The sequence below is a fragment of the Nicotiana tabacum genome, chromosome 15 (assembly GCF_000715075.1).
Source record: "Nicotiana tabacum cultivar K326 chromosome 15, ASM71507v2, whole genome shotgun sequence".
In the NCBI taxonomy this organism is placed as follows: domain Eukaryota; kingdom Viridiplantae; phylum Streptophyta; class Magnoliopsida; order Solanales; family Solanaceae; genus Nicotiana; species Nicotiana tabacum.
In genome coordinates this window covers 78,670,104-78,814,282 of record NC_134094.1, presented here as the reverse complement: position 1 = coordinate 78,814,282, position 144,179 = coordinate 78,670,104, and positions in this window count along the sequence as shown.

The window sequence follows — 144,179 nt, the reverse complement described above, 5'->3', positions numbered from 1 at the left end:
GCCCCGTGGCTGATGACTCGATGGACCCATGTAACTATATGCAGGATCATGTGGAGGAAGCGGGGTATGTAGGATCATGTGGAGGAAGCAGGTTATAGCCCTGTGGCGGAGAATGGTAAGAATACTGTTGGGAGGGCGAATGGTAGGTAGTCTGATAAGTAGATGGATGTGGTGGAATAGATGTGTGCCTAGAAGATTGTTGCCGGCCATCAGCAGCGGAGGGATTCAAGTGTGGAGTGGAAGGAAGCGAGGGTGTAACACCATCATCATGATCAATAGGCCTCTTATCCTTCCTAGACCTACCTCGACCCCTACCGGTCATCTGCATAAATTAAAACAAATGTTAGAATTGAGAATATAAATCTATATAAGTTGAGAGCGGTTGAAAAATCTAACATGCTAGTCGTCTTCGAAGTATCCTTCCTCGTCAGAAAATTCTTCCTCTTCACTTATTTCATTTTCATTAGGTGATTCTTCATCCTCATTTTCTATGATTGTCATTTCCTCCATATCAACTTCTTCTAATATGCGTTGAGGATGCTCCAAGTCATTTTCTAACTGATCATCCACCATTTGGTTAACACTTGAGGTATCGTTTTGGTAAGCAACATCTAACACATTCTCAACTTCTACCCTACCAATAGGCTTAGTTTTTATTACAACCAACCAATCAGCCTTATTCCTCCGTAATGGATATGGAGCATAATACACTTGCCTAACTTTTTCTGCAATTATAAAAGGATCATAGCGATCATACTCCCTCTTTTTATTAACCTCAATTATGTTGTACTGCGAGTGTACATTTGTACCTCTTCTAGGTGTTGGGTCAAACCACTTGCATCGGAAAAGTATGATCTTCTTATTTGGCCAACCTGAATATGCTAATTCTAGAATCTCTTTGATCACACCATAATAATCATTTTCCCAATCCTAGTTGCATTCACCACCTTTTACACACACCTCACTGTTATTGCTTTTTTTTATACTTGGAGCATTCCTTGGTGTGAAATTTGCAACCATTCACAAAATACGTAGACATAGTTGTAACCGTAGGTGCATGTCCCCAAGATATGTCTTTCAAAAATTGATTAACACCGTTGTTTGGATTATTGACCTACATGTAGTGTTAAATAAATCACAAGTGAGAAAGTATATTCACAAGTGACCAATTATGTATATTCACATGTGAGAAAGTATGTAATATTCACTTACACACTCTTTAAACTATGCCTCAAATGTAGAATAAATAGCATCGTGGCAAAATTAACTCATGAAGTCACTGAGTGACATATTGAAAATTTTGTTAGTTGCATCAACCAAGTTAAATAGTAGTCCATGTAAATTAATCTTACGTCAACACTTACTTAAGAAAAGGTTGAACTTTCAGACAATTTAGCAACACATGATTTGAAGCTGATTTATACTACATACTACTTCGGCCCCTTTTTGTTCGATCTTTAGAACCTCGGCCTGGTTGATTGAATATGGACATTGGTGGATATAATGGATCAATCTCAATCATGACATTGTGCCAATTGGGCCTATTTATAGCACATGGCACATGACTGTCGAAGTAGTAAGAACAAAAATGGGCAGTTTCCTTTGCAAGATAAGTTTCATATATGGATCCTTAAATCCTATTCCTCTTTTTAACAAATTGTTTACACTTGTCAATAGTCCTGCACATTGTCATATTAGACGATAATGTTAAAGAAAACTACAATAATAAAAGAAGGTTTGATCATTACCACTCAAATGCATACATCCAACTGCATTGAACCGGCCCTCCAAGTCACGCCTCGTGTACAAGGTGAATTGGAAGGTGTTCCATGACATCAAAAAAACCACATGGGAAAATCCTTTCAAATTTATTACTGAATACAAGAATGTTCCGATTCATTTGAAATAGGTTTTCTTCCCTTAATGTGGTAGAACATAAGTTTTTGAAGAACAAACTTATCTCTATGATAGGATTCTAGATATTTTCAGGCAAACCACAAAATACAATAGTGATTAAGGTTTCCATGAAGATATGACAGTCATGACTTTTCATATGAGTCAACTTTCTTTCAACCATATCGGCACATTTTCCCAGGTTCGAAGCATAGCCCTTGGGCATCTTTAGGTTTGCAACCCACTCACAAATCTATCGTCTTTGTTCCAAAGTGAATGTATAGCTGGCCTTGGGCTTGAACGCCTTACCATTGTCCGCAGACTGCAAATGTAATTCAGGTTGCCTACAATATTCTTGCAAGTTCAGTCTAGCCTACGGGTTATCTTTTGTCTTATTCTTATCATCCATCACTATATTGAACAAATTGTCAAAATAGTTCTTCTCAATATGCATGAAATCAAGATTGTGTCGGAGACGATTATCCTTCCAATAGGGCAACTCCCAAAATATGCTCTATTTTGTCCAGTTATGAGTAACACCATATCCAAGAAATCTAGTCTGGGGCCTCGATAACTTTAGTGAAGTTCTGAACCCTCTCCCAAATTTCCTCACCAGACAAAATTGGAGGTGGAAAATCATGTTCAACTATATTCTTTTTGAATGCATTCTTCATCCTTTTGAACTCATGATCAACTGGTAAGAACTGACGATAACAATCAAACTATGACTGCTTTCGGCCATGTCTTAAAGTGAATGCTTTATCATTTTCCATGCAGTAAGGACATGCTAACTTTCCTGCAGTCATCCACCCAGACAACATTCCATAGGCAGGAAAATCATTAATGGTCCACATTAAGGTAGCACACAAGTTGGAATTTTGCTTAGTTGATAGGTCATATATCTCAAGTCTATCATACCACAACTGTTTTAGCTCATAAATCAGAGGTTGCAAATATACATCAATCAAACTCTTTGGATTGCAGGTACCGGGAATAACACAATTTAAGAAAATATATGGACTAGTCATACATATTTAAGGCGAAAGATTGTACGTCCTAATAAAGACCGACCATCATGAATATGGTGTTGCAGAAATAGAAAATGGCGTGAAACCATCAGCACACAAACCCAACCGAACATTCCTCGGTTCACTAGAATAATTCGGATACGTCCTACCAAAATGCTTCCAAGCTTCCCCATCTGAAGGATGACACATAACACCCGGCGGCCTTCTATTTTCATAGTGTCATCTCATATGAGGAGCGAAACTCATCGATGCGTATAACCTCTTTAATCTAGGAATAAGAGGTAAGTAATGCATCGACTTCACAACAACATTCTTCCCGCTGGAAACCCGCTTAAAACGAAGCTTTTCACCAAATGTACAACTTTCTAAATCTGTATCACCCTTAAAATACAACATGCAACCATCTTCACAACAATCGATTCTCATAGACGAGAGTCCTAACTTAGAAACCAATCTTTTAGCCTTATAGAAATATTCAGGTATGTTGAAAGTTAGGTCAACTAGTTCACACATAAGGCCAATGAAAGAATCCATTCCCGCTTGAGAAATATTGGTATCTGGTTTGTCACAACCCAAGCTCAATCAATCGGTAGCAATGCTTTTACCACGAATATCCGACTCTGAATGGCCCAAATCTAGCCAAAATCAATTATATACCATAAATATATCTATAAGAAAGTAATCTAATCAATTAAATCTAAGATAAAGCAAGAAATTAGGAAATCAACCCAAAACGCCTCCCCGGGCCCACACACATTCACTCACGAGTCCAATCATATAATAATTACTCGAATCCGACCTCAGATCACCTTTCAAAACTCGAAATTTTAGTTGAAGAACTTATTCCCATTTTCCCCTATTTTTCAACCCCAAATCCTAAATTAAAGAATTAATTAATGATAGATTAGTGGGATATAACCGAAATGGAGTGTAGAATCATTACCCAATCTATGTCTCTGAAAATCCCTCAAAATCTCGTCCAAATCCGAGCTCCAAAACTCAAGTTTTGATAAAAATGGCCAAACCCTCATTTTGAAATGATATAAGTCTGCCAAGTGATTCCTTAATTGTGATCGCAGAAATAGCCTCGCTATCGCGAAGAACAACTTCGCTTCTCCAGGATTGAACCCTACACGGACGCATAAAACTCTAAGCGAACGCGATGTACTAGCTCTCAGACTTATGCGATCGCGAACGTCCTCACGCGTTCGCGATGAGCAAAGCGCGTGGCCCAGCTTTAGCCTCCTTAACTCTACACGAACGCGACCTTGGCCGCACATTTGCATCCTTCTGCCTGCGAACGCGAAGAACAAAACTTCCTCTGCCTAGCTAAGCCTATGCGATCGCGACCCCTCTCTCGCGATTGCGTATAAGGAAATTAGATGCACCAGATCACAGAACTTCAGCCATTTCTCTAAGTCCAAAACGCATCCGATAATGATCCAAAACACACCCGAGGCCCTCGGGACCACAACCAAAGATACCATCAAGTCCTAAAATACTATACAAACTTAGTCGAGCCCTCAAATCACATCAAACAATACTAAAAACACGAATCACCCTCAGATTCAAACTTAATGAACTTGAAACTACCAATTTCTACAATCGACGCCGAAACCTATCAACCCTATGGACCTACTCCAACTTCCGAAATCGGAATCCGACCCCGATATCCAAAAGTCCACTTCCGGTCAAAATCTCAAAAAAATTGACTTTTGCCATTTCACCCAACGGAACCGACGGAACTCCATTCCGGAGTCGTCTTCACATAGTTTCAACTACGGTAAAAACTTTTATGACTTAAGCTTCCGTTTAGGGACTAAGTGTCCCAAAACACTCTGAAACCGCAACTAACACCTCTCGGCAAGACACATAAGCAAAAAATGACGCGGGGAAAGCAGTAAACAGGGGATCGGGGCTATTACTCTCAAAACGACCGACCGAGTCATTACATCCTCCCCCTCTGAAAATAATTGTTCATCCTTGAACGAGCGTAGAGACCTACCTAAAGTGGTGAAATGATGAGGATAACAGTTGCGCATATCCTGCTCGGTCTCCCAAGTCGCCTCCTCGACCGGCTGACCCCTCCACTGAACCTTCACTGAAGCCATGTTCTTTGACCTCAACTTTCGGACCTGCCTGTCCAAAATAGCCACTGGCTCCTCAACATAATATAGAACCTTGTCCAACTGGACTGAGCTGAAATCCAGCACATGAGATGAATCACCGTGATACTTCCGGAGCATAAAAACATGGAATACCGGATGAACTCCTGCTACACTGGCATGTAAGGCAAGCTCATAAGAAACCTCCCCAACACGTCGCAACACCTCAAAGGGACCAATGACCCTTGGGCTCATCTTGCCCTTCTTCCCGAACCTCATAACGCCCTTCATAGGCGAAACCCGAAGCAAGACCCTCTCTCCAACCATAAATGCAACATCGCGAACCTTTCGATCTGCATAACTCTTTTGTCTAGACTGGGCTGTGCGAAGTCGATCCTGAATCACCTTCACCTTATCCAGGGCATCCTGAACTAAGTCTGTACCCAATAATCTAGCCTCGCTCGACTGAGGGTGAAATGTTGTGCTCAGCTCCACTCGAGTACCCAACTCATGTTGTACGGCCCTCCAAAACCGTGATGTAAATTGTGTACCCCGGTCAGAGATGATAGATATCGATACGCCATGAAGCCTGACGATCCCGCGGATATAAATTCGAGCCAGCTGCTCGGAAGAATAGGTAGTCATCACAGGAAGGAAATGAGCTGACTTGGTCAGCCTATCCACAATCACCCAAACTGTATCAAACCTCCGGTGAGTCCGTGGGAGTCCAACAATGAAATCCATAGTGATCCGCTCCCATTTCCACTTCGGAATTTCTAACTTCTGAAGTAACCCACCTGGCCGATGATTCTCATACTTCACATGCTGACAATTTAGACACCGAGCCACATACTCCACTATGTCCTTCTTCATCCTCCTCCACCAGTAATGTTGCCTCAAGTCCTGGTACATCTTTGCGGCACCCGAGTGAATAGAGTACCGCGAGCTGTGAGCCTCCTAGAGAATCAACTCACGCAACCCATCTACATTAGGCACACAAAGCCTGCCCTGCATCCTCAATGCACCATCATCTCCAATAGTGACCTCCTTAGCATTTTCGTGCTGAACCGTGTCCTTAAGGACAAGCATATGGGGGTCATCATGCTGACACTCCCTGATACGATCATAAATGAGAAGATTGGGAGACCACACAAGACAATACTCTACTCGGCTCAGAAATATCCAATCTCACAAACTGGCTGGCTAAGGCCTGAACATCCAACGCCAATGGCCTCTCTGCTGCTGGTAGATATTATAAACTCCCCAAACTCTCTGCCCGACGACTCAAAGCATCGGCCCCCATATTGGCCTTCCCCGAATGGTACAAAATGGTTATATCATAATCCTTAAGCAGCTCCAACCACCTCCGTTGATGCAAGTTAAGATCCTTCTATTTGAACAGATGCTACAAACTCCGGTGATCGGTGTAGATCTCACAAGGGACACCATACAAATAGTGGCGCCAAATCTTCAAGGCATGAACAATAGCTACTAGCTAAAGGTCGTGTACATGATAGTTCTTTTCATGCACCTTCAATTGTCTGGACGCATAGGCAATCACCCTACTGTCCTGCATCAGCACCGCACCGAGACCAATCCGCGACATATCATAATATACAGTATAAGACCCTGAACCTGTAGGCAATACCAACTGAAAGCTCTCCTCACACTCCTCCGTCCACCTGAATAGAGCACCCTTCTGGGTCAGCCTGGTCATAGATGCTACAATAGATGTGAATCCCTCTACAAAGCAACAGTAATACCCTGCCAAACTAGGAAAACTCCGAATCTCTGTAGCTGATGACGGTCTACGCCAACTCTGCACTGCTTCCACCTTCTTCGGATCCACCTTGATCCTATCATTTGATACTACATGACCCAAGAATGCCACTGAGTCAAGGCAAAACTCACACTTTGAAAATTTTGCAAACAACTTCTTTTCTCTTAAGGTCTGTAGCACAGTCCTCAGGTGCTGCTCATGATCCTCCCGAGTCTGGGAGTACACCAAAATATTGTCAATAAACAAAATGATGAAGGAGTCAAGATAAGGCCGGAACACACTGTGCATCAAGTGCATAAAAGCTGTTGGGGCATTGGTTAGCCCAAAAGACATCACAAGGAACTCGTAGTGACCATACCGAGTCCTGAAAGCAGTCTTCGGGATATCTGGCTCCCAAATCTTCAACCGATGACAACGTGAACATAAGTCAATCTTGGAAAACACTCTGACACCTTGTAACTCATCAAATAAGTCATTAATATGAGGCAATGGATACATGTTCTTCACTGTGACTTTGTTCAACTGGCGATAATGAATGCACATACGCATAAAACCATCCTTTTTCTTCACAAATAAGACCGGAGAACCCCAAGGTGACACACTGGGATGCATGAAGCCTTTATCAAGAAATTCTTGTAACTGCTCTTTTAACTCCTTCAACTCAGGAGGAGCCATATGATATGGAGGAATAGAGATGGGCTGAGTGCCCGGCAACAAATCAATGCCAAAATCAATATCTCTATCGGGCGGCATGCCCGAAAGATCAGCTGGAAACACATCTGGAAAGTCCCTCACTATTGGGGCTGACTCAACTGTAGGGGCATCAATACTAACATCTCTCACATAAGCTAGATACGCATCACACCCCTTCTCAACCATTCATTCAGCTTTAAGAAATAAAATAACTCTGCTGGGAGTATACTCTAAGGTACCTCTCCACTCTAATCACGGTAGACCTGGCATAGCCAGTGTCACGGTCTTAGCGTGACAATCAAGAATAGCATAATGGGGGGACAACCAGTCCATGCCCAAGATAACATCAAAGTCTACCATACTGGGCAATAATAAATCGGCTCTGGTCTCAAAACCACTAAGATCAATCAAACATGACCGATACATGCGGTCCACAACAAGAGAATCTCCACAGGAGTAGACACATAAACATGGGAACTCAAGAAATCCTGAGATTCTCTCAAATACGGGGCAAAATAAAAGGACGCATAGAAATATGTAGAGCCTAGAACAAATAAGACCGACGTGTCTCTATGACAGACCAGAACAATACCTGTAATGACAGAGTCAGAAGCAACTGCATCTGTACGAGCTGGAAGAGCATAATATCTGGCCTGCCCTCCCCCTCTAGGGCGACCTAACCTCCCCGACCTCCACCTTGAGCTAGCTGAGTAGGTGGGGCGGTAGATGGTACTGGAATCATAGTCTGAGAACCCGGTGGAGCACGCGGTGGCTGAGAAGTCTGTAGAGGTGCACCCCTCCTAAGTCTGGGGCAATCCCTCACCACATGGCGAGTGTCACCACACTCAAAACAAGCTCTCGAAGAGTGTGGCTGATGTGACTGGCTCGGGCCAGGTCTGTTGGACTAGCCGCTAAAAGTACCCCGTGCAGGAGCCACACTAGATATAGGCGGTGCATAATAAGGCTCTTGGGCCTAGAAGGGGCCGGAATACCACTGGCGGCTGGAAGAGCTGAATAAACGGGGCGACTCACATAACCCCTACCATGGTGAACTTTGGTTGGGGAACGAGTACCACTGTAAGTGTCAGACTCTCCAGACCTCTTGGCCTGCCTCTCCTCTCTATCCCGAGCGAGCATGCCCTCCAATCTCCTAGCAATACTCACAACCTGCTGGTAAGAAATATCCATCTCCAGCACCATGACCATACTAATCCTGATACTAGGGTGGAGTCCCTCAATAAACTGACGAACCCTCCCTCGAACTATGGCAACCAAGGCCGGTGCATGTCGGGCCAAATCACTGAAACGGACTGCACACTCTGACATAGTCATAGCACCATGGTCCAGCTGCTCAAACTCCGCACGCCATGAGTCTTTGAGGCTCTGAGGGACATACTCTCTCAAAAACATGTTCGAGAACTGAGTCCATGTAAGTGAAGCTGCCTCATCCGGACTACTCAACTCATAAGCACGCCACCACTGATAGGCTGCTCCTCTAAGCTGGAAGATGGTAAAAGAAACTTCGCTCGTCTCTGCTACACCCAAAGTACCGAGAATACGATGACACTCCTCCAGAAAACCCTGAGCATCATCTGTAGCCAATCTGCTGAAGGTAGGTGGGTGGTACTTCTTGTACCTCTCAAGTCTGAGTTGCTCTACCTCAGAAGCGACTGTCCTAATCTCGTGATGAACCGGAGCTACCGGCTGCATAGGGATGAACTCTGGGGCCTGGTAAACCTGGACCCTCTGCTCAGGAGTACGGGCTGCGGGAGTCTGTGCCCCTCCCCCGGCCTGAGACGTGGCAGGGGCTAGTGGGATCAATCCATCCTGAGCTAAGGTGTTGAACATGCTCATGAACTGGGCTAGAGTCTCCTGGAGGACTGGTGCAGTAACAGGTACCTCAGGTGCCTGCCCTGAAGCTGGACTACTGGGGGCTCCTCTGTCGCAGCTCGCGTGGGTGCTCTGACTGTACCGCGTGGACGTCCGCGGCCTGTACGCCGGCCGCAGCCTCTCGCGGCTCTAGCAGGGGGCGTAGGTGCTTGGTTATCAGATCCCCCGATACGGGTCCCAACCATCTGTGAGAAAGAATAGAATACTGAAGTTTAGAATTTTTGATGTCAAAAGTTTTTGCACGACAAGGAATCAAAGAAGTATAGTTTTGTTTCCTAACAGTTCCATAACCTCTCAAAGATAAGTACAGACGTCTCCATACTGATCCGCGAGACTCTAATAAACTAGCTTGTGAGTCACGATAACTATGTACTTAGAGCTCTGATACCAACTTGTCACGACCCAAACGTCCCTCCGAAACATGTCGTGACAGCACCTAGTCTCTACGACTAGGTAAGCCTAACAATTTGCGAAAATATCAATAATGGAAGCAAATTTAACAGCTAACTGCAATAGATACTGAATAACCAATAACAATGCCACTCGGCATGTACAATAACCAAAACACTAGACGTACACAACTTTCCCAAAATCCGGAACATCATAAGTCACAAACTACAGAAAGAAAATAGTATCTCTATACTCCAGAGTCTAATAAAAGGAAATACAGGAAGTGTTTGATATGGGGAAGAGTAGAAGGGGATTTTGAGGTCTGCGGACGTGGCAGATATACCTTGAAGTCTCCAAAGTTGTCTCGACTAACTAATAATGTTGCTGATAACGAGCACCTAAATCTGCACATAAAATATGTGCAGAAGAGTAGCATGAGTACACCACAATTGGTACCCAGTAAGTGCCAAGCCTAACCTCGGTCGAGTAGTGACGAGGAAAGGTCAGGGCCCTACCGGTCATATACAATAATATATAAGAAAAAGAAGCAGTAATTAAAGTAACGCATGGTAAACAAAGGAAAACACAATGAATAACAGTACAACATGCGGAAATAAACAACAGAGGATCTCCCGAGACACTATCTCGTAGTCCCAAAAGTAAATATACAGGGAGAACTCCCGAGGTACCGCCTCGTAGTCTCAAAAGTAAAGATGTAGGGAGAACTCACGAGGTACCGCCTCGTAGTCTCAAAAGTAATGTGTAGGGAGAACTCCCGAGGTACCACCTCGTAGTCTCAAAAGTAAATGTATCGGGTAAAAGTCACAAAATATGAACACCCATTCACTTACGAGTCCAACAATATAAGAATTACTCGAATCCGACCTCAGATCGCCTTCCAAAACGCGAAATTTTAGTTAAAGAACTTTTTCCCATTTTCCCCAATTTTTCAACCCCAAATCCGAAATTAAAGAATTAATTAATGATAGATTAGTGGGATATAACCAAAATGGAGTGTAGAATCATTACCCAATCGATGTATCTGAAAATCCCTCAAAATCTCGTCCAAATCCGAGCTCCCAAACTCAAGTTTTGATAAAAAAAAATGGCCAAACCCTCGTTTTGAAATGATATAAGTCTGCCTAGTGATTCCTTAATCGCGATCGCAGAAATAGCTTCACGATCGCGAAGAACAACTTCGCTACCCTAGGATTTAACCCTACGCAGATGCATACAACACCAAGCGAACACGATTTACTGGCTCTCAGACTTACGCGATCGCGAACGTCCTCACGCATCCGCGATGAGAAAAGCGCGTGGCCCAGCGTTAGCCTCCTTAACTCTATGCGAATGCCCTTGGCCACACGTTCGTATCCTTCTGCCCGCGAATGAGAAGAACAAAACTTCCTCTGCCCAGCTAAGCCTACGCGATCGTGTATAAGGAAACCAAATGCACCAGATCACAGAACTTCAACCATTTCTCTAAGCCCAAAACGCATCCGATAATGATCTGAAACACATTTGAGGCCCCCGGGACCTCAACCAAAGATACCATAAAGTCCTAAAATACCATACGAACGTAGTTGAGCCCTCAAATCACATCAAACAACGCTAAAAACATGAATCACCCTCTGATTCAAAGTTAATGAACTTGCAACTACCAATTTCTACAACCGATGTCGGAACCTATCAAACCACGTCCGATTGGCCCCAAATTATGCACACAAGTCATATTCAACCCTACGGACCTACTCCAAATTTCGGAATCAGAATCCGACCTCGATATTAAAAATTCCACTACCGGTCAAAATCTTAAAAAAATTCGACTTTCGCCATTTCATCCAACTGAGCTAACGGAACCGACGGAACTCCATTCTGGAGTCGTCTTCACACAGTTCTGACTACGGTCAAAAATCCTAAAACTTAAGCTTCCGTTTAGGGACTAAGTGTCCCAAAACACTCTGAAACCACAACCAACACCTCCCGACAAAACACATAAGCAGAAAATGACGCGAGGAAAGCAGTAAATAGGGGATCGGGGCTATAACTCTCAAAATGACCGGCCAAGTCATTACATGTTTTGATACTTAATAATCTAACTGCAATAGACAACTGAGAGTGCATACTCCCTTCACTTAGTGGATGACTAGCAGCCTCTAGTTGTTCATAAAAATATTTTACCTCTTCGTTAGGAGCTTATTCAACACTTTCATGGGGTTCAAACTCGAAGTGCATCCCAAAAGCATCCGCAACCATTTCATGGTATCTAGGATGTTAAACGTTATTCCCCACTAACCTACTACTTTCACCAACAACTATGTTATGAAATACACCATCACTACCATTAACCTCTCCATGACTAGTCCACACAAAATAATTATCCATAAACCCTTTTTTATAAAGATGAGTCTTAACATCCGCCGATCCAAAAAAATGCAAACACTTGCACTTCACACAAGGACACCTAATCATCCCTCCGATTTGAAACAGTTCAAGTGACATTGCATGCCTAATAAATTCCTTAACCCCTTCTATAAATTCCTCCCTAAATAACGGACGATTAGGATAATTGCTATTATACATCCAACTACGATATCCCATATACATAAAGAACAAATAAATTACATTTATATTAATCATAATTCAAATTAATTTATAGATATAAGTTACATAATAAACTTTAGTTACAAAATACAACATAGTCAAACACTAGAATATTGAATTAGTTAAGCCATTCAATTAGACTAACTCACTTACTATTAACCATAATTAATAAACTCTAAATCATAATTTAATGTGCCCTAAAAGTCCAACTACGATATTCCATCTACATAAAAAAAACAAATAAATTACATGTTATATTAATCATAATTCGAATTAATTTATAGAATTAAGTTACATAATAAACTTTAGTTACAAAGTACAACATAGTCAAACACTAGAATATTGAATTAGTTAAGCCATTCAATTAGACTAACTCACTTACTATTAATCATAATTAATAAACCCTAAATCATAATTTAATGTGATCTAAAAGTCCAACTACGATATTCCATCTACATAAAAAACAAATACATTACATGTTATATTAACCATAATTCAAATTAATTTATAGAATTAAATTACATAATAAACTTTAGTTACAAAATTCCAAAATCCCAAATTGTAAACCCTAGTTTATACAATTGAAAGAATTTAAATAATTAAAATTAACAAATATAGATAACTAACCTTCAAAGAGAGGAGAGAGGTATGATTTTGGGAGTGGTGCAGCAGTGGGTGGCGCGGCAGTGGCGGAGGAGCAGCGGTGGCGCGGCAGTGGTGGCGGAGGAGCAGTGGTGGCGGAGAAGCAGTGGTGGCGCGGGAGAGATGAAGTGGGGGGTTTTGTGATGACCCAAAATGTCATCTTTAAATTTAATAAGTAATTATGTGTTCTAAGACCTCGAAAAGCACCATTTATCATTCCTCGACTTGCGTTCAGAGTCCGTAAAATTTTCCGAAAAATTTTCATGTGAAAAATGGATTAAAATGTAAAATTGAGCTTTAAAACTCAACTGAGTTGACTTTGGTCAACACTTTTAGCAAACTGACCCGGATCAGTGTTTTGATAGTTCCGGTAGCTCCGTATCGTGAATTGGCACTTGGGCGTATGCCCGGAATTTAATTTAAAGGTTCCTAGCTCAAGTTATGACCATTTAACGGAACTAGCAATTTAAAGGCTAAAGACTTCCAAGTTTTACCACGGGGTTGACATTTTGATATCGGAGCCGGAATCCGATTATGGAAATTTGAATAGCTCTGTTATGTCATATAGGACTTGTGTGCCAAATTTGAAGTCATTCCGGATTCATTTAATATATTTTGGCACGAGATTTGTAAATGAAAAAGTTTAAAACTCAAAGTTCGAATCGAGGTGTGAATTATAATTTCAGCGTTGTTTGAAGTGATTTTTGACCCCGAGTAAGTCCGTATTATGTTACGGGACTTGTTGGTATATTCGAACGAGGTCCCAAGTACCCCAAGTGTGACTCGAATCGAAATCGGGACAAGAATTGAACTTAAGCAAAATCTGAAATTTTACCTTCTGTTGTAATCACACCTTCGGATTTTTGACCGCAGGTGCAATCTCGCAAAAGTGGGCCTTCCATCGCAGAAGCGGCCTGGGCAGGCTGGGTGAAGGTCCGCAGGTGCGGAAACTTGCACGCACCCGCGCGTCCGCAGAAGCGGACTTGGCAATCGCAGATGCGAGGATATCGACCGGCACACGAGACTGTTGTTGCTGCTGATGTTTGGTGGTATACTGTTCCCGAACACTTCGAGAAGCCTAGTCAGCTTGCGATTTGTACATCATCTGGAGCAGCTAGATAATTTATCTGGTTACAGATGGGGTGCAGCTGTTCTAGCTTACATGTATATGCAAATGTGTTGGGCGTGCATGGGCACCCAGAGAGACGTTGCCAGATTTTTACCGTTGTTCCAGGTGAAAACATAGTCAATATTTTCATGATTATAACATACATAGTAAAAAATGCTTTACTTTTACGTCCACAATCCATATTAGGTTTGGGTCTGGGAGTGGTTCCTGCAGTTCCAGCCACCGATAGCTCCTGATGCACAACCTCCATCGTTTCTCTCTTTAGCTTGGAGGTGGGTTGATAGGCGAAGCTACGTCCGCGAGCTCGAGGCTCGACATCATCTCCCTTATTACAGGGATTTGTTGGATTTACTTGAAGGCGCGCAGGTACATATATACTTAAGTTTACTTGGCCTGGCTTGATATGTATTGTGTTTACTCACGATTATTGTGTTTAATAAATAGTTCGTATGGAGGCCATACAGCGACGTGCTCATAGCTGGATTGCCAGATTATTGCTCCTGCGACCGAGCTATGTGGAGATCTTCCGTCCCACTAATATATCTCGATGTAGTCGAGCATCATTCCACTGAGCGAGTCCTTTGCCAGTTTGGTTGCCCGCAGCTTGTACCTATTCCACCCACTTGGCACAGGACACATTACCAACGGGATAATCGTTGCAAGGTTGACCAGACATACTTGGACTGGCTAGAGGCCCAGATTGAGGTTTGGGACCAAAGGTATGGCCTGATTCCGACATACCCTCCACTTGACCGTATGGGGGGTGAGCATGAGTACATGGGTTGGTATCGCATCGTTACCCGACTTGTCGTCGAGAATCCCCTTCATCGCGCTGGTGGTCGGTACATTCCATACATCGGGAGGCATGAGGCACTGATATGTTATTTGTTATACTTACTTATAACATTACATTATCCTTCCGTAATTAATATTTTATATGTTATGCAGGCTATTGGCTTACACCAGTTCTACCAGTTGGGACTGGAGATGCTACAACATACAGGCGAGGGAGCGGCAGATTTGCACGTGTTTGGTCGTCGAGTTACTGATCTTGTTGCTAACACATTGAGACGTGCCCGAGAGGATGGGCGCTTAGGATACAAGGCTGCGTATGTGCCACCAGAGAAGTACCATCATAGGCCACTAGTGGAGCCTGACTGTGGTAGACGTGGCAGGCGTGGCCAGAGAGGAAGGGGTGGCCCACGAGGTCGTGGTAGTCAGCGAGGACGGGGTCCCCAGCAAGGGGGCATTAAGGCACCCGTGGAGGATATTAGAGATGATCAGCCGGGTGAACACCCTGAGCCACACGATGCTCCCCATGATATGCCGCCATTCAGCCTTCAGCTGTCACTAGGGACTTCGCGGGTGACCCCGTCAACTCCATTGTTGATCGCGGGAATGCCCATTGCACAGCAAGAGTGGGATCAGTATTTTCCTGATCGTCCAGAGCCATCGACGAATGATGATGATCGTCCGATACGACAGGTGCATAGTAGGAGACGGCTGAGTTATGGCTCATCATCGAGGGATACTAAGGGTCCTTCACATACTTCATCTACTCCGGTGCACCTCGATGTTCCGACAGAGCATTGTGTCGTTACTCAGGCGCAGGTTTGTTTGTATTACTATTATTTCAATGTGTTTTTACCTTATAGATTAGTTAGTAATATATAAAGTATTTATATTTTTTAAAAGATTTCTTTAGCGCCCATCACGGAGGCCACATTGTGTGATACTGACTTGTCGGAGACGGATGATCTTATTCAGGACCCCACTGAGATCATGGTATGACTATTAAGACTTTTTGCTAACATGAACCTTAGTATTTTATATTTCATATACTAAAATATCTTATTATTCTATAGGTTTCTGCTGGCCCAGCGGCCGCTTCTACCGAGCCTACTAGCCTTACTGACGATCATGATGCAACGCATCCTCCGATAAAGAAGCGACATGATAAGGAGAATCCTAATAGCGTAGTCGGGCGGGCTGGAATCTGACCGCTTCTTCTTCTGCCACTTTTAGTTTCTCCTTCACTGTTGCAAGTTGTTCTTGTAGTTTTATGATCTGGAGTTCGTATTCACCGGTCAGATTCCAAATGTTTAGCAAACATGATTTGTAGTATTCTTGATTAATGGTTTCATCATACCATTCTTCAAAACCACATTGATTTTCGTCCTACCAATGGAGATGATAACACAAGACTATTAATTAACATGTTATATAAAAAGTATTAACAAATATTTTTTCCAAAAATAATAACTTACAACTTGTTTACACATCCAACGTCTGCGCCCCAAATTGCAATTTGACCAACATAGCTTCAAAATCGCACGTTTGCCACAGTAACACCTTGGTACGTCATTGCGTCCAGACATGTCGTAACGCTCGAAAATGAAAAATTAATGGAAAGTTGTTCTATTCATTTTGTTACAACGAAAATAATAACTAAAATACACGAGGTTTTTATAAGCAGCTAAGAGTGATTTTAGGTTACATAACGCATATTGGTGAAGCGTTGTGTATCGGGTGATAATGATTCTTTAGGGTACAACTGGATGCAGTTTTTCAGATGGACAACTTTTTTAGGTCGACATGACAATACACATAACGCACATTGGTAACGCGCTATATTTCACGTGATAATGATTCTTTAGGGTACAAGCGGGTATAGTTTTTCAGATCGACAACTTTTCCAAGTCGGCAGCTTTTTCAGGTGACAGCCTTTTCAGGTCGATAGCATTTTCAGGTCAACATGACAATACACATAATGCATATTGGTGATGCACTACGTTACGCATGATAATGATTCTTTAGGGTAAAAGTGGGTGCAGCTTTTCAGATCGACAGCTTTTCCAGGTCGACAGCTTTTTCAGGTGACAGCTTTTTCAGGTCGATAGCTTTTTCAGGTCGATATGACAATACACATAACGCATATTGGTGATGCGCTACGTTACACGTGATAATGATTCTTTAGGGTACAATTGGGTGCAGCTTTTCAGATCGACAACTTTTCCAGGTCGACAACTTTTTTAGGTCGACATGACAATACATATAACGCATATTGGTGATGCGCTACATTTAATATAAAAGTTCGTGCAGTTTAGTTCTTCTTAAGTTGAACCAAGAGATCAGTATTCAAAGATCATTTGAAGAGCCATTACAACATCCATTTCAGAAATACCACTAACATTTAATAAGTGGTCTAAGAAGAGGCAAAAAGGTGAAGGTAGTTCAATAGATCCACATGGAACACGTCATAACACAATCGATCCCTACCTTCAAAAATTTATGCTAGGTTGCTATACCGATTTGGTTGATGACAAGTGGTATGGTGTTCTATGTCCCATGGAAAATAAGCCTATCAATATACACACTGATATCAAATTTGCATGGCACATTATTGAGGGCGAAGCGTATTCTACAAAGCCTGAAGGTATGTGAATTTGGGGCGAAAAACTACAATGGGTTCCCTTTTACTCAAAATGGTGTGATTATGAAGTACTATGCCACTGGCATGGGCTAGTTGTACCACAAGCACTGTCTGCAACCTTCCAAACAAACACGCACAAAGATGAACCAGAAGTGATTCGGCATTTGATGAAGGAGATTTTAGAGATGGAAAAGGCATTATCCGTTCATCATGCACTAGATGATCTTAACTACCTGCAAGGAATGGAGGATCAGTAAAGGGATTTATTAGAAAATAAAAAATTGCATAGAGACTTTGATTTTCCTATTTTCCCTACAATTGTCGAGTGGGAGGGACTACCTAAGTTTCTACCACAGATGTTGGACGTAGAAGACCCATATTATTGTGGAAGTCAAGCAAGTGGTTTTATTGATGATAGCGATAAAATATGAGACATGTGTGTCAACTGGGGCCTAGATTACGATGCCCTCGGTCTGGAAGGATACGTACAAGATGTTGACAAAGAAGACGAAGACAATGACAATGAAATAGTGCCAGACAATGACGACAATGGCGAATAAAAATTATTATTTATTTTTTGGGGCGTATTTTAAATTTTTGCATTAAATCTTTAGTGCTAAATATCAATTAGATTTAACCCTATTATAAACATAATTTTATTTCAGAAAATTTACAAATTGAACATTTACAGAAATTTAGTACAACAAAAATACTACAATAAAACACTATGTTTATCTCTAGTAATTGGGCACATTGGATGAACTTCCACCTGGAGCTGAATTACCATCGCTTCCTAAACCAGCTGAAGGACATTTACGACGGTCGTGACCTATTTGGGAACATATGCCACATTTACGCGCATAAACGGTATCACCAACATCTATTGGGTTCTGTATCCGCGTTCTTTTTTGCACTTGCCGTTGACGTACATAATCCTTGTTACACACCATTTTAAATGGTTCTGGCGGCCAATAATGCTCAGCACCAACTGGCTGCAACTATCCACTATAGGTGTTTACGTATGCAACAACACTATATTCTTTATCAACGTACCTCGTTACTGCGAAACATGTATGTTGAAAGTACTTCATGGCATGTGAGCATGGAAAGTGATAGATTGACAATTTTCCACAAGAGCATAATCTTCTGGATTCATTTACGGTGTGTGTATTATTCCCGCGGTTGTGATGCAGACCAGTGAGAACTTCAAAAATATTTCGCTCGCTGCAATACTGCAAAAAGTATGCCACTGTGCTCGCTTCCTATATTTCTCAAATAGTTTCATTGGTTGTTGCATAAATTCAACACCCCTTTCCATCAGTGATGATGTACCTCTAGATCTTTCAACATACCTCTCCGCCATCTTCTTGAATGACATCTGCACCATGGCAGTGGCAGGCAATCCACGTGCAGACTTCAACAACCCGTTGAAAGACTCTGACACATTTATAGTCAGAATTCCCCATCTTCTACCACCATCCTTATGCAAAGTCCACTTGTCAAGCTCATGTCGCATCAACCAACGATAGACTTCTAGGTCTTCCTGCCTAATCAATTCCATTCGCCTCCTGAATGTACACTCTTGGTGATCTGTTGCAGCCATCCACATTAAATCATGTAAGTCCTTGTTCGGATGAGCCCTCTGGAAGTTGGCCTTCAAGTGCCTAACACAGCAATGGTGGTAGGCATACGGTTTTTGCTATGCATGCAAATTCTGTACAGATTTTAAAATGTTGTCATGTAGATCAGATATTAGACAAATACCTGAACGTTGTCTGACAACGTGCTCCTTCAAGTGGTTCAAAAACAATGTCCACATCTCTTGACTTTCATTGGCACAAATAGCAAATGCGAGGGGAAATATTCTTCCATTAGCATCTACTGCAACGGTGATCAACAACTTAATATCATACTTTCCATAGACACGAATGCCGTCTATGGATATTACTGGCCGACAATGCGCAAAACTATCAATGGTTGGTTTAAATGCCCAGAACACATATTTGAAGATGAATTCTTGTATTTCCGGACTCCGCTCAAGCTTCCATTCAACAATAGTCCCGGGGTTAAAGTGTTGCAATGCAGCCATGTACCTGGGTAGAGCGACAAAGGACTTATCCCAGTTACCATAAACAATCTCAAAAGCACATTTACACCCGAGAAATGCCTTTCTTTTGGTAATGGTACATCCATATACCTGGTGGACAGATGTTATACACTCTTTAATCTTGTACCTTATGGACGATTCAGTGTGTGGAATCAAGACAAGAGAAATCAAGTCAACATTCAAGTTAAAATAATTCCCACTGAATGTGTCTATTTCACAAGTGTGGGTGCCAATGTATTTTCCCACAATCCACATATTTATTTTCAACTTTCTCGCATGCAGCATCCATGTACAACCTTGAAACTATCTATGAAAAATAACCTAGTATACTTCCGGAGATGACTCATGAACCACGATCTCATGATACTGTTTTATGTTGTACATTCGCATCGCCCTGCTTAGGCGCGCTTTATCAGCAAAAAGCATATTCTTTAATAGCACCGTTGGTCTAGATTCATCCCACATTGTTGTCCGAATGTCATCAAGATCCTTTGTGAGGGCATCCACATTCGACATACTGGGCAACTGTGTAACGAGCCGACTTGTAGTTTTAAGAATTAACGCCCCGTTCAGTAACTTAAGGTCTCAAGCAGTTTTGTAATATGTATTATGACCCACGGGTGTAGTCGAGTTTGATTTTCAGAAGATTCAGAATTTAATTAAAAGAACAATTCTCATTTTTGAAGCTTAAATGAAAAGAGTTGACCGGAGATTTGACTTATGTGAAAACGACCTCCGATTCGAATTCTGATGATTCCAATAGCTTTGTATGGTGATTTTGGACTTAGGAGCATGTCTAAAAAATTATTTGGAAGTCTGTAGTGGAATTAGGTTTGAAATCGCAAAAATAGGAAGTTTAACTTGGAAGTGTGACCGGGGAGTTGACTTTTTGATATCGGGGTCAGAATCTAGTTCTGAAAATTTGTATAGGTCTGTTATGTCATTTATGACTTGTGTACAAAATTTGAGGTCAATCGGACTTGATTTGATAGGTTTCGGCGTCGAATGTAGAAGTTAATTTTTTTTAGTTTCATTAAGCTTGAATTGGGGCATGATTCGTGGTTTTAGCATTGTTTGATGTGATTTGAGGTTACGACTAAGTCCGTAATATGTTTTGAGAGTTGTTGGTATGTTCGGACGGGTTCCCGAGTGGCTCGGGTGAGTTTCGGGGAGGTTTCGGACCATTTCTAGGCTATTTATAGTTGCTGGTTTTTGGCTACAGCAGTGTACTATGTGAACGCGTAGAATTGGCCGCGATCGCGAAGCACAAAATGGGAAAAAAATGGTCAGTGAATTACGATCGCGTAAGGCCTTTCGCGATCGCATAGAGGAAATTTTCTGATGCACTTACCCGACTTTGGAAGCTTATATCTCGCAATCTATAAGGAATTTGGAGATGATCCATAAATGAAAGTTGTAGATCTTGGTGTCTAGTTTTTAGAAAAGTTATTACTGTTACACTAGAGGTTGTCCGGAAAAAGTTGGACAAGGCTGTTGGGGAATTTTCTCTTTACGATCGTGGGAGAATGGCCGCGATCGCATAGAGTAAAAAAGGGCTGGAAAAATTTTGTGCTTCGCGATCGCGGGTGTTTTGCTGCGGTCGCATAGAGGAAATAACTGGGCAGCAGATTTAAGTTCTGAAAATCTTTGACGATTTGGAGCTCGGGGAGAGGCGATTTTCTGGAGATTTTTAAGGGAAACATCGGGGTAAGAGTTCTTAACTCAATTTTGGTTAAATTACCCGAATCTATTGCTGTTTTTATCATTAAATTAGTATTTTGGGTTGAAAATGGTAGAAATTTATAGACTTTAAATTGAGGATTTGGAGGTCGATTCGTTATCAGAATTTGATAAAATTTGTATGGTTGAAATCGTATCGAAATGGGTGTTCGAATTTTGTAAAAATTCCATCGGGTTCCGAGAGGTGAGCCCCGCATTGACTTTTGGTTGACTTTTAATGTAAAAATTGTAAGTCGACGTTATATTATCCAGAATTATTTTCGGTAAATTTTAATGAAGTTATACAATAAATTTGAATAGATTTGAGCTATCCGTAGGATTTATTCAAGCAAGACGGCTATTTTGGAATATCGGCATAACTTTAAAAAGGTAAGTATCTTGCCTAATCTTGAGTGGGAGGAAATTACCCCTTAGGCATTGAGTCTTATGTGGAAATTATATAATTGAAACCATGTACGCGAGTTGATGAGTACTTACTTGATTTATATGTGCAAATTATATTGGTTGAAATTCGTAGATGCCTTTATGTATTAAATTGGAAAATTATTGGAACATAGTAAATCCTTTATTTGTCATGCATAAATCCTTATTTGTTGAATTTGTTTTTATATGATAATTTGGTGTGATTGCCACTTTGATTTTTATGTGAATCCCGTGTTTTTATTGAGTTGATATTTCCTGGAAATAATTTCATTATGGATTATTCATTTGCAAATAATTTATTATGTAAGTTTAAAAGGAGGCATTAATCTATTTGCCAAAAATTTGGATTAAAGAAGGCGTTGTTCCTTTATGAATTACTTTCCAGTTCATGTTGTTGCAATTGGTATTGAGTTATAAAGGTAGTAAATGATATTTGAGGCAAAGTATTAAATTGTGAAATATTATTTTGTTGAGTTGTTCGCTCTCGGATATGTTTGTTAAGATTTTTGTGCACATTATGGTCGAGCCATGGGCTCCTTATTGTGGAAGATGATGTATTGTTGATTTCTGTGGCAAGCTGAAATATTTGAGCACATGAGGTACAATTTGCGATATGTTTTGATATTTGAGCACTCGATGTGTAATTTATGATATATTATAATATTTGAGCATTTGAGGTGCAAATTTATGAGATGTTGTGATATTGGCACATGATATTATTGGGAGGATTGTTCGGGTGTTTGCACGAGGTTTCTGCCGTGCTATTGTTACTATTGATATATTCACATGTGGCGAGACAAGGTAGAAATATTATTATGCGCGTGCGGCGATACAAGGCGGGCATTTACTTAATTATTGCACATGTGGCGAGACAAGGTGGGCTATGTCGGGGATTGATTTGTGATGACCTGGGGGCATTGTTGTTGTTGAAATTTATTTATGATTTGGGACTATGAGACGCTACCTCGGGAGTGCCCTTTGTTGATATTTTTCTATGGTTGCACTTGCCCTTGGTTATGTTGTTTTTCCGTGATATATAAATTCTTATGTTCTTCTGTGATGTATTATTTGATTTTATTATGTGTTTTGTATTCCTTGTTGTATTGTGATGGCTTTGGTTCTTTGTACAAGACTTTGAGGATTTGTGTTTATGGTTTTTACTAGTTTTCGAGATTTGAGTTGTTTCGAATAAAAGAAATTGCTATTACATTTTAATTTAATAAATTTTACATCTAAATTAGTAGTCATCGGATGCTTCATTTTAATTGGAATGTCATTTTCTTCACCCAAACGAATTCAAAAATAAACTCATTTCTTTGATGATTTCTTACTTGGTTTAAAAATTGTAAACTTACTTTATTGAAAATAAATTGATCCTGTGGATCTTATATACATTTATATTTTGGTACGTGAGTTGTCCATGTGGTTGTGATAGAAATATGGACACGAGGTGCCGTAGAAAATATGAAAGTGGGGTGAGACCCATAATTTTTATGATTGTGAAATGAGGTGTCACATGGTGACTTTTACTTGAAAATATATTTATTTAAAAAAAGTATATTCGAAATATATTTATTCAAAAGAAGTATATTCGAAAGATATTTATCTTAAAGAATAATATGTGAAGAATTTATATTTGAAGGACTTGATTAATTGGTTATACTTATATTCATTATTCGTCTGAGCAATAATTACGATGTTCTTGTTGCCTTGCTGTTGTATCACTGGTTGATTTTGTTATTATCATTGCTAGTTATTTTCCAGTACTATTGTATATTGCTATATTTCATAGGTTATTTAACTAGTGAGTGTCTTGACTGTACCTCGTCACTACTCTACCAAGGTTAGTCTTGATACTTACTGGGTACCGACTGTGGTATACTCATACTACACTTCTGCACATTTTTGTGCAGAGCCAGGTATTAAAGATATCGGAATCGGGCAGAGTTAGTGTGTTGATCGCAAGGATTCAAGGTAGAGCTGCTTGGTCATCGCAGTCCCTTGGAGTCTTTTTATTTTATTGTACTGTTAACTCTTATTCGAACAGTATTGTATATTCGATCTTTGAGATCATTGCATGTATTCAGTTAGAGTTCGTGACTCAGTATTACCAGTCTTGGGAAGGTATTATGATTATTTCAGCCGGTGGTTTCGATTTTAAAAAAAAAAAGGCTTGAATTGTAATTGTAATCAACTTACCTATTCTTAGAGACTAAGTGCCATCATGACGCCTGTGGTGGGATTTTGGGTCGTGACAAACTGATCAAGGTAGGGAATCTCCCTTGAATGAAATGACACATGGGACTCGTACACTCTTGGTCTAGGGGGTGGAGTCTACATATTTGGAGCATGCTCTTTGGGGATGTAATGACCTGGTCGGTCGTTTCGAGAGTTATAGCCCCCGTTTTCCCCATTTCTGCTTTCTTTTGTGCTTTTCAGCTATATTATGATATATCGGGTTAGTTGTTTCAGGTCCGGAGTGGTTTCGGAATGAATTGAGATATTTAGTCTCTTATTTAGAACCTTAAGTTGGAAAAGTCAATCGGATATTGACTTATGTATAAACGGTCTCGGGTTTGAATTTTGATGGTTCCATTAACTTCGTTAGATGATTTTGGACTTAGGAGAGCGTCCAGAATGTGATTTGGAGGTCTGTAGTGGAATTAGGCTTGAATTGGCAAAAGTTGGAAATTAGGCGATTTCGGTCGGTAATGGAAAATTTGATATCGGTGGTCGGAATGGATTTTCAGAAGTTGGAGTGGGTTCGTGGTGTCATTTATGACGTGGGTGTAACATTTGAGGTCATTCGGACATGGTTTGTTTGGTTTCGGCATCGGTTGTCGAATTTGAAAGTTTAGAAGTTCTTAGGCTTGAATCCGAGGGTGATTTGGTGTTTTGATGTTCTTTTGAGTGATTCGAAGGCTCGGCTAAGTTCGTATGTTGATATATGACTTGTTGGTATGTTTGGTTAAGGTCTCTAGGGGCTCAGGGTGATTCCGGATGGCTAACAGGAGGTTTGGAATTTGGAAATGTAGTTAAACTGCTGCTGCTGGTGTTTTTCCGCACCTGCGGAGGTGGAGCCGCAGGTGCGAGGTCACAGGTGCGCTTGGGGAGCCACTAATACGGACAAATAGGACCTGGGCTAGAACCAAAGGTGCGTAAAAGTGGTCGCATCTGCGAGCCCGCAGATGCGAGGCTGGGTCGCCGATGCGGAAGTGAGGAGTTGGTCGATTTTCGCAGAAGCGGAGAGGGATGCACGGGTGCGCAATCCCAGGTGTGAGATTTGGCCGCAGATGCGAAACCTGAGATTTTAAGTAAGTTCCGCACCTGCGATGGAAATTCCGCAGGTGCAGTATCGCAGAAGCGTAAAAGGGACCGCAAGTGCGGTTTCGCTGGGCAGAAGGTATAAAAAGGGGACTTCGTGATTTTTGCTCATTTCCACCATTTTCAATTCGGACCATTGGAGCTTTTGGAGTGAAATTTTGAAGGGGATTCAAGGGTTTTCATAGAGGTAAGTTTCTTGAGCTCTAATACTCCTAGATATGGTGTTTTCCTGTTGTTTTCCCACCTAATTAGTAGGATTTTTGAAGTGAAAAAAGGGGTTAGGGCTTGGGATTTTGGAGAGTGTAATTTGAGGATTTGAGGGACCAAATGATGTCGGATTTTAAAAATTTTAGTATGAGTAGACTCGTGAGTGAATGGGCTTTCGGGTTTTGTGACTTTTGTCGGATTTCGAGACGTGGGACCGGGGACCGGGTTTGAGTGAATTTTGGGATTTGGCCTATAATTTTGTATTTTCCTTGTGGGATTCATTCTTTTAGCTCATATTGATCGTATTTTATTGCTTGTGGCTAGATTCAGGTAATTTGGAGGCCGGTTTGAGAGAAAAGAGCATTTCGGAGTAGGAGTTCTACGTTGTTGAGGTAAGTAACAATTTTAAATCTGGCTTTGAGGGTATGAAACCCGGAGTTCGATATAATGTGACTGTTTGGAGGTGGCACCCATGCTAGGCGACGGGCGTGTGGGTGTACGCCGTGAGGGATTGAGACTTGGTCCATCCCGTGAGACTGTGAAGTCTAATAGTCTTTATTTGTGTTTATATGCATTCCTGTCTACTAGAACATGACTGTCTTTCATGTTAGAAATCATGCTTAGGCTATATTCCTGCTCATGGTAGTTATATTCAGTCATAGTGATTCTTGTACATGTTTACCTCAGTCTCTGCTATTTTCCCTGATGATCTACTGTAATACTTTGATTTGGGTTGTTTTCCCTTTTTTTATTCAGAGCTATGAGACTAGAGAGATTCAAAACTAAGTGATCCTGTTTGTGAGGTATTGTACCTTAGCACGTGAGTTGTCCGTGTGGATTCTGATGTGATATGGTCGCGCGTGAGTTGTCCATGCGGGCCTAGATATGTTATTATAGCACGTGAGTTGTCCGTGCGGATTATAGCGCTTGGGCTGTAGGAGCCCCTCATGAGTCTGAACACCCCCAGTGAGCGCAGGTACCTATTGAGCGTGTGCATTGAGGATTGAGAGTTGAGTGTCGAGTCATTGAGGGTTCGAGTGACAGTGTTTGTAAGGTTTCATATATTTCACTTTATTATTGCATTTAGCTAATAATTGTCTGGCAGGAATTGGTAATTATGCAACTGATCTTATACTCATGTTTACTCTTAATCGTGAAAATTATCAACTGAATTGTTCTGTATAGCTCGTCACTACTTCTCAATTCCTTATTTATTGTTGTTACTTACTGAGTTGTTTGTACTCATACTACACCCTGCACTACATGTGCAGATCCAGGTGTGTCTGCGTACGGAGACTGTTGAGTCCAGGCCTGTTTGAGTTTCAGAGACTGCAACGTAGCTGCCAGCGTCCGCAGGACCTTGTTACTCCTTCCACATTTTTTTCCGTTTGTACTGATATTTATACAATGGCTGTAATAGTTTTATATACTTCGACGCTCATGACTTGGTGACACCCCGATGTTTGGGGCTCGTTTTCCGTACTTTGTTTCAAATTTGAGTTTAACTTTGATTTTATGAAAACAATTCCTGATATGGAAAACTTTACTTTAATTTTATATTTAGTTTGGAAGTATTTTTGGGAAGGTCGACTTGCCTAGTACCACCGATAGGCACCATCACGACACGTTAGGTTTTGGGTCATGACAAGTTGGTATCAGAGCCTAGGTTACATAGGTCTCACGAGTCATGAGCGGGTTAGTAGAGTCTTGCGGAACGGTACAGAGACGTCTGTACTTATCTTAGAGAGGCTGCAGAACCCTTAGGAAAATTTCTCATTCTTGGATTCTTGTCGTACGAATTTGTCTATTCTGGTAATTAAACACCTGTTGTTTTATTCTCTCACGGATGGTGAGGACTCGTGCTACCAGTCAGGAGGGCCAGCCACCAGTACAACCAGCCAGGGTTACGAGAGGCCGAGGCCACGGTAGAGGCCATGGTAGAGGCAGAGGTAAAGCCCGCACAGCAGCTGGGGTAGTACCTACAAATCCACCAGTTGTCCCTAATTAGGACCAGATTCCAGTTGTTGATGCACTAGCTCAGGCACCATATGTGCCTATTGTGATTCCAGGCCTTCAGGAGGCCTTAGCTCATATTCTGACCCTGTGTACCAGTCTTGCTCATGCAGTCTCTATTCCCACCGCAGCAGCCACTTCTCAGGTCGGGGGAGGTGCTCAAACTTTCTCTGCCCGCACACCAGAGCAGGTGGTACAGGGATTCCAGACATCGGGGGCACCACCAACCCAGCCGGTTGCAGCTACTCAGGATTATGTGGTTCATGCCATGCCTGAGGATGATCATCATAGATTGGAGAGGTTTGGGAGACTCCAGCCTCCATCTTTCAGTGGCATAGAGAGAGAGGATCCCCAGGACTTCTTCGAGAGGTATCAAAGGATACTCCATACAACTAGTATTCTGGAGACTTGTGGGGTCTCATTTACTACCTTTCAATTTTCTAGGGCTGCACTCAGATGATGGGAGACTTACAAGAGGCGTAGGACTGTTGGCGCAGCACCCCTTACTTGGCAGCAGTTCTCCGTGGTTTGTTTGGAGAAGCTCGTGCCTGAGTCCCGCGGAGAGGAGTTGCACAAACAGTTTGAGAAGCTTCGCCAGGGTGATATGTCCGTGATGCAGTATGAGATGCTTTGGAGTTGGCCCGTCATGCTATCTGGTTGGTTCCCACAGACAGGGAGAGGATCATGAGGTTTATAAATGGTCTCACTTTTCAGCTACGGTTGCTTATGACCAGAGAGAGGGTGTCTTGTGCTACCTTTGATGAGGTTGTCAACATTGCTCGGCAGATTGAGATGGTTTGCAGTCAGGAGAGGGTTGAGAGGGAGGCCAAGAGGCCTCGTGGTCAGGGTTGATTCAGCGGTGCTCCTTCTGGGGGTCAGTTCCAGCACGGTAGAGGTTGTCATTTCAGACAGGATCAGTCAGCTCGGCCATTTCACCGTGGTGCATCATCTGGCCATGGTTCTCACAGTCATCAGCAGGGCCAGTCATCATTCAATGCACTACCAGCGCAGAGTTCTCATTATGCCCCATTCGCTCAGACATCCCCGACCAGTTCTTTTGGGCATTAGGAGCAGTAGTTTCGTTAGAGGAAGGGTTGTTTCGAGTGCGGAGATTTTGGTCACATTATGAGAGATTGCCCTAGGCTATTGGGTGGGAATCCACATAGGAGTACTCGGCCAATGGCACCAGCACCAATTCCTCCACCACCCGCCCAACCAGCCGTGAGTGGAGCTCAGTCAGCTAGGGGTGGAGCCTAGTCAGCTAGGGGTCGGCCGAGAGGGGAAGGCAGATCAGGGGGTGGCCAGGCCCATTTCTATGCCTTCCCTGCCAGACCAGATGCTATTGCTTCAGATGCTGTGATTACAGGTATTGTCTTAGTTTGTCACAGAGATGCCTCTATATTATTTGACCTTAGTTCTACGTATTCATATGTTTCCTCGTATTTTGCTCATTTTTTGGATATGCCTTGTGAGTTTTTAGTTTCATATGTTTATATATCTACTCATGTGGGTGATACTATTATTGTGGAAAGCGTATATCGGTCATGTGTGGTGACCATTGGGGGTCTGGAGACCAGAGTGGATCTTTTGCTTCTTAGTATGGTCGATTTTGATGTGATATTGGGTATGGATTAGTTGTCTCCATGTCATGCTGTTCTAGATTGTCACGCTAAGACTGTGACGTTAGTGATGACGGGGCTGCCAAGGGTTGAGTGGAGCGGTTCTATAGACTATGTTCCTGGTAGAGTAATTTCATACTTGAAGGCTCAGCGGACGGTTGAGAAGGGTTGTCTATTCTATTTGGCTTTTGTGAGAGATGTTAGTGCAGAGACTCCTGCCATTGATTCTATTCTAGATATGTTTCCTCGAACAGCAATGATATTGACTTCGATATTGATTTGGTGCCGGGCACTCAGCCCATTTCTATTCCACCATATATTATGGCACCGACGGAGTTGAAGGAGTTGAAGGAACAACTTCAGGAACTCCTTGATAAGGGGTTTATTCGGCCTAGTGTGTCACCTTGTGGTGCACCGATTCTATTTGTAAAGAAGAAGGATGGTTCCATGAGGATGTGCATTGATTACAGGCAGTTGAACAAGGTCACAGTCAAGAACAAGTATCCTTTGCCTCGTATTAATGATTTATTTGACCAACTTCAAGGAGCGAGGGTGTTCCCCAAGATTGATTTGAGGTCCTGTTATCACCAGCTGAAGATTCGGGATTCGAATATTCTTAAGACATCTTTTAGGACCCGGTATGGCCATTATGAGTTCTTGGTGATGTCTTTTGGGCTGACCAATGCCCCGGCAACGTTCATGCATTTGATGAACAGTGTATTCCAGCCCTATTTGGACTTATTCGTTATTATATTCATTGATGACTTCCTGGTGCACTCTCTTAGCCAGGAGGAGTATGCTTAACACTTGAGGATTGTATTACAGAGATTGAGGGAGGAGAATCTTTATACAAAGTTCTCCAAGTGTGAGTTCTGGTTCGGTTCCGTAGCATTCTAGGGGCACGTGGTGTCTAGTGAGGGTATTCAGGTGGATCCGAAGAAGATAGAGGCGGTGCAGAGTTGGCCTAGACCGTCCTCAGTCACGGAGATTATGAGATTTCTTGGTTTGGCAGGATATTACCGTCGCTTTATGGAAGGATTTTCATCTATTACATCGCCCTTGACCAAATTGACTCAAAAGGGTGCTTTATTCAGGTGGTCGGATGAGTGTGAGGAGAGCTTTCAGAAGCTCAAGACTGCTTTGACCACGGCTCCAATGTTAGTTCTGCCATCAGCTCCTGGCTCTTACACCGTGTACTGTGATGCCTCGAGGGTAGGTATTAGATGTGTTCTGATTTAGGAGGGTAGGGTTATTTCCTATGCCTCGCGCCAGTTGAAGACCCATGAGAAGAACTATCATGTCCATGATCTTGAGTTAGCAGCCATTGTTCACGCCTTGAAGATTTGGCATCATTATTTGTATGGGGTTCATTGTGATATCTATACTGATAACTAGAGTTTGAAGTATCTGTTTAAGCAAAAGGATCTTAACTTGCGTCAGCAGAGATGGTTAGAGCTTCTTAAGGACTACGATATCACTATTTTGTACCATCCGGGGAAGGCCAATGTGGTAGCCGATGATTTGAGTCGCCGGGCGGAGAGTTTAGGGGTTTAGCATTTCTCCTAGTAGCAGAGAGACCCTTGGCATTGGATGTACAAGCCTTAGCGGTCCAGCTTGTCAGATTGGATATTTCGGAGCCGAGTCGGGTATTGGCTTGTGTGGTCTCCAAGTCTCTCTTTATGACCGTATTAGGGAGCATCAGTATGATGACCCCCACCTGCTCGTTCTTCAGGATAGAGTTTAGCGAAGTGATGCTAGGGATGTGACCATTGGTGATGACGGTGTGTTGGGGATGCAGGGCCGAATATGTGTGCCTAATGTATATGGGCTCATGGAGTTGATTCTAGAGGATGCCCACTGTAACACCCCGAAAAATTTTGAAATACTTAAGTGGTAAGCCCGGTAAATTTTACAAAGAAAATAAATGTTTCATGGTGTCGGACTAGGCTTACGTGTTTGAGGATTGTAGAAATTCTTCGCGGCTCGGACTTTTTGGGTTGAACAATGCACCGGAAAGTAAAGAAAATTATTTGGCGGAAAAGTGCATTTCTGCGATCCATTATGTGACCGCAGAATCACTCTACGGACCACATAATGGCCGCAGAGTGAGGCAGTTAATTGGACCAAATGAAAGCAATTATGTGATCGACTATGCGATCGCATAACTGTTATGCGGTGCATTATGCGACCGCATAACTGTTATGTGGTGCATTATGCGACCGCATAACGGTAATGCGAACCGCATAGTGACCGCATACACAGACAATTCTTTTGGCTATTTTGTAACCAACTTTGCGGTCCGCATATCGGTTATGCGATCGCATATGTGATCGCATACCTTGTTTCGGAGCTCCATTTTTGGGTTTTTAAAACCCGACCCTATTTCGTTAAATACACTCTTTGGGTCATTTTTGAGCTATTATCTGACATTTTAGAGTAAGAGAGGGTGCCCTAGAGTGAGAAGGTGTTCTCCAATATTTGTCCTTCAATTCTTGCCCAAGTTTTGGAAGATTAAGAAGGGAAACTCATTAGGTATTCATCCTAGAGGTAAGATTCTACACCCTAACCCTCAATTTTGAATTTTGTGTAGAAATGAATAATAAGCAAGATAATTTCTGGGCAAGAGGATTGGTTATTTTACATGCATGTGTTATCAAAGGATGTAGGAAGATTGTTGAGCTAAAAATGGTAAAGATTGGGTTGTGGGATGATGGAATCCTCCATAAAAAGGGCCTTGAAACCTTAATGCACACCTACTGTTTGATAAAATGCTCAAATGAGCTAGAACCATAATCATCTTCCTAATTGTGGTTCAACTTGTTATATTTCTAAAATAGATTGAAGTTGCTAAGAATTCTGGAACATTTTAGAGTTTAAGGAAGCTCAATTGAGGTATGCTGGCTAAACTCTTCTTTAAGAATTGGAATCCTCATTATCCTTGTAAGTACCGAGATGTTGATTATAAATCGAGTATTCCGATAAGTTTTGTGATGAAGATATATGTTCAATTCGTATTTCAAATGCTCTTAGAATATTGCATTATAAATTGAGGATGTGTCCCAAACTATGGATTATGTATCCACATGTTATAATTTCTAGTCGTGATTTATGTGAAAATTATTATGCCAAGTTGTGTAGAGATTGCGATTGTGATACACCTCCACCCGCATAGATTGGGGTGAGGCAGCATGACCGCTTTATGTGGGGATTATGGTATAGAGATTGTGATTGTGACACACCTCCACCCGCATATATATTGGGGTGAGGCAGCATGACCGCTTTGTGTAGGGATTATGATATTGTGGGACTGCACCTCCACCCGCTTATATTGGGGTGAGGCGGTACGACCGCTTTGTGTATGGTTTTGGTATTGTTGTGGCACCACCACCCGCATACATTGGGGTGAGGCGGCATAGCCGCTTTGCGTTGATATTGGTATCGTTGATGCATTTCCACCCACATACATTGGGGTGAGGCACCAAGGCCGCTTGATTAGAGTTGTGGTATTGTACGTACACCTCCACCTGCATACATCGAGTGAGGCGGCGGGGCCGCTTTGTGTGAAGATGGTTATAGAGGATCTCATCTTAAATCCTATAAATGTTGTTGATAGCTTTTAATAAGCTTGCTATGGTTGAGACGGTTATCTATATTATTCTATTGCCGCACTGGTTCATCATAATTATCTTGTATTCCTAAATTCTTAAATTGGTGTTGAGTTTTCATACTAGTACTATTCGACGGTACTAACGTCCCTTTTGCCGGAGGCGCTGCATCTTTAAATGGATGCAGGTGGTTCCACAGCATGAGACATTGATCAGTGATAGCAGTACACCTTCTTCCCAGCTGACTTGGTGAGCCCCACTTCATCCCGGAGTCATGTATCTTTTGTTCTTTATGTATTATGGTTGAGGTATAGCCGGGGCCTTGTTGTCGGCATTATCATTGTACTCTTCTTTATCTATAGAGGCTCCGTAGACATAGTGTGGGTTGTGTATTGGTACTGGGAAAGACAAACTATGCTATGTTGTGGTTGTATTACTTGTCCATTTGAGATTTTTAAAATGGTTAAACTTATGGTAAGAAATTGATAACTGCAGCCACGACCACTTTATTGTTTAATTAAGGAAAACATATATTCTCTTTATTCATGAATGAGTTTGGGTATAAGAAATCTAACAGGCTTGCTCGGTCGAGTTCACTCGGTTGAGCGCCGGTCGCGCTCCTCGATTTTGGGGCGTGACAAACCACATCTCGCGGTATTCCATCCACCCGGGTGCCGCGAAGATGTACTAGGATTTGAGGCAGCACTATTGGTGAAGGCGGATGAAGAAGGATATAGTTGGGTCTATGGCTCGGTGTCTCAACTGCCAGTAAGTTAAGTATGAGCATCACAGACCGGGTGTCTTGTTTCATAGGTTAGAGATCCCAGAGTGGAAGTGGGAGCGGATCACCATGGACTTCGTAGTTGGGATCCCACGGACTTCAAGGAAGTTCGATGCTATTTGGGTAATTGTGGATCGGCTGACCAAGTCCGCGCACTTCATTCCAGTTGGTACTACTTACACTTCAGAGCTGTTGGCTGAGATTTATATCCGAGAGGTTGTTCGCCTGCATGGTGTTCCAGTTTCCATCATTTCAGATAGAGGTACTCAGTATCGCAGTTTTAGAGGGTCGTGCAACATGAGTTGGGTACTTAAGGTTGAGTTGAGCATAACTTTTCACCCTCAGACGGACGGTCAGTCCGAGCGCACTATTCAGATATTGGAGGACATGTTGCGCACTTGTGTCATTGACTTTGGGGGTCCATAGGACCAGTTCTTGCCGCTCGCGGAGTTTGCATATAACAACAGTTACTAGTCGAGTATTCAGATGGCTCCGTACGAGACTTTATATGGGAGGAGGTGTATATCTCCGGTAGGATGGTTTGAGCCAGGTGAGTCTAGGCTCTTGGGTATAGTCTTGGTCCATGATGCATTAGATGAGATAAAATTAATTCAGGATCGGCTTCGCACGGCGCAGTCTAGGCAGAAGAGCTACGCGGACAGGAAGGTCCGTGATGTGTCTTTTATGGTTGGGGAGAAGGTTTTGCTGAAGGTATCACCCATGAAGGGTGTTATGAGGTTTGGGAAGAGGGACAAGTTGAGCCCCCGGTTCATTGGGACTTTTAAGGTGCTTCAGAGGATAGAGGAGGTGACTTATAAGCTTGCCTTGCCACCCAGCTTGTCGAGTGTGCATTCAGTGTTTTATGTTTCCATGATCCGAAAGTATATTGGCGATCCATCCCATATTTCGGACTTCAGCACAGTTCAGTTGGAGGGTGATATGACTTATGATGTGAAACCGGTGACCATTTTGGATCGGCGGGTTCGAAAGTTAAGGTCAAAGGACATAGCTTCGGTGAAGGTGCAGTTGAGAGGTCTGCCTGTAGAGGAGGACACCTGGGAAATCGAGCGAGATATGCGGAGCAGATATCCATACCTATTTGAGACTCCAGGTATGTTTCTAGACCCGTTCGAGGATGAACGTTTGTTTAAGAGGGGGAGGATGTAACGACCCGGCCGGTCGTTTCGAGAGTTATAGAGCCGTTTTCCCCATTCTGCTTCCTTTTGTGCTTTTCAGCTATAATATGATATATCGGGTTAGTTGGTTCGGGTCCGGAGTGATTTCAGAATGAATTGAGACACTTAGTTTCTTATTTAGAACCTTAAGTTGGAAAAGTCAACCGGATGTTGACTTATGTGTAAACGGTCTCGGGTTTGAATTCTGATGGTTCCATTAGCTTCGTTAGGTGATTTTGGACTCAGGAGAGCATCCAGAATGTGATTTGAAGGTCCGTAGTGGAATTAGGCTTGAATTGGCGAAAGTTGGAAATTTGGCGATTTCGGTCGGCAGTGGAAAATTTGATATCGGGGGTCGGAATGGATTTTCAGAAGTTGGAGTAGGTTCGTGGTGTCATTTGTGACGTGTTGTAAAATTTGAGGTCATTCGAGCGTGGTTTGTTTTGTTTCGGCATCGATTGTCGAATTTGAAAGTTTAGAAGTTCTTAGGCTTGAATTCGAGGGTAATTTGGTGTTTTGGTGTTTTGATGTTCTTTTGAGTGATTCGAAGGCTCGACTAAGTTCGTATGTTGATATATGACTTGTTGGTATGTTTGGTTGAGGTCCCGAGGGGCTCGGGGTGATTCTGGATGGCTAACGGGAGGTTTGGAATTTGGAATTGCAGCTGAACTGCTGTTGTTGGTGTTTTTCCGCACCTGCGGAAATGGAGCTGCAGGTGCGAGATCGCAGGTGCGCTTGGGGAGCCGCAAATGCGGACAAAGAGGACTTGGGCTAGAACCGCAGGTGCGTAAGAGTGGTCGTATCTGTGAGCCCGCAGATGCGAGGCTGAGTCGCAGATGCGGAAGTGAGGAGTTGGTCGATTTTTGCAGAAGCGGAGAGGGATGCGCAGATGCGCAATCGCAGGTGCGAGATTTGGCTGCAGTTGCGGAACATGGGATTTTAAGTGAGTTCCGCACCTGCGATGGAAAGTCCGCAGGTGCGGTATCGCAAAAGCGTAAAAGGGACCGCAAGTGCGATTTCCCTGGGCAGAAGGTATAAAAAGGAGACTTCGTGATTTTTGCTCATTTCCACCATTTTCAATTCGTACCTTGGAGCTTTTGGAGTGAATGTTTGAAGGGTATTCAAGGGTTTTCACATAGGTAAGTTGCTTGAGCTCTAATACTCCTAGCTATGGTATTTTCCTGTTGTTTTCCCACCTAATTAGTAGGATTTTTGAAGTGAAATAAGGGGTTAGGGCTTGGGATTTTGGAGAGATTAATTTGAGGATTTGAGGGACCAAATGATGTCGGATTTTGAAAATTTTAGTATGGGTAGACTCGTGAGTGAATGAGCTTTTTGGTATGACTTTTGTCGGATTTAGAGACGGGGGCCCGGGGGCCGGGTTTGAGTGAATATTTAGATTTGGCCTATAATTTGGTATTTTCCTTGTGGGATTCATTCCTTTAGTTTATATTGACCATACTTTATTGCTTGTGGCTAGATTCGGGTAATTTGGAGGCCGGTTCGAGAGGAAAGATCATTCCGGAGTAGGAGTTCTACGTCGTTGAGGTAAGTAATATTTTTAAATCTGGTCTTGAGGGTATGAAACCCGGAGTTTGGTATAATGTGACTCTTTGGAGGTGGCACTCATGCTAGGTGACAGGCGTGTGGGTGTACGCCATGAGGGATTGAGACTTGGTCCATCCCGGGAGACTGTAAAGTCTAATAGCCTTTATTTGTGTTTATATGCATTTCTGTCTACTAGAACTTGACTGTCTTTCATGTTAGAAATCATGCTTAGGCTATATTCCTGCTCATGGTAGTTATATTCAGTCATAGTGATTCTTGTACATATTTACCTTAGTCTCTGTTATTTTCCCCGATGATCTACTGTAACACTTTGATTTGAGTTGTTTTCCCTTTCTTTATTGAGAGCTATGAGACTAGAGAGGTTCATGACTGAGTGAGGCCGATGGCCTGTTTGTGAGGTATTGTACCTTAGCACGTGTGTTGTCCGTGTGGATTCTGATGTGATATGGTGGCACGTGAGTTGTCCGTGCGGGTCTTGATATGATATTATAGCACGTTAGTTTTCCGTGCAGCACGTGAGTTGTCCGTGCGGATTATAGCGCTTGGGCTGTAAGAGCCCCTCATGAGTCTGAATACCCCCAGTGAGCGCAGGTACCTATTGAGCGTGTGCATTAAGGGTTCAGAGTTGAGTGTCGAGTCATTGAGGGTTCGAGTGACAGTGTCTGTGAGGTTTCATATATTTCACTTTATTATTGCATTTAGCTAATAATTGTCTGGCAGGAATTGGTAATTATGCAACTGATCTTATACTCATGTTTACTCTTAACCGTGAAAATTATCAACTGAATTGTTCTGTATAGCTCGTCACTACTTCTCAATTCCTTATTTATTGTTGTTACTTACTGAGTTGTTTGTACTCATACTACACCCTGCACTACATGTGCAGATCCAGGTGTGTCTGCGCATGGAGACTGTTGAGTCCAGGCCCGTTTGAGTTTCAGAGACTGCAACGTAGCTGCCAGCGTCCGCAGGACCTTGTTACTCCTTCCACATTTCTTTCCATTTGTACTGATATTTATACATTGGATGTAATAGTTTTATATACTTCGACGCTCATGACTTGATGACACCCCGATGTTTGGGGCTCGTTTTCCGTACTTTGTTTCAAATTTGAGTTTAACTTTGATTTTATGAAAACAATTCCTGATATGGAAAACTTTACTTTACTTTTATATTTAGTTTGGAAGTATTTTTGGGAAGGTCGACTTGCCTAGTACCACCGATAGGCGCCATCACGACACGTTAGGTTTTGGGTCGTGACAAGTTAGTATCAGAGCCTAGGTTACATAGGTCTCACGAGTCATGAGCGGGTTAGTAGAGTCTTGCGGATCGGTACAGAGACGTCTGTACTTATCTTAGAGAGGCTGCAGAACCCTTAGGAAAATTTCACATTCTTGGATTCTTGTCGTACGAATCTGTCTATTCTGGTAATTAAAAACATGTTGTTTCATTCTCTCACAGATGGTGAGGACTCGTGCGGATTATAGCGCTTGGGCTGTAAGAGCCCCTCCTGAGTCTGAACACCCCCAGTGAGCGCACGTATCTATTGAGCGTGTGCATTGAGGATTGAGAGTTGAGTGTCGAGTCATTGAGGGTTCGAGTGACAGTGTCTGTGAGGTTTCATATATTTCACTTTATTATTGCATTTAGCTAATAATTGTCTGGCAGGAATTGGTAATTATGCAACTGATCTTATACTCATGTTTACTCTTAACCGTGAAAATTATCAACTGAATTGTTCTGTATAGCTCGTCACTACTTCTCAATTCCTTATTTATTGTTGTTACTTACTGAGTTGTTTGTACTCATACTACACCCTGCACTACATGTGCAGATCCAGGTGTGTCTGCGCATGGAGACTATTGAGTCCAGGCCCGTTTGAGTTTCAGAGACTGCAACGTAGCTGCCAGCGTCCGCAGGACCTTGTTACTCCTTCCACATTTCTTTCCGTTTGTACTGATATTTATACATTGGATGTAATAGTTTTATATACTTCGACGCTCATGACTTGATGACACCCCGATGTTTGGGGCTCGTTTTCCGTACTTTGCTTCAAATTTGAGTTTAACTTTGATTTTATGAAAACAATTCCTGATATGGAAAACTTTACTTTACTTTTATATTTAGTTTGGAAGTATTTTTGGGAAGGTCGACTTGCTTAGTACCACCGATAGGCGCCATCACGACACGTTAGGTTTTGGGTCGTGACAAGTTAGTATCAGAGCCTAGGTTACATAGGTCTCACGAGTCATGAGCGGGTTAGTAGAGTCTTGCGGATCGGTACAGAGACGTCTGTACTTATCTTAGAGAGGCTGCAGAACCCTTAGGAAAATTTCACATTCTTGGATTCTTGTCGTACGAATCTGTCTATTCTGGTAATTAAAAACATGTTGTTTCATTCTCTCACAGATGGTGAGGACTCGTGCGGATTATAGCGCTTGGGCTGTAAGAGCCCCTCCTGAGTCTGAACACCCCCAGTGAGCGCACGTATCTATTGAGCGTGTGCATTGAGGATTGAGAGTTGAGTGTCGAGTCATTGAGGGTTCGAGTGACAGTGTCTGTGAGGTTTCATATATTTCACTTTATTATTGCATTTAGCTAATAATTGTCTGGCAGGAATTGGTAATTATGCAACTGATCTTATACTCATGTTTACTCTTAACCGTGAAAATTATCAACTGAATTGTTCTGTATAGCTCGTCACTACTTCTCAATTCCTTATTTATTGTTGTTACTTACTGAGTTGTTTGTACTCATACTACACCCTGCACTACATGTGCAGATCCAGGTGTGTCTGCGCACGGAGACTGTGGAGTCCAGGCATGTTTGAGTTTCGGAGATTGTAAGGTAGCTGCCAGCGTCCGCAGGACCTTGTTACTCCTTCCACATTTCATTCCGTTTGTACTGATATTTAGACATTAGTTGTAATAGTTTTATATACTTAGACGCTCATGACTTGGTGACACCCCGATGTTTGGGGCTCGTTTTCCACACTTTGCTTCAAATTTGAGTTTAACTTTGATGTTATGAAAAATATTCCTGATATGGAAAGCTTTACTTTACTTTTAATTTAGTTTGGAAGTATTTTTGGGAAGGTCGGCTTGCCTAGTACCACCGATAGGCGCCATCATGACACGTTAGGTTTTGGGTCGTGACAGGTGATATCAAGCTTCCTCATCAAATCAGGTTCATCATTCTTGTCCTCATCATCATCACCCTCATCATGGAAAAGTGTGTCATCTCCAGACTAATCAGCATTATTGTCATAATCACTATCATCTTCCCGACTCTGCGCATCTGCCAAATCCCGATTAAATATATCGTCTTCAGGCAATTGAGTAAGGACATGACCTTCAAGTTGCTCGTTTTCACTACACAACCAATAAAATAATGAGCTGCTCAAATTCATCCAAATATTAAATATAAACTTTATCACTTAACTTACAAATCATAATCTGTTGCTATCCCATGATGCACATTATCTTGTTCCTGATGACTCTCGGATAGACCACCATGATTTTTTTAAGAAAAAAAAAATCATATCTAACATGCCAAAACTAGGCATATTCCAACTGTCCGTTGGTAAATAACTTGTAAAATTCATATCTGGCCGGTACCCCTCTTGGAATATATGAGTGTTAATACAAATACAATACATAAAAAAATATCGTAATACAAAGGAAAATTAAAATTTACCACTCGACTTGTGGATTATTTAAACTTGGGGAAAAATTATGTCATCGCTTCCCATTCGCCCGTGGAGATAAGTTTAGATCTGGCCAAACTCTTTCAAACGGAACCTGTTCTAATAAAACTGCTCCACAAAAACTAACCGATGATTGAGGGTTATCCCTATTTTGCGGAACCTCAATATTGCGAATGTCTTCAGCCTTGACGTACATTTCCAATATTTTTATCACAAAAAGTTCCTGGTGTTCTTCCGGGGACCTCAAAAAAATCTGTTAGAGTTTCATCATCTTTGATGTTAAACTCATCATAACAAGCAACCCCTACGGAGTAATAGAATATGGATATCTTCCGGTTACTTTAATATTAACCGAATATTTTCTCACACCTATTGTTTTTACATAACAACGATACCAATTTATCGTACTCCATTATAAGTGAAAACTTAACATTACACTGTGGAAAATAACTATAGCGAACTGAGTTATTCTCCACCACAACCTCATCCCCTCCCCCCTCCCCCCGCAATATAATGAAACCCTAATTTTTTGCTCTTCGGACATTATGACAAAATGCAAAATAAGTTAACGACCAAATATTTCGGAAGACCTGAAGGATCCTGAATGGATTTTTACCAAATGCTGAAACTCCTTAAATAAGCAAAAAACCATTCCGGGGGTACAATAATTGAAGGTATAACGCATGGATAATAGGCGCTATATATGTAGCGCCTATTATGAATGTGTTATACCCTCAATTATTGGTGGGTCAGTAAAGTTCAAATGAATTATTGGTGGGGTAGTAAAGTTTATATATAGCGGATGTATTCATCGCGCTATACCTTAACGGACAAACGTGTCGTTATGGTATAGCGCGGTGAATAATCGCATTTTATATATATGGTACTTATATATTTTTTCACCTATTTTTATGCTTTGAGTCCAGAAAGACAATATTTTAGTTCCGGACTCCCAATTAAAATATCACAAAGTGAAAGTTTTAAAAATGAAACTAAAAAGAAAAGCAAGCGGAATTCCTACTCCTATTTTCTACTATTCAATAAGTGGTAGTTAGCAAGCTCCTCTCCGTCAACATGCTTGCTTACATAAGAATATTTTTGTAATTTCATATTTCTCTGCTTTAACGTTGTTTCACTTGATTGCATCATAAGTTTCCTTTTGCTTGCTATATCTTGTTTGAATTTTGGGTCCTAAAATTTCTAATTCTTTTCACATGTAACTTTGAAGACACGTACTACAAAAACCGGGGCCCATTGAGTCCATATATCACACGTATTATTCACATGTGTCACCCCCCAACTCTCTTTTTTTGGGCACTTGTGCTCTCACATTTTTTCCCTTTCTTAAACGTATTTTCTCATCTTTAAAATTGTAAGCATCTTTTTTTTACAATAGTAATCATTAATACTACTATAGTCAACAAAACAAAGCTCATTTTTGTAAATGAAAATGATCTCTTTTTTTCATTGCAGATTAAATTGATTTAACTTTAGCATATACATTTTTAAAATCTTACAAAATACTTTATGTAAATTATCTTATTAATATTTTTAAGTGATTTTAAAATATCCATTGATCGTCTAAAGATAAACTCTAACATAAGAGTATATTCTAATAATGAATATATATATATATATATATATATATATATATATATATATATATATATATATATATATATATATATATATATATATATATATATATATATATATATATATATATATATATATATATATATATATATATATATATATAGTTTACATATTCAATTTATATTTATCGGAAAAACAATAGTCGATTGTTGTAAGTAGCTCCTAAAGACATAAGTCTATTACCATATACAAAACTAACATGGCGAATTTAAATGCAGAAGTGAATGACATTTAAGAATAATGTTAACAACATCACTAAATAGTTGTTGGGCCCGGGCACACGATCCCAAATTTCCTCCGTATGAGGTCGTGATGGCACATAGTCTCTAAGACTAGGTAAACCTATCAATGCGGAATAATCATAAACATCTGAAATAAATAAACTACAATTCAAATAATTACAACTCCCAAAACCCGGTAGAAATAAGTCACAAGCTTCTAAAAATTTATTCTCAATGTTTCTATGTATCAAGGTCTAAAGAAAAATAAGGAAGCAACATAAAATGATAGAAGCGGACTCCGGAGTCTGTGGACGCTGACAGATTTACCTCGAAGTCTCCGTGCGCAGGTAACTCACTGACTTCTAGGCTGGTAAGATATACCTGGATCTGTACAAAAAGATGTGCAGAAGCGTAGTATGAGCACACCACAGCGGTACCCAGTAAGTGCCAAGCCTAACCTCGGTAGAGTAGTGACGAGGCCAGGTCAGGCCTTACTGGAGAATAGATAATGACATGGAAAATGTTTAAAGAATTTAATAAGATAAAATGACTATGGAAATGAATCAAATAGTATGTCACATTTAATGACACCAAATAATTTCAAATAATATCTCGTGAAATCAAAACAGAATTTCTTTCAACTTTATGAAAATCACAACAATTAATCGAAGGCAACTATGGCCATAAATCAATATCAACAAGGGCACTACCGAGGTACCGCCTCGTAGTCCCAAATCATAAATAAATTCACAATATCTCATTTTCTTATCTCACCGCGGGAGCCTTCACAATTTATTTGAAAGAAAATATTTTCCCCGAAATTGCGTCCGGCGTTTTATCCATCCGTATCACACCGCATGACTTCTAGTAGTTTCCCCTACTAGCCACGCGTATCAAGTCACCCTTATCTCACCGCATGCATTTCAATACCCAGACCTTATACCACCGCATGCGTATCAATATCACAATATATCACAATTTGTACCTCAAGTGCTCGAATAATATAACTTGCCAAAATATCTCAACAATAATATTTTTCCACAATAAAGAGCTCACGGCTCCATCACAATGAGTACAAAAATCTTACAAAATATTCGAGAATAAATAATTCAGAAAAATAATATTTCAAAATCTTTAATACGTTCCTTCAATATCAAATTTAAAATGTCAAATACTTCATATTAATAATATTTAATTTAAAGAAAATCAATTTTTTAAATAATGCACAGAATAAAAGAAACCAACTTTCAACCAAACAGGTAAAACAATTAGCAGGAAAAGGTCAAGCAAATTTAAAGTATACAAATCAAATCAATGATGAAGAATATAACAAGATAAAATAATTTAATAAATATGCAACAATGATCTACATAATTTAAAAATATGATCTTTCACATTTAGCCCGTGTACACACTCATCACCTCGTATACACGACTTTCAACACATTTCAATAATCACATCAATATCAATTTTAGGAAAAATTTTCCCCACACAAAGTTAGACAAGTCGCTTACCTCGACTTGCTCCAATTTAACCAAGTAGTATGCTTTTTCCCCGATTTTCCGATTCCGGTCGACTCGTATCTAGTCATAATTAATTCGATACAGTCAACAAAAATTATAGAATTAATTATGTAAGAAAATACTATATTTTTCAATAAAAATCCAAAATTAACTCAAAAATGGCCCGTGGGGCCCACGTTTCGGAATCCGGCGAAAGTTACGAAATATGAACGCCCATTCAACTACGAGTCAAACCATACCATTTTTACAAAAATCCGACATCAACTTGACCTCCAAATCTCAAATTCTCATTTTGAAATCCCTAGGCCCAAATCCTCTAATTTCACCTCAAAAACATGTAATCTATTCGAAATATTCAATGATAATCCAATATAATTGACAAACAATGATCACATGTGACTTACCTCAAGTTTCCCTTGAATTCTCTCTCAAAATCGCCCCAAAAGCCGTGCTTGAAGGTCCAAAAATGACAAAACTTGGAACCCCCTCTGTTTTTAACATTTTGTCAAGGATTTTTCGCATCCGCGGTGATTTTTTCGCACCTACGGTCTTCGCATCCGCGGTGATTTCTTCGCACCTACGGTCTTCGCATCCGCGTTGATTTCTTCGCACCTGCGGTCTTCGCACCCGCGATGACTGTTTTCGCACCCGCGATGACTGTTTTCGCACTCGCATTCTTCGCACCCGCGGTGCCTGGACAGCCCATGCATTTTTGCTTCTGCGAATCATTCCTCGCATCTGCGAGCTCGCACCTGCAACTCTTTTTCGTGCAGGTGCGATCACACCAGCAGCCCAGCTGCTTCAGCTCCTCCTCCAAATCCAAATTCGATCTGTTAAGCATCCGAAACTCACCCGAGGCCCTCGGGGCCCCGTCCGAACATACCAACAAGTTCCATAACATAACACGAACCTACTCGAGGCCTTAAATCATATCAAACAACATCAAAATGACGAGTCGCATCTCAAATAAAAATTTATGAACTTTGAACTTTCAAATTCTATATCTTGTGCCGAAATACATCAAATCAATCCGGAATGACTTCAAATTTTTCATACAAGTCATAAATGACATAATGAAGCTATTACAATTTACAGAATCAGATTCCGACCTCAATATGAAAAAGTCAACCCTCCGGTCAAACTTCCCAAAAATTCAACTTTCGGCATTTAAAATCTAATTCCACTACGGACTTCCAAATAAAATTTCGATCACGCTCCTAATTCCAAAATCACCATACGGAGCTATTGGAATCATCAAAATTCTATTTCGGGGTCGTTTGCACATAATTCGACATTCGGTCACTATTTGAACTTAAACTTTTAATTTTTCATTAAAATTCTATATCTCGAGCTAGGGACCTCAGATTTTGATTCCGGGCATACGCCCAAATCCTAATTCACGATACGGACCTACCGGAATTGTCAAAACACTGATCCGAGTCCGTTTGCTCAAAATATTGACCAAAGTCAACTCAATTGAGTTTTAAAGCTCTAATTCACATTTTAATCCATTTTTTCACCTGAAAACTTTCCGGAAAATTTTACGGACTGTGCACGCAAGTCAAGGAATGATAAATAGTTCTTTTCGAGGTCTTAGAATACAAAATTAATTATTAAATTTAAAGATGACATTTTGGGTCATCACATTCTCCACCTCTAAAACAAACGTTCGTCCTCGAATGGAGTTAGAAAAAGTACCTGAGCTGGTGAATAAGTGTGGATAACGGCTGCACATATCATGCTCGGTCTCCCAAGTCGCCTCCTCGACCGGATGACCCCTCCACTGAACCTTCATGGAAGCAATATTCTTTGACCTCAGCTTTCGAACCTGCCTATCTAAAATAGCCACCGGTTCCTCAATATAAGATAGACCTTTGTCCAACTGAACCGAACTGAAGTCTAACACATGAGACGGATCGCCGTGATATTTCCGAAGCATAGAAACATAGAATACCGGATGAACTGCAGAGAGACTATGTGGTAGCGCAAGTCTGTAAGCCACCTCTCCAGCTCTCTCGAGAATCTCAAAAGGCCCAATATACCTAGGGCTCAACTTGCCCTTCTTCCCGAACCTCATCACACCCTTCATAGGCGAAACCCGGAGCAATACCCGCTCACCAACCATGAATGCAACATCACGAACCTTCCGATCTGCATAACTCTTCTGTCTAGATTGGGCTGTACGAAGTCGATCCTGAATCAACTTAACCTTTTCCAAGGCATCCTGAACCAAGTCTGTACCCAATAGTCTAGCCTCGCCCGGTTCGAACCAACCCACTGGAGACCGGCATCGCCTACCATACAAAGCCTCATACGGAGCCATCTCAATGCTTGACTGGTAACTGTTGCTGTAAGCAAACTCCGCAAGTGGTAAGAACTGATCCCAAGCACCCCCAAAATCAATCACACACGCACAAAACATATCCTCCAGTATCTGAATAGTGCGTTCAGATTGCCTGTCCGTCTGAGGGTGAAATGTTGTACTCAACTCTACCCGAGTACCCAACTCACGTTGTACTTCCCTCCAGAACTGTGATGTAAACTACGTACCCCGGTCAGAGATGATAGATACCGGTACGCCATGGAGTCTGACAATCTCGCGAATATAGACCTAAGCCAGATGCTCTGAAGAGTAAGTAGTAACCACAGGAATGAAATGAGCTGACTTGGTCAATCTATCCACAATCACCCAAGCTGCATCGAACTTCCTCTAAGTCTGTGGGAGCCCAACAACAAAATCCATAGTGATCCGCTCCCATTTCCATTCTGGAATCTCCAACTTTTGAAGTAATCCACCTGGTCGCTGATGCTCATATTTCACCTGTTGACAATTTAGACACCGAGATACATACTCCACTATGTCATTCTTCATCCGCCTCCACCAATAGTGTCGTCTCAAGTCCTGATATATCTTTGCAGCACCCGGATGAATGGAGTACCGCGAACTGTGAGCCTCCTCGAGAATCAACTCACGCAAGCCATCTACATTGGGTACACATAGCCTGCCATGCATCCGTAGTACACCATCATCTCCAATAGTGACTTCCTGGGCATCACCGTGCTGAGCTGTATCCTTAAGGACAAGCAAATGAGGGTCATCATATTGATGTTCCCTGATACGATCATAAAGAGAAGACTGAGAAACCACGTAAGCCAAAACTCGACTCAGCTCGGAAACATCCAGTCTAACAAACTGGTTGGCCAAGGCCTGAACATCCAAGGCTAAATGTCTCTCTGCTACCGGTAAATATGCTAAGTTGCCCAAACTCTCCACCTTACAACTCAAGGCATCGGCCACCACATTGTCCTTCCCAGGATGATAGAGAATGGTGATATCATAATCCTTAAGCAACTCCAACCATCTCCGCCGCTGTAAATTAAGATCCTTCTGTTTAAACAGATGATGTAGACTCTAGTGATCGGTGTAGATCTAACAATGGACACCGTACAAATAATACCGCCAAATTTTTAAGGCATGAACAATAGCTGCTAACTCCAGTTTATGTACATGATAATTCTTCTCATGTACCTTTAACTGTCTGGACGCGTAGGCAATCACCCTACCGTCTTTCATCAATACTGCGCCGAGACCAATACGCGACACGTCACAAAACACAATATAAGATTTTGTACCTGTAGGTAATACCAATACTGGGGCTGTAGTCAAAGTTGTCTTGAGCTTTTGGAAGCTCTCCTCACATTCCTCGGTCCACCTGAACGGAGCCCCCTTCTGGGTCAATTTGGTCATAGATGCAGCAATAGAAGAGAAACCCTTTACAAATCGGCGATAATACCCAGCCAAACCAAGGAAACTCCGGATTTTCGTAATTGAGGACGGTCTGGACCAACTCTGCACTGCTTCAATCTTCTTTGGATCTACCTTGATCCCCTCGCACGAAACTATATGACCCAAAAATCCCACTGAATCAAGCCTGAATTCACACTTTGAAAATTTTGCATATAACTTCCTTTCTCTCAAAATTTGAAGCACAGTCCTCAGGTGTTGTTCATGATCTTCCCGACTCCGGGAATACACCAGAATGTCGTCAATAAACATAATGACGAAGGAATCAAGATAGGGCTAAAATACACTATTTATTAAGTGCATAAATGTTGCTGGGGTGTTGGTCAGCCCAAAAGACATCACAAGGAACTCGTAACGACCGTACCAAGTCCTGAAAGCAGTCTTTGGGATATCTGGCTCCCGAATCTTCAACTGATGATAACCTGAACGTAAGTCGATCTTAGAGAATACTCTGGCACCCTGAAGTTGAACAAATAGGTCATCAGTACGTGGCAACGGATACCTGTTCTTCACGGTAACCTTGTTCAGCTGGCGGTAATCAATACACATCCGCATAAAACCATCCTTCTTCTTTACAAATAAGACAGGAGCACCCTAAGGCGATACACTAGGCCGAATGAAACACTTATCAAGAAATTCCTGTAACTGTTCTTTTAATTCTTTTAACTCTGCTGGGGCCATACGGTATGGTGGAATAGAAATGGGCTGAGTGCCCGGTAACAAATCAATGCCAAAATTAATATCCCTGTCGGGTGGCATACCCGGAAGATCCGCTGGAAATACATCGGGAAAATCCCTTACTATAGGAACTGACTCTACAGTAGGAGTATCAATACTAACATCTCTTACATAGGCCAGATACGCATCACACCCCTTCTCAACCATTCGTTGAGCTTTAAGAAATGAAACAACCATGCTAGGAACATGATCCGAGGCACCTCTCCACTCTAGCCGCGGTAGACCTGGCATAGCCAACGTCACCGTCTTGGTGTAACAATCAAGAATAGCGTGATAGGGCGACAACCAATCTTTGCCCAAAATAATATCAAAATCCACCATACTGAGTAATAATAAATCAGCTCTGGTCTCAAAACCACTGATAACAATTAAACATGACTGATATACACGGTCCACAATAATAGATTCACCCACGGGTGTAGATACATAAACAGAAGAACTCAAGGAATTATGTGATACGCCCAAATACGGGCAAAATAAGATGACACATAAGAATAAGTGGAGCATGGATCAAAGAAGACTGACGCATCTCTATGACAGACCAGAATAATACATGTGATAACAGAATCGGATGCAACAGCATCTGTCTTAGCAGGAAGGGCATAATATCTGGCTTGGCCTCCCCCTCTAGGGTGACCTCTACCTGCCTGACCTCCACCTCTAGCAGGATGTGCAGATGGAGTGGCAACTGGTGCAGTAATCATGGCCTGAGAAGCCTGAGGACCCTATGGAATAGGTGGGGCCTGAGAAATCCATGGAGGTGCACCCCTCCTAAGTATGGGGAAATTCCTCATGATATGACGAGTGTCACCACACTCAAAATAAGCCCTCAGAGGACATGGCTGCTGGGACTGGCTCGGGCCTGATCGACTAGACTTCCCGCTGAATGCACCCCGTACAGGAGGTACAAAAGACACTGGTGGTGCATAATATGGAACCCGAGGTCTGGGAGTAGTCAGAATACCACTGGAAGCTGGAAGTGCTGAATGAATAGGACGGCTCACATAACCTCTACCATGACGGGCTGCAACTGGGGCACGAGATTTATTATATGTGCCAGAATCTCGGGGTCTCTTAGCTTCCCTCTCTTCCCTCTCCCGAGTCCGCATACCTTCCAATCTCCTAGCAATTGACACCACCTATTGGTATGTGATGTCCTTCTCTAGCTCTCGGGCCATATTGTATCTGATACTAGGGTGAAGACCCTCAATAAATCTACGAACCCGCTCTCGAACAGTAGCAACTAAGGCTGGTGCATGCCTAGCCAAATCACTGAATCGGACCGCATATTCTGACACGGTCATAGAACCCTGGCGCAACTGCTTAAACTCTGCACGCCATGCATCCCTAAGACTCTGAGGAATGCCGTGAAAGAAACCCGCCACCATTGGTGGGTTGCTCCTCTAAACTGGAATGCCGTGAAAGAAACCCCACTGGAATCCACAATACCCATAGTACGAAGGATACGGTGACATTCCTCCAGAAAACCCTGAGCATCCTCTAAAGTTAAACCGCTGAAAGTGGGAGGGTGGTACTTCTTATACCTCTCGAGCCTGAGCTGCTCCCCCTCTAAAACTATTGTCCTAATCTCAGGCCGAACTGGGACAACTGGCTGCAATGGTATAACCTCTAGGGCATGGTCAACTTGGGCACGTGGCTCTGGTGTACGGGCGGCGGGAGTCTGTGCTCCTCCCCCGGCCTGAGATGTGGCAGGAGCAAGTGGAATTAACCCTGCCTGAGCTAAAGTCCCAAACATGCTCAAAAATCGGGCAAGAGTCTCCTAGAGTGCAGGAGTAGTAACAGGCGTCTCAGGTGCCTGCTCTCCAACTGGAGCTACTGGTGGCTCTGGTGCAGCAGCTTGTGCAGGTGCTCTGGCTATACCACGTGGTCTTTCTCGGCCTCTGGCTCAGCCTCTGCCCCGACCCCGGCCTCTTGCGGCTCCAACAGGGGGCACGAGTGTCTGATCATCGGATCCAATTGTGCGTGTCCTCACCATCCGTGAGAGAATAGAAAGACAATTGTTTAGAATTTTGAAATCAACAAAGGCGCACGATAAAGAATCAAAGAAGTGAATATTTCCTAACAGTTCTATAGCCTCTCGAAGATAAGTACAGACGTCTCCGTACCGATCCGCAAGACTCTACTAAACCTGCTTGTGACTCATGACACCTATGAACCTAGTGCTCTGATACCAACTTGTCACGACCTCAAATTTCCTCCGTAGGAGGTCGTGATAGCACCTAGTCTCTAAGACTAGGTAAGCCTATCAATGCGGAATAATTATAAATATCTGAAATAAATAAACTACAATTCAAATAATAACAACTCCCAAAACCCTGTAGAAATAAGTCACAAACTTCAAAAAATTTATTCTCAATGTTTCTATGTATCAAGGTCTAAAGAAAAATAAGGAAGCAACATAAAATGATAGAAGGGGACTCCGGAGTCTGCGGACGCTGGCAGATGTACCTCGCAGTCTCTGTGCGCAGGTAACTCACTGACTTCTAGGCTGGTAAGATGTACCTGGATCTGCACAAAAAGATGTGCAGAAGCGTAGTATGAGTACATCACAGCGGTACCCAGTAAGTGCCAAGCCTAACCTCGGTAGAGTAGTGACGAGATCAGGTCAGGCCCTACTGGAGAATAGATAATGACATGAAAAATGTTTAAACAATTTAATAAGATAAAATGACTATGGAAATGAATCAAATAGTATGTCACATTTAATGACACCAAATAATTTCAAATAATATCTCGTGAAATCAAAACAGAATTCCTTTCAACTTTATGAAAATCACAACAATTAATCGAAGGCAACTATGGCCATAAATCAATATCAACAAGGGTACTACCGAGGTACCGCCTCGTAGTCCCAAATTATAAATAAGTTCACAATATCTCATTTCCTTATCTCACCGCGGGAGCTTTCACAATTTATTTGAAAGAAAATATTTTTTCTGAAATAGCGTCCCGCGTTTTAGCCATCCTTATCACACCGCATGACTTCTAGTAGTTTTTCCTACTAGCCACACGTATCAAGCCACCCTTATCTCACCGCATGCGTTTCAATACCCAGACCTTATACTACCGCATGCATATTAATATCACAATATATCACAATTTGTACCTCAAGTGCTCGAATAATGTAACTTGCCAAAATATTTCAACAATATTTTTCCACAATAAAGAGCTCACGGCTCCATCACAATGAGTACAAAAATCTTACAAAATATTCGAGAATAAATAATTCAGGAAAATAATATTTCAAAATCTTTAATACGTTGCTCCAATATCAAATTTAAAATGTCAAATACTTCATATTAATAATATTTAATTTAAAGAAATTTAATTTTTCAAATAATGCACAGAATAAAAGAAACCAAGTTTTAACCAAATAGGTAAAATAATTAGCAGAAAAAGGTCAAGCAAATTTAAAGTATACAAATCAAATCAATGATGAAGAATATAACAAGATAAAATAATTTAATAAATGCGCAACAATGATCTACATAATTTAAAAATATGATCTTTCATATTTAGCCCGTATACACACTCGTCACCTCGTGTACACGACTTTCAACATATTTCAATAATCACATTAATATCAATTCTAGGGGAAATTTCCCCCACATAAAGTTAGACAAGCCACTTACCTCGACTTGCTCCAATTTAACCAAGTAGTATGCTTTTTCCCCGATTTTCCGATTCCGGTCGACTCGTATCTAGTCATAATTAATTCGATACAGTCAACAAAAATTATAGAATTAATTCTGTAAGAAAATACTATATTTTTCAATAAAAATCCAAAATTAACTCAAAAATGGCCCGTGGGGCCCACGTCTCGGAATCCGACGAAAGTTACGAAATATGAACGTCCATTCAACTACGAGTCAAACCATACCATTTTTATAAAATCCGACATCAACTTGACCTCCAAATCTCAAATTCTCATTTTGAAATCCCTAGGCCCAAATCCTCTAATTTCACCTCAAAAACATGTAATCTATTCGAAATATTCAATGATAATCCAATATAATTGACTAACAATGATTACATGTGACTTACCTCAAGTTTTTCTTGAATTCTCTCTCAAAATCGCCCCAAAAACTGTGCTTGAAGGTCCAAAAATGGCAAAACTCGGAACCCCCTATGCTTTTAACATTCTGTCCAGGATTTTCGCATCCGCGGTGATTTCTTCGCACCTGCGGTCTTCGCATCCGCGGTGATTTTTTCGCACCTGCGGTCTTCGCATCCGCGGTGATTTCTTCGCACCTGCGGTCTTCGCATCCGCGGTGATTTCTTCGCACCTGCGGTCTTCGCACCCGCGATGACTGTTTTCGCACCCGCGGTCTTCGCACCCGCGGTGCCTGGACAGCCCATGCATTTTTGCTTCTGCGAATCATTCCTCGCATCTGTGAGCTCGCACCTGCGGCCCTTTTTCGCGCAGGTGCGATCACATCAGCAGCCCAGCTGCTTCAGCTCCTCCTCCAAATCCAAATTCGATCCGTTAAGCATCTGAAACTCACCCGAGGCCCTCGGGACCCCATCCGAACATACCAACAAGTTTCATAACATAACACGAACCTACTCGAGGCCTCAAATCATATCAAGCAACATCAAAATGTCGAGTCGCACCTCAAATAAAAATCTATGAACTTTGAACTTTCAAATTTTATATCTTTTGCCGAAATATATCAAATCAATCCGGAATGACTTCAAATTTTGCACACAAGTCATAAATGACATAATGAAACTATTACAATTTACAGAATCAGATTCCGTCCTCGATATGAAAAAGTCAACCCTCCGGTCAAACTTCCAAAAAATTCAACTTTCAGCATTTCAAGTCTAATTCCACTACGGAATTCCAAATAAAATTTTGATCATGCTTCTAAGTCCAAAATCACCATACAGAGCTGTTGTAATCATCAAAATTCTATTCCGGGGTCGTTTGCACATAATTCGATATCCGGTCACTATTTGAACTTAAACTTTTAATTTTTTATTAAAATTTCATATCTCGGGCTAGGGACCTCGGATTTTGATTCCGGGCATACGCCCAAATCCCAATTCACGATACGGACCTACCGGAACTGTCAAAACACTGATCCGAGTCCGTGTGCTCAAAATATTGACCAAAGTCAACTCAGTTAATTTTTAAAGCTCTAATTCACATTTTAATCCATTTTTCCACCTGAAAACTTTTCGGAAAATTTTACGGATTGCGCACGCAAGTCGAAGAATGATAAATAGTACTTTTTGAGGTTTTAGAATATAAAATTAATTATTAAATTTAAGAGATGATATTTTGGGATATCACAATACCTTTATAATATATATTTTAATAAGAGGGAATAACCACATGGGAGGTTAACATGCTTGCTTGGTACCATAAGGGTGTTTTGGTAATTTATTTTAAAATGGAGCAATTGATTGGCCGAAAAAATATCTTACGGTAGCTGCCATATAAATCTTTGAGTGACTTGACCAAATTGCCCTTTTCTTATCTCTTTCATACATAACTATAGTTTCGAAAAGCTTTTATGGAGATATGGGTCCCATCTGAGTCTTTGCTTTACATGTTGCCTATCATGTAAAAGCAATTTTATTTCATTGCCATGATAAAATTGGGGGAACTATGGATGGAGTATTCCAACCAATTATTTATGAAAAGATGATAAAATACATCCTTTTCATAAGTAGATACTATGTTCTTTTTGGGCTAAATCTTTGTCATAACTGACACCAAGTGAAGTAACTGCAAATAGATTGTTATATGTTCTAATGTGCGTTTGGAAGTGCTTGCTTTCTGCATCATTTCTTAAATATAAATTTCTCAACCTAACTGACATTCGGTGAGTGGTTAACCTGAATGTACCATTATTAGAACAAAATTCAGGCGATTCATACCGAAATTGTTTTGCATAGCAGAATGTACAGTGTGAAATTTTCTTTAATGGAACATATTCTGAGCGTAGTCGGTTAAGATTAGTCATACTTTTCTTATTCTTTACACGACCTGCATATTGGAAACAACTCTAAGTGCCACAAACAGAAGAAATGGTAAACACTATCATTGAAGATACATACTAACCGTCAGTTGTAACTGTTCCAAAGGTTGGATTACATGATTCATTTGCGGTACCCGATGTTGAACCTGATTCAGGATAGTTGTTGATTATGTATATGTTTAACAAGCACATAAACACTTTAAATGCTAATGATCTTTTTATACGTAGATTTACCTTTACACTCAAAAGCATAATTTAGGTTGTCATTTTTTATATCGAATACTTTTATTTAGAGAAAATAATATTTAAACATAAAAAGAAAGTACTTGAATGAGACAATTATTTTTTGAATATTTAGCAATATGTATGAGTTTAACATAAATATTTTAAGGTTAGATTATATTATTAGTAACTTTTATTCATTTATAATTGCATATGGGGAATGTTTAATTAATGTGAATTTCATTTAGACCATCATCAGAAAAGGTGGAAAAAGAATTATTTGAATTTGAAATTACATAAAATTTAACTTTCGCCTTCTCACAAATTTATAAGTATCATGTCTAGCTTATATTTTGGGCGCATGTAGTCTCAAATTTTTCCTTCTTAAATGTGAACTTCATAGTAAATAAAAAATATATTTTTCTTAGTTTCTTTTTTAATTAAAACTAATATGTCTTTCCTTCATAATAAAGAAAAATATATCTAACTCCAGCATATTTATTTCTAAAATCTATTAAAATAAAAATAGAGTTCTTTTTTTTGGTAAACAAGGGAAGCTCATAGTTTTAAATTAAAATTGATCTTTCATTTCTATCACTGTAAATTAATATTAATCTAACTCTAGCAATACCTATTTCTAAAATCTTATAAAAATAAAATAGTAGAGAAAAATAGAGTCCAACTTAACGTGAAAAAGAAAAATAAATAATGACCTCGGCCTTTGCATGTAAAGTTATTTTCCTAATTAATATTTAAATAGCTTTAAAAGGTATATATATAGGCTTTTGAGGCATTACATGGTGTCTTACAAGTACATTTAGTAGCTTTCATGGACTTCCCTATGATCGAAAATATATTTTATTTTGGCTAAATTAATTTGGCAAAAGTAATTATGACTCTGAAAAATCAAGAAGGTGTTAATTTATATTTTTCCAAACTATCCTTGAACCAATAAATGATCTACAAAATATGGGTATATACAAAAGAGTAATTTAAGAAAATATAAAGGATAACTTAGTTAAATAACACTTATATTAATGCAATTAAATGATTCTCTTAATGAGTGTGTCAAAAATTTAGAAGCACTTATTTTGAACAAGAGGTAGCATTGTCTAAGAAGCTATCCATAACTATTTTAATAACTTAATATTTTAAGTAAAATTTCATATTAACAGTGCATATAAATTAAGAAGAAAATTTACACATACTAAGAGCCCGTTTGGATGGGCTTGTTGTAAGTAACTTTTAAGCCAAAAATCATAAGTTAGGAATTCTACCTTTTGACTTTTGACTTATTTTTGTCATTTTAGCTTAAAAGTAAGTGCTTAAAAGCACTTTTTAACTTTATTCAAATATTACAAAATGACTTAAAAGTGATTTTGACTTAAAAGTACTTAAAATAAGTCAATTTAAATGGGATAACCTAAGCATAGTATTATTGGGCCCATGCTACCCTTACTAGTTAGAGTTTTTGGCCAATATTGTCCCTTATCTTTGAGGGTATGTCTATTTTGGTCCCTCAAATATAGCCGTGAGCATATTTAGTCCCTTAAGTATGCTAAAGTGGAGTACCTTTAGTCTCACTGACACAATGTATTCAAAAACTAACGGTGTTACCCAACTCTGATTAATGAAGCAAATCTTCTACTCTGAAGCAAAACGTTTCCTCTCATTTTATTAAATAACGCAAATTATCACTTTAAATCCTCATTTTTAGATAATGTCTTCTAAAATGTTGACCTTGAAAATATCCCATTGTGTCAGTTTTCAATGAGAAAATGACACTGTATAGCCGCTGTAAAAATAATAGCCAAAAAATATATAAAATTTGTATATTTTTTGTATACACACACACACACACACACACACACACACACACATTTTGTATGTTAATATACAAAAATTATACAAATTTTAAATACTTTTTCCGCTATCATATGTAAATAGTTTCTGGCACGGGCTAAAAGTGATAATACAACCTGGTTATTCGTTTGCTTCAATAATATGACTAGAAGTGATCCTGGCTGCTCTATTTTTTTTTTCAAATTTTAACTTTTATTTTTTGAAAAAATCAACCGAATTTTTTAAATGTATATATATATATATACACACACACAAAAATATACAAATTTTATACATTTTTCAGCTATTATTTTGGTAGCGACTATACAGTGTCACTTTCTCATTGAAAATTGACACAAAAGGGAATATTTTCAAGGTCAAAATTTTAGAAGACATTATCTAAAAATGAGGAATTAAAGTGATAATTTGCTTTATCCAATAAAAGGAGAGGAGACATTTTGTTTCAAAGCAGAAAATTTGCTTCATGAATCAGAGTTGGGTAATACTGTTAGTTTTTGAACATATTGTTTCAGTGAGACTAAATGTGCTCCACTTTAACATACTTAAGGAACTAAATATGCTCAGTGCTATATTTGAAGAACCAAAATAAACCTACCTTCAAAGATAAGAGACAATATTGGTCAAAAACTCTACTAGTTACTTAGCATGCATGACCCCGTCAACATGCTTGCCTGTCATGGGGCATACTTGGTATTTCATGATTTTTCTGTTTAAATACTATTATTATATATGATTGCATTATATTTGTACTTTTCTTTGCTTGGACAGAAAAACTAGATAGTAGTATAAACCTTTGTCTCGAGAGATATAGTGGAGTACATCTTCTCTTAAGCGTGGGTCCCAGAACACCCATCTTGTCATTCATTTCCTATTTATTTCGTTTAACCTCTTTGATACATGTGGCTATTTAAGGTCATTGGAAGAGCGAGTTTAATTGTATGAAACACAAAAATAGAACAGCAAACGGCAAAATATACCTTCTACTTTTTAAAATGATCTAAGAATATTTTTCGTTATATTATTGGGTTATTTATACCCCTACAATCATACTTTGAGTTTAAATATACCTCTCATTTAAACAGAGGGACACACGTTATCGTCATGTTGGTCCTAAGTATCTCCTAATTAATTAAAAAGACTCATTACCCATACCCAAAAAATATTTTTTTTTGTAAAAACTGAAATTATATTTACTAAAAACTAAAAAAACGAAAATATTTTTTTTTCCAGTTTTTAAAAAAAACTGCTTTAGAAAAAACTGAAAAATATTTTCTAAAATAATATTTTTGTAAAAACTGAAAACAAAGAAGCTGAAAATCAATTTTCTAAAGCAATTTTTTTTTTGTAAAAACTGAATTTTGTTTAACTAAAAACTGAAAAAAAATGAAAAAATATTTTTTTCTAATTTTTACAAAAAGACTACTTTAATAAAAGCTGAAAAATATTTTCTAAAATAATATTTTTATAAAAATTAGAAAAAAAAAACTAAAAAGTAATTTTCTAAAGCAATATTTTTGTAAAAACTGAAAAAATAAATATTTTCTTTTTTTTTAGTTTTTATTTAAAAATATTTTAGTTTTTTTCAGTTTTTTGTTGCTTTAGAAAATTACTTTTCAGTTTTTTTTCTAGTTTTTACAAAAATATTGTTTTAGAAAATATTTTTCAGTTTCTTTAAAGCAGTTTTTTGTAAAAAGTGGATATTTTGTTTTTTTCTTTTCAGTTTTTAGTAAAAACTTTTTTTTAGTTCTTTTCAGTTTTTACAAAAAAATAATAATAATCGGGTATGGATAATGAGTCTTTTTAATTAATTAGGAGATATTTAGAATTGACCAACAGAACGATGACACGTGTCTCTCCGTTTAAATGAGGGGTATATTTGAACCTAAAGTATGACTGCAGGGATATAGACAACCCAATAGTATAATGAAGGGTATTTTTAGACCATTTTCGAAAGTGGAGGATATATTTTACTCTTTGCCGAAAATAGAATAGGGACCAAAAAAGGTAGCAGGCTTGCGTAAACAAAAACTTTGCCAACTAACCTCACATAGACAAAAACAAATGTAAAAAATATTTTATTTGATGTTAGAGTAAAATGACAACTCCAATAATCTTGAAATTCTAAGTAAAATAATGGTAATTACAAAGTAACATATAAATTAGATCTCCCCCCCCCCCCCCAATATCTCCTTCTCTTAACGTTTAGGATTTAGGGTTAATTGAAATTTAGGATGATCAAAATTTTAAAAAAAAGAAGAAGGGTAAAACAATGATTTTTTTTAGAAATTACTGTTATTCTCTAATATCTCATTTTAATTAAAGGTCTATGATATGGTTAATTGAGATTTAGGATGATCAAAACATAAAAAGAAAAGAAAGAAAAAAAAGTTATTTCTAGAAAATGTCATCCTTCTCTAATAATTTAATTTGCTTGAAATTTCGAGACCAGAAAAATTAAGGAAGGAGCATATAATTCAAACCGGAGTCCATCTTCATTGAGAAAAAATTATCACTAGGTTTTGCGTTAATATTTATATTGGCAATTATTCTCATTGTTCTAACTGTAATAAATTATTTTTATTCAATTTGAACAGTGATATTTCAACTACTGTGATCCAAGGGAATAGTTTTAAAAAGATGATCAATTTATATACAAATAAAAGCTCAAAGATTAAACAGTTTCAAAACAACCATGTATGAAAATGTATTCCAAAGATTTTCAAAAAGTGGTAATGACAAATAGAAAGGGGTATAGCATGTTAATTTTGCTTACCAGGACTTATGAAGAGATTTAAACATTAAGATACTTGATTTTGTTAATGCTATTGTCATTGTTAGGTACTTTTGAATTTTTAAATCGTCTATGGTTGAAAATCTGGATGCGAAGTCGCCAATCAATACTAATAACATAATTGTCTTAGAACTATAGATTGAAGTAGACATAGACATAAGTATAAAGAAAAATGGTACTTTCCAAATGGAAAGCCAATGTAAATACAGTTTTAGAAATATGAAGAAAAGTGATAGCAAAGTCCAGTTTGATGATATTGAATTTCTCTACCAATAAAAAGATTACTTTTTCATCATATGCTTTGAGGATCAACATAAAGTTTATACTTTTAAAAATTAATTTCCAACCACAAGTAGACACAAAACTGAAAGATAACTAAAAGAATATGATGATCAAACATTGAAAAAAAAGAAATCTCAGCCAATTTATAAATGACGCAAAACAAAGTGGTAAAATAAAGGGGATAATTTAGTAATAAATTTTGAGTTGTTGTACACAATCTAAAATATTTTTTTATTTGAGATATCATATTTTTCATTTGATATAAGATATAAAAACTGTTGTTTGCCTTGATGTTAGAATCTATAATGCCAGAAGAACATATAAGTTAGGCAGAAATCACTCATGCTATTTAGCCAACATGATCATGAACAAATTCCTTTTAAGATTTATTTTTTAAATAATAGTTGGGACCAACAAAAATAGAATTTTTTTAACATTACGCGATACATCAAACATATATATTGTATTTATCATTTGTAGCTATACTTTCAGAAATTGTCATTCGTAGCTATATTTGAATTTTGTAGCAAATCCGCACGTAGTATTAAAATAAGAAATCCATTGTTTTGAACTGAAAAAGATAGCTTAGTTGGTTAGACCACCTGCTTAGTAAGCGGGGGCCTAGATTTCGACTCTCAACAAAAGCATTCTATTTTTTTCTATTTTTGTATTTCGCCTTAGTTTGTATTCGTTACATGAAGGAAGAAACTGAATTAATTGTGCATCTCAATACAACTGTAGTGCTTTGTGAAAATTTTTCTTTCTTTTTTCATAACTATACTGTATTGTTTAGCAATGTTATTGGGTCCGTGCGCAGTACAGGCGATCCATACTAGTACTTTTATAGGTAAGAAGATTGATTACGCCACTCAATTAGCTTTAAAAATTAAAGTTTTTTCCTAACTTTTACACTAAATATTTTTCTCTTCCTATCTTAATTGAGTTTTTAAATATCTTTTTTATCTCATAAAAAACTTATCTTTTTTCGAACTTTTTTAACCATGTTTTTTTCTTTTTTAACTCTGTAACGTGAACTTAGCTGTGAAACAAATAAATTTTATTTCTGAAGCTACAAAAAAAAATATTATGTATTACACTTTTAAATAATCTATATATATATATATATATATATATATATATATATATATATATATATATATATATATATATATATTTATAATTGAGGGGCCTTAAGAGATGATGTGGCATATCTCATAGACAAGGAAATGAATTTATCTATTTTGTCAATTTTTAAATTTTTTCCTCACTCAATAATCCATTATTAAATTCTAGAAATATAGAAACGAAAGCCATTACTTTCAAATTTTAACCGTTACAACCTTTTCTTTTTACCCGAACCATTGCAACCTTCCACTCTTTAAAACTTTTCTTGTAATATTCTGCATAATAAATAAGGAATGAAAAAGAAATTCGTTTTAACCTTTCGACCTTTTCACCTTTTCTTTTGACGAAGGTTATTTTTTTGTGATGATTAATGAACAATTATTTTGACAAAGACTCTTTTAAGGGTATAATTATCAATATTCCTCATCAATTGATATTTTTTATTGCTGAGCCGATCATTTACTTTACAAAAGATAATAAACTAGCGGAGTAGAGGAAGTCAACCATCAGTGAGAAAGTTTCGGCAGAGAAGAAACTAATGGTACGGATGAAGCTTCATGTATATGTGGTATTTAATTTTCAATATATTTTAATTAAGTTTCTATTTTTATTTTCAACTGTTATGTACGTTTGGTGTTTGATTTTCAAATATCTATTTTTAAATTTCTGTTTTTTTCTTTTTTAATCCCACGGCTTATTATGTTTGTTTTCCTCGACTTTGTGTCAGAGTCGTCGAAGGTACCTAAGAGAGGATCAAGGAACAAGAGATTTTGGTTCTTGCATATGAAAGGAGGATGCAACTCAATATAATATCTTACAGTAGTTAACACAGTACAGTTGGAAAGTTATATATGTTCAAACAACTGTTGGAAATTGATGATTATTTTCATAAGAAAATTGAAAGAAAAATAAAAAGGCAATGGCTAACAGAGGAAGATAAAAATCTAAAAGTGTTTTTAATTCTAATATTAAGGGAAGAAGGGAAGTGTTGATTCTTAAAAAGCTTCGTGTTTGATCTCATTTTTCCATAATATTTTGTCTTTAGAGGGCAAGAGAGTAGAGTTCACTTTTGGGATTTTTTTATTCATTGGAGAATAACCTTATAATATATATATATATATATATACTCTCTGTGGTTCCATAATTCCTGGAGTTTCCGGTCATACAAATGTGATGCTTATGAGTTGTGGGTTTCCTAATCTTTGACTGATTAATTTGCAAGTTAATGTAACTTAGTGTAGAAACCTAGCCAGACTAATAAATGCTTTGTCAAAGAGATAATTAGATGAATGAAAAGGGATCAAAAGAGGGTGATATTATTCATGAAGATATGTTTAAGGAGTGATGTGACAGCTTTCATAGATGAGAATTGCTATTTAACTTTTTTCTGTTTTTTTGGCATTCTCCTTCTTTTTTTTTTTTTTAGTGCTATTTGTATTATCAAAAGTCACGTTCTTCCAAACTGAGTGTAACGGTTGCAACAACTAATAAAAATAAATTTTGCTATTTGAAAGACGCATGTTTATGAAAGGTTACAACGGTTATTAATATTCCCTTTTCTAATTGTGACAATTAAAGTAGTAACTGCCTCTAAATATTATGGTTCTTCAACTCCCCTGTAATTAATGTCTATTAATATGTTTAATCTAAATTTAGGCTAAGCTATACCATTTTGACAACCGTAGCAACACCCCAATAGATATATTTAATTAGTTTCAGTATTCATAAAAAAAATATAAATGTACAAATCTATGTCATGGAACATTTTCTTTCACACTCAGTATACTTTTCTTTGAGGCATATACTCTCATGAAAAGCACCCTACAAAGCAAGCATCCATAAACCGAATGGTTCATCATAGGGGATCGACAAAGGATTGGACATACATGTATTAACATAATGGTTCATCATAGTATTTTCTTTTAAGGTTGTTCATGTTGGAATCATAATTTGTCGTTTGAGTTTACTCTATATTACCCATATGTCTGTTGGGTGTAGGTTATTTTTCATCTTTTTACGAGCGATATTATTTTTGATAATTTCTCCTTGGATGACTTTTTCAAGAGTATCGATTTACGTATCAAAAAAAACTTTCAATTCAAGAAGTTTGTAGATCAAACTTATACAAAACATGGTCTAATTTTATTTTCACAAAATTGTGATTAGGTTCCAATGAAACATATACAAGAGGAAAAAGAATCATTTTCAAAGTTCATATTGATCTACCCTTTTGAAAAGAATTTTCTTTTTAAGATCTGATCAATGTAGTAGAATTATTTAATAAGATCTCATAATTGTTTCTATCCACTCATATCAAGACCTGTTTAATTGCATATTTGATCATAAATAATAAGTTAAGTACTATATCTCAAACAAACAAAAAAAGGACTATACCTAGGATTTTAGAAAAGAAAATCAAATTAACTAATAGTAGAATTTATTAAGTGTCCATGCAGATTTAAGTTTGTTATTTACCTTGGGGGAATACTCAAGTCATTACAACTATGATCGATTTAGTAGTTAGGGGCAGCGTTTTAAAAGGCGTTTTCGGGGCGAGCCACACAGAAAAATGCCCCGAGACGATAGTGTGGGGCAAATGTCTCAAGAGGCGTACGCCCAGCAATTTGGGGCATATGCCCGGGCATTCAGGGCGTACGCCCGGACGTTTGAGGCGCGCTTTTTTAGTGAGGAGTAAGCCCCATAGACGTTTTCAAATTAAAACAAAATTTGTTGAATAAGTCATTCATATAATACCCAAATTCTCAAAAGCCAGCTTGATAATTACTCAAAAGTTTTAAAAGGAACTGAAGTGTATTAAATTTAAAAGTCAAGACCTTTTTTATTGACTGAAGCCCTAATTTATGGTCTTTCCCAATTTTTATCTTATCTGTTAGTCTGCTAATATCTCCCAAAAGCAACGAATATTCAGTTTTCTTTTTACAAATACAAATAGAACTATATTCTCCTTCATAGCAGCAAGTTCAAATTGTAGGTTAGTCATCATTTTTGTTCCTCCAAACTTTATTTTTTTGACTCAAGTTACTTGCGATTCTATAAGTAGCGTATAATAGATTGTGTTGACTAGTGTTGAATAATAGAGATCGAGCAAAATAATTAAACTATACTACAAAAATCAATAAGATTATTTATAGCAAATACAACTCAAAAATGTATTTAATTTTTTAAGACTTATTCACTTGTTACACACACACACACACACTCCCTCTCTCTCACACTCACTCTCTCTCTCTCTCTCTCTCTCTCTCTCTCTCTCTCTCTCTCTCTCTCTCACACACACACACACACATATATAATAAACAAGTCTCAATTATTAGAGCAATATACACTACTAAAAATCTGCTAAAAACCGACCAACTATTTCCGACCAATGTTGGTCGGTCAAAAAAAGCGACCAAAAACCATCCAGGTTGGACGAAAACTGGGGAAATTTTTTTTTATATTTTTTTAAAACTAAATACCAACCAACGTTGGTCGGTAAATTGGTCAACGAATTGACCCAACTGGTCAGACAAGAAAATTTTGGATTACCGACCAACGTTGGTCGGTAATCTGGATCCAATTTTTTAAATTATAATAATTATTTTATTATTTAAAATATTTTATAATATTTAAGAATTTATATTTAAAATTATCGACCAACGTTGGTCGGTTAATGTAGGGGAAGCATTTACCGACCAACTTTGGTCGGTAATTGTTATTTTCTGCAAAATAACCGACCAAAGTTGGTCGGTTATTACGTCAACATTGATCAAACTTTTGAATTACTTTTATATTTACTATCTAAATAATATAAATGTAATTCGTTAACACTTTTATAATACAAATAATGAATGCACTAATATATACTATATATAACATGCTATTTGTAAATTGATTCATCGACTTATAACTTACTTAGATGCATCGATGAATATTAAAAATAAAACGTTTGACCTATATTGACTAATAGTAAAAATAAAACGTCTCGACTTATATCGATTAATCTAGCTATGCCATGCATTATTAGTGATGCATGAATGAAAAATAAAAGAATTAATCTAGCTATGCCATGTATTATTAGTGATGAATGAATGAAAAATAAAAGAATTAATACTAAACATCTTTGACTATATATATATATGGATCACAAATTAAATAAACGAAAGAAGATATTAGTATTAAGTAAACGAGTTAAATTAATAGGTCAAACATGGTCAAACTTTAACAAGCTATATATATACACACTAACATATACTATAACAAGCTATATATATAGTTAAAGTATTACAGTGAAGTGTGTTTGTGTGTGTATATATATATATATATAGCGCTAGGACCACAGAGTCGGGTTCTTTTAGGGATAGACTTGGGAAGATACTAATTAGTATATATACTAAGCGCTAGGACCACAGAGTCGGGTTCTTTTAGGGATAGACTTGGGAAGATACTAATTAGTATATATACTTTATCATCAAATATATCTATTTGTAAATTGATTCATCGACTTATAACTTACTTAGATATATCGATGAATATTAATCGATGATTCATCAAAACGTCTCGACCTATATATCGATTAATCTATGTCATGCATTATTAGTATGAACGAATAAAAAAAGAAGTTATTAGCATCAATTACAATATAGTGTATGTGTGTGTGTGAGAAATTACTCACATACTTAATTATAACTTAGAAAATTTACTTAGATAGATGCTATTATAATTTATTAAAATTAAATAGTTAATATAATTATTTATAAAGATTATGCTTATAGTTTATAATTATTTATAATAATTACATAGTTAAATAAAATAAATGCTTGTAGTTTATAATATTTTTTTTATAGTTTATAATATTTTAAGGGAAAAAACACACAAAAAAAAAAGAATTTAATTTTTTTTAAAAAAAAACCGACTAGAGTTGGTCGGTTTTTGGTCAAACGGTCAACACTTAATGTACCGACCAAAATTACCGACCAACTTTGGTCGGTATTTCTAAAATCAGAGAATTTAAAAACGGGGGAAACCCCCATTTCTCTGAAATTTTTCCCTCTTCACTCAAAACCTTCCCCTCTCCTTCTCCCAGCCCTCGACCTCGCCGTCGCCGCGCCGTCGCCATCGCCGCTGCCACTGCCACTGCCGCCCCTCTCCTTTTCCATCTCCTAAAAATTCTAGATTTGAATTACAACCCATTTATTTATTATTTCTAGGTTTTGTTAATTAGTTATGAATTAGTTTCAATTGATTAGTGTTTCAATTATTTGAACATTGCATTTTATTGAGGATTAGGGTTTAGGTCTTATTTTAATTAGTTTTGTTAATTAGTTTTATTAACTAATTAGTTTTATTAATTAGTCAATTAGTTTAGTTTAGGGTATGGGTTGAATTTCTTTAGTTTAGTTAGTTTATGTTTAAACTCATAAGATATGAATTAAAATTTTAGTTTTTAGGATTTGTTCTTGTGAATTGAAATTTTAAGATATGAATTGAACTTTTAAGATATGAATTGGACCTTTTGGATATGAATTGAAATTTTAGGATATAAATTGGTGTAATTAGGAAAAAATAATTATCTTGAATTAACTAAAAATAATATAATTAATTTATAATTGTAGAATAAATTAATTTGTTCTTGTGAATCGAACTTTTAGGGTATGGGTTGAATTTCTTTAGTTTAGTTAGTTTATGTTTAAACTCGTAGGATATGAATTGAAATTTTAGTTTTTAGGATTTGTTCTTGTGAATTGAACTTTTAGGATATGAATTGAACTTTTAAGATATGAATTGGACCTTTTGGATATGAATTGAAATTTTAGGATATAAATTGGTGTAATTAGAAAAAAATAATTATCTTGAATTAACTAAAAAAGATATAATTAATTTATAATTGTAGAATAAATTAATTTGTTCTTGTGAATCGAACTTTTAGGGTATGAGTTGAATTTCTTTAGTTTAGTTAGTTTATGTTTAAACTCGTAGGATATGAATTGAAATTTTAGTTTTTAGGATTTGTTCTTGTGAATTGAACTTTTAGGATATGAATTGTACTTTTAAGATATGAATTGGACCTTTTGGATATGAATTGAACTTTTAGGATATAAATTGGTGTAATTAGGAAAAAATAATTATCTTGAATTAACTAAAAAAGATATAATTAATTTATAATTGTAGAATAAATTAATTTATTCTTGTGAATCGAACTTTTAGGGTATGGGTTGAATTTCTTTAGTTTAGTTAGTTTATGTTTAAACTCGTAGGATATGAATTGAAATTTTAGTTTTTAGGATTTGTTCTTGTGAATTGAACTTTTAGGATATGAATTGAACTTTTAAGATATGAATTGGACCTTTTGGATATGAATTGAACTTTTAGGATATAAATTGGTGTAATTAGAAAAAAATAATTATCTTGAATTAACTAAAAAAGATATAATTAATTTATAATTGTAGAATAAATTAATTTGTTCTTGTGAATCAAACTTTTAGGGTATGGGTTGAATTTCTTTAGTTTAGTTAGTTTATGTTTAAACTCGTAGGATATGAATTGAAATTTTAGTTTTTAGGATTTGTTCTTGTGAATTGAACTTTTAGGATATGAATTGAACTTTTAAGATATGAATTGGACCTTTTGGATATGAATTGAACTTTTAGGATATAAATTGGTGTAATTAGGAAAAAATAATTATCTTGAATTAACTAAAAAAGATATAATTAATTTATAATTATAGAATAAATTAATTTGTTCTTGTGAATCGAACTTTTAGGGTATGGGTTGAATTTCTTTAGTTTAGTTAGTTTATGTTTAAACTCGTAGGATATGAATTGAAATTTTAGTTTTTAGGATTTGTTCTTGTGAATTGAACTTTTAGGATATGAATTGAACTTTTAAGATATGAATTGGACCTTTTGGATATGAATTGAAATTTTAGGATATAAATTAGTGTAATCAGTTAGAAAATGATTTGGAACATCCTGAACGCATATTGGAAGAAGTTGATATAAATAAAGTAACAATTATAGAAAATGAGGACGAAGAATCAACTGATGAAGCTCAAACAAGTGAGGACGAAGAATTCTCGGACGAGGAACAATACGTCGATGAGGATTAAAAAGTTGATTTTTTAAAGCACTCTCGTTTTATAGCTAGTTTCTTATATGTTTCAATCTAAATGTGTATTATATTATGCAGATGGCAGGCAAGGGTCAAGGTAACAATGACCCTACTAGTTCTCGGGGTCGAGAAAAGGGTAGGAAGGGAAAGAGGAGGGTAGAAAATAATACTCCCTCTTGTCCACCCTTTTCAGAGATGCCTATGTCTTATCCTCCACCACACGGCTATACTGAGCTGCCACAGCATCACGAGCCGTACACCTTCATTCAGACACCCAGTCTTCCATCACAGGGCCATAGGACTATACGTCCGCCATACAGTCCAGCTGCCTCACAGCCATCTGCATCACATCCACATGGATCACATCCCTACATATCACAGCCACATGGATCGCATCCACCCATGTCACAGCCACTCGGGTCACAACCATCGGTATCACATCCACTTGGGTCGCATCCAGCTATGTCGCAGTCATAGGGATCGCAACCATCTTCATCATCGACTCCATCTATTGCAGGCCTTCGCCTGCGAGGCATTAGCTCTGACCCGCCTACACCGTCTTCACATGCCTCTGATACACATGCTTCGGATGGTGATGACGAGGTAGTGCATTATGATTGATATGGCAGGATCATCATAGTCCCTGAGGGTGATGGGTAAGTGTTATTCATTATTTTTGCGTCTATTGATTTGTTATATTTTTACTAAGATATTAATTTATTTTTATTGTTAAATTGCAGGTTCAGGCCAGGTAATAAGACTACGAGGATAATCACCAATGCCTTCAGAAAGCTTTATGATGGCCCTTATGCGACTTGGACTGATTACCCATTCTCACTGAAGGAGCAAATTTTCAATCAATTTAAGGTATAAATATTCTTTTAAACAGTTTAATAATTTATATTTATGATGTTTCTATCTAATATTTAACTTTTGAAATACAGAGCAAGTGTGTATGGGAAGACCGCTATAGCGCGGAAGTGGCTACAAATTTTTATCATAAAGCTCGCAAGAGATTGGCGGATGCTTTCTCGGATGCTAGAAAGAAGAACAAGAGGCCTGGCTGGTTACTTGAGAATTTGTGGAATGATTTGCAAAGGCAATGGCTTACCGAAGAGTTCTTAGAGAGGAGCAAAAAAGGAAAGAAAGCTTGCGCATCCGAGAAGGGAGGCTCCTTGCACACTGGAGGTGCGATCAGCCTAGGGACAATAAAAAGAAGATTGGTACGTAATTGCTTAAATTATTTTACTTTTCTAAGTATATCTATTCTGTTTATTAACTAAATTAATTTGTTTTCAGGAAAATAAGTATGGGCGTCTAATGAGTCATGATGAGCTATTCAAGGAGACACATATTGTGAAGAAGAAGAAAGAGGGGGATCAAGATAGGTGGGTCGAGGACCGGGCCTTGACTGCATATGTAAGCTTTCAATTTTATTTAAGTATTATAATTTACTTTTATAAAAATTTTGAAATACTGATTTAATTTAAAATAATATAGGGTCGCTACCAAAGTAACGTGAAGGAATTCATCCGTAGTCATCCAGCTGGTGAATCGGGTGAGCCAACCCAACCTTCGGACGAGGATGCTGAAAGAATATGGTTGGAGTCTGTTGGCGGTCCAAAATGGGGGAAGGTATACGGGCTTCCTACTAAAAACTTCCATCGCTATAAGTGTGGAATACGAGGAATAGGGACTTCCTCGCAAGGCGAGCAACTTAATAGGGAGAGCCTCTCCGCTATGCGGGAGACAGTGACAAAGCTCATATCAGAGCTAGAAGCGGCCAAGGAAAGAGAAAGGCTTAGAGATGCTCAATTCCTTGGCATGCAAGCTCAGATCAGAATTCTCCTATCTAGTGGAGCTTTTCCGTTGCCCCGATCTCATGAGTCATATCCAGAGGGTCGACCTCCACGTGATCGTTCCTCCCGTCCTGCTCGTGATCGTTCCTCTCATCCTCCCCGTGATCGTGCTTCCCGTCCTCCACAAGACCGTTCTCTATATCGTCTTGTAAATGAAAGTTCATCAGACGGTAATGATGATGTTGTAGAAAATACCCCTTGACTTTTATATACTTTGAACTAGACAAATAGGACCAGTTTTGAACTAGTTGTAATTAGTTTTAACTTAGTTTTGGATTTTTATGTTCAATTGAACTTTAATTTGTTAGTTTTAAAGTATTTATTGAATGTTTTGGTTGTTGTTGTTGTTGTGTTGTTGTTGTTGTTGTTGTTGTTGTTGTTGTTGTTATTGTTGTTGTTGTTGTTGTTGTTGTTGTTGTTGTTGTTGTTGTTGTTGTTGTTGTTGTTGTTGTTGTTGTTGTTGTTGTTGTTGTTGTTGTTGTTGTTGTTGTTGTTATTGTGTTTTTATTGTTATTGTTGTTGTTGTTGTTGTTGTTGTTGTTGTTGTTGTTGTTGTTGTTGTTGTTGTTGTTGTTGTTGTTGTTGTTGTGTTGTTGTTGTGTTGTTGTTGTTGTTGTTGTTGTTGTGTTGTTGTTGTTGTATGCAGGCAGGTGGTGTAGCTGCCAAAACAGGCATTTTATGCCAAAATTAAACCCAGAAAAAGCGACCAAACTTGGTCGGTTTTTAATAAAAAAAATAAATTATTCCAAAATACCGACCAAAGTTGGTCGGTTAATGAACATTGAATTCCCAGAATTCAACATTACCGATCAACTTTGGTCGGTATTTTGCTTGCATTGTTGAGATTACCGACCATAGTTGGTCGATAATGTTTAATTTTAATTATTTCAAAAATATATATATTTTCAATTACCGACCAAAGTTGGTCGATTTTTTTTAATTTTAATAATTAATAAAAAAAATATAATTTAGTTAAACCGACCAACTTTGGTCGGTAAAATTAAATTAATAAAATATGTTTCCGACCAAAGTTGGTCGGTAAGTAATTAAACTTGTCAGATGGTCGTTTTAATATACCGACCAAAGTTGGTCGGTAATTTTCGACCAACTTTGGTCAGTAAGTCATTCCGACCATCAAAACACCGTCCACACCGTAATGGTCGTGTTTTGGTCGGTAATTTGCCATAACCGACCAACGTTGGTCGATTTTTAGCGAATTTCTAATAGTGATACTTGCAACTCTTTTAAAATTACTTTTGATCAATTACAGGAAAATATTAGATCACAAGCCTAACTCACCTCAATTTGTGGCTAAAGCTCTTTCTATAGTTAAGTTAACAAAACTTGGTATAAATATCCCCCCAAAAATAACAATTTTCTGATAAAGAAAAGCAAAGTTTCTCACATCCAGATATAAGAATCTGATTTACATTGTTCCTTTGATTTATTTTTAATACAACTTTAAAAACTACACAAAGATACTCTTGGAGATAATTATTAGGAATACATTATTTTAAAAATTTTAATCAAAAAAGGAAATTTTTCCCCCTCCAAATGATATACATATAAATTGGGGCAAAAGAGGAGTGAGTGGTTGATATAGGTAGATCATCCAATCATCTACCAATATATTATGTGTGCTACAAACTCATTTGGAGAAATCATTTTTAAATTTTTTAAAGAAGCTAAAGGTTTGACGAATCACGAAACAAGAATTCATATAAACGGCATGTGTAATTCCAGCTTAATGGTAGAATAAATGTTAAATTATAACATCTTAAACAGAGGGAGATTGTTCGGCCGTGATAAAGATGTCACGATCCCAATTAACGACCCCAATTTCCCTCCGAATAATATCGTGATGGCACCTAGTCTCTAAGACTAGATAAGCCTAGCATAGATTTTCTTGAAAATCCCTTAAAAAATCGCGACAAACCGAGCTCTCTAGGTCAAAAGTTGAAAAATGAATGAAAAACCCTCGAACTCACTATTTCTGCTAGCGATTTTCGCTTTTGCGGACCAACAACCTCTTCTGCGACTACGCACCTACGAAAAAGCCATCGCAGGTGCGGCTTCAGCATAAGCCCAACAATCTCCGCTTCTGCGGTCCAAAAAGCGCACCTGCGCTCCCGCTTCTGCGCACACGCACCTGTGGACAAAGTCCACTTCTGTGACCCCAGTCCATCCTGGCCAATTTTGCTCCTGCGACCGAAATTTCTGCACCTGCGGGCTCGCAGATGCGGACAACCCCTTGCATATGCGGTTCTTGCCAAGCCCAGGTGCATTTCGCTTATGCGATCCCCCCACGCGCACCTGCGGCCAGGCACACCACAGGTGATATGACACCACATCTTTAGCAGCAACAACATCCCTCCTAAGTCCCAAAATGAACTCGAATCAATTCGAATCATGCCCGAGGCCCCTGAGCCAAACATACCATCGAGTTCCAAACACATAATGAACCTACTCGAGGCCTAAAATCACATCGAACAACATAAAATCTACGAATCGCACCTCATTTCAAGCCTATTGAATCTATGAACATTTTAATTCCAAAACCAATGCCGATTCATACCAATTCAACTCCGATTGACCTCAAATTTTGCAAACAAGTCATAAATAACACAACGAACCTATTTCAATTTCCGGAATCGAAATCTGACCCCAATATCAATAAAGTCAACTTCCGGTCAAACTTCTTAACCCTTCAAACCTTCAACTTTCTAACTTTCGCCAATTCAAGTCAAAATGACCTACGGACCTCTAAATCAACATCCAAATACGCTCCTAAGTCTAAAATCACTATACGAAGCTATCAGAACCGTCAAAATTCTATTCTAGAGTCGTCTACATAAAAGTCAAACTCCGATCAACTCTCTCAACTTAAACCTCAAACTTAGGGACTAAGTGTCCCATTTCACGCCGAAACTCACCCGAAACTAAAACAAACTACTCCGGCAAATCACATGTAACAACCCGACTGGTCGTTTTGAGTACTTGTACTTTTTTCGGTAGTTTGAGGGCACGCGTATCCCCACATGATGTATTATGTGATGAACCGATAGGTCATCTTATGTTTTAGAATCTAATTTTGTTTTTTGAAGCCTCAAATACCTCATTTTAGCCCTTCTCGATTTGCGTGCATAATTCGAGTATTTTTCTGGAAAGCTTTTATGTTAAACATTTAAAATAATGTAAAATCTTTGCCTTAAAACCCATTTGAGTTGACTTTGGTCAACATTTTGAGAAAACAGAATCAGATCCATATTTTGACGATCCCGATGGGTCCGTATCGTGATTTGGGACTTGAGTTTATGCCCGAAATTAAATTCGGAAGTCCCTAGCTCGAGTTATCGCATTTTGTTAAAATTTGAAAGTTTAAAGGCTTAATGAATCTAAAAGTTTGATCGATGTTTGAAATTGTTGATACCGAATCCGTATTTTAGTTTTGGAACCCGGTATAGGTTCATTTCTATATTTATGACTTTTCTGTCAAATTTGATGAGAAACATAGTTGGTTTGACGTGATCCAGACGTCCGATTGTTGAAATAGAAGTTTTAAAGTTTTCTTGAAAATTTATTTTGATTTGGTGCTCAATTCGTAGTTTTAGGTGTTATCTTGGCGATTTGGTCGGGCGAGCAAGTTCGTATAATATTTTTAGACTTGTGTGCATATTCGGTTTAGAGCCACGAGGGCACGGGTGAGTTTCAGATTGGATCCAGAATGATTTTTTCATGATTTTGAGTGCTGGTATTGGTGTCATCGCATTTGCGATGTTTTTGTCGCAAATGCGACTATCGAAATTGCGAAGCAGCCTCACATTTGCGAACCTGGGCTACTGGGGACTGGATCGCATTTGCGATGAAGTTGTCGCTTTTGCGAAGCCTGAAGAGTTTTGCATTTGCGATGAAGGCCTGGTCTGTCAGGGGTCACATTTGCGATGTTTTATCTGCATTTGCGGAGGTAGCATCTGCGAACCCCCTGTCACAAATACGACATCTGCAGCCTGCTAAATGATGAGAATTTCGAGTCTTAGCTTTATTTTATCATATTTTGAACCCTAGCTTCGACGGGAGGCAATTTTGTAAAGGGATTTTCATACCAAATTATTGGATAAGTAACTCTAATCATTCTCAACTACATTTAATAATTTTACATAAGATTTAACATCAAATTCATGAGAATCTATGGAAAAATTTAGGGATTTTGTCAAAACTTTGAAAAATAAAAATTTGGGATTTGAGAGTCGAATAGGATTCGGATTTGGAAACAAAATATGTATTTGGACTCGTGAGGCTATGGGTAGTCAAGACCTACCCTTGGACCCAGGTTTTGACCGGGCGGGCCCGAGGGTTGACTTTTGTTGACTTTTTAGAAATTGTATAAAAATCACAGCTTTATTAATTGAAATTGTTTTCCCTTGCATTGTGTAATATATTTAAGTCGTCTTTGGCTAGATTGAGCTGAGCGGAGGTGAATTTGTAAAGGAAAAAGCTAAATTGAGTATTGAGTTAGCCGAATTGAGGTAAGTGTCTTGCCTAACTTTGTTGAGGGAATTGTTTCTACTATTTGACATTATTTGCTACATGCAGGGTGATACATATATAAGGTGACGAGCATATATGCATGTGCCAGGGTTAAACCATGCTCGGGAGAAAATTATGTTATAAATTGTGTCTTGTAGAATCACGTGACCTTCTTGCCTCATGCCTTACTTGACTCCTAGATACTAAGAACATAGTATTAAATGTTAGAAACTAAGACTTAGCTTATTATAACTTGATAAAAGTTGATGGAATTCTGAGAATACATTGGTGTGTTTAATTCGGTCATCAATATGCATAATCATTAATACATTACTACGGCCGATATCCTTGAGATACTAGATTCTATACTTATGTAGCAGATCAATTGTAAGATTTGTTGGAATACTTGAATAATAAGGTTCTTGCGGGGTCACTGAACTATTGTTGGCTTGGAAAGTTGTGATTGATATTCATTTGGAATATTCATTTAAACACTCTCCTTGATGTTATTTATGCTTCCTACCTTGTTTGTCATTGATATACATATGCTTAGTAAGGAAGAGTGTAAAGCACGAAGGGCGATGCCGTGCCTTTGTTTATACATTATCATGTTAGGGAGAGTGTAAAGCAAGAAGGGTGATGCCGTGCCATATTATTGAGAGTAAAAGCACGAAGGGTGATGCTGCGCCATATTATTGAGAGTAAAAGCACGAAGGGTGATGCTGTGCCATATTATTGAGAGTAAAAGTACGAAGGGTGATGCCGTGCCATATTATTGAGAGTAAAAGCACTAAGGGTGATGCCGTGCCATGTTATATGAGTGTAAAGCATGAAGGGTGATGCCCAACAATCGGATTTGAGTTACACGAAGGGTGATGCTAGGCAATTGAAGTTACATTCCTTTTCCTGATTGTTGTCATCACCTCTATACCTTCCGCCTAGTCTGTTACTGATGCCCTTATGTACATTCTCGTTCATTTTTGCTATTTGCGTATTTCCTACTTTGCCATTACTGTTATTGGCGTTTTTGCCATCCGGATGGTACTGTTGTATGCATTTTTGGTGAGGATGAGATAAATGCACGAAGGGTGTTGCCGTGCAATTGACTTAATATCAGAATATATTCCTCACGTTATGAAAGTTATGGGGTGACTATTGTGGTTTATTGGTTTCGCTCTAAGGAAAAGATTGGTTGAGATATTGGAAACTATTGAATTATGATCTCTTCTAGTATTCTATTATTGTTTTGTACATTCGTTTCTTGTACTCTATCCTGTTATACTATAGTATAGTTCTATTGCTAGATTTTGGTACAGATTTTTATTAGTGAGCATCTTTTTACTAAAAAGCCTCGTTACTACTTCGACGAGGTTAGACAAAATACTTACTGGGTACATGAGGTCGGTTGCACTCATACTACACATCTGCACCCTGCATGCAGACTTTTGGAGCGGAGCTGTTGGTGATGTCGGGAGCTAACCTTGAAGATGTTCGTGCATTCCGGATATGGCTGCCACTTGTCGTTGGTGGATTTAGATTTTGTTAATCTATTTATGTAGCTTTCAAACACATCGCGTAATTATTTGTATCTGCTTTGTAAATTTTAAAGTCTTAGAAGCTCATGATTTGTATTACTAGTTCTTGGGTTAATTTGTAAATGTCCAGATAAATCTTCAATATTTTCCTATAATTTCATTTGGATTGTATTGTCTGTTAGTTGGCTTACCTAGCGAGACGAGTTAGTGTAACGACCTGGCCGGTCGTTTTTACTATTGCAATCCCTTTTCCCCATTTACTACTCAAATTGTGAATTACAGTTGTTATTTAGCTTGCCGTGGTAATTGATTTGGGTCCGGTGAGGTTTTGAAATGATTTGGAGCACTTAGTTCCAATATTTAAAATTTAAGTTGAAAAGGTTGACCGTATGTTGCCTTATGTGTAACGACCCCGACGATTTTTGAGTTAATTTTGGATTTTATTGGAAAATTAGTATTTTCTTATGGAATTAATTATAATAATTGGTATTGACTGAATCGAATTAATTGTGGCTAGATACGAGGCTTTCGGAGACAAATTCTCGTGGCAAGGGCATAACGAAATAAAGAATTACACGGTTCGAGGTAAGTAATAGTTCTAAATTTGGTCCTGAGGGTATGAAACCCCGGATTATGTGTTATATGATTGGTTTTGAGGTGACACACATGCTAGGTGACAGGCGTGTGGGCGTGTACCGTAGGAATTGTGACTTGGTCAAATTCCATGGGACTATATAGTTGAAAAATCTGTTGATATCCGTACATCCTCTACGTGTTAGAGAAAATTGAGCTGAGACTCGTATTAGAAATCATGCTTAGGCATATGTTGTTATTGTTGGTACCCACTGGGGTCATTTTTGTGGTTGAATAATATGGTCAAATTGTAATTTTTCACTCAGTCATGTTTATTCATTTTATATCATACCTTAGTCTCTCTTATTTATTATTGATGCGTCGTATCACTTTTTTTGGGCTTCTTATTATGATTTTTGAGAGCCCGAGAGACTGGAGAGGTTGATGACTGAGTGAGGCCGAGGGCATAATTCTGAGGATATTTATGGATCGGACTGCACGTCGCAACATGTTAACTCATTTATGCCATGATTGGCTTGATATAGCGCTTGGGCTGAAGGAGCCCCTCCAGAGTCTATACACACCCCCAATGAGCGCAGGTACCTACTGAGTGCGAGTGCCGAGTGCGAGTGTCGAGCACAAGTGCCGAGTGATGAGTGACTGTGAGGAAAGAGTGACTGTGAGGAAAGAGTGATTGAGAGGAAAGAGTGACTGTGAGGTTGGAGTGAATGAGAGGACTTAGTGACTGGTACTCTGAGAGGATGCATTGATTTCATTATTTGCTGCATTTCAGCTGCCATATATCGTTATTTTTGGAAATTTCGGAAAAACATTATTGTATGTTTCAGTCAAATTTGATATGAAATTACTACGGATTTCTAAATGTTGAACTTGAGAGCATGCCTACCCTTTTATGTGGAAAAGTATTGTATTTGGACTTAGCTGTGAAGCTCGTCACTACCTTCAGTTCTTATTTATTATTGTTACTTACTGAGTTGGTTGTACTCATACTACGCCCTGCACTTCGTGTGCAGATCCAGGTGATCCCGGATACACTGGTGTTGATTCTTTTGCACAGTCGATTTTTCGGAGATTCAAAGGTAGATGCCATGTTTCGCAGACCTTGTCTCTCCTTCCCTATTCTTTTGTTATTGTATTTGATCTCAGATTATTATTAAAGACCAGATTTTTCCTAGACTTATAATGTATAGATGCTCATGTACTCAGTGACACCAAGTTTTTGGAGTGTTGTATCGGAATTTGCTAGATATTTGGTATTGTATTAAACATTATGTTTTCAAACTTAAAGGAAATCATAGGTTATTGATGTTGTCGGCTTGCCTAGTACTGAGATAGGCGCCATTATGACATGTTAGGATTTTGGGTCGTGATAAGTTGGTATCAGAGCCTAGGTTACATAGGTCTCACGAGTCATGAGCAGGTTTAGTAGAGTCTTGCAGATCGGTACAGAGACGTCTGTACTTATCTATGAGAGGCTGCCGAACCTTTTGGAAAATTTCACTTTCTTGTAATCCATCGTGCGAACTTGTTGATTCCGGAAAACAAATATTCTATTATTCTATTTTCTCACAGATGGTGAGAACATGTACTACCGGATCAGACGGTTAGCCACCAGTGCCTCCAATTAGGGTTGCGAGAGGCCGGGGCCGTGGTAGAGGACGTGGCCGAGGTAGAGGTCGAGGTGTCGCTCGTACAACAGTTGGAGAAGCACTTGTAGCACCACTAGTTGCTCCAGCTTAGGAGCAAATTCCAAAAATAGTTGAGCCGGCGGGACCCACTCAGGCACCAACTGTGCCCATTGAGATTCCAGGCCTACGGGAGGCTTTGACTCAGATATTGACAGTTTGCACTGGCCTTGCTCAGGTGGTTTCGGCTCAGGCGGTACCAGCCACTTCTCAGGCCGGGAGAGGTACTCATACCCCTGTTGCCCGCGCTCCAGAGCAGGTAGTGCATGGACTTCAGATACCAGGGGCACTACCAGCCCAGCCGGTTGCAGCTGCTCAGGCCCCGGTAGTCCCTGTTATGACAGATGATGAGCAGAGGAGACTTGAGAGGTTTAGGAGGCTTCGACCTTCATCATTTAGCGGTGCTGAGTCAGAGGGTGCTAAGGGTTTTCTGGATAAGTGCCAGCGGATACTTCGGACATCGGGTATTTTGGAGACCAGCGGGGTCTCGTTCACTACTTTTCAGTTTTCTGGAGCTGCCTTCAGATGGTGGGAGACTTATGAGAGGCGCATGCCAGTTGGTGCAGTACCACTTACATGGCAGGAATTCTCCGTTCTCTTTTTGGAGAATTTCGTGCCGCAGTCTCGTAGAGAGGAGCTGCGCAGACAGTTTGAGCAGTTACGTCAGGATGGCATATCTGTGATGCAGTACGAGATGAGATTTTCTGAGTTGTCACACAGTTTAGTTGGTTCCCACTGATAGGGAGAGGATTAGGAGGTTCATTGATGGCCTCACATATCAACTACGGTTACTTATGACTCGGGATAGAGTATCGGGTGCTACTTTTGATGAGGTAGTTGACATTGCCCGGCAGATAGAGGTGGTCCGTAGTCAGGAACGTGGAGAGAGGGATGCCAAGAGGCCTCGTGGTCCAGGTGATTTCAGCGATGTTCCTTTAGGGGGACAGTTTTACCGCTGTAGGGGTCGTCCTTATAGACACGCTCAAACGGGTCATCCAGTTCACCGTGGTGTATCATCCAGCCATGGTTCATACATTTCTCATCAGGTTCAGCCATCCCTTGGCGCCCTTCCAGCCCAGAGTTCATCCCATGCCCCTTCAGGTTAGGGTTCATTTGCACCGGGTGCTTCTAGCAGTTATTCTAGTTCTCAGGGCCCGATTCAGTTAGCACCACCACCAGTACCGGGGAGATGCTTTGAGTGCGGGGAATTTGGGCATATGTGGAGACAATGTACTCATCGCTCGAGAGTTCCAGTGCATCAGAGAAGTCAGACTATGACTTCAGCACCAGTTACTTCACCACCCGCCCAGCCATCTTGGGGTGGGGGTCAGGTAGCTAGGGTTCGCCCAAGAGGGGGAGGCCGATCAGGGGGCGGTCAGGCCCGATTCTATGCTTTTCCTTCCAAACCAGATGCTATTGCTTCAGATGCAGTGATCACAGGTATTGTCTCAATGTGCCATAGTGAGGCTTCTATATTATTTGACTCTGGTTCTACTTATTCATATGTGTCATCGTACTTTACTCATTATCTGGATATGTCCCGTGAGCCCTTAGTTTCTCCTGTTCGTGTATCTACGCAGGTAGGCGATACTATTATTGTGGACCATGTGTATCAGTCATGTGTGGTCTCCGTGTCATGCTATTCTAGAGACTCGAGTTGATCTTCTATTGCTCAATATGGTTGAGTTCGATGTAATTCTGGGTATGGATTGGTTGTCTCCATGTCATGCTATTCTGGACTGTCACACAAAAACCGTGACGTTGACCATGCCAGGGTTGCCAGGGGTTGAGTGGAGAGGTTCTCTAGATTATGTTCCTAGCAAGGTAATTTCTTATTTGAAAGTCCAACATATGGTTGGGAAGGGGTGTTTGTCATATTTGGCTTTTGTGAGAGATGTTGATGTAGATACTCCTACTATTGATTCAGTACCGATAGTGAGAGACTTTCCTGATGTATTTCCTACAGACCTGCCGGGTATGCCCCCCGATAGGGATATTGATTTCGGTATTGACTTAGTGCAGGGAACTCAGCCCGTTTCTATTCCTCCGTATCGTATGGCACCAACTGAGTTAAAATAATTGAAAGAGCAACTTCAGGAACTTCTTGATAAGGGATTTATTAGGCCTAGTGTGTCGCCTTGGGGTACACCAGTTCTGCTTGTGAAAAAGAAAGATGGTACTATGCGGATGTGTATCGATTACAGGCAGTTGAACAAAGTTACAATCAAGAATAAGTATCCTTTGCCGCATATTGATGATTTATTTGACCAACTTCAGGGAGCGAGGGTATTCTCCAAAACTGATTTGAGATCTGGGTACCACCAGTTGAAAATTCGAGATTTAGATATTCTAAAGACGACATTCAGGACTCGTTATGGTCACTATGAATTCCTTGTGATGTCGTTTGGGCTAACAAATGCCCCAACAATATTCGTGCACTTGATGAACCTTGTATTCCAATCATATCTTAACTCATTTGTCGTAGTATTTATTGATGATATCCTGGTGTACTCACGTAGCCAGGAGGAGCATGCACTACACTTGAGTATTGTACTACAGAGGTTGAGAGAGGAGAAACGTTATGCCAAATTCTCTAAGTGTGAGTTCTGGCTTAGTTCGGTAGCATTCTTGGGACATATAGTGTCCAGTGAAGGGATTAAGGTGGATCTAAAGAAAACAGAGGCAGTTAAGAGTTGGCCCAGGCCATCTTCAGTTATTGAGATTCGGAGTTTTCTTGGCTTGGCTGGTTATTATCGTCTCTTCGTGGAGAGTTTCTCGTCTATTGCATCGCCTATGACTAAATTGACCTAGAAAGGTGCTCCGTTTAGGTGGTCGGATGAATGTGAAGAGAGCTTTCAGAAGCTCAAGACAGATTTGACTACAGCTCCAGTATTGTTGTTGCCTACAGGTTCAGGGTCTTATACTGTGTATTGTGACGCGTCGCATATTGGTCTCGGTGCAGTACTGATGCAAGATGGTAGGGTGATTGCCTATGCGTCCAGACAGTTAAAGGTAAATGAGAAGAATTATCCAGTCCATGACCTTGAGTTAGCAGCTATTGTTCATGCCTTGAAAATTTGGCGGCATTACTTGTACGGTGTCCATTGTGAGGTTTATACCGATCACCAGAGTCTACAACATCTGTTTAAACAGAAGGATCTTAATTTGTGACAGTGAAGGTGGTTGGAGTTACTTAAGGATTATGATATCACCATTATTTATCATCCCGGAAAGGGTAATGTGGTGGCTGATGCCTTGAGTCGTAAGGCAGAGAGTTTGGGCAGCTTAGCATACTTACCGATAACAGAGAGGCCTTTAGCCTTGGATTTTCAGGCCTTGGCCAACCAGTTTGTTAGATTGGATATTTCCGAGCCGAATCAAGTTTTGGTTTGTGTGGTTTCTCGGTCTTCTTTATATGATCGCATCAGAGAGCGCCAATATGATGATCCCCATCTGCTTGTCCTTAAGGACACGGTTTAGCACGGTGATGCCAAGGAAGTCACTATTGCAGATGACAAAGTATTATGGATGCAGGGTAGGCTATGTGTGCCTAATGTAGATGGTTTGCGTGAGCTGATTCTCCAGAAAGCTCACAGTTCACGGTACTCCATTCATCCAGGTGCCGCGAAGATGTATCATGATTTGAGGTGGCATTATTGGTGGAGGCGAATGAAGAAAGATATAGTTGGGTTTGTAGCTTGGTGTTTAAATTGTCAACATGTAAAGTACAAGCATCAGAGACCGGGAGGATTACTTCAGAGACTTGAAATTCCGGAGTGGAAATGGGAACGCATTACCATGGACTTTGTAGTTGGGCTTTCACGAACATTGAGGAAGTTTGATGTGGTTTGGGTGATTGTGGATTGGTTGACCAAATCCGCGCATTTTATTCCAGTTGGTACTAATTATTGTTCAGAGCGGTTCGCTGAGATTTATATCCGCGAGATTATTCGCCTACACGGTGTGCCAGTGTCCATCATTTCAGATCGGGGCACGCAGTTTACATCACAATTTTGAAGAGCAGTGCAGCGAGAATTGGGCACACAGGTTTATTTGAGTATAACATTTCACCCTCAGACAGACGGACAGTCCGAGCGCATTATTCAGATATTGGAGGATATGCTACGCGCTTGTGTCATTGATTTTGGAGGTTCTTGGGATGAATTTCTGCCACTTGCGGAGTTTGCTTACAATAACAGCTACCAGTCGAGTATACAGATGGCTCCGTATGAGGCATTATATGGGATACGGTGTCGATCTCCGGTTGGTTGGTTTGAGCTAGGTGAGGCTAGGCTATTGGGTACTAACTTGGTTCAGGATGCTTTGGAGAAGGTTAAAGTGATTCAAGAGCGGCTTCACACGGCGCAATCTAGACAGAAGAGTTATACCGACAGGAAGGTCCGTGACATTGCTTACATGGTTGGGGAGAAGGTTCTGCTCAAAATTTCACCAATGAAAGGTGTGTTGAGGTTCGGAAAGAAGGGCAAGTTGAGCCCTCGGTATATTGGGCCTTGTTCATCCAGTGTTCCATGTATTCATGCTCCGAAAGTATGTCGGAGATCCATCTCATATTTTGAATTTCAGTACAGTGCAGCTGGACGGTAATTTGACTTATGATGTGGAGCCGTTGGCCATTTTAGACCGACAAGTTCGAAAGTTGAGATCAAAGAACATAACTTCGGTGAAGGTGCAGTGGAGAGGCCAGCCAGTCGGAGAAACTACTTGGGAGATTGAGCAGGAGATGCGGAGCAAATATCCACATCTATTTGAGACTCCAGGTATGATTCTAAGCCCGTTCGAGGACGAACATTTGTTTAAGAGGGGGAGTATGTAACGACCCGACCGGTCGTTTTGACTATTGCAATCCCGTTTCCCCATTTACTAATCAAATTGTGAATTACTGTTGTTATTTGGCTTGCCGTGGTAATTGGTTTGGGTCCGGTGAGATTTTGAAGTGATTTGGAGCACTTAGTTCCAATATTTAAAATTTAAGTTGAAAAAGTTGACCGGATGTTGACTTATGTGAAACGACTTAAACTTTTTTCGGTAGTTTGAGGGCACGCGTATCCCCACATGATGTATTATGTGATGAACCGATAGGTCATCTTATGTTTTAGGATCTAATTTTATTTTTTGAAGCCTCAAATATCTCATTTTAGCCCTCCTTGATTTGCATGCACAATTCGGGTATTTTTTCGAAAAGTTTTTATGTTAAAAACTAAAAATAATATGAAATCTTTGTCTTAAAACTCATTTGAGTTAACTTTGGTCAATGTTTTGAGAAAACAGAATCAGATCCGTATTTTGACGATCCCGATAGGTTCGTATCGTGATTTGGAACTTGGGTTTATGCCCGGAATTGAATTCGAAAGTCCCTAGCTCGAGTTATCACATTTTGTTAAAATTTGAAAGTTTAAAGGCTTAATGAATCTAAAAGTTTGATCGATGTTTGAAATTGTTGATACCGGGTCCATATTTTGGTTCCGGAACCCGGTATAGTTTCATTTCTATATTTATGACTTGTATGTCAAATTTAGTGAAAAACATAGTTGGTTTGACGTGATCCAGACGTCCGGTTGTTGAAATAGAAGTTTTAAAGTTTTCTTGAAAATTTATTTTTGATTTGGTGCTCAATTCATAGTTTTAGGTGTTATCTTGGCGATTGGATCCGGAATGAGTTTTTCATTATTTTGGGTGCTGGTACTGGTGTCATCGCATTTGCGATGTTTTTGTCGCAAATGCTACTATCGCAATTGCGAAGCAGCGTCATATTTGCGAACCTGGGCTGCTGGGGACTGGATCGCATTTGCGATGAAGTTGTCTCTTTTGCGAAGCCTGAAGAGTTTCGCATTTGCGAACTCCGTATCACATTTGCGATGAAGGCCTAGTCTATCAGGGGTCACATTTGCGATGTTTTATCCGCATTTGCGGAGGTCGCATTTGCGAACCCCTTATCGCAAATGCGACATCTGGAGCCTTCTAAATGTTGAGAATTCCGAGACTTAGCTTCATTTTGTCATATTTTGAACTCTAGCTTTGATGGGAGGCAATTTTGTGAAGGGATTTTCATACCAAATCATTGGGTAAGTAACTCTAATCAATTCTCAACTACACTTCATAATTTTACATAAGATTTAACATCAATTTCATGAGAATCTAGGAATAAATTTGGGGATTTTGTCAAAACTTTGAAAAAAAAAATTTGGGATTTGAGAGTCGAATAGGAATCCGATTTGGAAACAAAATACGTATTTGGACTCGTGAGGCTATGGGTAGTCAAGACCTACCCTTGGACCCGGGTTTTGCCCGGGCGGGCCCAGGGGTTGACTTTTGTTGACTTTGTAGAAATTGTATAAAAATCACCGCTTTATTAATTGAAATTGTTTTCCCTTGCATTGTATAATGTATTTAAGTCGTCTTTGGCTAGATTGAGCCGAGCGAAGGTGAATTTGTAAAGGAAAAAGCTAAATTGAGTATTGAGTTAGCCGAATTGAGATAAGTGTCTTGCCTAATTTTGTTGAGGGAAGTTTTCCTACTATTAGACATTGTTTGCTACAGGCGGGGGTGATACATATATGAGGTGACGAGCATATATGCATGTGCCAGGGTTAAACCATGCTCGGGAGAAAATTATGTTATAAATTGTGTCTTGTAGAATCACGTGACCTTCTTGCCTCATGCCTTACTTGACTCCTAGATACTAAGAACATAGTATTAAATGTTAGAAACTAAGACTTAGCTTATTATAACTTGATAAAAGTTGATGGAATTCTGAGAATACATTGGTGTGTTTAATTCGGTCATCAATATGCATAATCATTAATACATTGCTACAACCGAAATCCTTGAGATACTAGATTCTATACTTGTGTTGTAGATCATTTGTGAGATTTGTTGGAATACTGAATAATAAGGTTCTTGCGGGTTTATTGAACTATTGTTGGCTTGGAAAGTTGTGATTGGGATTCATTTGGAATATTCGTTTAAATACTTTCCTTGATGTTATTTATGCTTCCTACCTTGTTTGTCATTGATATACATATGCTTGGTAAGGAAGAGTGTAAAGCACGAAGGGTGATGCCGTGCCTTTGTTTATACATTATCATGTGAGGGAGAATGTAAATCACGAAGGGTGATGCCGTGCCATATTATTGAGAGTAAAAGCACGAAGGGTGATGTCGTGCCATATTATTGAGAGTAAAAGCACTAAGGGTGATGTCGTGCCATGTTATATGAGTGTAAAGCACGAAGGGTGATGTCATGCCGTTTCATTTATATTATCATGCTTTAAATTATCATGAGTTCATGGCACGATAGGTGTTTCCGTGCAGGTGAGGACGAGGGACATGCATTATGTTGTGATATCTTTCCTTCGTGTATACGTTCATGCCGCACATTGAGTTGTTAATGTTGTATTTATGATTCCTATGTGACTTGTCGTTAATGCCCTATTCTTGTTCTTTATCTTATTTGTTATTGCGTCACTCATGCCTTCTACTTGCTAAACTTGCAAATACCATGCCTACTTCCTGTTGTCATAATTATATATTTGTTGTATCTATTTTGGTTGCACTTAGTACATGCCTTCTACCGTGTTAGTCATTCATGCTTCTACTTGTTAACGCATAAAGATCATGTGTTCTCCTCTTATTCGTTATATTTGTATTTATGCCTCCACCATGCTAGTTAGTTGAAGTTACATTCCTTTTCCTGATTGTTGTCATCACCTCTATACCTTCCGCCTAGTCTGTTACTGATGCCCTTATGTACATTCTCGTTTATTTTTGCTATTTGCGTATTTCCTACTTTGCCATTACTGTTATCGGCATTTCTGCCGTCCGATTGGTACTGTTGTATGCATTTTTGGTAAGGATGAGATAAACGCACGAAGGGTGTTGCCGTACAATTGACTTAATATCAGAGTATATTCCTCACGTTATGAAAGTTGTGGGGTGACTATTGTGGTTTATTGGTTTCGCTCTAAGGAAAAGATTGGTTGAGATATTGGAAACTATTGAATTGTGATCTCTTCTAGTATTCTGTTATTGTTTTGTACATTCGTTTCGTGTACTCTATCCCATTATACTGTAATATAGTTCTATTGCTAGATTTTGGTACATATTTTTATTAGTGAGCATCGTTTTACTAAAAAGCCTCATCACTACTTCGACGAGGTTAGACAAAATACTTACTGGGTACATGGGGTCGGTTGTACTCATGCTACACTTCTACACTTTGCGTGCAGACTTTTGGAGCGGAACTGCTGGTGATATCGGGAGCTGACCCTGAAGATGTTCGTGCATTCCGGATATGGCTGCCACTTGTCCTTGGTGGCTTTAGATTTTGTTAATCTATTTATGTAGCTTTCAAACAGATCGCGTAATTATTTGTCTTAGCTTTGTAAATTCTAAGTCTTAGAAGCTCATGATTTGTACCACCAGCTCTTGGATTAATTTGTAAATGTCCAGATAATTCTTCACTATTTTCCTATAATTTGATTTGGATTGTACTGTCTGTTAGTTGGCTTACCTAGCGAGTCGAGTTTGGTGCCATCACGACTATTAATTTTTGGGTCGTGACATCACATAACCACAATATAATATAAATGAGGAAATAAATAGGGAAACAAGCTAAAATACTCAAAACGATCGGCGGGTCATTACAAAAGAAAAACATAAAAACACTCAAATTGCTGCTTGCGTTGAGATTTTTTAACAAGTGCCGAAATAACTAGCAAGATGGCAATTTTATTTGGGTATTTTACCTTCCTATACTGCATATGAAACTTTATTACCCCCCTTAATTAAGTTTTAACATAATTATATGGGCATATACAATTTATTAATTATATACAATTAGTATTAATGAGTATCCCTTTATATTACAAATTGAATAGGAAATATTTATTTCCCATCCTTGTTCTCTCTCTCTCTCTCTCTCTCTCTCTCTCTCTCTCTCTCTCTCTCTCTCTCTCTCTCTTTCGTCTCGAGAACCTCCATTGGAGGTCTTGCATGAGCTTGATTTTTCTAGTTTTGAGCTAATCTCAATAATGTGTTTAGAGAAACTAATAGAGTGGAATACTAGGTAGCTAAAAATGGGTTGTAGTCCGGATAGTTTTGGAAGCTTAATGATTTTAACTTAGCAATTTCCTTTCATGTTGCACAATTGGTGTTCAAATTAAAATTGTTAATCAATAAATTTTGAAAGTGTTTGACTCTCCATCGTTGACAACCACTAAAAAGCTTTGAAGCTTTGAATTCGAATTTGGGTTTTTAAAAACCATTATTTGTTTAGATTGGGTATTGTTGCAAACAATTAGGAATATTGTTTGGAGTTTATATCTCAATTTTGAGGGTGTTTGGTGAAGAATAGACTTGATTTTGGCTGAATTTCATATTGAAACTCGAAGAAGATATATATATATATATATATATATATATATATATATATATATATATATATATATATATATATATATATATATATATATATATATATATATATATATATATATATATATATATATATATATATATATATATATATATATATATATATATATATATATATATATATATATATATATATATATATATATATATATATATATATATATATATATATATATATATATATATATATATATATATATATATATATATATATATATATATATATTTGTATAATGTATAAATCGTTGTATAAAATTTGTATTTAAGTTATCTAAACTATCTTTTTACATAACGTTGTTGATATGTATCAAAATTATATTAAGAGAGAAAGTTTTGATTGAAATTTTAGAGAGGAAGAAACACACATCATATACAAAACATATACAAAATACATACAAAAGACATATTGTATAAAATTTATATGAAAATTATAATTAAGTTGTATGATATTGTAATTATATTTAACTGGATAGAAATGATGTATCAAAGTTATAAATAAGTTATATACTATAAAATTAGTTGTATAAAATTTACTTTTAGAATGTATGTTGTTGCAGATATTCAAATTTGCATTAAATTTGTACGAAATCAATAACCTCTCCATGATGTGATGGAATCGGAAACATGTACTTCGAAGATAATGTTAGTGTAATTGTGAACCCCAAGGGCGATATGAAAGGATCTGCAATTATAGGGCCAATTGGGAAAGAGTGCTGATTTGTGGCCTAGGACTGCAGGTGTTGTTAATGCTATCGTGTAGGAGAGCCTTTGAGTAGTTTGAGATTCTTGTTTAATGGTTGATTTACGTTTTTGGATATCAGATTGCCGTCTTATTAAGATTTACCGAGTATTACCTTTGAAAGAAAAAAAAATAGCTAGAGATAGAAATGGAAGAGCACTCAGTTTGTTGGATAAGCAGGGTTCTATATTCATTTATTTTTATTTTTTATTTTTGGAAAAAGAAACCAGTCATAGATAGGGGATGGGAAGAAATATAATCACACCATTTAATTTTCATAGGAACACGTGGCATCATTCAAGTTGTGTATTGAAACCTTGAAACCTACTGGAGCATTAGGTAATGGAGGTAATCTCAACCCAAAACCTAGAGAGGAGCCGTGTCCTTCTTATTGAAAGAGGAGGGGAGAGAAAATAGGAAAACGATATAACTAAATCCCCTAGTTTAAGGCACTAATAATGGATTGTATATAATTTATAAGTAATCCTTGTTTAGGACGGGTAATATACAAAATTAGGACAATTTTGGTAAATAAGTTTCAAATATTGTATAGGAAGGAAAATATTTTCAAACGAAGATTAATAGGTAAAAATCATTACACTTCTAACTTTGCTTCAAAAATCAAATTTTCCCCACAACTTTGAAAAATAGATATTCTTTCTCTCAACATTGTTCAAAATTGAGGGAAACTTTTGATTTCTAAAGAAAAAATAGGGTATAAATGATTTTCAACTGAGATTAATACTCTCATCATTTCTTTTTAATTGATTTTTTTAGCTTTTTACACACATATCAAGAAAGTTACTTTAAACATTAACTAAAAAGATTGTTGACTGTACTAACCATTATCTATTCTTAAATTTATCCATGGAAAATTGTAAAGAATATAAAGTTCTTTAGATCATTTATTAGCAATGGTAACATAAAAAAGAAATTAACTCCTTCTTGATTTTTGAAAAATTCAATTGGTGCCAAGGAAGATGGGATTTTCTAAAAAATTCATTGACATGATAGGGAGATTGATGATAATCAATTGGTATTCGGTGTCGTTGAATGGGCAAGCTCAAAAGTTTTTTCACTCTACTAGAGGGGTAAAACAAGGAGATCTCCTATCTCTAATCTTGTTCATCCTTTCTACGGAGGTATTGTTGTCACGACCCAACTCCCACCGGAGCTGTGACGACACATAGCACTACTTGCTAGGCAAGCCAAAAGTTTCACAATAACAAAAAATTCAATAAAACAGAATTTAGTAAACTCAACAACGTCGATATCATGAAATAACTGCTAACAACAATAATACTTCTATAACCATACCAATGATCTGGTGTCAACGAGTACATGAGCATTACTGAATATAAAAAATACAGGGCCAAATCCTCAATACAACTGTCTGAACAGTAGAACCGTAATAACATAAATAAATGAAAGAAAACTGCAAGGTCTGCGAACAACATAACAGTTAACTCGTAGTCTCCCAAAAGCTGGTATCAACAAAACTCTAGCAATTACCACGTCCAGAAGTACATGAATCTGCACACGTACTGCATAATGTAGTATGAGTACAACCAACCTCATGTACTTAATAAGTAACAAACCTAACCTGAGCAATGACGAACTCAAAAGAAATAGTCGGAGACTAATATCAATAACCAATAATATCTCAAGATATAAAGGAAACAATATAAGTAAATAACTCAATGATATCATCTTTCACTGAATCATCAAAATATGAGTATTTCAGAAACTATGATTTTTCCCAAAAAATCTCAACAACAGATAAGATGTTTCATTATCAGATAGCATTAGGAAAGTACATCTCTATGCCTACTTGTCAATGTGCATGTGAAGTCATGAATGTCACAATACCGTATACACACTCACGGTGCCTGGCACAATGTCCCTTACCATCATACATACAATACTCAGCATTGTACGGGTGCCTGACATATATGCCCTCACCAAAGCATGTGCATATATATATATATATATCACCGTGCTTGCGCTCACTGCTGGTATGTCAAACTCCAGATGGGCGGATCCTGTCCAAACGCTAATCAAAAGCTAATATTGCCTGTTGCGGCGTACAACCCGATCCAAATATCAATCAATAGCCAATAAGGCCTTTTGTGGTGTGAAACCCGATCCAAATATTATTCACAACGCGGCTCTACGACCCACATCAGTCAATAACCTCTCAAGTCTCAAGGGCTCACAACCTCATAGAACTCAGTCCAAACCGTGTCACATATAGAAAACAATAGCATGTGATGAATTAAATACGTAGTACACAGGGACTGAGATATGATGTGTAAATTAGAAATCATGACTGAATATATAACTACAGTTAAGGAAAACAACTCAAAATAGTAGGAATAACCCATTATGTCTCAACCAAGTAAGCACATAGTCTAAACATGATTTCTAACATGAATCATAACTCAAGTAATCAAACGAGTAGGAAAAATACGAATATAAAAAAGCAAGACAGCAAAACAAGTCCGACAATAGTCTAAAGTCACTCGGATCATGAATACTCTGGTGCACGTACTCACGTCTGTCACCTAGCATGTGCGTCACCTCAACTCATCTCATATAACATAGTTCCCGAGGTTAATTACCCTTAAATCTAAGTTTAGATATATTAATTACCTCAAAACGTGGAGATCAATACTCCAAAAAGCCCTTCCCACGTGAATCGACCTCTGAGCAACTCGAATGTAACCAGAACAACTTAGTATCATCAATAGAAGCCATCAGAAGCAATTCTAAATTATTACCTATGGTGTCTTCCATTGTGAGCTCGGTCTTCCATTTCTTTGTGTTCTGCAGTTCTTGTGTTGATTTACTTGCCGTACTTTCGTGTTATTATTGTTGTTGTTAATGTACTCAGTGTTTTTGAGCCGAGGGCTATACGTGGTTGTGATATTGAAATTTATTTGAGGAAAAGTGGTGGCATATGGGCATATGTGGTGAAAGACCTTATATTGTGTTGTTATGTTCTTTGGTACACGTGGTATTGCTGAAAGGATTGTCGGGGCGTTCGCACGTGAGTTGTCCGTGCTATTTTTATTATTGATATTTTCACATGCGGCGTGACAAGGCGGGCTATATATATGGGTTTGCAAATATGGCGAGATAAGGTGGGCATTTATTTTACTATTGCGCACGTGGCGAGATAAGGTGGGCTATGTCGAGGATGATTTGTGATGACTTGTGATGGCCTGGGAGCATTGTTATTGATGGTATTTGTGTAGTGGTGTGCCTATCTGGTGTGAGTTAAGCATTTTACGTCTTGTTGTGTTGTTTCCTATATGCCATTTGCTGTCTCTACTCTTACATGTTGACTCGAGTTGTGATAGAACACCTACACAAGCATACAAGTAATTAATCACTCATATCGGTTTTAAAAGATGAACCCTGATGTCTATTGATCATTTACATATATTCTCGTATACTTGCCTTCTGTGTGAAAGTTATTCTTATGGCACATGAGTTGTCCGCGCAATCAAGGTCATTATTATTGTTAACACATGAGTTGTCCATACAGGTTTGAGATATTATCACTCCCTTGGAACGTGAGGCGTCCATGCAATTATGAAATGTAATGTGGGCACAAGATGTAAGTGATTATAATTCATGAGTTGGGACCCGTAAAATGTGACTATCAGGTGAAGTACCCCGGGAAAGTCTTTGAACAAATCTTGTGTGAAAGTGGTTGCTCTTATTGAGTGTTACTTGTTTTTCCTTACTTGGTATCATCGGACTTAAACTGTATTCAGCTTACTCCACGACGTTATTACCTATTGCGTCTCGTTGCTAATTGCTGCTTTTAGTTTCCTATTACCAGCATTGTTTCATTATTGTTATCATGCTTAACTTTATATTGATACTGTTCCATGTTAGTTTCACATTAATATTTGTACAGGTTATTAAGTCTAGTAGGTGTCTTGACTGTCCCTCGTCACTACTCCACCGAGGTTAGTGATACTTACTAGGTACTGTCGTGGTGTACTCATGCTACGCTTTCTGCATATTTTTGTGCAGATCCAGGTACTTCAAAGTTTGTTGATCATTAGCTAGATGATCGGACATTGCTGTGGAGACTCAGGGTATACCTGCTGTCGCATTCGCATGCCTCAGTCACCTTCTAAAATTTTACTTTGTATTGTTTATTTCTTTTCTGGAACAATTGTACTTAGAGATTTTTTAGTAAATTCAGTAGAGCTTATGACTTGTACTAACGGTTTTGGGATTGTTTGCTTGTATAGAAATTTCTATTTCGTATTTAATAGTTCTTTGTTAAATTTTGCCATTAATTCAGTATGTGTTAGACTTACCTAGTCCTTAAGACTAGGTGCCATCACAACATTTTATGGAGGAAAATTGCCTTTTTGACACCTTTCTCTAGGGATAACTAATTCTTTTATTATTTTCTCACCTCCAATGCACTAAATAATATCAAGATTTTGATATAAAATTATATTGATATTAGCTAGTGCTAGCAATTAAATGTACTAGTAGATATTAGTCTAAATTGTGTATAAGGATTAGAATCCTAATCACTAACCACGCTCCTAGCCATAAAGGAATGTGATGAGATGGATGAGATTTCTCTAACTAGAGTTTAGAGATCTCGAGTTTGAACCTTGGAATGGAAAATGAATGTGAAATAGTCGAGCCAGTAAATTTCGTATCAGATGGTTAAATAAAAATAGAGACTAATTGTTATTGTGGTAGAAAAAATCCTTTAAAAGAGGTGTAATGGTGTATCCTTTTATAACCAAAATCTGTACTTAGTGTAACTATTCACCTTTTAACAACAATTAATAATTATTAGAGATCAAGGGGAAGAGGAAGAAGAGAGCGGTTCGTGGTTAACATAAGATCAAGTGGAGAGCCTTGACTAAGGATAAAGCTCAGGAGTAGTGGGGAGGTAAGTAGTAAATGGATCACGACAACAAGCTACATTTAGGAAGCGGCTATAGACCTTTTCTTTGGCACCCACACTACAAGCTGTACCCCTATTTTGTTCTTAATTTGAGCTTGTTGAACTTTTACCTCCTAAGGCACTTAGTTGCTGAGGTGAGAGATTGGGGAGTGGCTTTTGAGTGGAACCATGGAAGGGCACTTAAGGTGCATTGAAATTGTGAAAGAAAAAAAATTGTCACTAGCCGATAAACCTTAATGTATGGAGTGTGTGGAGAAAAGAAAAGAAAAAAAAAAGTAGTTCAACTAATGTAGAAAGACACACGCCTCCTAACCCTTCGAATTCGCACTAATGGGAATATATAGGTGCTTATTTGAAAAGAGGGCTATGTTATATATGGTGTATGACAAGTGAATTGGTTAAAAAGAATATGTGCTCGATTTGCGAGTGTAGTGTATTAAAGTGCTTAGGAGGGTTAATCACTAGTCCTAAATGTATCCTACCCGTCCCTTATCCTACATTACAACCTTAAAGTCCCAATTTATCCTAGATTTGGCTAGCTTAGATTAGTAGAGATATATACTACAAGCAAACTTATGGTACGATCGCGGGATGCACATGAATTCTTTGTGAGAGTGAGTGGATTTTGTTCAATTATGTGGTATCCTCAATTTACGTTCAACGACATATTTGAGCGTTTGGGATAATTTTGTATTCACTCTTTTGCTTGTGGTGAGGGCACTTGGTCTCATGACGGATTAGTAATATTGTACACTTCTTTTGTTGGGTGAGTGCGTGAGTTGATGATGCTTAGTGGCAACGAGTCGTCTCTTGAGGTAGGGTGGTTATAGAGAGATTGCTTGAGTTGGTTGAATAGCATTGTATATACTTGGGCTAGTTTAAAAACGGGAAAATATGAAATTCGTGTGTTCATGCTTAATTGCCGGTATCGACCATAGTCAAAAGATAGAGTGTTTGATTGAATTAATTGTGAATTGCTCTTTCATAGTGATAGGTACGTTTTGGGGTGTTAATGTGGTTCCATTGCTCGAGGACGAGCAAGAGTCTAAGTACGGGGTGTTGATATTCGGCTTAATGTATGCATATTTTGATGTATATTGCCTCGCATTATGATCATGTCTCGTAGATTTTGGATGTATAATATGATGATTTATGCTAGTTTGTGGTATTTCTATGTATAGGAATCATTCGGATGCGATTTGGGATGAAAGTGCGCGAATTGGAGCGAAAATGGGAAGAAAAGGCAAAAGTGCACATTTGAGGGCCACAAGCAGCGTGGGGCGCTACCTGTGGCGCACCAAACAGAAAGTTGGAAAGTTGAGCGCCAGGGCCAGCACCCCACGGTGCCCTTTGTTTTCAAAAAGCATTGTATCTATCTCAAATTTCTCCGTTTATTTTGGTCAAAGTACCCAAAATCGGTCGACCAGATCCGACACGGATCCCACACCCATACCCACACCTACGTCATGTTGACACGGACACGGTACTGAAAATGAAGAGTCCGAGCAACTTAGACCGCCGTTACCAAAGACAACAAAGAAATGGGAGAAATGTCAATTATGAAGAAGAGAAGTGGATAAACTAGAAAAAGAAGTAATGTGGAAGAAATAGACAGGTGGGGTGGTTTGAGGACCCCATTGCACGCACTTACCAAACTAGGGGACGAGCAAAATTATTATAATTATAATTTAAAAAACAGACAGTCTCTTAGTATTATTTGAATTTTGAGTAGGATGATGGTCATTTCACCTATCAATGCTGGTGGACCCTACCCTTTGGTCACTAGATTCTGTGAGTCGGTTACAGATAATAACATAATTATCTATTTTAAAGGAAAATAATTTTTATTTCTTTCTAAATTAATACTGCTGAAAATTATGAAGAAAAAAATAGATAAGATGAAGGATTATTTGTCGCCATTTCTCCTTTTGGTTCAAGAGTAGTCGCTAATAGTTTCCAAAATCTCCTACGTATATGTATGTTACGCGTAAAGAAGAACGAGAAAGAATTGGAACTAACTTTCAATTCTTAAATAAAAAATAACACCAAACAAAAAGAAATGCTGGCACATTTTTTTCCAAAAGAAAATCTTCCATTAGCTTAGCTCCCTTGTTTGGCTAATAAATTGAAGTTCTTAATATGCTTGCGGAACTGGCCCAAATGGAAAGAAGGCATAATGAGTCGGTGCAAAATGGGCAAAGGAATGATGACAAAAAGTGACCTCTTTTCATTTTATTTTCGTGGTGCCATGAGAACGCACCCCATGAATTTTCTGAAAATTTAGAGATAATTTGGGTTCTCAAAGTTACAACTCTAGCTCCTTAATTACCCCCTTCTCACCTACAAGAAGTACACGTGTACTTACTTTATGCAAACGATTCCTTTGTAATTTATTTATTATTAATAGATAAAATTCTTGAGCACATCCACAAATGTGAATTGACAAGTGGCTTTATACGCGAGATGTACTACATTTCATTTATCACAGTACTTTTATATTTTATTGGCTTAATAGCTCAAACATACGTGGCCTAAAACTAAAGTTTAATGTGATGCTTAACTTTTTAATTTAAAGTTATGATATATATTTTTATTTAAAATCTATTTTTTAGCTTTTTGTGATGCAAAATTGTTAATAATTTTTTAAATATCGATTTTCTCTAATAATTCCTTTTCAATTGATAATATAGCCAACCCATTTAATCCTTCACGAAAATCATCAGATGCCATCAAAAGGCACCTTTGGCCGAAAGTCAGCAGACCAAGGGACAAGCAGCCGAAAGTGGAAGAGCATCTTTGACATTCTGGGCCATGGTTGATAGTAGGATCCCTCTAGGCTGCCTTTCTAGCTTTGTCACGCTAGAATGCACCAGGCTACTTGCCAGCCCTACCAACTACTCCCCTTGTACAACCCTTTTGATTTCTATAAATAGTCATTAGGCTCATTCTTAGTAAGCAACTCATAATTGATAAAGACAACAGAAAAGGGAACTTGCCTTCCACATCTTGGTCTCTTTCTTTCAGTGCTTTCTTGCTTGTTTCGTGTGTTTGTCGTTGCTTCAGCACGATTGTGCTATTCATTCTTTTAGGACTAAAGCCTTAAGAGCGATTTTGCTCATAGGGTTGTCCCAATAATATTTTGTGACGACTCGTCCGGTCGTTTTGCTTTATAGAGTTCCCTTATTTGACTTTCCGTATGTTATTTTAATATTTTATGACTATCGGGGATGGTTGGTTTGGTTTTGGAAGGGTTCGTATTGAATTTCAAATGCTTAGTTCCATAATAGCGGCGTAAGGTGGCCAAGTTTGACTTGAGTCGACACTTTAAGTAAACGACATCGCTCAAAATGGGAACATGTCCTATTTCGACTAGGACTCAGTTATTTCGACCCCAAGACGCCCCCAACTCATATAAAAGCCAACCTAAACCTATTTTAAAGGGGAGGACGTGACTTTGGGAGAGAAACAAAAGTATGAAATACTCGGGAGCACGGATTTGATCAATTCTTCCACTCTTCTTCTAGTATTCATTGATTTTGTGTTTGAAAATATTATTCTTGATGATTGTATGAACATGAGTGGCTAAGAACCCTATTATTCTGGTGTCATGGGTGCTACATGAATATTGACATTTGAAGTTTAAATTGACGAGTTTGAATTTATCATATTGGGTTGCTTATTTAATTCTGTCCTTAATTATTTTGCTGAGTAGTTAACGATGATATACTATCTACGAATCTAGAGTTGAACTCGAAAGTGAAAAATCTAGATTGCATATAGAATTAAATAGAGCAAGTTCTTGAACCCGGGCATCGGGGAACGAATTCATAATTAGGATAGAAATATACCTAATTGCCTTGCTTGGTTGAAATACATGAAGTGTAAATTCATTCTTGTTAATCTTAATTCCATAGACATATAAGCATTAAGTTAGCCTGAATAGGCGAATAGGAACTCGACAGATTCTTATGAGTAATATTAAGCATGTCAATCAACAATCCAGATAAATCAATTAGTCATTTAACCCAAGAACGCAACAAGATTGTTAGCTAGCCTATGACCCTGAAATACTCTCTCCTACTAAATTTTTATTTGAAATTGCTTAAGTGTTGTGGTTGATTTTCTAGTTATTTCATTGCTTGATAGTCTCTTAGGTAGTAAATTAGCCACTTACACATTTTCTGAGAAATCTTTTGAATCGATAAGTTATTTGAGTTTGAATCAGTCAAAAGTTAATCATAAGTCTCCGTGGGAACGATACTCTACTCACTACTCTATTACTTAATGACCACATATACTTGCGTGAGTGTGTTTGGTCACAATAATTCCGTTATACAAGAACAAGAGTGATGTCCAAAATTGCAACAACTATAGGGGCATCAAGCTGCTAAGCCATCCATGAAAGTTTGGGAGAGGGTGGTGAAAGCGAGGATGAGGAGAAATGCATCTATTTTCGAGAACCACTTTGAATACATGTTAGGGCGTTCAACTATGGAAGTCATTCACAGTGTAAGGAGATTGGTAGAGTGGTATAGAGAGAATAAGTGAGACTTGCATAAGGTGTTCATTGACCATGAAAAAACATACGATAAATCCCGAGGGAGGTTCTTTGGAGGTGTTTGGAGGCTAGTGGGGTTCATATATCATACATTAGGATGACTAAGGACATGTATGATGGATCTAAGACCAGGGTTAGGACGGTGGGAGGAGACTCAGAGCATTTTCCAGTTGTTATGGGGTTGCATCAAGGATGAACCTATTTGTTTTGCCTTGGTGATGGATGTTTTGACACATCACATTCAAGCGGAAGTGTCGTGGTGCATGTAATTTTCTGATGATATAGTACTGATTGGCGAGAAGCGAAGTGGTGTTAACGCGAGATTGGAGGTTCGAAGACAGACCCTAGATTCAAAGGTTCCAAGTTGAGCAGGACCTAAATAGAATGCTTAGATTATAAGTTCAATGACGTGGCTCGTGAAGTGGATGTGGACATGAGGCTTGACTCACAAGTCATCCTTAGGAGAGCGAGTTTCAAGTACCTTGGGTCAATAATCCAAGATAATTGGGAGATTGGCGATGATATCAATCATTGTCTTGGAGCGGGATGGACAACATGGAGGCTCGCATCCGGTGTTTTGTGTGACAAGAATGTATCGCCAAGCAATGAAGGTAAGTTCTACAGAGTGGTGGTGAGACCGACTATGTTATATGGGGTAGAGTGTTGGACATTCAAAATGTCATGACCCAAAATTTGACATGTCGTGATGGCGCCAATCATAGTACTAGGCAAGCCGACATCTCACACACACTAACATTTTTAAAACTCAAATATGCGGAAGTAAGTTTAGATAATTAAGAATTTCGCAAATGCTGGACATGAACCTCAAAATCAAAACAAGAATCTTCCCAAAAGATCTGGGTGTCACGGAATACACGAGCATCTATATATATAACAACATAGTCTGGTACACTGTCTGGAAAGTAAGACAAAATACATAAAACTGAAATATAGAGAAAGGAGGATCAAGGTCTGCGGATGCCAAGCAGCTACCTCGATGATCTCATAACAGGTAGACTCCACGATCAACAACCGTCGTGCCCGGAAATGCCTGAATCTGCACACGAGGTGCAAGGTGTAGTATGAGTACAACCAACTCAATGAGTATCGCAAATAAATAGGGCAAGGTAAGAGAAGCTTCATTTATTGAAGTCACTAGTTAAATCAGTACAATTTTATCCTTTGGATTAACATAATATGAGATTTAAAGCTAGCTCGTAAGGCTTCATGATACAATATCCGTGTGTGTATGTGAACTGATTCTCAAATACCTTGCTCAATAGTATTATGGAATGTAGGGGAAAGAAAACAAGTAAATCAGATAAATGATCAAGAAATTAGAAATTTCACACACTGCACTGACAACTCACGTGCTAACAATACAGACAACTCACGTGTGACATGGACAACTCACGTATCAATATTGTCAATATATGGATCCACACTGACAACTCACGTGCTGCACGGAAGACTCACATGCTAATAATATCAATATGTGGATCCGCATGGACAACTCACGTGCCAATAACATAATCCGCCTGGCATAGCCGCAAGCCCCGGCCCAAAATATCATACAGAAGCAATGAAGCAAGTGTACAAGTATATCATGAATGAAATACGATTCTCCTAAATATCCATGTACTGGTATAAATAACATGCTAAAGTGTAGGCATGTGCAAGTGTGCTATCGTAGCTCAATCCGAAAATTTCATCAATGGAAAGCATTTTTATCAAGTTCGTTTAGGGATTAAACTTCTAAGTAGATTCATCATGGCTTAATTAGATCATATAAACTGTTACCACATGTTAGATATCGAAGCTCGAAGCTTAACAGTCATTTCTGGGATTAAAAGAGACCGAGCACAACCCAAACATGAATACACAACCCCGGTGCCCACACACGGGATCACCCCCACACATGTGCACACCCAAAAGCACGTGACTATCACAACAATTCAGGAAACTAGTGCCTCAACCGAGTTTAAATACTATACTTACCTCAAACAACTCGAATCGCTTCACTAGCAAGACCTTGCCTCACGAATCGGCCTCTGAACGTCTCGAATCTAGCCATAAATAACTCGATACAATCAACACGAGCTAAAGGAAACAATTCAACAAGAAAATACTAAGTTATAAATCAAAATTCAAAACTTAACTTAATAGCCGGCCCTTGGGCCCACATCCCGAATTCCTATAAAAGTCATAAAATCCGAAAGCCTATTCATCCACGAGTCTAACCATACAAAATTTACCAAAATACGACACCAAATCGTCACTCAAATTCCCAAATTAAACTTTCCAAATCCCTAGCCTTAAATTTCCAATTTAAACCTCAAAACCACACAATTTAGGTGGAAAAATCAATGGGGAAACATAATTATTGAACAAATTTAACCACAAGTGACTTACCTCAAGAAACCCCTCGAACATCCTCCCAAAAATTGCCTTAGACCGAGTTGGAATGATCAAAAATGAAGAAAAATCGCGAACCCTTGAATTTAAGGTTCTGTCCATCCTTTTCGCTCATGTTGAAACTTAACTGCATCTGAGGTTCCACTTTTGCAGAAAATTCCTCTGCTTTTGCAGAAAATTCCTCCGCTTTTGCGAACCAGCCCCACTGCTCCCTTCGCTTCTGCGGTCCTTCCTCCGCATCTGCGCAATCGCAGGTGTGGAATTTCCATTGCACCTGTGCAAGCTCCCCCACCGGCCAGTTCCGTTTCTGCGCTTATGATGCCGCATCTGCGACCAGGCAGATGCGAAAATTGCCTCGCACCTGCGACCACTGCACACCTCCATCCTAGGTCTCTTCTGCGCTCCCCAGCTCGCACCTATGAGCCCGCACCTACGACTAAAGTTTCGTAGGTGCGAGTGCACCAGAAGGCTTCAACTACAACAACCTTCCAAACTCCAAATTCGATCCGTTAATCACCCGAACTCCACCCGAGGCCCTTGGGACCTCAACCAATTATACCAACAAGTCCTAAAACACGATACGAACTTAGATGAGCCCTCAAATCACATCAAACAATATCAAAAAATGCGAATTGCACCCCAATTCAAGCCTATTGAAACCAAGGAAATTCCAAGTTTTACAAACGACGCCGAAACCTACCAAATCTCGTCCGATTAACCTCACATTTTGCACACAAGTCCCAAATGAAACCACGGACCTACTCCAACTCCTGGAACTCCAATCCGAGCCCGAAAACTACAAAGTCCACCCTCAATCAAACCTCCAAATTTCCAACCTTCGCCATTTCAAGCCTAATTCAACTATAGACCTCCAAATCACAATCCAGACACACTCCTAAGTCCAAAATCACCCAACGGAGCTAACAGAACCATAAAAACTCCATTCCGGAGTCTTTTACACATAAGTCAACATTCGGTCAACCATTTCAACTTAAGCTTTTAACCTTGAGACTAAGTGTCTCAACTTATTCCGAAATCTCTCCTCACCCGAACCGGCTACCCCGACAAGTCATATAACAACTATAAAGAATAAAGTGAGCAGTAAATTGGGGAACGGGTCTACAACTCTCAAAACAACCGTCCGGGTCGTTACATCCTCCCCCTCTTAAACAAACGTTCGTCCTCGAACGGGTCTAGAAACGTACCTGGAGTCTCAAATAGGCATGGATATCTGCTCCGCATCTCCCGCTCGGTCTCCCAAGTAGCCTCCTCAACTGGCTGACCTTTCCACTGCAACTTCACTGAAGCTATGTCCTTGGACCTCAACTTTTAAACTTGCCGACCTAAAATAGCCACCGACTCCACATCATAAGTCAAATCACCATCCAACTGAACCATGCTGAAATCCAAAATATGAGACGTATCGCCGACATACGTATGAAGCATAGAAACATGAAATACTAGATGCACACTCGACAGACTAGGTGGTAAGGCAAGCTTGTAAGCCACCTCTCCAATCCTCTGAAGCACCTCAAACGGCCCAATATACCGAGGGCTTAACTTGCCCTTTTTTCCAAATCTCATAACACCCTTCATGGGTGAAACCTTGAGCAGTAACTTCTCCCCAACCATAAAAGAAACATCACTAATGTTCCTATTGGCGTAACTCTTCTGTCTAGACTGTGCCGTGCGAAGCCGATCCTCAATCAATTTAACCTTGTCTAAAGCATCCTGAACCAAGTCAGTACCCAATAGCCTAGCCTCGCCGGGCTTAAACCAAACCACCGGAGATCAACACCGTCTTCCATATAAATCCTCATACGGAGCCATCTGAATGCTCGATTGGTAGCTGTTGTTGTAGGCAAACTCTGCGAGTGGAAGCAACTGATCCCAAGAACCCCCAAAATCAATGATACAAGTGCATAGCATATCCTCAAATATCTAATTAGTGCGTTCTAACTGCCCGTTCGTCTGAGGGTGAAATGTTGTACTCAACTCAACTTGGGTACCCAACTCTCGTTATACTGCCCTCCAAATCTGCAATGTAAATTGTGTGCCCCGATTTGAAATGATGGACAATGGCACCCCGTGAAGGCGAACAATCTCGCGGATGTAAATCTCAGCCAACCACTCGGAAGAATAAGTAGTCCTAATCGGAATGAAATGAGCGGACTTGGTGAGCTAATCCACAATCACCCAAATAGCATCGAACTTCCTTGAAGTCCGTCGGAGCCCAACTACAAAATCCATGGTGATATGCTCCCATTTACACTCCGGAATCTCAAGCCTTTGAAGCAATATGCCCAATATCTGATGCTCATACTTCACCTGCTGACAGTTAAGGCACCGAGCTACAAACTCCACTATGTCCTTCTTCATTCTCCTCCACCAATAATGCTGCCTCAAGTACCGGTACATCTTCGCGACACTTGGATAAATGGAATACCGTGAACTGTGGGCCTCCTCAAGAATTAACTCATGTAGCCCATCTACATTAGGCACACAAATCTGACCCTGCATACTCAACACCCCATCATCCCCAATAGTGACATCTCTGGCTTCACCTGTGCTGAACTGTGTCCTTAAGGACAAGCAAATGGGGATCATCATACTGGCGCTCTCTGATGCGATCATATAAGGAAGACCGAGAAACCACACAAGCTAGAACCCGACTGGGCTCCGAAATATCTAATCTCACGAACTGGTTGGCCAAGGTCTGAACATCAACTTTAAGAGGCCTTTCATCAACATGAATGAATGCAAGGCTACCCATACTCACTGCCTTTCTACTCAAGCATCAACCACTATATTGGCCTTCCCGGAATGATACAGAATAGTAATATCATAGTCCTTTAGTAGCTCCAACCATCTCCGCTGCCTCAAATTTAGATCCTTTTGTTTGAACAAGTGTTGGAGTCTCCGATGATCTATAAATACCTCACAAGACACACCATAGAGATAGTTCCTCCAAATCTTCAATGTATGAACGATGGCAGCCAACTCCAAATCATGAACAGGGTAGTTCTTCTCATGGGGATTCATTTGGTGCGAAGCATAAGCAATTACTCTACCCTCCTGCATCAAGAAACACCCAATACCAATCCGAGAAGCATCAGAATACACTGTATAAGAACCAGAAGCTAAAGGAAAAACTAGAACTAGAATTGAGGTCAAGGCAGTTTTGAGCTTCTGAAAGCTCTCTTCACACTTATCCGACCACCTGAAAGTAGTACCCTTTTGGGTCAATTTGGTCAAAGACGATACAATAGACGAGAAACCCTCCACAAAACAATGATAATAACCGGGCAAGCCAAGAAAGCTCCGAATCTCAGTAGCTGAGGATGGTCTGGGTCAACTCTGAACCGCTTCAATCTTCTTCGGATCCACCTAAATCCCTTTACTGGAAACCACGTACCCCAAGAATGCCACTGAACTAAGACAAAACTCGTACTTGGAGAACTTGGCATAAAGCTTCTCCTCCCTCAACCGTTGCAACACAATCCTCAAATGATGGGCATACTCTTCCTGGCTACGAGAGTACACCAGGATATCATCAATGAATACTATGACAAACAAGTCGAGATAAGGCTGAAATACATTGTTCATCAGATGCATGAATGATGTAGGGGCATTGGTCAGACCAAAAGACATCACAAGGAACTCATAATGACCATAACGGGTCTTGAATGTTGTCTTTAGAATATCTGAGTCCTGAATCTTCAACTGGTGATACCCAGACCTCAAATCAATCTTAGAGAACACTCTCGCTCCCTGAAGCTGGTCAAATAGATCATCAATGCGTGGCAAAGGATACATGTTCTTGATTGTAACTTTATTCAACTGCCTATAGTCGATGCACATCCGTATAGTACCATCCTTCTTCTTCACAAACAGAACTGATGCACCCCAAGGCGACACGCTAGGCCTATTAAACCCCTTATTAAGAAGTTCCTAAAGCTACTATTTCAATTCCTTCAACTCAGCTGGTGCCATACGATACGAAGGAATAGAAATGAGCTGAGTGCCCGGTACCAAGTCAATACCAAAGTCAATATCCTTGTCGGGCAGCATGCCCGACAGGTCTGCAGGAAACACATTCGAAAAATCTCGCACTACCGAAATAGAGTTAATAGTAAAAGAATCAACACCAACATCCCTCACAAAGGCCAAATATGACAAATATCCCTTCCCAACCATCCGTTGGGCCTTCAAATAAGAAATCACTCTGGTGCGAACATAATCTGGAGAGCCTCTCCACTCGACCCTTGGAAAACTCGGCACTGCCAATATCACGGTCTTAGCATGACAGTCCAGCATAGCATGACATGGAGACAACCAATCCATACCCAAGATCACGTCAAAATCAACCACACTAAGCAATACAAGATCCACTCTAATCTCCAATCCCCCAATAGTCACTACACACAACCGATATACACGGTCCACAATAATAGTATCGCCCACCGGCGTAGATACATGAACAGGCAAAACTAAGGATTCACGAGGTATATCCAAATAATGAGTAAAATAGGAGAACACATAGGAATAAGTAGAACCAGGTTCAAATAATGTGGAAGCATATTTGTGGCACACTAAGACAATACCTGTGATCACTACATCTGAAGCAACGACATCTGTCCTGGCAGGAATATCATAGAATCGGGCCTGACCGCCACCTGGTCGGCCTCCCCCTCTTGGGCGACCTCTAACTGCATGGGCCCCACTCCGAGCTGGTTGGGTGGGTGGTGGAAATTTTGGTGCTGGTACCATCGATCGAGTCCTCTGCTGTGGAGCCCCACTCAACAATCTAGGGCAATCTCGCTTGATATGTCCCATGTCTCTGCACTCGAAATAACCCCTCCTCTAACGAAACTACTGCTCCTGATAACCCGAGGAACTACCTAAAGAAACTTGAACAGACGAGGCATGGTGAGAACTCTGTGTTGGTAGTGCACTGAATGAAGACTGGCCTGAGCGAGCACTGTAAGAACCACGGCTAACTGATGCACCAAGATGAGTTGGACGAGTCGTCTGAGCGGGCCTATAAGGACGACCCCTGCTGTGGTAAGACTGTCCCCCAGAATGAACACCACGAGGACCACCCGAACCTTGAGGCCTCTTGGCCTCCCTCTCCTCACGCTTCTGACTACGGACCATCTCTATCTGCTGAGCAATATCAACCATCTCGTCAAAAGTACCACCGGATACCCACTCCCGAGTTATAAGCAACTGCAACTGATATATAAGGCCATCAATGAACCTCCTAATCCTCTCCCTATCCGTGGGAACCAACCAAACTGCGTGACGGGCCAAGTCGGAAAACCTCATCTCGTATTGGGTCACAGATATGCCATCCTAACGTAGCAGCTCAAACTGTCTGCGCAGCTCCTCCCTACGAGACTATGGTACGAACTTCTCCAAAAAGAGGACAGAGAACTCATTCCATGTAAGTAGTGCTGCACCAACCGACTTGCGCCTCTCATAAGCCTCCCACCATTTGAAGGCAACCCCAGTGAACTGAAAAGTAGTAAATAAGACCCCACTGGTCTCCAGAATACCTGTCGTGCGAAGAATCTGCCGGCACCTGTCCAAAACGTCCTGGGTATCCTCATACTCATCCCCACTAAATGATGGAGGTTGGAGTCTACCAAATCTCTCTAGTCTCCTCTGCTCATCATCAGCCATAACGGGACCCACCTGGGCCTGAGAAGCTGCAACCGGCTAGACTGGTAGTACCCCCGGTGTCTGAAGTCCCTACATCACCGAATCTGGTGTACGGGCAGCGGGAGTCTGATTACCTCCCCCAGCCTGAGAAGTGGCTGCCGCAGCCGGAACAGAACCCGCCTGAGCATGGTTGGTGCACACAGTCAAAATTTGAGCCAAGGCCCCCTAAGGCCTAGAATCACAACGGGCACAACTGGTGCTTGAGCTGGCTCAACTATATCTAGTACCTACCCTTGAGGTGGATCAAATGGTGGATTTGCAGGTGCCGCTCTAGCTGTTGTACGAGCTGTACCTCTGCCCCTGCTGCGGCCCCTACCGAGACCTCAACATCTCATGGCCCTAGCTGGTGGTACTGGTGGTTGTCCGTCCTAACCGGTAGCACGTGTCCTCACTATCTGTGAGAGATCAGAATAACACTCGACTTGTCGAAGATAAGTACAAACGTCTCCGTACCAATCCACAAGACTCTACTAATCCTACTCATGACTCGTGAGACCTATGTAACCTAGGCTCTGATACCAACTTGTCACGACCCAAAACTCGACATGTCATGATGGCGCCTATCATAGTACTAGGCAAGCCGACATCTAACATATACTAACATTTTTAAAACTCAAATATGCGGAAGTAAGTTTAGATAATTAAGAATTTCGCAAATGCTGGACATGGACCTAAAAATCAAAAGAAGAATCCTCCTAAAAGATTTGGGTGTCACGGAGTACATGAGCATCTATATATATAACAACATAGTCTGGTACGCTATTTGGAAAGTAAGACAAAATACATAAAACAGAAAGATAGAGAAAGGAGGATCAAGGTCTGCGGACGCAAAGCAACTACCTCGATGATCTTCGAATAGGTAGACTCCACGATCAACAACCGTCGTGATCGGAAATGCCTGAATCTGCACACGAGGTACAAGGTGTAGTGTGAGTACAACCAACTCAATAAGTATTGTAAATAAATAGAGAAAGGTAAGAGAAGCTTAATTTGTTGAAGTCACTAGTTAAATCAGTACAATTCTATCCTTTTGATTAACATAATATGAGATTTAAAGCTAGGCCGTAAGGCTTCGTGATACAATATTCGTGTGTGCATGTGCACTGATTCTCAAATACCCTGCTCAACAGTATTATGGCATGTAGGTGAAAGAAAACAAATAAATCAGATAAATGATCAAGAAACTATAAATTTCACATACTGCACGGATAACTCACGTGCTAAGAATAGAATCTACAGGGACAACTCACGTGCGACACAGACAACTCACGTGTCAATAATGTCAATATATGGATCCACACAGACAACCCACATGTTGCACGGACAACTCACGTGCTAATAATATCAATATGTGGATCCGCACGGATAACTCACGTGCCAATAACATAATCCGCCCGGCATAGCCGCAAGCCCTAACCCAAAATATCATACAGAAGCAATGAAACAAGTGTACAAGTATATCATGAATGAAATAAGATTCTCTTATCCCTGGACTGGTATAAATAACATGCTAAAGTGTAGGTATGTGCAAAGTGTGCTATTGTAGCTCAATCCGGAAATTTCATCAATGGAAAGCAGTTTTATCAAGTTCGTTTAGGGATTAAACTTCTAAGTAGACTCATCATGGTTTAATTAGATCATATAAACTATTACCACATGTTAGATATCGAAGCTCGAAGCTTAACGATCATTTCTAGGCTTATAGGAGCCCAAGCACAACCCAAACATGAATACACAACCCTGATTCATGCACACGGGATCACCCCCACACATGTGCACACCCAAAAGCACGTGGCTATCACAACAATTCAGGCAACTAGTGCCTCAACCGAGTTTAAATACGATACTTACCTCAAGCAACTCGAATCACTCCGCTAGAAAGCACATGCCTCGCGAATCGGCCTTCGAACGTCTCGAATCTAGACATAAACAACTCGATACAATCAACATGAGCTAAAGGAAACAATACAACCAGAAAATACTAAGTTATAAATCAAAATTCAAAACTCGACTTAAAAGCCGGCCCCGGGACCACGTCTAGAAATCCGATAAAAGTCATAAAATCCGGAAGCCCATTCAACCACGAGTCTAACCATTCAAAATTTACCAAAATTCGACACCAAATCATCACTTAAATCCCCAAATTAAACTCTCCAAATTCCTAGCCTCAAATTCCCAATTTACACCTCAAAACCACACAATCTAGGTGGAAAAATCAATGGGGAAACATAATTATTGAACAAATTTAACCGCAAGTGACTTACCTCAAGAAACCCCTCGAAAATCCTCTAAAAAATCACCTTAGACCGAGTTGGAATGTTCAAAACTGAAAAAAAATCGCGAACCCTTGAATTTAAGGTTCTGTCCATCCCTTTCGCTCCTGCGGAAACTTAACCACATCTGCGGTTCTGCTTTTGTAGAAAAATCCTCTGCTTCTGCAGACCTGCCCCACTGCTCCCTTCTCTTCTATGGTCCTTCCTCTATATCTGCGCAATCGTAGGTACGGAACTTCCCTCGCACCTGCGCAAGCTCCCCCACTGGCCAGTTCCACTTCTGCGCTCATGACGCTGCATCTACGATCACGTAGGTGCGGAAATTGCCTCGCACCTGCGACCACTGCACACCTCCATCCTAGGTCGCTTCTGCACTCCCCATCTTTCACCTGCGAGACCGCACCTACGACCGCGAGTGCACCAGAAGGCTTCAGCTACAACAACCTTCCAAACTCCAAATTCGATCCGTTAATCACCTGAACTCCACCCGAGGCCCCCCGGACCTCAACCAATTATACCAACAGGTCCTAAAATACGATACGAACTTAGTCGAGCCATCAAATCACATCAAGCAACCACAAAAATGCGAATCGCACCTTAATTCAAGCCTATTGAAATCACAGAATTTCCAACTTCTACAAACGACGTCGAAATCTACCAAATCACGTCCGATTGACCTCAAACTTTGCACAAAAGTCCCAAATGACACCACGGACCTACTCCAACTCACAAACCTCCAATCCGAGCCCGGTAACCACAAAGTCCACCCTCGATCAAACCTCCAAATTTCCAACATTCGCCATTTCAAGCCTAATTCAACTATAGACCTCTAAATCACAATTCGGACACGTTTCTAAGTCTAAAATCACCCAACGGATCTAACAGAACTATCAAAACTCCATTCTAGAGTCGTTTACACATAATTCAATATCTGGTCAACTATTTCAACTTAAGCTTACAACCTTGAGGCTAAGTGTCTCAACTTATTTCGAAACCTCTCCGGACCCGAACCAGCTACCCCGGCAAGTCATATAACAACCGTAAAGCATAAAGTGAGCAGTAAATGGGGGAACAGGGATACAACTCTCAAAACGACCGGCCGGGTCGTTGCACAAAAAATCCCATGTCCAAAAGATAAAAGTGGTAGAAATGAGAATGTCGAGTTGGATGTGTGGGCATAGCAGGAGAAATAAGGTCAGAAATAAAGTTATTAGGGACAAGGTAAGAGTGGCCCACGTGGTGGATAAGATGCGGGAAGCGAGGTTAAGATGGTTTGGGCATGTGAGGAGGAGGGACAAAGCTTCCCCAGTGAGGAGATGTGAGAAGTTAAACCCTGAATAGTATGGGGAGAGGTAGAGGTAGATCTAAAAAGGTATAAGAGAACATCAGCTTACTGAGGACATGACCCTGGATAGGAGAATGTGGAAGTCGAGAATTAGGGTAGAAGGATAGTAGGTATATTTCTTTCACAGACTGGTAGTATTGATATTGCTCTTGTATTTCGTTATGCTTAGTTTTCTTTCTGTTTCTCACTCTTATTCCTATTCTTGTTTCTTTCGCTTTGATTGTTTACTATTATGTTGCTGTTTACTTTTTGTTGTTATTGCTATTTCTTCTCTGTCGTCTTTCCTTAAGCCGAGGATCAATCGAAAACAACATCTCTACCCTTACAAGGTAGGGGTAAGCTCCGCGTATACTCTACTCTTCCCAGATTCTACTTGTGGGATTACACATGGTTTGTGGTGGTGTTGTTTTTATTTTTTAATTACTTCATTCACCACATTTGATATGAAACCTAATTGGCTAGTTCAAGAATAGAAAAATATATTTTTGAAACTTATAGTTTTAAAAAATCTCATAACATTTATGTAGCTATAAAATCATGTATTGTTAAATATAAAAATATGCCATTTTAGAATATACTAAGAGACTTGACATTGATGTAGCTATAGAGTCATATTATTATAATATGGAGTTTAAAGTTAAACTTTGGTAAATATAAAAATGTTTTATTCATTTTGGAATAGAATAATAAGGCAGAGAGTCATATAAAGTAAAATAAGAAAAACAAATACTATATTAATAGTTTATCTAAAATTTATTAGAGTCTAAATCTAAACTCTAATGGGTTCTAAAATTCCATGTGAGGCCTTTAATTAAAAGGGACTTCTGAGTACTAATATAATAAATAAACAAATAAAGAGATAGAGAGAGACTCAAGTTTTAATTAGTAATAATATATTTCTTCTTCTTGGGGTTTAGCATAGGTGATTTAAATCACTTTTTGATAAGCTCCGAGAGATATTTAAATATTAACTTATTAATTTGATGATAATTAAAAATTTATCGAGTGATTTTATGGATATTTAAACATTAACTTATGATTTCACGATAATTGAACATCAATAGAATGATGATTATACGAATAGTTAAATATTAATTTATATATTTAATGATATTCAATCATAAACAACTCATGCGATGTTTGAAACATTATGAGAGATGCGTATATATTAACTTATTAATTTAATGATAATTGAACATTTGCCAAGAGATTTTACAAATAGTTAAACATTAACTTATCTGTTTAATGATAGTCGAATCGAGTAAATCTACTAATAGTTAAATATTAACCTATTGATTAAATGATAATTGCATGTCAATTGTGTGATTGTACGAATGGTTAATCATCATACTTGTTTAAAGTATTGTCGCACCTAAGTTCTAAAAAGTATATTTGTTGTGCCGTTGTGTTTTTTTCCATCTTCAAACATCATGTTGATTTAATCATATGTTATGATCCAAATCCCACTATGTTCCTGAAACACCGTCGACTGGGCGAACCACAAAATCAACATAATTAAACTCTATCATACTTGACAAGAATTATAAATAGAGTTTAATAACAAGAGTAGATAGATAATCATGAATCTGATATAATGCGATGACAGAATCTCCAAAGAACTGGTAATACGATGTCGTGAGCTATTAGAAAATATAATACAATGTTGCCTCATAATACATTACTGTCCAAAAAATAATACATAGTAATAACGGATGATAGAACGTGACTCCAAGGAACTCCGAATCAATCAAGTAGCTCACCCTTGAGTTTCCAATGAAAGCTCCTAAGCTCCGGATCAGTATCTGCACAAATACGTGCAAAAGTAAAATATGCATATGATAATCAACGTATACTCAGTAAGTATTAAATTTAAACTCAATGAAGTAGTGACGGGATTTTTGATAAAAGATACTCACTTTTCATAATCAATGCAGTTCATAAGCATACACAATAACAAAGAAATCACAAAAAACCACGACTAAAATATGCACAACCAGAGCATGATATCTGTTACGCGGCGCCTTCCTGAGATGTCTTGGAAGGGCGACATAAGACTAAGTAACCGATATTTGTGCGGTTACTATCCGCCAACTAAGGTCCCTTCCATACGTTAGACGAGACAGTCAGTGCCTAAGGAAAAACCGATGTCAAGAGCAATTGAGAGAAAAAAAGAGAGAATGAGAATGAAAGAACATTTGATTTCATTAATGAAAACTATTACAGGAAAGTAACACGGTGTCGAGGGGGAGAGACACCAATACAGAGAATTATTTTCTTACTCGAAAGTTTGACTACTTGATCCCCCGTAAATATACTTAAAAAAACCAAAGTTACAGGATTTGACATAAATAAGTTAGAGAATCATAATGAAAATACAGGAAGTAAAACTACTCTATATTAACAACAAAAAAGACTTAGATTCCTACAAGGTAAAATCAAGTCCATTGGCGGCGACCTTATCTTTAGCATTAGGGTCTACGCGTGCGGCTGGCCGCAGGGGATGGGTCGATTGCGCTAAAAACGGGCGCGCGCTGGGCGCAACCTGCCGAGGGAGCTGGCGAGGGATATTGATGGGGCGACATTGGTACAAGCACGCTTGTCACTTGGCGTGACCAAGACCATGGGGCTGTCCATGACACTAGGCATTGGGAGGCTTGCTAGGATGCCATGGGGCGCGTCCAAGAGGTCATAGGGCATGGCTGGAAAGCCGCCTATGACATTCTCCCCCACTTGAGTTGGTGACGTCCTTGGCGCCTTACTTGCAAGATAATCATCGATCGGGCTCTTGTAGGTTTTGAGGTTTTTCCCCTCTCCCATATATTCTCCTCTATATCATAGCCCTACCATTTCACCAAGAACTCTTGGTGATCTTTTCCTGAAGAGTGAATCACTCGATCATCAAGAATAACTTTTGTATGCCTTTTTCGATTGAATTGTTGCCTTGAATACTAGGTATTATGAGTTGGCTCCGTGAAGGATCCTCCATGTCTTCCCGAAAAAGTTTTAGAAGGCTGACATGGAAGACTGAATAATCTTCCACCAGGCTAGGGTATCCACCCGGTATGCAACTTTATGAATGCGTTTCTCAATGGACAAGGGTCCAATGTACTTTTGCAATAGGCGAGGATCATGGAACCCTGCAAATAGGTATCGATTTGGGATTTTCACCATCACTTTGTCCCCCACTTGGCATTCAACAAAGCAACGATTTGGATCAGTATTCTTTTTTATCCTATTTTGGGATTTCATAAGATAGCTCTGCATTATCTCCAAATATTTCTTCCATTCTTTCGAGAAGCTAGCAGCTCTAGGAGATTTTGACATGTTTGGGGAATTCACAGTGTGTGGGAGTAGCGTTGATGTCCGATAACAGTTTCAAAAGTGCTTCTATTTGTACTAGAGCTCTTTTGTGAATTGAAATACAATTGAGCATCATCTAGAAGCTTCATACAATTCTTCTACGATCCGGTAACAAAATGGCAAAGGTATTCCTCCAGCATGCCATTGAACCACTCCATATGGCCATCAGATTGTGGTTGGAAACTTGAACTGTGGCTCAACTTAGATCTGAGGCACTTAAAGAGCTCAGTCCAAAAGTTTCTAGTAAAGCGATAGTCACAATCACTAACGATATCTTTAGGCAGGCCCCAATATGTGACAACATGAGTGAAGAAGAGTTGAGTTATATCTTCTGTTGATATATATTTCGGGGTTGCTATAAATGTAGCGTATTTGAAAAATGGATCTACCACAATCAAGATAGTTGTAAGATCTCTGACCTTGGGTAATCCAGTGACACGATTTCCTAAGGTCTCTTTGGAATAGGAAAGCGGACAGACTTGTGTTTCTGGCATACTAGGCAAGTCTTCACATATTGAGAAACATCATCTTTCATTTGAGGCAAATAATCATGGCGCAACAATGCCATGGTGCATTCTTCTCCTCACTAGTCGTCCCACAAAGTATCATGGCATTCCATCAGAAGAGTCTTTCGCAGATCTCCTCCTTTAGGAACATAAAGTCGGTTCCCTTTCACCTTCAGGAACCCATCTTCCATGTAGAACTGGCGAGTCTTGCCATGTCATGACAGGTTGACCAAATACTGTGCAAAAAGAACCTTGGTGAGTAGATCTTGTATCTAGTCTTTTATAGTGGTGGCCACTTCATTCCCCCTTAGGGTGGTATATAGGCACACTAATGCTGGGTCAGCCCTCCGACTATGCACATCAACAACTTGGTAGGTCTTCCTACTCTGGTATTCTAGGTTGAAGTGAAATTCCGCTAGGAGTTCCTACCACCTAGCCTGTCGGCCATTCAGCTTTGGCTGGGTCATGAAATGACTAACATCCGTGTTGTCTATCTTGACACCCAATAATTCTTTTTCGTGGGCGAAGTAGCACCATTCTACATCCTTCAACTTCTGGCTCTCGTACGCAATTGGATGCCCCTATTGTAGCAAGACTCCACCTAGAGAAAGGTCAGAGGGATCCATTTGTACTTCAAACATTGGCCAAATCAGGAAGAGCCAAAATAGGGCTACTAGACATAGCCGCTTTCAATGTGTTGAAGGCCTTCGCTCGCCTGGGACCCCAATACCAAGGTGTGACTTTCTTTAGGAGTTCTATCAATGGCACTGCAATGAGAGAGTAATTTTTCATAAACCACTGATAAAATTTGCATAGGCCTAGGAGCACTCTCATGGCGTAGGATAATGCAGGGCTTGGCCTCGCTTGCTCCCATCTTTATGGTTGTGCATGAGATAATGCAGGGCTTGGCCCCGCTTGCTCCCATCATCAGTAGCATGTCTGCATATGGTGCATGAATAGTGTTGGTTTGCCACATGAATTCCAATCCAACAATCAATTTGAAGTCATATATGATCACCACACGTAAGTTGAATTTTCCTACATAAGGACCCAGATTCACTGGCACTCCTTTGGCTATTCCACCCATTGGCTGAGGCGGTGAGTTGATAGCCTTGACATGACCTCTACCCTTTCCTACGACTAGACCAAGGTGCTCTACCTGAGTTGAGGCTAGGTAATTATGAGTAGTGCCCGTGTCTATCATCGCCTGGGGCTTGCCATTAACTTTCATTTCGACAAACATTAGGGTCTTCTCTTGGTTAAGAAGAGGCTCCTCATCTACCTTTATTTTTATTTTCTTGGTGGTTGGTCATGGTCCTTCTTCTTACATATGCCGGCACTTATTCCCACAAAGGCCTCAGAAATAGAACAAACAAATGTATTGAAGTCACCTATTAGTTCTATCTGGTCATCATCGTCATCATCGTCATCCGTCCCATCATCAAAAGTTTGATGGACATTCATTTGTTCACATAGGCATTCATTGTTCCAATGTGGCCCGCCGCAATGATGACATTCTGAAGGGGGCTTCCTCCTTCAATCATTGTTGTGAGACGCAACACTATTTCTACCTAAGGAAGGAGTCTTAGATTTGGTTGTACTCTGATCTCCTGCACTTCTTCTAGGGCCACCATTGCTAGGTTGTCCCCTTTGTATCCTCCTCGGACAAGTGGTTGAATCCTATCCTTTCGGGCTTCCACTTGTTAGTCCCCATTGTATTTCGCTGCTTGGATTGCCTTGGGTAAAGTATCTACCCTTTGTTCTTGCTTATCGATATAGGCATAAGGTTTTAAACCTTCCAAGAATGTGAAGAGTTTTTCTTTGTCCCCCACATCTCGTATGTTCAGCATAAGTGCGGAGAATTCATACACGTAATCTCGGACTGACGTGGTCTAGCGGAGCTCCCAGAGCTTTCTCCACGCATTGTACTTAACAATTTCAGGGAAGAATTATAAGTGTATGGCTTCCTTTAGGTCTCCCTATATCTCAAGAGTATCTTCACCAGCCCTGATGGCTTCGTATTTCACCTGTCACCAGATTTTAGCGTCACCCTGAAGATACATGGCAGCAATTGCTACCTTTTTCACTTCTTCTAACTCCCCCACGGCATCGAAGTACTGTTCGATGTCAAATATGAGGTTCTCTACTTCTTTGGCATTCTGAGCCTCATTATAGGGCTTCGGTTCAGGGATTTTGAGCTTTTGTGGCACAGGGATAAGGTTCACAGCACCCTCGATGTTGTTTCCACATCCTCAGAGTAGGCTTTGTAATGCAGCACTGACAACATTGAGCTGACCCGTCAAGTTGTCTATGGTTTACTGCATGGAAATCACCATGTCTGCCTCTTACGCCCTATAGGCTAAATCCTCGGTACGCTCCTGTTGGAGCCCCTCGAATTTACTGAGAATTTTGGCTGCCTCTGTGGCTGTCGTTTGGCGGTCTCCTTCAAAGTTATGGTAGATGTTTGCAATGTCTCCTTCAGCCTGCCGCATCCTGCGAGCCAGGTTGTCCAACCTTTGCACTAGTTTTGTTCTTAGATCAGGCACTAAACTCGCGATGGGTGGTAATACATTAACCGTCTCTTTAAGGGCCGCAATGCGGTCCCTATGATTCACAATGGTCAGAAATTATGGCAATGACAATATGTTCCCTCGTCCGATGTCGAGCCTAGGATCTGATACCAACTGTTACGCAGTGCCTTCTGATATTTCTTGGAAGAGCGGCGTGAGTCTAAGAAACCGATTTTCGTGCGGTTACTATCCACCAACTGAGGTCCCCTCCGTACGCTGGACAAGATTGTCAGTGTCGTATGGGAAAATCGATGTCAAGAGTAATTGAGAGAACATATAAGAGAATGAGAATGGAAGAAAGCTTGATTACATTAATGTAAGCTATTACATAAAGGCAGTACGGTTTTGAGGAGGAGAGACATCAATACAGAGAATTGTTTGCTTGCTTGAAAGTTTGACTACTTGATCCCTCCTAAAAATGCTTTTAAAAAAATTAAAGTTACAGGACTTGGCATAAATAAGCTAGAGAATCATAATGAAAATACATAAAGTAAAACTACTCTATATTTATACCAAAAAGGACTTAGATTCCTACAAGGTAAAAGCAGGTCTATTGGCGGTAACCTTGTCTTTAGCATCAGGGTCAGCGCGTGCGGCGCTGGTCGCAGGGCATGGATCGATTCCGCTGACAATGGGTGCACGCTGGGGGGCAGCCTGTCGTGGGGCGTTGTTGGCATTTGCTTACAGCTGGGTGCTGGCGAGAGCTGTTGATGGGGCGACATAGACACAGACGCGCTTGTCACTTGGCGTGACCAAGACCACGGAGTCGTCCATGGCGCTAGGCGTTGGGCGGTTTGTCAGGACACTATGTGGCGCTCCTAAGGGGTCATGGGGCATGGCTTCTAATTCGATGTCATGAGCCATTAGAAAACACAATACGATGATGCCTCATAATACATTACTACTGTTAATAAGAGAGAATCGAGAGGAGCTTCCGGTCAAAATGAAATGACAGAAAAACCATAGTATTTTAGTTTATTCTTTTAGTTGTCCTAATACAAATTAAGGTATATCCGGTTATATTTTGGATCAGAAGGGGTACTTTGGAAATTACAGTGCTTCGTGCTTCTGTAGCTGAAAAAGGACAGTTGTTCACTTAAAAGTTTACCCTGATATGGTCCGTTATTACTTGAGTTGCCATTATATATTTTGGTAATTAAGGCAACTTTGCAGGCCCTTAAAAGTGTACAAAATGTCATCCATCACTCTTTGCTTTGCATGTGATGTTAAGTCAAAAATTACCACGTGGACTGCCAACATGTGCACATGTTTTTCCTTTTGGCGAGATTGCAACACAGTTATATTTCAACCTCATTTTAATTGGAAACACAAAATAATGGAGTAATAATAATAGAGAATATACTAAAATTTGTAAAATAGCATAGTACTGCAGTATTAGGAAAAAGAAAAAAAGAAAACCCAATGACGATATTTCACGTGAAAAAGGAAAATGAAAATTGAATATTAGTAGTAAATTTATGTTTTTTGTATATATCATAAGAAAAGAGTAATTTGATTAGAAAATAACATGGGTTCAAATTAGAACTCACGATATTACTATTCAAACTTTAATAACTTTACTGTATTCATGATTATTTTGAAGGTCAAGTAAACATTTTAAGGTGCAATTGTTCAAATAATTGTCTCTAATTGAAGAACTTAATAAGAAAAGTTTCTAAAAAGAAAGAGTAGAGTTGGTATTCTTTTAGAAATATTTGTTTCTATATTTTCAGGTCCACTTTTAATGTAACACATGATTTTCCTTATGCTAGAAGAGGACATCTCATCTTATTTAAAACTATTAGCAAATGAATTATCAACGAAAAAGGTGCAAACTCTTTAGTTATTCACAAGTTGACGAGGTTTAAAGAAATTAGGGTCTTTTTTTTCTCTTACATTTAACTCACTAAAAAATTATCAACATGTGTTGCCTATGAATATTATTGTGTTACCAACAAGCCTACTTATTATTTTACTAAAAAACAAATTATTATAAATTTTAAATTAGAATGTGAGGAAAAAACAATACACAAAAAAACAAAAAAAGGAGTAAGCTATTGAAATATTGGAAATCTTTTTATATCTTTTTCGCTGATGTTTAATTCCAACAAAATAAGTTTAAAATCAGATGGTTAACTCGAAAAAATAATATTTTTATTAAATAAAGATGCGTATAAATTTTCTCTCTTTAAATATATTATTTAAATTAATATAAATAATTTTTACGAAATAACTAGAGAAATAAAATTAAGAAAATTATTTTTGTAATTAAGTATTGGAGCATGGGCCATCCCTCCTCTAGTTACTGTATAAATAATAATACATAGTAATAACGGCTGATAGAAGATGATTCCAAGGAACTGTAAACCAATCTAAGTATCTCATCACTGAGTCTCCAATGAAAGCTCCTAAGCTCCCTCTAGTACCAGGATCAATATGTACACAGAAACGTGCAAAAGTAAAATATGCATATGATAATATCTACGTGTACTCACTAAGTATTAAATTTAAACTCAATGAAGTAGTGGCAAAGTTTTTGATAAAAAATACTTATTTCTCATTACGAGTGCAGTTCATAAGCATACGTAATAATAGAGAAATCACAAGAAATCGTGAATAAAATATGCACAACCAAAGCATGATATCACATGCTTTCTCAGATATCCTGATCAATGCATATTCTAATGTGTAAAACAATATATAAGGAATATTCATCAAGTAGCATTCATAAGAAACACATCAACAAAAGTCTATAATATCCATGTATGATAAAGGCTCAAACTTTATAACAAATCGAAACTCTCCGAATGTTCAACAAACTTGCACACTACCTGTGAGATTCTGATGTTCAGTGACTCTAGATGGATGGAGCTATATCCACACGTAATTACATAGTCAATTTAACATGCCATAATCATAAGAAAATTGCATTGACCAATCTCAACGTATCATAATCGCATATGCAGATGAAGTTGCATATGTAGAATGCATGACTATCAACAAAGTATGTAATCCGAGATTACATATATACGACATTGAAAAGATGCTAAAGGAGTTATGCAACAAGAAGAGATCATATAATGCATATATGGCATGAAGTGCCTAAACTATCCCAACAAGGAAGGCACATAGTATCTGCATCAACGCTCTTCACATCTCATATATGTTACCCCCAAACACGTAGCACGTAGAAAACAAGTCTATTTTAGGAAAAAATTTCAAGTCAAGATTAACCCAGATACTTACCTCTATCTGAATAAGCTTCAATCTTCAAATACCTTTTTACCTTGCTCTTAAGCTTTCAAACATCCACAATCTAGTCAAAAAGTACTTAACAAGGACAAATATAGTCATAGGATTAAATTCCATAAGAAGAGATTCGATCTTGAACAGGTTAACAAAAATCAACAAAAGCCAACCTTGGGCTCACACGGCCAAACCCTGAAAAAAGCCAAATTTCGGTAATCCACCGCAGTTCAACTATATAATTAGATTCTTAATTTGAGTCCAAATCGGCGTTCAAATCCTAAAAAGTACTTTTCTTTCAAGTCAAAATACCTACTTTCTACCTTCAAATTCAACGATTTAAGTGCTAAACTTTGTGGGTATTCATTATATATAATTATTATCAAGTTAAGAATACTTACCCACAAGAATCAGGTGAAAATATCTTCAAAAATTTCCCTAGATCCAAAAATGGTGAGATGAACATAAATCCTGAATCTGGACATTAAATACCCATGAAGCCCCTTTCCTTCATAACGGTTGCAACAGGAGTGTCATGACCCAATATCCCACTTAGTCTTGATGGAACCTAACCCCAACATGTTAGATAAGCCAAACAATGAATAATACAACTCAAATGAAAGATCATTATCAACAACAAATATGAAGATGAATATCCATACAAATACCCCAAGGATTGATAGTACAAGTTATAAGCCACTAAGATTTAGATTTACAAAGTTGGATCGAAGAATAAATACAATATATGTTTGAATATACATAAATAGAAGTACAAATCCTAAACTACCAAGAACAAGTGGTAGCTTATATCTGGAATGTAGGTACATCTTCAATGCTTACCTTCGTCATCAACAACAGCTCAGCTCCAAGATTTGCACGCAAGGTGCGTGTCACGACCCAAAATCCCAACCATGGGGTCGAGATCGTGCCTAACATCCGCTTGCTAGGCAAGCCAACATTATAGCAATAACTAAAGTATTTTAACAACTAAAATTCATTAATAATAATAAAAGGGTGAAATAGCATAAATGTATAATAGTTGTACAACCATCGTTGTCTAAGACTATCCCCAGAATCTGGTGTTACAAGTACACGAGCCACTAATAATACTAAATACAAGTCTAGAATTGAAAATACAATATTGTCTGGTACAACTTATGTAATCTGCCCAGACTTACCCTTCGCGATTGCGAAGCACAAAGATGACCACTGCCCAAAATACACTGCGCGTTTACGGCACACACCTCACGAATGCGATGACCAAAGATACCAAGCCTTTGCGAACGTCGCCTAGACCTTGCGAATTCGGAGGTAATTCCACCAGCTCCCAGCTCTCCAACGCGAACGCGACACATCCTCACAAATGTGGTGAGCAATCCACTCAGCCATTGCAAACATGACCACCTTGTCGGGAACAAGAGGAGGAAAAGTACCTAGACCCAACAAACACCCATCGCGAACACAAAGAACTAAACTCCTCTAGTGCACTCTCTTATTCGCGAATGCAATGGTACCCCTGCAAACGTGCTTCACAGCCGACACCACCAAAAACCAGCAATGCAAACATGTGAGAAATGGTTTGGAACACATCCGAAATATACCCGAGCCTCCCCCTCCCCCGGATCCCATCCAAGCATACCAGCAAGTCCCGATACCTAATGAAAACTTATCCTAGAGCTCAAAACACCATGAATATCATCAAAACCAAGAATCAACGACCAGCATCATTATCTAAAGTTCATAAACTTCAAACTTCAAACTAAGCATCTGATTCAAGCCTAACCAATCTAGAATGAACCTAAACTTATCACACAAGTCCCAAATGAAAAAATGAGCCTATTCTAACTTCCAAAAAAATAATCCAAACCCGATATCATCAAAGTCAATTCCCAATCAAATCTATGAACTTCTTAAACCTTCAAATTTCTAACTTTTGCCAAATAGAGCCAAATCAGCCTAGGAACCTTCAAATCTAAAATCGGACATACGCCTAAGTTCAAAATCACCATACCAACCTATTAGAACCATCAAAATACGAATCTATGACCGTTTATACAAAAGTAAAACCTTGGTCAATCTTTAATTTTAAAGCTCCAAAAATAAAAATTTCTCTTCCAAATCAATCCAGAACCTCTCGAACATCGAATCCAATCATACATGCAAGTAATAATACATCATATGAAGCTACGCAAAGTTCCAAATCATTGAACGAAATGCTAATGCTCAAAATAACCGCTCGGGTCGTTACATTCTCCCCCACTTAAACATACGTTCGTCCTCGAACGTGCAAAGAGTCGTTCCAAAGTCACCAAGTCATTGCATAAACTCAGCGCACACACATCCATGAGTGATCCCATGCACCACAATCCATATAAGGCCATTAACACAACCCCCATTGAAGATTCGTTCTTCAGCCTTAATCCATAAACCTTAGAACCAAATTCCAACATCCGAAATTCCCTGTGAGATCTAATTCTCGCCTATACACACCGTACAAGTCTCAACAAGTTGCATCAACCCATAACCATATTCCCAAGATTTAACCACTCGATGTACCCCATAACTCATGTACTCATAGTGATATCTTTAGACTATAACAACTGCTCATTACCAAATTTGGTGCCAATCATATCATATAAAACCTTGTTCCAAACTTCGTAACACATCTAATGATGAAAGAAACGTGTAGAAGCTCATAACCATTCTCCAGGTCAATAAGTCGTGGAGCTCCTCACCCGACAAGAACTATTGCCAAATCCTGAGCTGACTGATGACATTTTTCTTCCAACATACCTTATCCCAATCCGATTGTGCGATTTTCAAGTCCAATAATCTGATCTCACCCAGTACAAGCCGCTACCAACATGCCACACCCAATGCCACCTAGAGTCATATATAATGCAATCCATACCCAATAAGCAGCAACTCAAATATAATTGAAGATAGAAAGAGAACCAAATGAGGAAACTGTCCAACAAGTCCAATGGGTACAACCCCTAATGGCACCATACAATGAATCCATCCCATAAGGGAGAAGCAAAACACACAAAATAATCACAAAGAATCTCATTCTAACATAACCCCGCTGCGGCACATAGCCCAGTCCAAACATACTGATCCATATGGAATACCCATCGAGCCATAATGTTCACAATCAACAACCACATGTGTATCAACAGCAAACACGCAAAATGCATGATCATAACCATAGAGAAACGAATAGCATAATATACCGCCGATAGGAAAAGCATAACTAAGGTGCAATAAGCAACTCAACATCCCAAGAGCCATATTGCTCCAAATATTTCCACCAGGCCTAAACAGAATCACATCATACGTGTGAATAGCCAAGCAGCCTCACAACCCATCGTAGCACAAAAGAGCAACACATGAAACAAATCAGGGCACAAATAACCTTCGTTCCGCCCGATGACACACCCACAGAAATGGTCCTCAAGAGTGAGCAAACCCAAGCCGAAGTAGGATATACATTCTCGTTAGGCCTACCAATGGGCCCCAAATTAATTTCGATCATCCTAAATTAGGTAAATAACCTTCCAAAAGTCCATAGTAACCTCTCCATTCAACTGTCTAACTCTTAATATATCTTCACAGTCCCTACCCAAGGAATAGTCTGCCTCTAAGAACATCCAATCTCTAAACCTCAAGAATACAGATTTCTCTATATCTTATCCCCACTCCACCACACAAACGAGCGACACATCACCTATAAGCAACCATCTTGCAAAAAAAAATCATAAAAACCTTTTACACCACGTAGCAAAACCTGACCCTCAATAGCCAAAGACCAAGCGATTACCATATTTCTAGTCAAATATCTGCAAGTCAAAACACAATGAGCCTCTTAAAACGCACACCCTTCTCAGGCGATACCAAATAGTACCAACATTCTCTTAAACATCTGAAATCGTCCATGCTGTTTAGAACTCATGACCTTGCCTTCGAAACTAAACTGCAACCTTGCACTTGCAACTCTCAATTCCACACAGTGCACTGCATCTATCATGCTATCATATGAAACACTAGAATTGCATTATCAGCTCTAAAACAGAAGTAGGATAGACATCGCATCAACCATAAACCTTCCACTTAGATCAATCTCGGAGAACAAAATCACTACACATAACGAACTCCCCATGCCTATTGAGTACATCATCAATCGCAAGTCTTGGCCAAACTATCGCAAACTCTTCGAAACCCATATACACATAATCAAATCATTAGAACCGATTCCCTCTAACTCAACCAAGTCACGCAGACTACCAAACCTAAAATTATTGATGTAAAATACCAGTAAAGCTCTATCATACAAAAGGAACTGATCATTTCTTCTACTATAATAATCCAAAAACTACTAATTATCTTACCCAACTTCTTCATATTACTCTTGACTTTCCCTCAAGGTAACACTTCTCATTCTCAGTATTCTATGAACCTCAATCAGAACTCACCCCAAGTAACTTCAATATGAAAGACTCATAACCACTTTGTTCCCTCTCATGTACCCAATAACACCTCAAACCGAGATAGCCGCTCTGAAGAGACCTTCTATGAATTCGGAGTTGTTTCTTTCATCTCGTTAATACTACAATGTATAATCAATAATGATATAAACATACTGCAAGTCCCGGCACCATCAAATACTAATCTTATATCTTAGCCATACACAAATTCAAAGATCCTTAAACACCACATGTAAATCTTGAACTCATTAGAACCTTCTCGATAGACATATACTCCAGTCTAACCTCCGATGCACGGCGAACACGCACCGAACAACCTATGTGCCACCAGCATTTGAATATCCAAAATTAAGTAACCAAGCAATTCTATTTTCTTGCACACTACATCCACTATGAATATCAAACTTGAATCATTCCAAGATTTCCATATATCCACAAAGTATAGTACATTATGTATCCATCCAATCCTTGCTAAAATCATCCTCGAAGTCATCTTTTTCAAGTCATAGCTAATCTGCAAGCATCCTTTAGTCTAGAAATAGATGTAACACATTATCGATAGCGGAATCCCCCACTTGGCTCGAAGGCATAGATTATATTGTCTATAGCCCACAGTTCCCTTCTTTTATAGTTGCCCCGATCTCGCATTTTTATTCAGTTGAATGCTTCATAAACTCATCTAACACTAGTCATAAACACTCCAAATCATTTTCAAAGTACACCCTCATCCTCATGAAAGTCAAGCCAACTTCATCAAGTGCTCCAAAAGATTAGTACATTCATTCTACTAAATAGAAGCCTCATACGAAGCAAACAATCTCAGGCCATTTCACGGGAGATAACTCACCAACTAGCCACTGATCGACATCTTCCCATGACCCTACTATTGCCATATCAACTAGGAAACCATTTATTTCTCCCGAGTCTACACTCGTTAACAAGATATATGAATCCACTTTATTCCCCATATGAACAACTGAAAGATCAACCGACACATCCACATTCCGAAATTGTACAACACATTGAGAAGATGATCAAGTTTCCATAGCTCTTCGCATCCCATCCGCAACACTATAAGCTATCGATGCACCACTAATATCGAGTGCTTAACATCACATATGAGTAAATGGAAGGAAATCATAGGTATAAACTTCAAGCTTGTAGGTAAGCCATCATACCGATCTGCAAGACTCTATTAGACACTTGCTCATGACTCGTAGAACCTATGAGCCTAGAGCTCTCACGACCCAAAATCCCACCAAGTCATGATGACACCTAACCGAACTTGCTAGGTAAGCCAAACAGTATAAAACACTACTATAATGAGAAATCATCAATATTATTAATAAAACTACAAAAGATTCAATACAACTATCTCAAGGATTGGTGGTACAAGTCATGAACTACTCAGATTAGATTTACAAGTTGATACGAAGAATAAATACAACATTTGTTTGAATTTTACATAAACATAAATAAAGTCCTAAACTACCACAAACAAAAGGTAGCTGGAATCGAGAATGTTGGAGCATCTCCAATACAAGGCTTCGTTTTCCCGAGCTACGCAACTCCAGAATTTGCACGCAAGGTGCAGAAGTATAGTATGAGTATAGCCGACCTCATGCACTCAGTAAGTATCTTGGCTAATATTTATTGACGACCAATTTTGACCCTCCCCTTTTAAATTAAATTTATACACTTATTGGTCAACAATAAATGTAGTAGAGTATTTTTAGAATTAATATTATCTATTTTCTCAAAATATAAATAATGCAATAGGTAACAATAAGCATAATCATAGTTAACAAAATTAATTCTATAATTAATAATAATTTAGTCCTAAATATTTATAATTATATTACTTCTATTACTTTAATTAATTAACAATTAGCTTTCAAAATTTTATAAATGAATATTATAATTATTTTGATAATCTAGAACTAATTGCAGTATCTAATTAATAAAACATTTGTTAGTTATATTTTATTATATTTTATTGGGACTAAATAAGTTTAAATTAATTTCAATTTAAAAGGCGTTAAAACTTAAAATAGGCTACAATTGCAATTGGTTAATTTTAACTCAAATGGCAATGCCTTAAATTAATTTCCAGCCTACTACACAAAGAATCTGACCCAAAGCATTGGCCCAACACCCATAACCCAGTTCAGCAGCCCTATTCCCTATTCTACTTGGTGATCTATGTCATTCGCCCTCAACCAATCACAACATAACATGTCACACCCTCCCAAACACTCACAGAAAAAATATAACTCATCTGGACCATTGATCCAAATCATCAACGGCCCACAGTTAATCCTAATTTCCCCTTTTATTTTTAAATCCCAGCATTTTATCTCAACCATTGGATCCAAGTAATCCAATGGCTCCCATTTTATCCGCGTTAAATATTTTTCCCTTTTTTTATCTCCAAAAATTATCAATGGCTCCCATTCAATCGTACATTTTAACTAAGAGACGAACCCCAAAACCCTAATCATTTCGGCCAAAGACTGGCTGCCCTTCTTTCCCTTTCCCCTCTCTTTTCTCTCATCTTCTCAGACCCATCAATCTCTGAAACCTTGCACGAAATTGTGCAAGTTCACTCAAAATCGACTGAAACTTCATCCTCTCTCTCTCTTTCCACCGCGAATCCCGCCGGTTGTTCTCTTTTCCATCATCCAAATTAAAATCTCAGATCCCAAAACCCTAGACCTAAACGTTAAAGAGTGAGAATATCATCATTTCATCTTCTGCTCGTTCAATTGGTCGCATGCAGCTGTCCATTAATAAGAATATCGACCATATCTTAATAATCGATGGTCCAAAAGTCAAACGCGATGACCTTTGAACATTGTCTTTGGCCGATGGTCCTTTGGCTTGCAACTGTCGATTTTCTTCATCATTTCGAAAGGTAAAACTTCACAACTGATTTCCCCTCTGTTTTCCCTCATCCTTTCCCTCTTATTATCATCAGTGTTCAATCGTCATCTTTCACTAAGTTCCTTCAAATTCAAACGAACCCTAAAGGCTCGGATGCCAACTATAAATAGGAGCTTTAATGCTCTCACCTAACAGACGAACTACCTTAGGGAACCTAGTAAATGTTATCAGTTTTAATACTCTAAAAGCTCTTCAACGATTTCCGTTCTTTCATTTTTGCTCGAGTTTAATTATTTCAAATTGAGTGCGAGCTCTGGTCCTTAAACGGCTAGCAATTACTACTTGGTTTGCTACTCCGAAAAAGGTCAGTAGACCACTGACCCCCTTCTCTAATTATTTAATAATCCCATGTATTTTTCATGTTGTTTGTTCGTTTAATGTTTCTTTTATAATCACTTGCCTATTGTTCTTCATTATACTCATCAGTTGACATTGTGTTCTGTCACTTGTGTTATTTTCCCCTTAATCAATTGATATTTCCAACTAACAATTGTATTCATCCCTGTGTTGATTGTCTAAATTAATCTCTTATAGTGATCATTGAGCTTTGTTTCTCATATTTATATTACCATGAGTTTAACCAATTAGAATTATTTTATGCTATTGTGATCCCTATGGACAATCCTGTTTGATTCCTTATACTGATTGAGTTAAACTCTTGTGTTAGCAGCTATTTAAGCTACACTACTGCTCTGAGTGATACTTATTGATCTCCATGCTTGTAGCACCATGTTGATTAAAGATGATTGAATGATGCTCATAAACTTTCATACTATCCTGTTAGCCAACTCATCGATTCCCATGCCTATACCATCATGTTGCCCTTACCATGTTGTTTCTGTGATTAGCTAATTGATTGATCCTCACTAAATTGCATGCATATACCATCATTGTGTGATTCTCATTGATAGTCATATTCACATTATCATGTTATGTAAAAGTAAGGTGATCCATATATTAGTTTATCATAGTAGCTTGAACAAATAAATATTAGCTTGCAAGTCACATGTCCATTCTGCCTAGATTAACTGTAAATAAGCATTTTTGTCATTTCATGCCTATGTGGTACTGCAAAACTGTCCATAGGATCTTTATATAATGTAGGAAGAAATTGTTGGTCTTTGTAGCTTGAATGAGTATCATTCACCCCAGTGTGCATTATCATGTAGATGTCATGTCTATAGGATCTACATAGTGATATTGGAAATAAACCACCCCATTAATGTTTATACTGTTAGCATAAATCTTTAGGTCAGTTCTAGGTTGAGATGCTTAGACTTGATTGGTTACCATGTAGTAAGACCTATAACTATGTGTTTGTTTGTTGTTGGAAGACTGTCTTGAGACTACTCTAGTGTTCTATAGTTAGCTTTAACATTCTAAACATGCTTAAAAGAACTATGTTTGATTGGATCCTTATGAAGCACTAGATCTTTAATAAAATCAATAAGTGAGTGCATTATGTTTTGCTAACTACTGATGCCTTAACACTTGTAGTGGCAGTCTTGAAACAGGAGCATATAGTCAGTTATTTGTGCTTTGTGTCTAATGACCCAACTGGTCATTTTAAGTATTTGCATTCTGTTCAATTGTTTGAAGTCTTGAGTAGCTCCATGTGATGTATTATGACTTGTGTGAATCGTCGATTTTGGTTTTCAGTGATTCAGGATTGATTTGGAAAAATGATTCTCATTTTAGAAGCTTTAAGTTTGAAAAGTTGATCAAGTGTGACTTTTATGTATTTTGCCTCATATCAGAGTTTTGATGGTTTTGTTAGGTTCGGGCTGTGATTTTGGACTTGGCGTATGCCTGGATTTGCATTTCGATATTTCAAGAAGGTTTCGGTACTATTTGGCGGAAGTTGGCAATTTGAAGGTTTGGGATGTTAATAAGTTTGATGGGGGAGTTGACCTTGATGATATCGGGTTCGGATTGTGATTCCGGGAATCGAAATAGCTTCGTTATGTCATTTGGGACTTGTGCATAAAATTTGAAGTCATTCTAAGTTGAGTTTGTTGAGGTTCGGCATGAGTTTTGGAAGTTAAAAGTTCTTCAAGTTTGATTTGAGGTGAGATTCATCGTTTTGATGTTATTATGTGTAATTTGAGACCTGGAGTAGGTCCATGTTATATTTTAGGACTTGTTGGTATGTTCGGACGGGGTCCCGAGGGGTTCGGGTGGGTTTCGGAGGTGGTTTGGATAATTTCGGATCATATTTGTTGATGCTGGTTTTGGCTGGGTTTTGATGTGACCGCACCTATGGAGATTTGGGCGCAGGTGCGGAGCCACAAATGCGGTCACTTGGTCGCAGAAGCAATATGGGGCTGAGCTAGGGAACTTCGCATATGCAAAAAATAAGGTGCATCTGCGGTTGCATAGAAGCGATTGATGTTACGCAGAAGCGAGATGAAGCGCAGAAGCGAGGTATAGACGTGCACATGCGATGGCATAGAAACGGACATCTTTCCACAGGTGCGATAAGTCGGCTAGTAAGTGGAGTCTTCAAAAGTGGAGTGTAGTCACAAAAGCGACACCGCAGAAGCGGCCGATATTTCGCAAATGCGAAAATGCTGGGAAGATTGTATTTATATTCGAGGTTTGGTTCATTTTATTACATTTTGGGGTTTAGAGCACGATTTTGGGCGATTTTGGAGAGGATTTTCACCACATGGATTGGGGTAAGTATTTTTGACTCCATGATTCTAGCTTCGATTTTGGCATTTGGAATATGAACTTTAAAGAGAAATTTGGGGTGAGGGGGGTCTAAACTTTTCTAAAGTAAATTTTTGACTTTTCAACATCGATTCGGAGTCGGATTTAAGTGAAAGTAGTATGGTTGGACTCATAATTGAATGGGTTGTCTGAATTTGTAAGTTTTATCGGGTTTCGAGGTGCGAGCTCGGGTTTGACCTTTTGGTTGACTTTGAGTAATTGACTTTAAGATTCGACCTTTATCGTTTAGGTTTGTTGCCTATGGCATTATTTGATGATTTTGAGTTGCTTTTGGCTAGTTTTGAGTCGTTCGGAGGTTGATTTGCACGGATGGCATTTCTAGAGTGTTGTTTGGCGTGCTTGGTATTGGATTTATCTTGTTCGAGGTAAGTAACATTTCTAAACATAGAATTAAGGGTACTTATCCCTGGGAACCATGTTGTTTGTGATGTGTTAGGGTGACGCACATGCTAGGTGACGGGCGTGTGGGCGTGCATCGGGGAAATCATGATCCAAGTTGACTTTTGGATTATGCTGCTATCATGTCTTGTTTTATACGTGTTTTTCCTACTTGTTAGATTAACTGAGCTAGGATTCATGCTAGACATCATATTTAGGCTATGTGGCTACTTGATTGAGACTTTATGAGACTATTCTATTGTTGTGGGTTATCTGATTTAACTGTAATTATACATTCAGTCATGATTCATCGTTTGCTTATCATATATTAGTCTATGTTCATCATTCATCGTTACATCACATGTTATCAATGTTATACCATATGTGGAGTTGTTGGCTTAGTGGTATGAGATTGTGAGCCCTTGAGACTTGAGAGATTAATGAATGAGGTGGGCCTTAGAGCCATGTTGGGAGTGTTATTGTGGATCGGGCTTTAGGCCTTATTGGCTTATTTATTATTGTGGATTGAGCTGCACGCCACAATAGGCCTTATAGGCTTTTGATTAGCGCTTAGGAAGGAGTTGCCCTTCCGAAATCTGACATACCAGTAGTGAGCGCAGGCATAGTGATATATATACACGTGCTTTGGTGAGAGGCTTATGAGCCATACACCTGTATAGTGTTGAGTGATTGTGTTTGTGTGTGTGATAAAGTGGGCATTTGGAACAGACAGCTAGAATATGTTGAGGGTGAGAGTACCTATCATTGTGAAATCATTCATTTGACATGCATACTTGGCATGTAGGCATAGATATGCATTTTTCCCATGCTAGACGGTACTATGATATTTATGATTTGACATGTAGGCATAGAGATGTATATTCCTCATGCTAGACGATATATGATACTTGATGACTTAACATGTATATTGACAAATAGGCATAGAGATATATCTTCCTCATGCTAATTGGTAAACAAAAAATTTTATCTAGTGTTGTGAATTGGGAATACAGTTCTTAGATAAACTCATATTTAGGTTATTTCCAGTTGTAATATCTGGACTTGACTGTTATACTTGGAAAGCATGTCTACTTTTTTGTAATTGTGAACGAGCTGAGCATGATATCTTTTGAGTTATTACTTTTACTGCCTCATTATATTACTATGAGTGGATATTGGCTATTGTTGTTGGACATTGTCCTTCTTCCGAGCTCGTCACTGCTTTCAACCTAAGGTTGGGTTTGTAACTTATTGAGTACATGAGGTCGGTTGCACTCATACTACACTTCTGCACATTGCGTGCAGATTTTGGAGCTGACATAACTGTGTATGGCAGGAGCTAGCATTAAAGATGTGCATGCATTCCGGTTATAGATGTCTCTTGTTCTTAATAACTCTAGATTTTTAAATATGTTTGTATATATTTCTAACAAATGATGTATTTATTTTGCACCCGCTTTGTAAATTCTAAGTCTTAGAAGCTCATGACTTGTACTACCAATCCTTGGGATTTTGTATAGAAGGTTCAAATATTTTATTTGTTGACTCTTCTTATCCTAATGGAGTTGTGTTGACTGTCATTTAGATTACCCAGTGGGTTGGATTAGGTGCCATCACGACTAGCTAGAGTTTGGATCGTGACAAGTTGGTATCAGTGCTCTAGGTTTATAGGTTCTACGAGTCATGAGCAAGTGTCTAGTAGAGTCCTGTGGATCGATATGATAATGTCCATATCTATATTTGAGAGGCTACAGGACATCTAGGATAAACTTCCCATATTTCTTTCATTAGCGTGCGGCATTGATTCAGCTCAGAACGTTTGAATTCCTTCCACTCACTCGTACGTGATGTTGAGAATTCGGTATCAGTTGTGCCTTGACAACTTGTGATGTCATGGATGAGGTGTGAGATGTGTTCTCTATGTTGTGAAGGTGGTCCAGTCTGGAGGACTTGAGGCCAAGTTTGGACCGCAGCTTGGGCTTGGTAGTTTTAGTTGTGTAAGCATGTGCTTTTGGACTTATAAGCTCGGTAGTGTTCCTAGGAGTGGGACTTATGGATTGGTGAGTGGTTAGATGGCTATATGATGAGTATAATGTGACTACGGGATGTGTTCAAATGACTTGGATGTGACGAGAAGAGTTTGTTTGAGATGTAGAAAGGACTATTAAGTGCTTGATTTATGTCTTGATATATTGTATAGTCCTGAGTTATGAGTGTGTTAGGGATTGTTTAGTTGTACGTTTGTGGAATGAAGTGTGTTCTTATGTCTTTTTGACGAGTTCAAACTCGAGAGGATTTAGCGATTGCATAGTGGTTGTGGCCATGAATGAGCATAGAGAGAGATGCCAGTTTGGGGATAATCAGGTGGGTTATCTCATGTGGGATATTCTGAGGTTGTGTGATTCTTATGTTGATTATGTAGAGAGTTTATTTCTACTGGTGGGTTACATGTGTTGCAATTTGAGTTTGGATCGCTTGAGGAAGTTGGCTTGGTCGTCACGAGGATGAATGTGAGTTTATCAGATGATTGGAAGTATGTTATGATTAGTGCTACATGAGTTCAAGAAGGATTTAGTTGAATTTCAGTGGAGGATTATGGCAGTAATAGAGTATGGGTATTGTGAGTTATCAGATGTTTTGTTTAATGGCTTTGAGCCAAGTGGGGGAGTCTGTTATCGGCGATTTGATTGCATGGTTATGTGTCGTATTGGTTTAGGCCTGATGCATGTTTTAGGATCAGACATGAGTTGAAGAAGTTGGTTTTAAGGATGACTTAAGCAAGGAAAATTCTAGATGCATGATGTATGACACCTTATGGATATATGGAAGTCTTGGAATGGTTTAGGTTTGTTGTTCGTGATGGATGTAATGTACTAAGAAAAGGGCTTAGAGGTGTGAATTACTTCTTTGGGTGTTGGTGTGCTAATGGAGCACAGGTTGTTCGGCACGTTTGGGCGATGCATTTGAGATTTGAATGGGGTGGATAACTCTCGAGAAGGTTCTAAATATTTCAAGATTCATATGTGGCATTTGAGAATTTTTTGGATTTGTATATGGCTAAGATTTGAGATTTGCATTGGATGGTGTCAGTTCTCGCGGTATTTCTGTATCATTATGGTATCTATATTTCAGTATCAGATAGATTAAGGAAATGACTTTAGATTCACATAAGGTCTCTTTAGACTAGGTAACTCGGATGCGGTATTTTGGGTGCTTATGAGGGAATACAGTAGTTTATGGGCTTCAGGATGATGTGATTTCATGCTAGGATCACTTGTGGTGGGCTTTGCCAGTATATCATAGTATACTGGCAAGGAAAAGTGTTAACTTAAAGGTAATTCGGAATGGACTCGAAGAAATATATCAGCTTGGTAGTGGTTTAGATCGCATGGTAATGGGAATGATCGGTTCTTTTGGGTTCTTATGATCTGGTGAGGCTTTACCGCTATTTTGTGGCAATATTCTTGAGTGTTGGCGACCTGCGCGACTTGGTCGAGTTAGATGGATTCAGTTCTGATGGCTTAGTCTTGTGCTAATGGGTTTCGAAGAATTCTTGATGATTTCTACCACGGTTTGAGATGGATATTTTCTATCGGCATGGGGAGTATGTTGCGTATTGTGATTTTCTCCTGGATGAGATCAAGGGGAAAGTTTCTGGCTGATTGAGTATGTATCCCAATTATGAATCAAATTTGATAATGGGGTTCTCATGTTTTTGTATGATGGCATGTTAGATACGGTGCGTCATGTGGTATTGAGATTTACATATACAAATTTACAGTTTAGTTTTGGGAGGGAGATCATGAGTTCTAGATAGCATGGGCAGTTTCATATGTTTAGGATAATGATGGCACTAACTGGTGTAACCTAAGTGGAGTGCGCATTCAGAGGGTGCCTTGTGTTTTGACTTGCGGATGCTTCATTGGTATTGTGGTACTCGTCTGGTTCATCGACTGCTGATGTTCAGATTTTGCTTTGTGGCAAGGAAGATTTATGAAAGTATTTCTCTTGGAATGATTGTGTATGAAGGATTTGTTAGAGTGGTCGAGTTGGGATCGGATCTGGTGATTCTGGTACTCTAGGGATTTGGAGATGGGGAGTTCTTAGAAGCAGATTATTCCTTGGTTGCGGACTGTGAAGGTAAGGCCAAAGTTAGATGACTAATAGTATGTGTTATGGTTAGGTCATTGTAGACTTTTGGAGGGTTATTTATCTATCTATGGATGACCGAAGTTGATTTGGGGGCCCACTGGTAGGCCCAATGAGGATGTGTATTCTACACCGGGTCGGATTTATTGACTCAGCATTGTTAGTATTGAGGGTTGTGTCATTCGATTAGAGTTGAGCTTGTTCGTGTTCTAATATGCTCTATATATTACTATTCTATGCTATGATGCGTTGTGATCTATTGGTTATATGCACACATGATGCGGTTTTGTTTGGTCCTTGTAGCGGAATTCAAGCGAGATGGCTCTTGGGGTGTTGAATGGTTGATTGCACCTTGGTTATGGTCTTTTCCGATTGTGGTATATTGTGTTATTCGCTTCTCCATAGTTATGCTCATGCACTTGGTGTATTTGATGTCAAATTGCGTGTGGTTGTTGATTTTGTGCATTGTGGCTTGAGGTATTTCATATTGATCGGTGTTTGGATGGGGTCACGCATTGTAGCGGAGTTATGTTGGGATAGGATCCTTTGTGATAGATTCATGTGTCTTTGTTCTACTATGTGTGACGGGTTCATAGCATTGTGTTTGTGGTGGTACTTATTGATCTTGCGGAACGGTTCTGTCATTTGAGTCATTTTCCATATTTTAGTACATTGGAATTGTTGTTTATTGGTGCACGAATTTTTCATGTTTGGGTACATTAGAATTGTTGCTTATTGGTGCACGGATTGCACGGTTTATGGCTTTAGATTGTATTGGGGCGGCATGATAGTAGAATAGTTGTGTTTGATGATATGAGGTCACTGGACCTAGAATGGGTGATATCAGATTTGATTACGGTATGTTTGGAAGAATAATATCAGAAGTCGGCTTAGAATTTGGCTATGGTTCTTGTCATACAAGAGAGAGCCCCATTACTTGTTGCTATGATGAGTGATTATGAGTTTCTACGAATTTCATTCACCATTGGCAGGGTACGAAGGTTTGGAACAAGGTTTTAGTTTTAATGAGGTTTGTTAATGGTGCCAGATTTGTTTTGGGGAAGCTATTGTGGTCAGAAGTTATTGCTGTGAGTATCTGAGTTATGTGGTATATCATGTAATTACATCTTGGGTTATGGTTATGGCTTGGTACATCTTTTTTAGTCTCATACAGTGTATGGATGTGAGAATTGGGTCTTATAATGAATTCCGGATGTTGGAAATTAGGTTCCAAGGTTTATAGACTAAGGTTGAAGGAACAATCTTCGGTTATGTTGAGTTGACGGACTTATATGGATTGGGGTTATGTAGGATCACCCCCGGGTGTAAGCGTGGTAAGGTTACACAGTGATTTGATGGCTTTAGAATGACTCTTGGAACGTTCGAGGACGAACGTATGTTTAATTGGAGAGAATGTAACGACCCAATTGGTCGTTTTGAGCATTTGCATTCCGTTCAGTTATTTGAAGTCTTAAGTAGCTCCATGTGATGTATTATGACTTCTGTGAATCGTCGATTTTGGTTTTCAAGTGATTCAGGATTGATTTGAAAGAATGATTCTCATTTTAGAAGCTTTAAGTTTGAAAAGATAACCAAGTGTGACTTTTGAGTACTTTGCCTCGGATCGGGGTTTTGATGGTTCCGTTAGCTTCGTACGGTGATTTTGGACTTGGGCGTATGCCCGGATTTGCATTTTGATATTTCAAGAAGGTTTCGGTACTATTTGGCAGAAGTTAGAAATTTGAAGGTTTGGGATGTTCATAAGTTTGACGGGGAGTTGACCTTGATTATATCAGGTTCGGATTGTGGTTTTGGGAATCGGAATAGCTTCATTATGTCATTTTGGACTTGTGCGCAAAATTTGAAGTCATTCCGAGTTGATTTGGTGAGGTTTGGCACGAGTTTTGAAAGTTGAAAGTTCAAAAGTTCAAAAGTTTGATTTGAGGTGTGATTCGTCGTTTCGATGTTAGTATGTGTAATTTGAGGCATCGAGTAGGTCTGTGCTACATTTTGGGACTTGTTGGTATGTCCGGATGGGGTCCCGAGGGGCTAGAGTGAGTTTCGAAAGTGGTTCGGATCATTTGGGATCATTTGTGATCGCACCTATAGAGATTTGGGCGCAGGTGCGAAGCCGCAAATGCAGTCATGTGGTCGCAGAAGCGATATGGGTCTGAGCTTGGGAACTTTGCAGATGCGGAAAAGAGGGTTCATCTGCGGTTGCGCAGAAGCAATTGATGTCACGCAGAAGCTAGGTAAAGCGCAAAAGCGGGGTATGGATGCGCACATGTGATGGCGCAAAAGCGGACATCTTTCCGCTGGTGGGCTATGTCGGCTAGTAAGTGGAGTCCGCAAAAGTGGGGTTTGGTCGCAAAAGCGATGCCGCAAAAGCGGCCGTTATTTCGCAGATGCGAAAATGCTGGGCATATTGTATTTATATTCGAGGGTTGGTTCATTTTATCACATTTTGGGATTTAGAGCTCGGTTTTGGGCGATTTTGGAGAGGATTTTTGCCACATAGATTGGGGTAAGTATTTTTGACTCGGTGTTGATTATTTTCCATGAATTTATCTTCGATTTTGGCATTTGGATTATTAATTTTAAAGAGAAAGTGGGGTTTTTTGGTCTAGACTTTCCTGAGTAAATTTTTGAGTTTTGAACATTGATTCGGAGTTAGATTTGAGTGAAAGTGGTATGGTTGGACTCGTAATTGAATGAGTTGTCGGAATTTGTGAGTTTTATCGGGTTCCAAGGTGCGCGTCCGGGTTTGACTTTTTGGTTGACTTTGAGTAATTGAGTAAAGATTCAACCTTTATCATTTGAGTTTGTTTCTCATGGCATTATTTGATGATTTTGAGTTTCTTTTGGCGAGTTTCGAGTTGTTCGGTGGTTGATTTGCGCGGGATAGCGTTTCTAGGGTGTTGTTTGGCTTGCTCGGTGTTGGATTTGACTTGTTCGAGGTAAGTAAAAATTTTTAAACTCAGAATTGATGGTACTTATCCCTGGGAACCACGTTATTTATGATGTGTTGGGGTGACACACATGCTAGGTGACAGGTGTGTGGGCGTGCATCGGGGAAATCGTGATTCGGGTTGACTTTTGGACTATGTTGCTATCATGTCTTGTTTTATCCGTATTTTTCCTACTTGTTAGATTAACTGAGCTAGGATTCATGCTAAACATCATATTTAGGCTATGTGGCTACTTGATTGAGACTTGATGACATTATTCTGTTGTTGTGGGTTATCTGATTTAACAATAATTATACACTCGGTCATGATTCATCGTTTGCTGATCATATCTCAGTTTATGTTCATCATTCATCGTTACATCACATGTTATCATTATTATACCATATGTGGAGTTGTTGGGCTGAGTTGTATGAGATTGTAAGCCCTTGAGACTTAAGAAGTTGATGACTGCGGTGGGCCTTAGAGCCGTGTTGGAAGTATTATTGTGGATCGAGTTGCACGCCGCAACAGACATTATTGACTTATTTATTATTGTGGATGGGACTGTATGCTGCAGCAGGCCTTATAGGCTTTTGATTAGTGCTTGGGCAGGATCACCCCGGAGTCTGACATACCAACACTGAGTGCAGGCACAGTGATATATATATATATATATATATATATATATATACACGTGCTTTGGTGAGGGGCTTATGAGCCATACACCCGTACAGTGCTGAGTGATTTTGTGTGTGTGTGATAAAGTGGGTATTTGAGAATAGACAACTTGAGTATGTTGAGAGAGAGCATTTGGTGATATCATTGTGAAATCATTCATTTGACATGCATACTTGGTATATATGCATAGAGATGCATTTTTCTCATGCTAGACGGTACTGTGACATTTATGATTTGACATGTACATTTGACATGTAGGCATATAGATGTATAGTCCCCATGCTAGACGGTACATGATAATTGATGACTTGACATGTAGGAATCGATATGTATCTTCCTCATGCTAATTGGTAAACGGGAATTCTTATCTGGTAGTGTGAATTAGGAATATAGTTCTTAGATGTAAGGCCCCAAAAAAGTTCACCTAAAACCTAGGGTTTCGTGATGCCAAGATAGACTTATGTGTTGATAATTATAGAGATTCTTCGCGACAAGCTTGCTCGCCGCGGTACGGACATCTTTGATTAAACAACACGTTGGGGAGTTGAAGAAAATTTTTGCAGAGTTGGGCATTTCTGCGGTCCGTTCTGCGGTTGCAGAACTGATCTGCGAACCGCAGAGTGAAGCAGGGAACTGTGCAAATTTGGGATGATATTTTGCGGTCAATTATGCGGCCTCATAATCATTTCGTGGGCTGCACAATCCATCATAGATCCAACATAAACATTTCTGGAGGGGAGTTCTGCGGCGCATTATGCAACCGCAGACCGGTCGCAGAGTGAAGCAGAAATGCCTTGTTCTAGAGGGCCATTATGCGGTCCATTTTGTGGACCGCAGGAGTGTTATGCGGTCGCACACATGCGACCGCAGATCTGCATCGGGGCTTCATTTTTCTAATTTTTTTTTGACCCGACCCTATTTCGATATATTGAAGTAAAGGGCCACTTTTGAAGCAAAAATCTGATATTTCTAGAGAGAGGGATTGCCATAGAGTGAGAGGGGAAGTTCCTAAGCTTATCATTCATCAATTCTTGCTCAAAGTTGAAGAATTCACAATAAAAACTCACTAGGGCTTCATTCTAGAGGTAAGATTCTACTCCCTGGCCCTCAATTCCAGGATTTAATTGGAAATAGGTAATGAGAAAAGTAATTCTTGGGTGTGAGAGTTGTTCTTTATGCATGCATATACCATCAAGGATAGTGGGAAGATTGTTGAGCTCATTTGGGTAAACTTTGGGTAGTGGGATGAAGGAATCCACCATAGGAGGACCTTGAAACCTTAATGCACACCTAGTGTTTGACAAAATGCTCAAGTGAGCTGAATAGAAATGCCTAAGACTCTTATTTTCTTACATGTGTACTTAAAGTCTTGAATAGAAATGCCTTATTGTGGATAACCCTTGGTGGTGCGTGAAAGCAAAAGAAGTGAGCATGAGATATAAAGCACGGCCAACGTGTCGAGAATGATATTACAATAAAGGCCGCTAGTGCCAATGAAATGAAGAGAAGTGTAAAAGACATTGAAATGAGCTACAAATTCCTTAAATAATAAATGCCTTGGGAGTATCGTTTAGTCACCGAGGAAGGGTATATTGGAATGACCTAACCCCGAAACTACACGTGCCAGTGTAGGAGTGAGTAAGGGGTAAAATCCCCATGTGAGGTGGTGAGAGTTTTCCCCGAATCTGGGATGAGACTGATATGTTGAGATAATTCCCCTTAAATGGGATGAGATGATTACTAGCGGAATGTGAGGTGACATCAACCCACACGGCATTGTGGTGAGACGGCTTAGTCGATCGGGCTGAGATCGGATGCCATGTCGCGCACATGGTGGTATTATTAGTGGACGTCTCGGATGAGACGGCTTAGCCGATCGGGCTAAGATCGGACTCCTTGCTAAAAGCACGGTGGTGTATCGGTACTAAAGATCTCCCAACTTAAAATATTGAAACTTGTTTGAAATTTATTTTTTCTCCTAACTTGGTACTTTAATATTGATGAGGCCCTCATTGATTTCATATTTCCTTGTCATTGTACTGTTACTCGTTCTATTGAGGGGGTGTTTAGTTTTCATACTAGTACTATTCCATATGTACTAACGTCCTTTTTACCGTGGGCGCTGCATCTTTAATGGATGTAGGTGGTTCCTCAACGTGCGGCATTGAGCAGTGATAGCAGTACACCCTGTGCTCACCTAACTTGGTGAGCCCCACTTCATTTCGGGGTCTTGTATCTTTTGTCCTTTGTACATAGCATTTTGAGGTATAGTCAGGGCCTTGTTATTGGCATTGTCATAACACTCTTTGGTTTCTGTTAGAGGCTCCGTAGACATATTGTGAGCTGTATATTGGTGTTGGAAAATAAAACTAAAAAAATGTTGTATTTGTATCACATGTTCCGCTTCAAACTATGAATGTGTAATGTATTTTGAGACTTATAAATGAAGTAACCAATGGTAATGAAATAGTGTTGTTCATGTGACCTTCTTACTGTCTGATTAATAATATGTACCCTCTCTTTATTCTTGTGTGAGTCAGGTATACGACATTGTGCAGGCTTGCTCGATCGGGGTATCTCGGTTGAGCGTCGGTCGCGCTCCCCGAGGTCGGGGCATGACAAGCTTGGTATCATAGCCTAAGGTTTTAAAGTGTCCTAGGATGTTTCGGAGTCATGCCTAGTAGAGTCCTTCTTATCGGTGTGCTGTTGACCACATCTATAAGAAGGAGGCTACTTGGGCATTTAGGAATAATACTTTTCTTTGATATTCTAGATCATGCGGTAGAGCTGATTGTAAGACTGTTCCTCCTCTAACTCGTGCATTGCTCTAATTTTCAGTACAAGGCGCCTAGGAAGAAAGCAAGAACTGGCCAAGGAGCTAATTCCACCCAGGAGTGGCAGTGGATTCTTTACTTGATGATGCGAGCGAGCACTCTAGGGGTGACAATATTCCCCTGACTACTACACTGCCTGATTCTACTACTCCTAGTCAGACTGCACCTGTCCCTACACCTACTGAGGGTGCAATGATCCCTCCAACTAATATTACATTTCCACCTCCAGCCCCAGCTTCCGGTCCCAGTGTATATGATGGGGATCTTAAGGGAGTTATACAGATGTTGACTCAGATAGTGGCTTTCCATGCCCATAGATCAAATGTTGCACCCCCTTCTTCTAGTCAGCCAGGGGATTCTGCTAGTTCCAGGGTGAACAGGTTTCTCTAGTTGGATCCTCCAGTGTTCATATGTACTGATCCTGAGGAGGACCCCCTGGACTTTATTGACGAGATGCATAAGACCCTCCGAGTTATGCGTTCTACTGAGACGGAGGGAGCAGAGTTGGCCTCCTACCGCTTGAAAGGGGTGGCCTATTCTTGGTTTGAGATATGGGAGGACTCCCGTGAGGAGGGGAGCCCTCCGACGAGGTGGAGTGAGTTTGCCGATGCTTTCATTGATAATTTCTTGCCTGTCGAGACTAAGGCATCCCGTGTTACCGAGTATGAAAGACTGAAACAAGGTAGCATGAGTGTGTAGGAGTATCATATGAGATTCACGCACCTGTCCAAATATGCCATCTATATGTTGCCTACTATGGAGGCTAGAGTGCGTTGATTTGTGCAGGGCCTTAGCCCCTTGTTTATTAATGAGGCCGCTACAGATGCCTTGAATTCTGATATGGACTATGGTAATATGGTGGCATTTTCTCAAGCCACAGATACCCGTAATTTGAAGAATAAAATAGAGCGAGAGAGTAGCACTAAGGCCCGGTCAGTGGGCAACTTTTGTGGTTCTCCCTGTGGTGGTGGTGGTGGTGGTGATATGACAGCATTCAGGGGAGGTTCATCAGGGCCATCCTAGTACTTTGCTCAGTCTTTAGTCAGTGCACAACCATCAGGGCCCAGTCAGCAGTAGTGGAACCATTTCAGGCCCATCCAGGGCAACATGGGATCCTACTAGCAGGGTCAGCCTGGGGGGCGATTCCAGCAGCAGCAGATGCCCCTATGCCCTAGGTGTAGGAAGATGAACTTTGGGGCCTGCTTTATGGACCAGATCATATGCTACGGGTGTGGTATGAGGGGTTATATTCAGAGGGATTGTCGTTCTTCCCACCAGAGCAGGGGCAGAGGAGCAGCACAACCCGTTAGTTCTGTAGCACCTCCTCTAACTCGAAGCATCCAGCACCCGTAGAGCGTGGTGTAGCTAGGGGTGGTGCGCGGAGTTCGGGAGGAACCAACCGTTTATATGTTTTAAGTGGTCGCCAGAGTTCAGAGGCTTCTTCAGATGTTGTCACTGTCAAATCTCATGATGTATATGCCATTATTGATCCCGGTTCCACATTGTCGTATGTCACTCCATATGTTGCTATGGAGTTTGGGATAGAACCGGAACAGCTTCATGAGCCATTCTCTATATCTACTCTGGTTAGTGAGTCTATTATGGCCACACGGGTTTATAGGTATTGTGTCGTCATGGTGTCGATCTCACTGAATTAGGGATGGTTGATTTTGATGTAATAATGGGGATGGATTGGCTTTATTCATGTTTTTCCAAGCTTAATTGTCGAACCAGATCGGTTAAGTTTGACTTTCCAAATGAGTCCGTTATTGAATAGAAGGGGGATGATGTGGTGCCGAAGGGTAGGTTTATTTCTTACCTTAAGGCCACGAAGATGATCAACAAGGGGTGTATTAACCATTTGGTCCGGGTTATGGACATCAATGTTGAGGCACCTACACTTGAGTCTGTGTCGGTTGTGAGTGAATTTCCGGAGGTCTTTCCGGATGAGCTCCCTGGGATTCCACCAGATAGGGAGATAGATTTTGGGATTGATGTGATGTCCGGCGCGCAACCTATATGTATTCCACCTTGCAGAATGGCACCGACAGAATTGAATGAGCTAAAGGAACATTTGAAAGATTTGTTAGAGAAAGGTTTCGCTCGGCCGAGTGTGTTGCCTTGGGGAGCACCAGTCCTCTTTGTAAGAAAGAAGGATGGGTCACTGAAAATGTATATTACTATCAGCAGCTCAACAAGGTCACGATCAAGAAAAAGTACCCGCTACCAAAGACAGATGACTTGTTTGATCAATTGCAAGGAGCTAGGTATGTCTCCAAGATTGATTTAAGATCCGGGTATCACCAATTGAAGATCAGGGAGCAGGATATTCTGAAAACAGCTTTCAGGACTGGTATGGGCACTTTGAATTTCTGGTAATGTCTTTTGGTCTAAAAAATGCCCCTGCAGCTTTCATGGATCTTATGAATCGAGTCTTCAAGCCTTTTCTTGACTCATTTTTGATAGTGTTTATTGAAGATATCCTTGTATATTCGTGAAGTCGAGAGGACCATTCCGGTCATCTCAGGGTAGTTCTACAGATTCTATATTAGCACAAGTTGTATGCGATGTTTTCGAAATGTGAATTTTGGCTTGAATCTGTGACGTTCTTGGGTCATGCCGTCTCCGAAGAAGGAATTAAGGTTGATCCTCAGAAGATTGCAGCTGTGAAGAATCGGCCTAGACCTACTACCCCAACAGAGATTCGCAGTTTCTTGGGCTTAACAGGATATTACATGAAGTTTGTGGAGGGGTTTTCTACTCTTGCCTCTCCGTTGACTAAATTGACGCAGAAGGCAGTTAAGTTCCAACTAGGATTCTCACTTACATAACCTGTGCAACTCAATAATAGGCATAATACAGAGAAAATATTCCAGAAATACAATTATAGAATAAAGAATAACGAATAATAGCAGTAAAGGTGCATAACTAGGATAGAGTAATAAACAAACTCTACTAACATTTTCAACAAAATACAACTTTCACCAACCCCGCTCACAAAGAGGTATATACCATATAATGTGTATGCTCTCAGCCCATGCATGAGTGTAAGCATGTGCCCAACATGACCCGATCCCATATCAATTCCCAAATAACACGTTCAAGAGAAGCTTTCAAGAATCAAATATATCAATGCATGATGACAACTTCCTTATCATGTCAATCTAATATGCTACCGACAACTCAACAAAGTATGAGATATCAACTCTACGCAAGTTAAATCCATCTTGACAACCAAATCATCAAATAATAACAGAGACATAGATTAGCATATTAGATGCAACACAAAAATTATGTAAAAATGTATGACAAACATAAAGAATTTACATGCACATTCAAGAATGTCACCCTCGTACCACCACATTAACATCATCAATAAATCATCCCCAAACCATCACATAACATCATCAACAATGCCACCCTTATTTAGTCGCATGCGCAATATCAACGAATGCCAACCTTATTTCGCCACATGCACATATCACCACCCTTATTTTGCAACATGAAAAAGTCAAAAAATGTGCCACCCTTATTTCTCCACATGCGCAATAATAATTACAATCGCATGGCAAAGACCCCGTTCCAACACCTAATCACAATCGTGCGACAAAGAATTTGTGACACAATATCATCACAATTGAACGACAAAGACCTCGTGACACAATATCAATCCGCTCAACATGTTCACATGTGCCATAATTATCACAAAATAATATGCCAAATTTCCATCAAAGATATAAACTCGTAAATTAACAACAAGATGCCAAGGACATGACAATAATAATATGCGGATGTTTGTTTATAATATAAAGCATGACTACGGCTAAATCAATTATAGAAACCAGGTTCAAGTAGTCATACAAAGGATCAGATATGTGTCACAGAGTTCACACGTCCCAGTCAAAGCACTACAGAAGAACAAGTACGAGCGTGTGTTCATAACCGACGTGTATCTACGTCCGAGGCAAGTATAGAATAAATCTCTAGATTAGTTCATTATGTTAAAACTAAGGCACCAATAACCTAAACATTAGCTCTCGCATGGTTTATTATGCTCATTAGTCAATTAATTGAATAATACATAGAATCAAGTAGAACACACAACCAAACAAGTCATAGAGTAATCTAGAATCTACGCCAAGCATGAATACATGTGCGACATGTATATATACTCGTCACCTCATATATACATCACCCCCGCATGTAGCAAACAATATCAATTATTAGGAAAATTCCCTCAACCAAATCTAGGCAAGACACTTACCTCAAACAAGCTAAATCAATACTCTAAAAATGCCTTCCCATGAGAATCAACATTTGAACAGCTCAAATTTAGCAAAAAAAAATTCAATAACATCAAATAGTGCCATAAGAATCAAACCCGGGGGATAAAGATTGAATCTTTAATCAAATACTCAAAGTAACCCAAAAGGTCAACCCAGTACCACACCTCGAACGCGACAAAACGCATAAATCCCGAACACCCATTC